Source organism: Anthonomus grandis, chromosome 7 (genome assembly GCF_022605725.1).
Source record: "Anthonomus grandis grandis chromosome 7, icAntGran1.3, whole genome shotgun sequence".
NCBI lineage: Eukaryota > Metazoa > Arthropoda > Insecta > Coleoptera > Curculionidae > Anthonomus > Anthonomus grandis.
Window position 1 is genome coordinate 26,445,946 of NC_065552.1, and position 137,760 is coordinate 26,583,705.

A 137,760-nucleotide genomic window follows, 5' to 3' on the forward strand; every position below is an offset into this window, starting at 1 on the left:
CAGAAGGTTATGAAGGCGTGTTTCAAAGTATTTGGTTTGGTTGGTTACTCATTCTTATATTTGCTTGTGTTCTATTTTATGGGTCTGTAAGAAGTATTTGTATGGTTTATTAATCATGGCATCAATTGACTTTTCCTAGCTCCAGTTCGATGGGTGTTCCTTCTTTTAGTTTTCCTGTTTCAACTGTTTCAGTTTGACATTTCTTCAGTCCAAATCACATAGCTATGACTATGCTCCACTGGTAAACGAGTCTTAGGTTTGACTTAAGATGTTTTTTTATTTGCAGCGTACAGTTTGAGTTCATCCATCAAAAATAGATGCCTTATTGTTTTTGCAGTACCTCTTTTTAAAGTTGAGCCATATCCAGTGCGGTTTAGGCTTCATGAAACTGGGTTCTGAGGTAGACAGAACCATAGGGCTGACAGTGAATCTCCTTGGAATAATTCCCTTTCAAGGTTAATAGATTCAGTTTCAAGAGTTCCTTGTTTTAAGTTGATTCTTAGTTTCGTCTTCCATTTCTTCATGCTATATTTGAGAAACTCTACCATGACAGGATGTACTTTGTTGATCTCTAAAGTTTTTATTAGCCAGCTGTGAGGTACTGACTGGATCCTGTTTCTCTTTCATATTAGTTTCGTTAGAGGATAATATTATCGATAGTTATTTGTTCTTTGCAGCCCATATTCTCTTAATTTATTATTATCATTATTAATTGGTTATAAAGGGTATTCCAATAAGAACGCAAGATTTGAATTGCGCGTCATGTTTGACAGTCATAACGTCACATGATAATGACGTGGCAGATCGAAAGTTGACAGATGGGAGTAAGTAAACATCAGGGCCTTGAAAGCTTGGGCGATTGGAAGAATACTGAAAAAGCTTCTACTCCTAGACACTACACGAACTGTCAAGCATCTGATATATGTGATATAAAATGCGGCCGTTTTTTACAGTTCTTTAGTTTGCAAACGCTTTTTTTTACTTCTAACTTCTATTAATCAAATTTTGTTAAAAAAATCTTAACAGGATGCCATACCTTCGGTTAATCTCCCAGGCTTAATACAAGGTTAGTTAGAATGATCTTCGTAACAAGTGGCCCCATCAGAGGTCCGTACGCTAAAGCTTAATTAATAATGATAAACTTACTTTAAAATTAATAAGGTACCCTTATCATAATAAAAAAATATTACGACTAACTTAGTAACGTGTCTCTTAGAGTGACCACTGTTGTGTGGCCAAATGACTTTTTGTATGATATATTAGAAATCAATAAAACATAATAATATATTTTTGTTTGAGTCCAAGATGTATAGTACATTCCATTTAAAAATGTCTGAGGAACTCACTTTTGATCATATAGAGCAGCAGCTGACAACAGAATATGCTGGCGGATTTAAAGTTAAAAACTGCACCAATGTCTTTAGTAATACCATAAACATAATTGACATTGACGTAATTTATTTGTAATTTATTTAGAGACCCAAATAAAATTACCCAGTGAATTTCTGTATAGACTTTTTGACAGCCTTAATGTCAAAACTTACTCTAACGTCGCCGTCCAACTTGATAGAAGAGCAATTTCACCAGTTTCAATGCATATGGAATTTTGGATTCTATTTAAATTTTGAAGTGTATGAAATTTTCAAAGGCGAATGGAAAATGGTAATTCCTGTAAATTTTACTTTGAACATATTTACTTATTGTCTCTTTTATTGATAATTTGTTGATAGTTATTTAATTTATAATATTTACTAAGGAAGCAATGTTCCTTCCAAGTGAATGGATTAGGGAGTAATTCCTTGGTAATTTTATTAAATTTTTATTGTTTTTATACATTTACTATAACCTTTTGCAGCAGCCTGTATACATTCTACTTTGAAAACTTTGCTCTTTATACAGCAAAGTTTCTAATTAAATTAACTTGTTAGTTAATAAATTGTGGAATTTGGGCGAATTTTAATTTCGGTTTCAGAACTGTGTATAACTTTGAATTTTCATTGTATTTAATTTTTTGCTATAATCTCTTTTTACAATATAGTAATCCATTTTGTCAATATTTTTTGTGTAATTTCTGAAACCCAGATGTATGTATCTAGTAGGAAATGTATGAGTCGTTCAGAAAGTATAGTAGGCAAATAGAAAAAGTGATATATGGAGAGTTTTGTTTAATATGGAGACAAAAAAGTCCTAATTTAAATTTTTTCTATTTGCGTACTGTAGTTTCCGAAAGAATCAGTGTTGCATTACACAGTAGAATAACGCATCCTTATTGTCAAAAATCATCAAAATGGTAAAAATTTAATGGCAACTATTCGTAAAGTGCGTCCAATGTTCGTTGGAAATAATGTTCCTAATTCATCTAATGTGAAAAGAATAATCAAAAATTCGAAAATACTCATTCGGTTAGTGAAACGCACTTTACGAGCTCGTATGGGTGGTTCAGAATAAAACATCACGGCTGTTCGCGAGAGTGTGACAGAAAAGCCAGAACGTCAATTCGTCATCAGACACAAAAATTAGACATTTCAACTGTTCAGTGAATTCTAACTAAAGATTTGCAGCTGCATGCCTACAAAATCCAACTGTCTCTACAAATTCTGCCAGCAGACCATGAACAGACCAGACGATTCACCGATTGATGCATCCTTGCGCAACTTGCTAAATTTATCAAACAACTCATTTACAGTGATGAGCTTCATTTTCACCTCGATGGCTTCGTTAATAGTTAAAACTGTCGCATCTGAGGCTTGGAAAATCCACGAATGAGTCGTCAGAAAGCTATACATCCACAACGTTGATCATTGTATAGTGTGCAATATGGCCTAGAGGAATAATTGGACCGTTACAGACGAAGAAGGTAATGCAGTAACGGTAAATGGCAAAAGTTATCGTACTATAACACAGTTTCTTGTGTCTTATTTAGAAGTCATTGATCTTGACGACATGTGATTACAGCAGGAAGGTGTCACATGTCATACCGCCTGTGAAACATTGAGTTTGCTCCTGGTTTTGTCATTTCCCGATTTGGTGACCAGAACTGGCCTCCACGCTCTTGAGATCTAATAGTTAATTATATGTGTAATTTATTTATAACATTTATAACGTTTTCAGTGTTTTGACAGTTTCTGGCAAAAATTGGTATTTTGGACTCCAGTGCAAATTTAGATGTTTTACAAAAATTAGATGAATTCCTATATACTTTTGTCCAAATAAGCGACCTATCCGTCCCACCTTGCCGGTTTCTTTATCTCTTATTTTCAAACCTCCCAAGGAGCGGAGAGTCGGGGCTTGTAAAAATCACCGATGATGCGCCACCCGCCAAGTTTGGCTATTTTTCTGCCGAATTTTTGCGCCATCGGCCTTCTTTGTTTTGCGTTTGTCCGTCGGCTTTTGTTCTTATAGATAGAAGACGGACAAGGTCGCCTATTAAATGCCTAAAAACGGGCCGTATATCACCGCGGTAATTAATCGGGAGGGAATGGGGGTCCAGATCCGGTGGGTGGGACGGACATACTCATTCCGACTACTTTTTAGTCGTTGATGACTGAACAAATCTTTATTTAATTTGAGGTTTTTATTATGGACCTTAGGACGGTGTGTTTTTTTAAACACGATTAAGAAATCTTTCGTTCGGGCAATTAAAATTATGTTGTTTTATTTATTAAGTTGTTTAACGACCCTTGCATATTTTAATAAAAATCACCCACAAACTTCTGTAAATAAAACTTTTTTTTAGGTTTTGATTTTCAAAGTGAAGTACCTTCGTTTTTCTTCTATATAATAATAATAATAATAATAATAATAATAATAATAATAATAATAATAATAATAATAATAATAATAATAATAATAATAATAATAATCTCCTTTTCCAGGGAGATTCTTGCGTTAACTGTAAGCAAGAGTTAAGAGTTAACTTGCCGTAGCGAAAGTTTTATTGGACTCTGCTTTATGACTGTATCGTCATTGTACCTAGATATATGTGTGTTTGTGTTTTGACAAGGGAGAATCTGAACCAATACCGCACTCACCGCGACATGCACAATTATCCATCTAGACAAACGGATAACATTGTTCGGAGTTTCCACAGGCTATATATATGATATGGCAATATCTAGATATGGCACTGGTTACCTGGGCTTGATATTCTTTTATACTCTTCTACCCACTATTCGCTCTCTGGCAGCAGACGTTTGTAGACCCGCCTAAAAACATTTTTCCTTGCTCAGGCTATTTATTCATTTAAGGAGTACTTCTCTTTATAGAGTGTAGTGTAGACTAATATGTTAATATGCTTATATTTTACTGAGAATTTTTACATTGACTGGTATTATACTATTATTAGTAATTTTCAATAATACATTGGATTGATTTGATTAGTGCACCACTGAATTCATAATCAATCTATTTGCTAATTAGACACCTCTCTGTACTGGAAATTCTTAACAGTAACAATATGTGAACTGAACCAATTATAACTAATTAGCAATAATTAACCCCTAAAGAATTACCTTGGTGATCATGCACGCATGTTTTTTTCTTTTAATTTTATTTATACACATAATTAAAGCGACGGGTCCCGCTAAGTCTTCCGTCCGCCATTGTGTTCGGTCTTCTGGTTCTTCGCTTCGGTTTATTGACTTTTAAAAGGCAGATAAGCTGCGCGCTTTCCTTAACAAACCACTTATTATTAATTTTTATCTTACTTAGATTGGTGGTAAAAAGACCACCATTGTTGTCCCGGCTTGCGATTATATTGTAATTAATCATTTTTTAGGGAGTATTGCTTTTTTTAATTATTTATCGTACGTAAGTTTATAGCAATGAACAGAGTAATCTAATCATTGCTAATATAAAATATTTAATTTAACTTTTTTATGAAATATTTGTAATAATAATAATAATTTGCAGAAGAGCTTTAGACAAAGTCCCGCACACCTCGATTCTTGAAGTTCTAAACATCTACAGAATACCCATGATCCTCATAACCTCCATCAACAAAACCATAAGTAAATGGATCAATGACTTTTATCTGATCTTAACAGCAACACCAAGTTCGGCAACATTATCATCGGAAACATCCAGATAAAAAGTGGTATTTCACAGGGAGACTCATTGTTTCCACTGTTGTTTTGTAAAGCACGATCCCCCTCAGCCTGAACTGAATAAATACATGATACCAATGCACACAAGAAAAAGACTAAATAATCACATCAGCGTGGAATTTGGAATTGACAATGGCACAAAGGCTTCATTTATAAAACGAAAAGTACAAGCCCAGACGGATATTGTGATCGACAATACAACAAAGAATGAATTCTTAGATCAAACAGACCTTAATAAGTACCTTGGGAATTTATGAACAGCAAAAACAAAATAGATGCATCATTATAGCAGTTCCATTAATCTAGTATAGCATAGACATCATCAGATGAACCGAAGAAGTAGTAAGAAAAATAGACACGCATAAAAATAAATTACTCATAATGATTGGCGCACATCGACCGAATATATATCCTCAGAAAAGAAGGTAGAGGATTGATCAGTATAAAATCCACATACAAAATTGCAAAAAAAGACGTAATGCCGATAAACAATTAAAGGAAATACTGGGGGTATAGTGTACAAATATCTAAAAAACCACATCAACGATAATCTGGATCATAGCAGTGGAGATAAACAAACAGAACAACGTAATGCAAGCAATCTTAAAACATGACAAGTTAAGCAGATGCAACATTTAAAAAAGCAAATGAAAGATCTACTTGAAAAATGAAAGTCCTAACCTCTTTATGGGCAGCTTGTAAATGAGACCACAGTAATGGCAATAAATAGAATCAAGACGTGAGCTTGGCTATCATCTGCAAATCTAAAGACAGAAACAAAAATGAAATGAAAACTAGCTGTTAACAAAATTGTAGACTCTGCCGTGCTTTCAGTGAAACCATCTATCACATCATTTCGGGCCGCCCCATCTTGGCCAAAAAATAATACCCGAACCGACAAACACAGTAGCAAAACACCTTCACTGGAACATCTGCAAACAATACAATATAGATATATGTGAACAATGACACCAGCACAACCCGATCCTGTAGTTGACACTGCCGAAGTTGCCATTAAGTGGGATACAGACAGGGACGGAACAATTATAGCAGACAAACCAAAGCTAGTGACTAAACACAATAAAAAAAATGTCTGATCAATGTAGCAGTTCGATCCGACTAAAACATACCGTAGAAACAGGCAGCAAAACAATGTAAGTATAAGGAATAGAAATACAAAAAATGTGGAAAATGCGTACCAAAGTTATTAAGAAACACAACCTTCTAAAAATACAACGAACAGTGGTGTTAGAAACAGCTCATATAGTGCGAAAAGTGTTATAACATTATAGCCACCGACGGCGGGTGAAGGGGCGGAAGAAAAAGATATGAAGGGGTTTAGGAAAGGGATCAGAGCAGAGATCAGAAGAGAGCGAAATTACCTCCTCGAGACTACACGGACTCTCAAGCATCTGATATGTCATATAAAATGCGACTATTTTTCATAGTTTTTTAACTTGCCAAAAAACCAACTTTTATTAGTCGAATTTTGCGAAAAATTTTAGCTAAATTGATCTGTTCTTATATTTCGCAGACAATTTTTCCAGGTGTTTAGTTCAGGGTGTTGTGTGTCAGCTGTGATTAGTTTTCATTTAGGTGTGCTGACACGTGGGATAAAAAAAAATTCTAAAAAAGAAGTGAATTTTGTGGTAAAAGAACTGAGAAATAAACAGTAAAAACTTTGAATCGAATATAGATATTGGTGACATTACATAAGTAGTTGCAATAAACTTTTTTTGTGAAAATGGCAAGTGCAAATGTAAACAATAAAAGTGAGAAATGGATTATGAGAAGAAGAAGATATTGTATTAATGGTACCTTCGGCTTCACAGGCTTAATACAAGGTAAGTTAAAAATTATTAGGAAATAAGCTTTTTAATTAATAATTAAGCTTTCATAGTAAATTTATCATAGTAAAAAATATTATTCTTAACTTAGTAATGTGTCTCTTAGACTTACACCATTGTTGTGTGGCCAAATGATATTATTTATGGTATATTTAAAATCAATAAAATAATATCTTTTTTTATATATTCAACCGAAAACAGGATATGCTGGTGGATTGAAAGTTAAAAACTGTACCCAGATCTTTAGTAATGCCATATGCCTAGATGGACGATATGGCAAAAGGCGTAAGATTTTATTTTTTTTCGAATGATTTTAAAAATAATTACTCCATAATAAATTATATAATAGTAGTATAAATCCAAAATAAATTATTCAGTGAAGCTCAATACGCCGCAGAATTTATTTTATTTCTGTATATACTTTTTGACAGCCTCAATATCAAAACATACTCTAAGTCCGACGGTAAACCTGAGAGAAGAACAATTTGAGTAGGTTCAATGCATGAGCAATTTTGGATTCTCTAAAAATCTTAAAGTCTGAAATTTTCAAAGGCAAATAGAAAAATGGTAAATTTTCCTGTCCTGTGGTCCTGTAAATTTTACTTTTAACATACATATCTACTTTTGCCTATTTCATTACGAATTTATTGATAGTTATTTAATTTATAATTTTTACTAAGGAACATTACTGGTGAATTGCGTATGCGGTAATTTCTTGGTGATTTTATAAAATTTTTATTGAGCTTTTTATATTTACTAAAACCTTTTGTAATACCCTAAATAAATTCTACTTTACAAAGTTTATTCTTCATATAACAAAGTTCCTAATTAAGTTGTAGGTTTATACATTATGGAATTTGAAAGCATTTTTATATTTTATTTAATGTTTTAACAAGCGTGTACAACTATTAATTGTTATTGTATAACTTATGAATTTTTTGCTATAATCTCTTCTTATAATATAGTAATACATTTTGTGAAAATTTCTTGTATAATTTCTGAAACCCAGACCTATGTATTTAATAGAAAATGTATATAGTTCTTTCAGAAATTACAGTACGCAAATAGAAAAAGTGACAAATTGCGAACTTATTATGTGGACAAAAAAAGTCCCAATTTAATACTTTTTCAATCTGCCTACTATAGTTACCGAAAGAACCACACATTTCCCACTAATTTAAGCGTATGGTATAGTAAAGCCAAATTGAAATTCAAATTTCGCGTCATAATCAAATTTTAAATTATCCACTATTATTAATCTTAGAGTTAATCTTAAATTAGTATTAATCTATGGACTGTGCGAAGGATTGAGCGGAAGTCCTCATTCATATGTAGCTTGTCCCAGCATTAGTCTGGTAAGAACCAACGGTTACTGTCAAAAATCTCAAATCTTGTCACGGTTGAGGCAATGGTTATTTTATTTGTTTACATGTTTATTCTGTGGTGCTGTTTTGTGTACACGAACGTTGTTTTTAAAACTTCATTATTTTTTTGGATGAAATTTGAACAAAATCCACTTGTGGCCTTACAATTCTTAAAAAATATTGAGCATAATACATTTTTGTATATTTTGACATCCAGTTTAAACGTCATTAATTTTAATACGTGATAGAGAATTTAAAAAGAAATAGACTTTCATTATAAAATTTTTCTCAGAAATGTTTAATAACAAAGATACAGAGTGTTAATGTTAAAAATAATTATTTGTTTATTTATCATAACTTTTAAACGACCAGCTCAATTTTAATTCAATTTTACATGCAGGTTATTGTAGTGGATAGTCAATTACTGATGAAGCCAATTTTTAAAAAAATTGCTAGTGGTGTAGCATACGGAGGGACTTGGTCCTTTTTTGCCTCAAATCTGCCAGGTGATCAAATATTTTTTTATAAAAAGGCAACTGTTAGATTCTCCATTTAATTTGGAACAAATAGTTACTCTTGCAAAATTATGATCTAAGGCACTGTTTTTGAAATATCTTAATTTAATTGTAGAGAAACGCCAGTAAACTATTTTTTCCAAATTAAATGGAGAATCTAACAGTTGACTTCTTATAATAAAATATTTTATCACCTCGCAGATTTGAGGCAAAAAAAGCCAAGTCCCTCCGTATGATACGCCACTGGCATTTTTTTTAATCATCAGTACTTGACAATTCATTACAGCAACCTGCATGCGAAATTTAATTAAAATTCAGCTGGGAGTTTAAAAATTATGATAAATAAACAAATAATTATTCTTAACTTTAACACCCTGTATCTTTGTCATTAAACATTTCTGAGAAAAAAATTATAACGAATGTCTATTTCTTTTTAAATTCTCTATCACGTATTAAAATTAATGACGTTTAAAGTGGACCACCCGTATATATATTATTATAAATATATATATGTAGATATTTTGACGGTCGGTCCGTTCTATTATGTCAGTGTGTATATTGTAGTTTTTGTTTATTTATACAATCCTCTTTTGAATTTTTTTATTTGTCATCTGTCAACCACTATAACTTTCCTCCTAAGCAAGGTTACTGGCGGTTAAACCAATGACTTTTAATTCCATGTGTCTGGAATATATTGTTTGGTACGAAGGCACTCTGCTTGAGGCATTTCATAAAAAAAATCCTGCATTTGATTTCTTCTGCATAAAAAAATACGTTTACAAGCATAAGCTATCATAAACCACAGAATTTCGCAAGTAACCAAAAAAAACAAAAAGCCGATCCATATCGGCCTCTTACGATAATGACGGGGCTCCATAGCCCCTTCATTAGTAAGTTGAGGCTCCGCCCTCAAACATTTTTTGGGGCTGCCCGCCACCCAGGTGTTCCGTGAGTTCGCCCGTTTGTTTTCCCCTCCGTGTTTGTTAATGACCCGACGATCTTTGCCTTTGTTCTTCAAGATGATGGGCCGCGAATTAAGACTCCCAAAACTGAAACATATACAAAAGGTTTTTTTGATTTTGTGCAATAATTGGATCATAGTACTTGAATTTTATATTGCAAGACAATTCAATATTAGTACGAACACGAGTCCTGTCAGATACCGTCATACAACTACTTCTTCACAAACGCTTCTTAAAACTGCACTATTAATCCTGTAATACTCGTACTATAGTACATTTATGTTCTTCAGATATCAGAGCAAATATATAACTTTTAAAAGTTAACAGAGTATAGGAAAATTGACTTAAATAAGCTACAGAATACACCTTAGAGAGACGCCAGATAATCAGCCCCAAGGAGTAAAAAACTGGGAAATGAATGTTTCGGTAGGAAAGAGTAAAGATAACTAATTATCCTAGTAAAAAAACTATGACAGCACAGAGTGAAAACCAATCACACAAATTATCATTTGTGTAAATAAGTTGTTTAATCATTATTTTAGTGTTTTCAATTTTATTCTTAATTATGCTCAGTTGCATTATTGCAATAGGAAGGATATTATAGAACTTACTTGCAAAAAAATATATATTTCTTTGAAGATGTCTTTGAAGAATTTATCTTGTTTTGCGATAGTTAATGCTATCGTTAAGCGGTGTTTGTTTAATATTTGGAAAAAAAATCAAGGAGCTTTAAATATACAGGCTTAGAATGTTCCGAGTTTTTGTCTCTTTATAACGTAAATTATCAGGGTATCTAGAGTCTTTTTTATACATAATCCTAATATCTTATTTTGACATATTTTAAGGATCGAAAGGGCACTATTGCAAGAGTGTCCCCCTATTATAATGCAATATCGTAACACGGGTTCAATTAAGCATTAGTCGTCTGTTAATAATAATTTTTTGTCTAAAACATTTCTCAGCTGATAAAACTGATGATAAATTTTCTTTTTAGCAGTTTCTGTATTGTGTTTTGTCCATCTTAAAAAATTCATCCAATAATAAACCTAAACATTTTAATGAACTGACCTTGAATATGTATGTGAGGAATACAGGTAATTTGGGCGTACGTCTTCACACTTTATATTATAGGTCTTCTGATGGTTGATCAGGAGAAGTTAATGAGAAGGTCATAAATTTTGTTTTATCAATATTAAGGCTTAATAAATTTTTGTTCAGCCATTTTTGAATAATGCGAAGACCGGTTTCTGCCTTATTATGAAAATATAAATACGTTAATTATTCTCCTAGTTTTTGTACTATTTTTATTAGTATTCTGTTGTTAAAAGTGATTCGTAGGGTTTCTTTAGGGTTTTACTTACGTTTGGTTTATTATTTTTATCTATAGTGTTTAATTTTTAACTAGTTCATCTTGTTCGAGAGCCTCATTTTGGCCCCAAATTAGGTTATATTATTGTAAATCCCTGTAGTTCTAATTTTCTAGAATTTGTATACTTGCTTGCTTTGACTGTCAGTATTCTCCTAAAATTATTGGTCTCTTTCGGCAAAAACAATAAAGATAATTCTAAATATTTCGAAACACATCCATCGGTTTTTAAAAAGGACGCGCTTCGTAACAATTCATTTAGTTTTAATTGTTTAGTCAGCTTTTACCTTGGAAACAATTAAACGACAGTCAAGGCGAGTTAGGTTAGTGTTTTTGACGTTGACAATAAAAGTGTGTTCCTGAATTTCGTTACACTATATACATTTACCCAATTGCCAAGTCTGCCAAAAATATGATTGTTTGAAAGGTCGTCGATATCGTGAATGTAAATCAAGAAAGGGAGTGGGCCTAATAGGGTTCCCTGAAGGATACCTGTCTCTACAATTTAACTGAAATTAATTATATTGATTAAAACCACTTTCTGAGTTCTTATTTAGGTATGATTTAAATAGTTTAGTAATTAAAAACCGTCCCAAACGCTTTAGCTAAATCCATAAATATACAAATACTTTTCTTGTTTTGGTTCAATGAATTTAAAATTGTACTGATTATAAACAAACGTAGCATCCTCTGTATTTTTATGTTATCGAAAGCCAAACTGATACTTTTAAAGAATATTGGTAAAGACTCGAGAAAAGACATTTATATTTTAGACACTTCTCCCATATTTTTTGCGATATTGCTAATCAGCGATATATGTCGACAGTTATTAACGTCTGTTCGATCCCCTTTTTTTGAACACAGGTGCAACATGAGAGGATTTCCATGCGTTTGCAATTTTTCCTGAGGAAAAAGTGGGGTTAAAAATATGTTTCATCGGTTTTAAATACTGATGAGAATTTTCTAATATATTTGTAGTATTGCAGTCTTTTCCAGGAGATGAGCCGTTTTTTAAAAGGTTAATTGATTTTATAATTTCCTGGTTATTGACTAGTTTTTGTTAACATTTTTTTTTTCCTGCATGAGCAGATGAGGAGCTCTGTTGAATTTGGTAGATTTTTTGTTAGATAAAAAAAAATCATTAAATATTTTAGCCATTACTTTATTTTCTTGAGTTGTTGTCCTATTTTTTATTTGTTTAATATCTTGTTTTATTTTATTGTTTTGGTTTATGGTTCAATAATATTTCATGTGGCTTGTTAATATTTCGCCATATTTGCTTACTATATCAATCAATTTATAATAATCATGTTTTGAGCCCATCGCGATATCGCGCCATTATTAAGCCAGGTGTGATATATAGTTTAATATTTTTTATACCTACTTTAAATGTTTGTAATCTTAGTACCTCTCTTTATAAAAGAGATAAAGGTATTATATAACTTTAAATATGTTTTTTTTTAAATTTCATTTGACGTAATACACAATTGTTCCATGTTTCCCCATTTTAAAAGATTATTGAGTTGCAGTTGCGAGTAGTTAACTTTTTGTACAGTTGTTAAATTATTTGAATTGTATTTTTACGTTTAATGTCTATTTAAGTCTTTTAAATATTTTTGTCTATTGAAAATAATGATGTATCTGTAGATGGTGGCCTGTAGCATGAAGTCATTAGAACGTTAACATTATTTTTCAGATATTTGTCGCCTTTTCCACTATTTTCTTTTCCATGGATGGTAGGTCTGCCTTAGATCAAGTAATTGATTTGGATGCATTTGGTTTGTTTTTTTTTTGTACCTTTATCTCATCCTAGAATATTAGATTTATGATCAGGTCTTTGGAGACTAATATCAATTAGACATTTAGGTGGCTCAAGGTTCATTTGCCTTAATCTAATCTTTCCTGTGTTCATCAATACCTGAGGCTGATCTTTTTGTTTTTTTTTGTAAACAGAATACTCCTCAAATAAATGTGCGCTTAAATCTCGCTTTAAACGTTTTTACGCACTTATGTGTAATAGTAATAGCTATGGAGTTTGACGAAACATGCATCCCATGTTATCATCATGTTTTCATGAATTCGATCTCCATACGAAATGATTTGTCAAAGAACAAATACTCTACCCAACTGTGAAAATTTCAACCCGATATTTATTTCGATTTTCCGTCGCACCCACATTATTACTAGAACTAGGTACCAGAGTATCCCATATTTTAGCACGCGGTTTTATGTTAATTACGAAAAATATTATTATTCCGCGTATGTTTGCAAAGAACAAGTTCTTAAGTATATATATCTTACACGACTTATATTAATATAGGTTTGTTTATTCAGTACAACTACTGCGACAATACAATACAACATCCATGCGATTTGTTGGCTGCCGCTTTTCTCATGTCAGTAGTAAATGTTATCCATGCGGTTTCTCTCGAGGAAAAGATATGCTAGATTTTGTTGTGGTAGAAGGGTTTATTCTCGGAAATGGGTATTGCTAAGAAGGTTTAACAGGGTCTAATTTAAGGTGAAAGCCGTATGGTACCAAGCAGGTCGGTTTAGTCTTACTGTAGTATGTAGAGCTCCTCCACAGTGGACCGATTATTTTCCTAGCTTTTTGTAGGGCGGTAGTGTAAAGACGGTAATAGTGCTGAGTCCTCTTTTAGAGGAATTAACGTGGACGACGAGTGAATTACAAGTTATATCACATCTATCAAGTACATCGGGCAGAGAGATGCGCAGACGAGGAAACCGCTTCTAATCAGGCCGTCGAAACTCTGGATGGTGCGCAGAATGTGGGGTAGATGGTGCTTAGGTTGCGCGAATGTCAGCTCTGGTGGCGAATATAACGAATCCAAAAGTGAAAGAAAGATTTTGTCACCTAAAAACACTCACGGGTGTATATCTTGGTCGTTCTAAACTAATATATCAAATGCATAAAATTGGCCCTGGCAGACAAGGGTCATATAAATAATTACACTTATTCTTTGTGACTGTTCAACACTGGACGGGTCATCCTTGGGACTGCCTCATCATAAGTGGAAGATATTCAGTACGTTTCCTTTAATCAACTGATGGAAGTGAAGGACTATCAATCGACGACTCAAATCAAACCTAACTTAAAGTAATTTGTGGCTTTGTGAACTACGCATTTGGGATTACTTTAAAAAAATTGTGGAGCTCTTAAAACTTAGCATTCTTCCCAGACCTTCTTCAGGGTGGCCCTGTAACGGCGGGGAGCGGACGGGGGGCCTAATGGGTTCCCTACAAATCAATCAGGCAAGCGCGGGGATATTTAAAATATTTTATGAAGCTGAAACAGCGTTTTTTATTGACTCGGAAAGTTTGAATCACTTTTTATGATAATAATAATGAGTTAGAGATATATAGAGTCATTTTGATAGATATCTGGAGGTTAGATTAAAGGCTTAATTTTATTAAAATGACTCATTCTTAATAACCAAAAAGGTACACTTATTATCTTAAAAATAATATGGGTGTAATTTATTTCTCCGTCCATGTCCACCTCTTAGCGATCATCTCATCGACTCACCGAAGAAGAAAAAAAAAACAAAAATTATCCAAAAAGAAAATAAGCGATGATCGGTCTCCCTACAATTTTCGGAATGCGGCGACCGTATATTTTCCTCCGTCAACGACAGACCCGGTGTCTATAGATTTATATTTAGACGGTCAGACCACACGACGCTCTCCGCATGCCTTTTTGTAGACTCTCGGGCGATTTAGATTGACCATTTTTTTAAGGTCGGTATTTAAGGTAGTTTTTTAGGTTTTTTTCGACATAAATGAAACAATGGAGTTGAACCTAAAACAGTGCAATCTAGACACTAAAAGTTTTATCCAAATGGAATCTGAAATTCTAGAATTTAAAGCTATTTATAAAAGATGAGTAACTGTGGAAACGGAGTAGCACAACGTTATCATTAGGAATTTAAGGTTTATATATACTCTCTTTTCTATACTGAACCGTGGGAAACAATCAAGGAATTTTTACTTTAGCCGAGTTTTTACTCTTAAAATTGTTTTAGGACGAACATATCTGCAAATCCCGCCGCTCCCCATCACAATTATACTTAAATAGCTTCTTAAAATGTTATGGCGTATGACTTAATCTGTTTACTTAATAGAAGTCTTTTGATAAGTTTCTAAAATACTGCTGCCACTAGCAATGATCAATGGTTATCTCCGGTTTCCATTCTCCATCTCTCTCGATCATTCCAATCTCCAGCATTAAGAAGCTGTTCAGACCTTGCTCCATCCAAGAACATTTAAAATGTCCTCGTTTATGTGTTAGAGAGTTCATTTCGTAGCTAATTAGCAATTCTTTCCGATGCCATGTTACATGGCGATTTTCAATGTTCTGAACTACGCGGTTTAAGAAGTGGATGATCAAGGTGACAAATAACATTCCTGTTGTAGGTCCTTAGTCACATTGAATGATTCCGATCAAGATTCTTCAGTTTTTATACGTATGCACGCTCTGAGTAAAGTTGCTTAATAGCTTCGATAGTAATTATATTTATGGACGTTTTTGATAAATTATATAATCTGTATTCTACTTTATACTTAGTTTCTTTATTGGTACCGTATGTATGCTTCAGTCATGTCGACTAAAAAAAGAGAATGTATTTTGTCATATTTTCTTGCTAACTTTTTCTCGATTTGGTAATTGGAAAAATATTGTCGATGTATGGAGGACGTGCTATAATAAATCCTCCTTGTTTGTCTATTTCGAGCGTACCATATTTTTCTATCACAATTTGTTTGAGCACTTTTTTATATAATCTATTAAAACCCCAGTTACCATTCATATCTTTTTGTTAAGAGGTGTAATCCATCCAATTTTCTAAGATCAGGTATAGCTTTTCCATAAATATATAGACTGATAATTATTGTTCTCTAGCTCGCTTGCCCGCCCGCCCAGGATCAACATCAACGGAAGATTGGCAGATTTCTGGAAAAAAATACAAAGCAACAAATGTTGTTCCTATCAATTTAACAAAATATAGAGAACATTCTCTAAAAAGAGCTAAACGAAGAAAGTCCTAAATATACAACTCAGTTTCCAAGTCTATCTTAAACCCAATGATATTACCAAAACAATGTTGGACATTCACTTAAAAACTTCTGAACTACATAACTGCATATTTGAAAAATTCAGGACCATCGCTAGCTGTGGCCAAAGAAATATCAAGAAATCAATGAAATATCAGCTTAAGCCACCGGTCTGTTTTTGCTAGAGATTAAATGACAGTAAAGATAAAAACAATTTCTGTAGGCATAGTCGTCTTGCATCAGTGCCTAGAAATCTCTGAGTAACTATAAATATCTGAAATTGTCATTTAGCTTAGCGGTTATTAGAAAATTTTCAAATAAACTTTTAATACTGGATCTTCCAGGCACTAAACCATAATAATCCTTTCTCAATCTTTGTAAAAGTTTAGTTCCACCATAAGTCTTCTGTTTAAACTACGGTGTGCTCAAAATTCGTAATTTAGTTAAAAAGCACATCGTGGTAATCTACCACTATTCTCAACACTAACCAGATATTTAACTGAATATGAGATTATGCCACTTTGCTAAAGTTGGAATTATTTCTCCAGTGAAATCGCTGAGATGGAGCTCTTCCTTGAGCTAAGCAATTTGCTGTAATTATGATCAAGCCAAGAGTTTTTTTAGCAAGCCAATCATGCCGCTCAAGAGTACTTAAGCCCTATTTCGCAGTTTATCCACAATTTATTGGACAGGAAAAGCTCTCTTTTAGTCAGTCCAATGAGCCGATTTTTGACTACCTCGGCTTTTGCCGCATCAAATGCCTTCTCGACATCAAATAATTTGCTTTTATGGTCACATGGGTTAAAGGTTTTTGCCGTCTAGCTGATATAACATTGCTATTAGGATAAATGATCCTATTTTTAGAATCTAGCATAGTGGCACAAGCTTGTTGGATATGTAGGAAGAGCTTTACCATACGGAATCTGAAGGAGTAAACTACATAGCTCATACTGATACATTATTTTTGGCTTTTTTGTACTTACTGACCCAGCTCAAAACAAGATGTAGGATGACGGAGAGGAAGAATATATTCCTTTACTTTAAATCTTCTTGTCTATATAATTTACTTCATTGTTATGCTAACAAACTATTGTGTGAGATACTTTAGGACAGGTAGGAATGGGTAAAGACGGTAGTGATACAAATTGCTCCAATGACATCCTCTCCGTGACTTATCTAACTTGTACAGAAAGTTTCTTTCAGACATACACTCTTATTAAGCAAGACAGCTAGGCAGACTTTGTTTTAAGAGCCAAGACTGAAGCTTAATTAGTTCAAATCTATGTTGACTAGTGAGTTTTATGGCATCTGAAGTATAGGTGGAATATCTGACATACTACGATCATTCCTGGAGTTTTGTTTATAAACGCTGCTCTAGCTCAAAGCAACATTGGTGAATGGAAGAAAGGGTATATGAGTTGAAGGTCTTCCTCTACTTTGGTTGTAATGATAAAGTGATCTGAATTTGGAGAATTTGTCTTTGGGAAATTCCTGGTTGAAAGTTGAGGTCTGGAATACGGAAGTCCGTTTTTCTTACTCTTTCGATTGCTTAGACTGCTGTATTGTTTTCTGTATATCTTTTGTCATTGAAATCAGTTTAGGGTAGGAAAGGAGAGACTTAAATGGCAGGGGTAGTGCAGTCTAAAGCTCTCTAAAAATTAAGTGGATTAATTTAAATTAAAAAAAAAAACATTTGAATATGAATAAAATATTTTAATATTATATACATTTTGTACAGCTTACACATTTTACAAAAAAGCTAAAAATCATATAATTTACATTTAAAATCATTATATATTATGTACAATATGCACAATCTCGTTTTTGTTTTATAAAATATCTATATATGTATATAGTCACTATTTTAAAATAAATACTTCCAATATATCCTTGCAGGTACTTTATACATTACATGTCTCTATTAATATAAGAGGGGGGGAGGAAAGGGGAGAGTTTTCGCGCTTTTTTAACAATAGTTTTTGCATCTGGGGTGTAGGGGTAACTCTAGTTACTATAAAACCTGCCACAAGGTGAATATGTTAAAACTTATGTAAGTCTAACATACAAACATACAACAAAAATAATATATAATAATAATTACATTAAAAATATTAATAATAATAATAATCACAGACAAGAAAAATATAAACGTAAGTCTAAACTCGGCCCAAGTCTAACAATTAGACTTTGGTTATATTTATATTTTTTTTCTAATATAAATTAAAACAACGTGTACGCGAATCACTGGGAGTTAAAGGGCGAGTCTTGCAATTATAATCGAGTTCATATAATTACACAAACAAAAAAAATTTGATCACAGACGCTTATTTTATGTTTACGAGGTGGAGTTTTTACCGCGGGAGCCATTTTAAGTTAATTTTAACGTTGGCATAGCCTGCCTATTTAATAGACAGCTTACGCAACATTTTTGTTCATTTTACATGAAGAAAAACGACTTTTTTGGGATCTACAAAGGCTGATTATGAGAATTTAGTTTATCGAATTTTCCAACGTTACGTTCATAAGTTAGGTTTAAATTGAGCTCTAATCCTTACTAATCGACTACAAATGTTTTTTGAATGAGTCTAAGTGAGTGAGTCTGAGAAACAACCAAGAAGGTTTTTAGAATATTTGAGAAACTATCCTGTGCGTAAGTACCTCAATGTAAGTAACTGGTATCTTTCTAGGTAGATCCTCATAATCACCATTGAAATCCCTAACCGAGGCAACCCCTCCGACCTCAACCAAACTACCGACAGCCGCACCCAATCACCACCATTTCCTTATAGTTCTTCAAAACCACCTTATTATCCACGTCCAAATACAACATGGATATCGCATTCAATTCCGTAGGGACGCAACACGCTTTTGGCACCGTGATCGGTGACATCGAGTTCATTAATGTTTGCACTATTGCGTGATTGGTCGTATTTAAATGGTCGGCCAACGGAAATCGACACTCGCCGTGACAGTAAAACGCCTCGTAACCAGGTGGCGCCACTATCCAATCGCTCCAGCCTACGTCGCGGAAATCGACGTACATCTTATGGCGCATACAGTCGGTATGTTCGTCTTTGCGCCGATTTGTGCGTCGCGCATTTCTGTTACTTCGTCTGATTCGTTTTGCTACCTAGAAATAAATTTAAAAATATTATGATGGAATAAAAAATTATAGCTAGTAGTAAATTTTTATTTGGAACAGTTCTTATATTCTCTTTTCCAGTTAAAATAACATGACGTTCGATGCTCTCGAAGGGGAGTTATTGGAAATAACATATTTGATAGCTAACTTGAAAAATTGCCCAGGATACAAGATACGAAAGAACTCATTGGGGAGATTAAGAAAAATATAAGTTCCCTAATACGACCGATGATAAATCGTGGTGCTTTAAATATGATCCAGAACCATGTGCTAGACTACCAAGTGTATAAAAGCCATGTTTGGAGAAGTGATTTGCTGTTGCGATTCTAAGGGCATGGTTCATAAAGAATTCATCTTGGAAGATTTAGTTCATTATATTCGTCTCGAATATTACAAAGAATTTCTGATTTGGCACCGTGTCACTTTCACCTTTTTGGAAAATTAAAATTTTAAATACAGGGTAAAGAAAAAGTCTTGAAGACGTAAGCGCCACTTTAAAAGGCTTGCACCATCATCCTGAAGGGCATCTCGGTGTACTACACCATTGATTCGACATACTTTTAGACTATTGTCTTGAGTGCCACGAACACTATTTTAATTTAATTATTTAATTTTATATTTTAGGTAAATTGATTGTACACTACATTACCCTACTCTCAAAGGTATGGAGTGCATAATGTTTCATTAATAAGCATATATTTGAAGCACATGCAGTGCTAAATAAAGACATAATCAAACTAACCTCTTTAATATCACTTTCAGTGTTCTTCTTATCATCGGTATAAGTAAACAGAACCGGCTGCATATTTTTCCACGCATACTCGTCATGGTTTAGGTCCCTCTTTAACCTCACGTGGTTCCTCTTGTGTTTATCTAAAACGGTGACGAGGACGCCGTGGTTCCTTTTCGGTTCCTGTAACCATCGTTGAACCGCTTCTGTCAGATCCATTTTGATGGTGAAATTCTTGCCAACGTTAATCTGTTTGCTGTCGATGATGCGTTTTAAGGCACCGTGCGATCCCTTGCGGCCCGGCTTAATAATGTCTTCCACGATTATTCTTACGTATGGTGCTTGATTGGGATCCTCTGTAATAGAGTTGCGACTCAATGAGAGTTCTGCGTGATGAAGAGTTTCTTCTTGAGGGATGTCGGGTTTGAATTTAAGGCGGAACTTTTGGTGTGTGGGAAATCTGTGGTCCACTGGACTATCTGGAAAAAAAAATAGAGGTTGAATAACGTCGTTTTTGGAATGTTGTTTGAGATAATTGGATTAAATATAATTCAGTTGACTTTTTCGAAAAATTAAAATATTCTTCAATCAAAGAATGAACAATACATATTAAAATAATCTTTTAAATAGGTGGCAAGAAAAGGCGCATCAACATTGACATTTAACCGAAGAAAAAAAAACCAATCAAAACTTATCAGATAATATCGTCCGCGGTACGCCCCTGATATCAGGTGTTTACAATCAGCAGGTCAAGCCTTCGAAAGCCACACCCGATTATTTGTAATATCTTTGTTGATCTCGCTACCAGCTGACTCGAAGAATTTTTTTCGCTCCTCGCTCGCTCGTATTATTATTTTATTATTTCGCTTTGTTCCATTTGACTATGATGAGGTTATTGAAGGCTATTCCTTGTTTATTTTTATCGTCTTGGTACTGACTTTTCTTTAAGGTTTCTATGAATAAGGTTTGATTTTAGTTTGTTTAAAAAAAGATCATTTTGACAAACAAATCTCCACTAATAAACACCCTTTAAAGAGTCAATAACAGAAAAATATGCAGACTTAGTGAAAGACTTGCTCAGTCCCACACAGTTTACACAGTACACACAGTTTTGAGGCATAACCTTGTTATTAAAGTACAGGCGAAGGCATTTATTGGTATAATTCAATCTAATAAAATAAATATCGATTGACATGACATCCAGCTCTGCTTTAAAGTTTACTTTACTGATCTTGTTGAATAAAGCTTAATCTGTTGTCATTGTACCATTTCATCAAAGCAATTAGGTCCATCCTTACAACATTCTTCAAGAGAGTCAGGTTTCGCTATTATCTCCCTATCTTATTTAACAGAATCCTTTCAATCAACATCCCTTACCAATCTTAAAATTTTAGAAAAATCATGGATCTTTTAGTCTTCTTCGGAATACCAGACAACAATCAAAGCTACGTTAGGGCTAAATAATTGAATATTTTAAGAGATGGAAATGGTAAAGGGGTAAAGTGAGACCCGATATTAATAACTTGGTGTAAATGGGCTGGTTTGAAGATGTTGTAATTTATTTAAATATTAAGCACACCAACTCTAGCACAAAAATGTATGCCAGGGTATGATTTTAGAGCTAAATCTTTTCTAGAAAATCTTCTCCTATCTAAACTACACATTACTAGCGACATCTCAGATCTCTCTTCTCAATAATGAAAAATAATGACAACACACTGATAAAGACCGTTGTTACAATAGCCTTAAAAGACTGAATAATCCATCCAGCTTTCTTTCAAAGTATATTTAACTGATTTTGCTAAATGACGCTTAATCTCTTTTTATTTTACAAGAATCAACAAAGTTTTTCAAAAGAGGAACAGCAGCTCAATAGACAAAAATTTGCAGTTGAAGAAACTCGCTGTTACTCATAGTTCTAAAAGGACAATCAAAGAAGAGTATTACGTATAGTAGTAGAGATCCCAGAGCTGACTTATGTCGGGTTTCTTAACACTAGGTCTACTTTTCCTAATAAATTTGTTTGGCTCTCTTCTTAATGTGGTTTAATACAACAGAGGCTCTAAGACCAACCACTTTATTAACCACTGAACAGATGTGATAAAGGAATAAAATGAGACAATCTGCTATTAGCAACTTAATATATACGAGAGTCTATTAATATGTTATCATTGCAACAGTGCTTTATTCCAACTAGGTCTAATTATTTATAAAATCGTTCAAAAAGCCAGTTCTTTGGATCATCATAGGCAAAGACGACCAAAAACTTGACCAACAAAAGACTTGAGGGAGCCCCAGCGTGAGATTCTTCATTGTTGATTTTCTACTATATCTCAAATTACTGTGAAATCCTTATAAAATCGCAACTTTTTTAAATCATCATAATGGTGATGAAAGATTATGTTTAAAATTTAAAGATTATGTTTAAAATTTGAAGAAGAATCTTTGAGCTTAACCATTCTAATCTTTGATACTTTGTATATTTTTGGTCTCCTTTAAGCACCCTTATCAAGTAATCTTAAGCATAAGAAGAGCTTTTAAAATCCAGGTAGCCCTTAAACACTAATTAGGGTACTTATGAAGAATTACGACCTTTTCAAATACCTTTTACGCGTAATTTTTGGTATTCATATTATATTTTTGACTTTAGGTTCGATTTTGTTTGGGATTTATTTCATAGTCCATTATTCCGAGTCCAAATGAATTTAAATGAAAAAAAAAAGTGTAAAACGCCACTGATGCACACACAAAACCACGAGAAGCGAAAGTAGGACGTTCGTTTATTTATTTAAACGCATTATACAACCGTGGAATTAATTATTTAATAAACACACTCGAGAGTATTTTCCTTTTGCGAACATTGTACACTTGGAAGGAACGAAAAATTAATTAATTACTTTTCTTGTGAGTATTGTATGCCAGATCCAAATCTGAAATGCCAACATCCAAATTTGAAACTCTATGATAAGAATGGCAGTGGTAAAATTAAAAAAGTGACAGTACCTACCGACATGCACAAAAGTCCTCACGGTGTTCGCACTTGTCAAAAACGCCCCTCGTTTCGGTATGCTCGATGTAGCGAATTTCATGCCACTCTGCCTCTCGTACAGTCTTATCATCTCTTCTGGAATTACTATCTTACTTCTATCAATCTGCAATTAAAAAAATCGTGTAAAATATGGAATCCTCAGCTTAGTCAGTTATGCCCACTAATAGTAATATTAATTTAGTATTTTAATAATAATAATTTTGCCTACTTTTTGATTCAAAATTATTAATTTTTACAATTTAAGTGGAATGTAAGAAGTTGTATTTTTATATTTTGAAGATCCTATGAAATTTTTGAAACATCATATTCATGCCCTTGATCCAGTTTTTTTCAGATGGAACAAGGATGGTTAATAACTCAATTAAGATTCCATAAGAAGTATCTTCATATAACTTAATATATGTTTAGTTCATGAAGTTTTTTCTAGGATTTAAAAAAATCCATTCATATATGCATGCATAACGTGATATTACTGCTATGAAAAATGAAGAACTTTATGAGATTTCATTGCATTTTTCATAAAATTCCAATAATTTATATGCTTTATTAGTTCTTGATGAAATTTTGTATTTGTATTACTCATGTGCTACCTTTTTTTTAATTGAGAAGAATCGTTAAATTTGTCTGATGGAGTTTGTCGTAGCCATGTAATTTTCAAGAAAATACCACACAATTTTACTTACTATACGCTTTTAGGTTACCAGTTGACATAGTAAGGGTGGCACCTCTAGATCTAAATTATTATCTCTTTTTATGTAAGAAAGTTATTAGCGGTAATTTGATTTTTTTCAAATGCAAAATATGGTATACCCATGCATTTTTTGATTTGTTCATAATATTTTCTTATCTATTTCTTAAATGCACTTTTCTAATATTTCACAGCAGCAACTTGCTAGGAAGTCTGTATTTCCATTGTCTATTACACCAGTGTGCCCTGGCCAATATTTCGATATTTTCTAGATTTGCCAGTGCTTTTATGAAGTGTGAACTATTTCTAAAGATCGTTACATCTATATTGATACCTTCTCTTATATAATTTCTATTGTATGTCTTTTGGCTTGGAATACTGTCAAATTTAGAACCTAAGATAGCTAGTGCATATCAAGTGTTATGGCTATTAATCTGGTACTAAGGTATACAAGATTTTACATAGACTTTCTAAGAATGAGTTAGGATAAAAAAATGAGAATTATTAGATATCAATTGTAGTTCACAGTCTATCCTATATTATAATCCTATTAATATTCGGATAGCATTTGTTTCTATATGAGAGAAGGATTTAGTGATTAAAAGATTGAAATATATATCTGTTTAATTACGTGATGCGATATACATGAAATAGGCTCTGCAATAGAAAAATATTTGCAATCGCATTAGTATGGATGATCCAATGCAGTTCTTGATTTAAATGGTCCCAAGAATATTACTGTCGAATGATCAATGCGATATGGAATCTCTGGGTAAAAAACACTATACTTTTTACTCTAGTATGAAAAAGAGGAAGTGCGAGAAGAAATTTGGGATTAACAGAGTGAAATACATACGCCTTTATTTTTCAGTAACGTATGTTAATACGTCAGCTAGATCATTCAACAGAAATATATTTAAGGCCAATTTATTAGTACGGATAATTACTCCTTCATATAAATACATTTCAAGAATTTAACTGTCGAGGGATCAGTGCCATCTGAAATCTTTAGACAGACTGAAGTATAAGGGATAAAGAGAGAAAGAGAGAGAAAGACAGAAAAAGAAAAATTTTTGAAATGGTTGATTTAATACACTTTTCGATCGAAATGAATCTCAAGAATTTCACTGTCAAATGATCAATGCCATCAGGAATCTTCCGAGTCGGGAACACCACAGACTGTGGTATGAGAGAGAGAGAGAAAAGAAAACACCTTAGACTACGCCTTTACACTTTTTTGCTGTTGCTTATTATGGTGTCATCAACCAAAAGTGGAGTATAATGAGCCTGAGTATTAAACATGCAAATCATTTAAAGGTCTTTCAAAACTGACCCTTGACTTTCATTTGCTGACCTCTTTTACTCTTACTGATTGGGACCGATTAAAGCAAAACATGTTAATAAAAGCTATGCAATTTTTAACAAACTGATACTACATTCTATTTAAGGAGAAAGTCATCGGATACACAGTCAAAGGCCTTACTTAGCTCACAGAATGTGCTGCCAGAATAATATTTCCGATAACTACTCGCTTAGCCGCCTAGACCATAGATCAATGCAAGTGTGCAATGCATAGGGAGGCTTAGAAGAAACATATCATCAAAATAGATTAATACAGGGCGTCCATTTTGTCGGTTAAATTGGGAAAAAATTGCCCGTTTCATTGTTTAATAAAAATCCCTATACAGTTCTTTCATTTCAAAACGAACCACCCTTAATAACTTCTTAAAAAAACACGTCAATTTAGATATACAGGGGGGCGTTTAATTTTATATTTGACAAAGTTCTGTCAATTACCTCGTCACCTTCAGCCAACCTCACTTTGATATGTCGGATGGAGATCCCCATCGTGTAAGCATATATTTTTTATATTTCAAATGGCTACCCTAAGTGTGATACATTTTAAAGGGCATACAATTTCCTATCTAACCAAACCGAAAAAAAAACACAATCGGTTGACGTATAAGCGAACAGTAAGCAAAAATGTGTGGTAATAAAAGACATTTTACCAACTGAAACTTTGGTAGATCAAATGGTTGTCTCATAGTGCCACACATTATTTTAAATAGCAAACAATTTTCCATCTTACTTCGACAAAAAAATTGATGCAAGTTGAAGCGATTTACGAATAAAAATGTACGGCAATGTATTTTCGGGTAAATGAAATTGGTGTTGGGATACTAAACGAAAATAATTTGTATTTCCAACAAGATGGAGCTTCCACGCACTACGCATGACAGTTCGAGGGTGGCTTAATGAACAGTTTTCAGGGATGTGGATTGGCAGGCATGGTGCAATTGAATGGCCCGCACGGTCGCCAGACTTAACACCACTAGATTTTTTCTTTTTGAGCCTATTTAAAAAGCAAAGTCTATAAAACCCCACCTGAAAATATTAATGATTTAAAGCATCGAACTACTCACGAATGCAGATTATTATGCAGAATATTAGCGGGCAACAAAACAGACTTTATTATTGTCTCCCGAATAAGGGAGCATATTTTAAGCACTTAATAAAATAAATTCTGTGAAGTGATTAAATTGTTTATTTTTTAAACACCTTTTTACACCCTTACTGTTTATAAGTCTATAAACTTACAGTTTTTGATACACCGGTCGGTGGCAGATTGTATGCCTTTAAAATGATGTATTACACTGAAGGATAGAGGCCATTTGACATACTAAAGTATGACGTCGATAAAATATTTATTGTTACTAGACATTTTAAGTCATATTATATTCGCTGTTACGTCAAAACGGTCGTTCAAACGTTTCAAATATAATATTAAACGTCCCCCTGTACGAGTATATCTAAATTATTTGAAGATTTTTTTAAAGAATTTGTTGAGGGTGTTTTGTTTTGAAATAAAAACACTGTATAGAATTACCAAATTTTTATTTCCTTCCGACAAATGTAAAAAAAAAAAATTATTTTTTCAGATATCGATCTGTTTTTATTTTTTTCATATTTGAATAGAAATCCATCGAAATAACTTAAATAATTTTTTTTCTAACGTGATATACAAATCGAGAATTTTCAGCAACGTTTCGAACAAAAAAAGCCATCAATTTATATATATTATTATAATTATTCATATACTAACCTTTTCTGGTCGTCCCTTAAATCCAAACAAAGACAACAAATTCGTTTCGATTTCTTTAATGTGCTCCTTGGGATAAGTGTCAGCACCGGACGCTATACAGCAACACTCTAGGATGGCCAGAAACACTGGCCAACAGCTATTGCTCAGATTCATTATAGGACAATCTGGAAAAAAAAAAGCATAATTAGATTATAAAATAATCGGAGGCACGTGTTAATTAAGAAATAAACAATTAGAAAATTCGATACGAGTCATAAAAAAATTGCGACGGGGGACACCTAATTATCTCCGAGGCAATAAATTTTATGTGTATGCATCGAGGTATTTTTATTATTATTGTTTCTTATTAGGTGTAAAGTTCAAGGCGATTTGTTTATTGTATATTGTTATTATTTATGGGCGGTTTTTGCCATCGCAGCTTGAAAATATTCTATCAACATAAACATAGTAAATAAATCATTGCTAACCTAAAAAAATAACAATAAAACCAAGCTGATTACCTGACACCTTCAAACACACAGGATTAACGCTACAGATATATTTTTATTTATAGATCTGAATACTAATGGCAATTAAAAAAGGTGTTTATTAACATATACGACACGTAATAAATTCAGCACGTAATTTTAATATTTTATCCTTCGAATTATTGTTCTCGTTCGCGCGCATAGATATTGCCCTATTAGCAAGGATAATTTTTTTTTTAATGATCCTAACATTTGTTAATTGGTTTAATTGGTCAAAATACTCATGTGCTAAAATTAGAATAAAGGAAATTAATTTTTTTATTCAAGCGTGCTTTAATTCTTTTTTTTTATCACTTGTAGCATCACAAGAAACTTCTCTTTTCATGGTTTTTCCGATTAAAAACATGATGCCTGGGTTCAACTTTTCCGGATAAACCTTTCGTACATTCATACTGATGATTCACAGAAACCTGCTAGTAAGAAATAAACAGGAAATAATAGCTGATTATAATGATTTTTCAAATAAATAAATTATCACTTAATATATTCCATCGAGAAAATAAAGGAAAATACTAAATATAACAATAGCAGAAACTATGAAGTTCTTTTAATTCATTTATTAATTTACGGTCAAGGTCCTATCCCTATATCTAGTTTGCACGCTAATACCCTTCGCCATTTCCAGTAACAATACTTAGAATAAAGCAAGCTTGATCTTAATTTCCTTTTCATATTCATAATCTCTTTGGCTCAATTTTTAATGTACTTCACTACTCAGTCCAAAGTCTCCTACTCGATCCTGAGTCCTTGGATCTGAATGCGACCAGGTTGTCTATTGCCTTCTATCTCTGATTCTGTTCCTCACTAAGCTCGCTCAGTTAGACCTGGTATCAAGGTAATGATGATCTTTTTATTTAGCAGTAGTTTATTCGGATCATGTTTAGCCTCCTTGACTAGGTCTAATATGGTAAAAGAGGTTTTCCAAACATAAGGAATCTCACATTCACCATATTTGTTTCAAATATTTCAGTGGCAGTCATTCTGTCTAAAACACTGTGTTATATTTCTTTAGGCGAAGAATCAGTCACTTTGTTTAGGTCAATACATTTTTAATTCAGAGGTGAGTAGCAACACTCTTAAAAGTAGATCTTGGATGATTATATATTCAATCCCATTTTGCATCACACCCTTATTACAGTAAAGCGGCAAATCATATCAAGATTAATCTCTCAATGTTCAGCATCATCCTGATTGCAGCTATGAGTGTACTTCGTCAAATTAAAAGATTTCCATCAAAGTAATTGCCTGTATATGATCCAGGAGCTTTACTTACATGAAAATTCGAGTTGTACTAATCATGCCATTTAACTGGCTAAAAAAGTTTTCTATCTGTAAAAATTGCAATGGAATACAAATTTTATATGGGCATATGGGTAGATGGATATAGGTAAAAAACTAAAAGCGTTTTAAAAACCAAGTTAAAAAGATAACTTTTTTAGAAAACATTGATCATATCCTTAATTGGTTTATACAAAATATATAATAAAAAGCTAGTTCCAATACAAAATGCTCCTCAGGTAGGAAAATACGAAATTTAAAAAAGAACTTAATAAACGAGTCGTAATAAATATACACTTCGGACAAACTCAGGCTTTGGGCATACAAGAGTAACTATTGATTCTATCTACTCAAAAAAAAGACAAAGTAAAGAAATATATAGAAATAGAAATAAGTATTTTATTTAGCACCCAATTTTAATATAGCAGGATTAGAAAAGTATTCCAAATTATTCTGTTTTTGAACGTACGTATTTTTCCAAATACCCGAGCAAATACCATTATAAAACTACGTCTAACTGAAAAACTAGTTACAATACACGCAAAAAATCATTCGAAAATCATGAAATGCAAATGCACGACGGGCTCAGAGCAACAACAAGCAACGCAAGATAGCGTGCTCGGTTCATTAAAAATGAAAAAAAAGGATCGGCTAGCTGAAATGGACACCGAACGAACCGGTCTCGCTTCGTTTAGCTGTATATTTCAATTTCAACATTATTATGTTGCTACTACGTCACCTGATTTATACACTTTATTTTAAACCGGTCACCGATACCAGAAGAGATCGAAAATTAAAAAGGAATATATGAAATATATAGGAATATGTGATTACATTTTCTGTATTTTGGTGGTAAATAAATTTTCTCAAAAGTAGCTTTCAATAGATTAGAAGCCTCTAATTTACAAAGAAACGAGGATTTATATAGAATAGAAGGCAATTAAAGAGAGAAACCTCATATGGCAATACCAAGTAACCATCTATTCGGTTGTTTTGTAATTGGTGATATCCTATGTAAGCAATACTTTTTAGACCATGGCTCTGATATATAATTCTGCTTAGAGCATGATGTGTATTTTTGAATCTTTGCTAAAGTTTAGACTAGCAATAAATTCGTCCGCATACTATTTAACTAGATCTCAAAAAGATCATGTTGAAAAATTCTATGTCAATTATATGCTAAGATGGTCCTGTTCACTTGATACACATTGATAAAGACTTTCACTATAAAGACTTTAAGAAGCCTACTAATCAGATTTTATTGAAAAAAATCAAAAAATTAAACTTTCGTTAAGAAAGAATTATCAACACCTCTGTACACTTTTAACACTTTCCAAGAAATATGATCCTTACCAATTTCTCCAATTGTATCCCATGATTGACATAATCAAAAACTTTTGCAAAGTCAAAGAACACCGCTCCAGATATTTTACCCAGACGTAACCTTACATAAATAAAATGATTTAAAATGATAAAATAAATTACAATTTTTTTAGGGATGATCAAGACCCTGAGTTTTTAACTTCTTCTGTTAAAGCGAACATATGTAGTTTCAGTTACACCTAAGTATTTGAATGTCTCTTTTACTTCAAATGGCTATTTATATGTCATTGTCAACCCACTCTTCAATTGATTCAAGACTAAAATATTCGTTCCTCCAGCAGTAGTATTTCATGATTGACACAATCAAGAGCTTTTGTCAAGTCAAAAAGACCACTCGAGATAGCTCACCCTGACATAAACATAAAATAAATTACAATTTTTTTTAGGGCTAATCAAGAATTTCAGTTTTTAACTTGTTTTATTACAGCCTACATAGTTTGAGGTACATTTAGGTATCCGAATGTCTCTTTTACTTTAAATGGTTTTTTAATTATCTTCAAGCTCTAAATACACTATGTCACTGTCGAGCCACACTCAAAAAGAAACCTCCGTTGAGAAAGAATTATCATCACCTCCCAACACTTTGAACCCTTTCCAACAAATATGACCTAAACCAATTCCCGAAGCTGTATACCGTCACTGACATAATCAAATATGCGAACTGTAATATGTCGAAATAAATATACACCTCAGGAAAACTCGGGGCTTGGGTGCAAAAATCGATGAGTATTAACTTACAATAACAAATTTAATCCAGTAACATGTTGAAAAGAGAACTATAACGTTTTTCTTATTCGCCCCTTCCTACTTACTTACTAGATCCTTTAAATTAAACGTAGAGAATACCTAGACGTGTGGTGTTTGCATCTGCCCTCTCAGAGGCAAGCGCAAGTGAGAAAAGTGACTTAAGTTATTATGCACTTTTTGAAAAAAAAGGACTTAAATCTGAGTCTGTCTCTAATACTGAATATATGTTACATACATAAGTATTGGTCCAAGTTATTACGTCACAAATTACAATAGACAAAAAATCTTGTCCCAAATAATTCAAATTTCAAGGCAGTCGGTTAATTATCAACTAAAACTATTTGAGAGGCATTGAAAGAGACCAGAAGAGAGAAGAAAAAAAAACAGGTTGATGACACTGATTCGTAATTCCAGACAAGGACGTCCGCTCGATTTTTATATAAGTAATAAAAGATTTAATGGCGTTTTCGCACCTTCGATTTTTTTTTTCGCTGAGATATTTTGGTCAGTCCGTTTGGTAATACCGTTAAAGATTGTGAAAGTTTCGATGAACGAGCAGTGTAACTCAACACCGACTCCGGAACCATAATAACAATTCATAGTAAAACTAAACTGCCTCGAGACCCGTTGTGTGCGATTCCAATAAAAATTTACGAGTTTTCACATTAAATTTTCAATCATTGCAAAGTTCACAAGGCCGGATGCTTAAACTGTTTCCAGACTGGCTTAAATTTTGTTTGTTTGGAAACCACCGAATTAATTGTTTAAACGTTCACGTTTCAAGCCATTTCTGGTTAATTTAATTTAATTTATAAAATGTTGGACATAAAGCATATGGTTTAGTAATTAACTTAATTAAATGATGAATTATTTTCATAAATAATATGCCCAAATTAGCACCACGCACCTTAATTATTTCTCTTAAATTTAAGGGTTTATAAAGAGGCATAATAATAATGGATACAATTGACATTTGTGGAATTTCAAACTTAAGTGTTTTTTTTAAATTCATATTTAAGATAGTTCAAATTACCTCCAATAGGTTGTTCATATATTAAATAAACAGTTTTAAAAGTGACACGTGTGCCAAAAATTTATTTATTCTGGTTTACAAGATGTTCTAAGCTAAGAAACAGTTTTTTTAATGTGAGTATGAAAGGATTTAATAGGTGCTTAGTTTAGTAATCCTCAGGTTTAACTCTTTTTAAGAATTTAAGTATTAAAATACCAATTATTATCAGTAAAGTAATTTTTACCTGAGTCAGGCATTTCTTGCATAATTTGGCAGCAACGCTAATAAAATGCAAAGATTAACGAGTCTGTAAATGTCTTAATACAACTATGGCAAATCTCAAATCTCGCCAAAAAACAAAACGTCAAAAAAAGTACCAACAAGTTAAAACCAAACAACAACTTTTTAAACTTCACAGCTTGTTTACAACAATTAATCTTCATAAATTACTATGAACTTAATAATATTAATAAACTATACACGGCTGGCCAATTTCATTCTTGAGTGCCCTAATAAAAATAATTTTTTTTTGTATCTTGCTTAGTTTTTGAAAAAAAAATTTAATCCACTTAATTTCACATCTCTAGACCCCACAAAAACATGACATAGTTTTTTTAAATAATTTTTTTATTAACAAATATGACAACAACAATAAATGAGCACTAAAGTGAAACATGTCAACTAATACAACTTAATTTAGTGTTTACTGAAATTCATTGTTGCTGTTGAAGTCTACATGATTTTTGATAAAAGAATTATAGAAGATAATAATTTTAAATGAAACTTTTTCCCATGTTTCTGGTCTAGTCTAGAGATATGCAATTAAATGCATTTAATTTTTTTTTTTTCAAAGCTAAGCAAGAATCGAAAAAAGACAAAAAAGCTGTATTTTTAATTGATTTATTTAAAAAGAATTTCAATAAATCCATTAAAGTCAGTGAAGTGACTAGCATACATTACACCTCAAAATTACAACAAAATTGGATATTTTAGATATTCAAGACACACGTTTTTTTTGCATTTATCGCCTGTCAAATTTATTGTACATACTTTCCATACATGGATTAATATCCTGCATAATAGAAAATCATAGGGCCTAAGTCAAAGAGAGCAGGACACTGCTTCACAATATTCGAGCAGAATTAATACGAGGGCGGATCAATAAGTCCGTGACTTTTTGGATAAAAGACAGGTTTTTATATAAAAAGTTATTTTATTTTTCAACATAGTCTCCTTTGAGTTCTATACACTTAGTCCGTTTCTCCAATTTTTTTTGTCCCTTCGGAAAAATATGATGTGTCGAGGTCATCAAAATAGGCATTTGTATGAGAGATGATTTCATCGTTGGAGTCAAAGCTCTTTCCGCCGAGCCATTTCTTTAAGTTTGGGAATAGGAAATAGTCACTGGGGGCTAAATCTGGAGAATGGGGCGGATGAGGAAGTAATTCGTAACCTAATTCATGGATTTTTGCCATGGAAACTGCACATGTGTGGACCCTTGCATTGTCCTGGTGGAAAAGAACTTTTTTTTTGGACAAATGTGGTCTTTTTTTTAGTTCCTCATTGAATCTATCCAATAAGTTGGTATAATATTCTCCATTGATTGTTTTCCCCTTTTGAAGATAGTCAATGTGGATTATACCGCGTGCATCCCAAAAAACGGTCGCCATGACTTTATTGGCTGACAAACCTATTTTTGCCTTCTTGGGCGCCGATTCACCCCGAGAAATCCACTGTTTTGACTGCTGTTTGGTCTCTGGCGTGTTGTGGTGGATCCACGTTTCGTCCACGGTGACGAAACGACGCAAAAATTCGTCCATATTGCGGTTGAATAACGCCAAACACTCCTGGGAAATTGTCACACGGTTGCGTTTGTGGTCGATTGTGAGCAAACGCCGCACCCATCTTGCGGAAAGCTTTCTCATACCCAAATGATCATTCAAAATTGAAACTACTGAACCATGTGAGATGCCTATGGGTTCCACAATCTCTCTCACTTTCAATCTCCGATCGGCTAAAACCATATCGTGAATTTTTTCGATTGTTTTGGATGTAGAGACCTCGACTGGGCTTCCGTGCTTGTACGGCCACATCGAAATTCAGTAAACCACTTCTTTACCATGGAAATGGATGGTGCAGAGTCCCCATAATATTTATCAAGCTTAGCCTTGGTTTGAGTAATGGTTTTTTTCCGTAAAAAATAATGCTTAATGAGCACACGAAATTCACTTTTTTCCATTTTCTTCTCAAAACGAGTCGTAGTCTGCTATGAACAGCTGTCAAACACAAACTAAATGACGCAGCTTGTTCAAATTTTGACAGGCGTCAACTGACAGTTCTCTGTTGACAGGAGCAGAGTTGCCATTTCCATTAAAGGGCGGGAAATTCAAAAAGTCACGGACTTATTGACCCGCCCTCGTATACTGCCTTCTCAAATTAGATAGTGCCCCTTTTTTATGGAGTTACTTACTGAATCTCGGTGGCGTTTTTAGATCGTTCCGTTAATTGCTGTTGTATTTTAAAATACAATTGTTTTAAACTTCTTTCTTAAATCGAATAGTGCCTCTGGTCTTATGGAGTTACAAAAATTGAATATTTTTACCCTTAAATCCTCTTTCCCGCGTGAGAAACGTTTAAAATCGTTTTATCGAACGGTAAGGTTTGACCCGGGTTCTCATTAAAAATAAATTGCCCGATCACTTCGTTGATTAATTATTAAATTTTATTTATCACATAAATATATTTTGGACATTCGTTTGGTATGAATTCTATTAACGGCAAAAGGCTAATATCTATGGCTTAAAATAAGTTTCAAGTCCATTTCCTTCATATTCTCAGCTTAATAATTTTTTTTTTCATAAAAAAACATTTTAAGTATTCCTTTAATATTTCTCCTATTATCGGCAAAAAGCTGAATTTGAGATCTGTCGGACATTTCCTCAGTACATTGATATTCAGGTGTAAGATCTGAGTTTGCCAGACCTGTATATGTCATACAATAACTTATTCTAAGCTACTAGTAATTAGAATGATTGTACCTAAATTCACATGACTATAAGTTATTATATTGACAATAGTGTATGTCTATTTAAAGAAAATTAAAACATTTGGTCGAACAGATTAATGTTGCAATATCAAACTTATTGAATTTCTTCATAAAACCGTTAAAATGGCCAGTATCGGCCTACAAACTTGAACTACCTCAACCGACATAAATTTGGGAAAACCACACGTTTCGCAAATCAATTAAACTCCGATATAAACATGCATAAAATCCACAAAACCCAAGGAGATAAAAGCAATTCGTTGGGGCAATTTACGAATGTTACATGAGGACCGCCAGAAAAAATAAACATTGTGTGAGGCCAAATGTTTGAAATTATGGTGATACTTAACGTATTAATAGTGAAAAACTATTTCTGGTGATTTTCCCTTGGCTATTTAAAAGCTTATATTGTTTTACGAACTAATTATCGCCCCACGTTCGTTATGCAATTATTTGCTCTCTATTCGGGTCCCCTTAATTGCCAAACCAGTAAAAATTCTTTTACAAATTAGTACCTCGTAATTTCGCATTGATTTCACGTCCGTATTATTGACCAGATCTGCCACCGTTCGACTCGGTGCATGCATATTAACAATGCGTCAAGAAATTCCATATAACGCCAACGTAAAAAACTATAATATATTATTTTCATTTTGTCTAATTAAGTCGGGACAAGTGTAATTCTTTGAATTGAATTATTTGTGTAAATAGGTACGACTTGTTTGTCATCTCGTTCGTTTGTTTTTTAATTAATTTTAATTGGACGTGAGTAGTTGTACCGAGAATTTTTTAATTTTATTTTCATGTGTGAAATAATATGTAAAAGAGTTTTTAAAATACTTTTTATTAATTGAATGGAATATTAAATCTGGGAATTTTTAATCCTCTCACTAAAAACTACCGTTTAAATTTTATCATATACCGTAAAAGCAACAAACCCTGAATAGATGCAGAGTTTGTACATTTTAGTGACCAATATAAAACTGCTGAAATATTATACAGTGTGGTGACTTTAACTGGAATAAATTCAGTTAAATCTAATCAAATTTTATCTCGAAATATTTTGTGTTGGTAAATTTTTGGCGTGTTTGTTTATTTTATTGGTATCGAGACATTTCCTGACATTGTTATAGTGTCACTGGTAAAGTGAATTTTAACCAGTTGTTAAATAAGTTAACTTATATCGAAAAAATGCCTTATTTATCCGAATCCCACAAGATTGAAATCTTAATGATGATTGGTTATGGGGACAGAAGTCGTACTCAGCTAGAGGTTGTCCACTTATTCAGGCAGAAATATCCAGATTTGTCACCTATTAATCAAGGTACGGTTAGTAAAATCGAAAGCAGATTTCGAGAAGTTGGGCACGTGAGGGATGTTTAAAGACAAAGGTCTTCTAAAATCGATGAAAACACCCAATTAAATGTATTGTTAGCGATGGAAGAAAATCCGGTAACTGCAGCCAGAAGAGTAGCTCGCGAAAACTCATTCATCATAAATCTGTGCTAAAAATTTTAAAAAGTGTAAACAAACGACCTTATGAAATGCAACCCGTTCAAGAGTTTTTGGAAGACGATCCAGATCGCAGAGTTCAGTTCTGTGAATTAATGATGAACGCCATTGACGAAAATCGCATATCTTCGAAGTGGATCCTTTTTTCTGATGAGGCTACATTCACCCTAAATGGCCATGTTAATAAGCAGAACTGTCGCTACTGGTCTGACGAGAACCCACACTGGGTAAGGGAAACTAATACACAATATCCCCAGAAAACTAATGTTTGGGCTGGCATAATTGGCAAGCAAGTTATAGGGCCCATATTCTTCAATGATACTTTAACTGGGAAAAGATATCTAGAATTTCATGAACATGAGCTAGTTCCAGTCTTACGTGCCTTATATCCGAGTCAGTTCGATCCAGATTTGTATGATGAAAGAATCTGGATGCAACAAGATGGTGCTCCCCCACATTATGCCCGTAATGTACGCCAGTATTTAGATGACAATTTTCCAAACAGATGGATTGGTAGAAGGGGTGCAATCGAGTGATCGGTTCTCCCGATCTCACCCCACTTGATTTTTTTCTGTGGGGACATTTGAAAAGTCAAATTTATATGAGCAAACCAGGAAACCTAGACGAACTCAAAGAACGTATTAGGCAAGAAATGCGACAAATATCTCCAGAAGTGTTAGAAAATGCCAGAAACGAATTTTATTATCGTCTTGGGCTTTGCCAACAAGTAAATGGTGCTCATTTTGAGCATCTTATACATTAAACGCAACTTTTAATAATTTAATGTTTTTTTTTCGTATTTCTCCTTTAGATAATCACAAAAGTAAATAGGGCAATTTAAAAAGAAAAAGGGCTCTTCAATGAGAGTTTAAAAAAAGTGGCTTTCCATTTAAAAAAAAAAGTTGGGGCTAATTTGGACCCCCCCTGTAGGTGAAAAAATACAAAAACTATCTTGAAATGTGAAAAAAAAAAAACAAAAATCGACGGGTCTCAGGAATTTTGCGAGATAAATTTTGATTAGTTTTAACTGAATTTATTCCAGTTAAAGTCACCACACTGTATACGGCAAAAAAAATATATATTTTTTTTTAACCTTTCCAAAAACGTAAACTTTATGGAACTAAACGGAAACTTAATGGGAGCATCTGATTTAATTTTTTAATTACTACTTTGAAAAGTTAAAGTCAAGGATAGAATTATCGCCATAACATAATTGTTGTTGAGAAAATCATTAGGTAATAGCTAAAATAAATAGTATCAAAATTGAAATATAAAAATATATATAGCAATACTAGTAATAGTGGAAACAAAGGAATTAAAAAAATAAGAAAATAAACACTAAAAACCACATTAAAAACAGTTATGAATGAATTAGATGCCGAATTATGAATAGAAGAAATGTATGCTATGTATAAAAAAAAATAACCATTTTAGGTTTTTTATCAATTTTATAACTTTTGAGCAGCCCTTTAAAGTTAAGCACCAAAAAGAAAGAGAATGTCAAAGAAATTGCTTTTTGTAATAAAAATGCAAAAATTATAGTTTTTTTTAAAAAGTATGATACGTAATTCAGAAATATGGAGCATGATTTTAAAATAAAGACGAGACAAGCTATCATTAGCCTTGGCGATCTTTGAATATGTGAGAAGACTAAAAAGCTAATATTTACTTTAGTTTTAATTTAAGGAATAACTTTAATCTTGGTAACTATCTTGGGTTCAATCTCAGCACATAATCGTTCAAGGGATGAATGGGTAAAAGTTATCAAATTTATTATTAACTCTTCTTCGTATATATTTTTCCATAATTTAAAAATTCTTAAAAACACACCAAACAGACAAATCGGAGTGTCCTGATACAGTTATAGCCAACTTACACTTTTAGTTTATTTTTTATTTATGTTTTTATTGAATGTAGCTTCTTGCTAAATAAAGATATTATTTATTTATTTATTTATTTATTTATTTATTTAAGATTCAAAATCATTTTCGACACACTGTATACTGAAATTTATTGCAAAAAAATAATGAGGATAATGACGTTCAAGATAATAAGCATTGAGTACGTCATCAACATAAGTAAAATGGTGTTAATGGCACCAAAAAAGCAGCAGGGAGATATGAGAAATACTCTTACCCATCTAATTTATGAAATCAAAAATTAGTCTTCGCAATTGCGATAATTCAGATCACGTTTCCGTTCAGCAATCCACCAAATCCAGCTGGAGAATTATCATTGTATTTTCAATAATTAGAATGAGAGCCTACTGGCACTTGGAAGGCACCATAACCACACCAGAATAATAAACTTAAATTATGAAAGAACCTCTATGACGGATTAAAAAACAATGATTATATCCTAAACCTGTGTAGAGACACTTATTTTATACTAGAACTTGACACAAGAAAAATATTTTTAAGATAATGGGCGTTGAGTTCGTCATCAACTTAAGTAACATGGTGCTAATGCTACCAAAAGAAACTTTCGCAATTTCATTACTTCGGATCACGTTTCCAATTAGCAATACACCAAATCTAGTTAAAAGTCAAATAAATAATCTAGATCAAAACATTAGGTCTTATTAGGTAATAAACTAACTTCTGCAATAATATACTCAATTGCTATCATTGTATCACCAAACTATTAACGCTAGAATGAGAATCTACTGTCACTTGATATTCCAAAATCTACTAAATACTAAGCAGAAATCATTATAGTAGCTGTTGCTAGAACAAATTAGTTAAGTATAAGTAACTACTTTTCTAATTAAGAACTTACCTGTTAATATATAAGTTTATTATTTCCCCTGCAATTATTCTTTGTAGGTTAATGTCTGTTAATACGTAACAAACAAAACACAAGACTTAAATCGATTTTAAGATTTAAAACATATTATAAACTAGTAGCCCACCTAACATATTTGACATTGTTGTAGTAAACAAGCAATCGCGTCATTAATTTGTATTTGAAAAATTGGGATAAAATGGCATTTTAATTGGAATTTTCGGTTGTTTATCTGAGGATCCCATCGGGACAAGTGTATATTTCCGTAATATAGTATAAAGCCCAAACGATTTTTAATGACGCAATTTAGATTTGTATCTTTTCGACTGATTAGTTTTACCAGATCAACACCATTCTTTAGAATGTATTCTCTGATTCACACACATAAACTTTTTTTAAATACCGGAATATTCCATTTAGACTGAGCAAAGTCACTTATTCTTGTGTCTCTATATAACCTAAAAATAACAAAATTATAGTGATATTAATAAATTTATCAAACTTAAAAATTGGCTTTGAAATATAAAAATAAGATCAAGTAAACCTACTAAATTTACAATAAATAAGCAAAAACATTGCCATATTTTTCAGTGCATTTCTGAGCACACTTAAACATGCTTCTTGTAGCTTTTAAGAATGATCTTTCATCTACTGATCCAATTATTTGCCTAATATGTTTTTGATGTTCATCAACAGTTATAATTGATTATGAATACCTTATTCAATATCACGAATGTTACTTAAAAATTTGAAAAATTTGAAAGATTCTAAAAATTCTTGAGATGAAAAAGTGAAAAGTTTTGAATACTACGAAAAGATGTAAACTAGGTAATAAGGGAACTTACTCATACTTAATTTTATTTCCGATTACTTTATATAAAGCTGCTTTTAAAATAGTAAAATGATGTGATGGTTTGGCAAGTAATTTTTGGAAACATAAGATAGAAGGAGAAAAGCCAAACGTTAAAAAGATTAAATTAATGAAATTTAATTAATTAATTAATTTATATTTAGACCAAAAGAGATTAGGCTATATTGTGTCTCATTGCACCATTTTGTTGTTACACAGTTTCAAATGCAATTTAAATATTTAATTTAAAAATAATAGATATACATAAGTTAAAAATCAAGCTCGTTGCACACTTAGCATCAAGTTCTCCAACGATATTCCTAACAGTACAGTAAAAGCTTTGGAATATGATGGTGATCTTGTCTCAGGTGTCTCCATACGTGTACTTTTCCAGAATCTGGATACAAGGAACTCTCAAATTATAGATCTTATATCCATTAGGTCCATGCTGCGTTCCACTATATCTCCAAAACCTTCACTAAACGTGTGTAATCAAGATAAAACTCACATAGATGATTATTTAATTCGGAAGCAGTTATAGTACCATAGTATTGAGAGATTCTCAGTGAACATATGGTGTATGGAAGGAATTTTATTCCTTGAGCAACCTAATTGCCGTTCTCGTGTGTTTTGGAACGATTCTAGTCTTCTAAGATACAACCTTCTAAGTAGTTCCCATAGCATTCAATTGAAAGGTTCCCACAGTTCTGCATTACAAGTATCATCTGAGTAACTTAAAAGGAAAAGTATAAGTAAGAAATTGCTTAAAAATATAATACGTCAGTCTGTTTTTTTTTGATCCGGCATCTGCGACGCAAAAATCCCCTTTCTGGATAAATTGAAATTTCCCGAAAGCACTAACACGTAGGTCGCAAAAAAAAGTGCAATTTCTGGTCCGATTGTATATTTGCTAATCGAAATTGGTCGGATCGATCGGGCAAACATCACGTACGCCGCATATTTTTAGAAAATTCGAGGAAAATTAGTTGGAAAAGCGAGGCGCGCCTGTTATGTCTGCAGGTTTATTATTTTATAACGAGCAATTAAATTTGGCGGGCCTTAAATTGATTTAACCCACTAAAATTTTTTAACTGAAAAAAATCGACATATGATCGATCAAGCCGATTCAAATATATCAACGTTGAAATATTAAAACCAGCTCGATAATGGTTGGAACTGTCATGTGTAAACGTACCATTTTGTGGTAATTGGTATTTGTTGTTTAGATTTAACGTGACATAAAAACAATGAAAATTGCTTAAATAAGTCGTAACATGTAAGACTACTAATACATTTATACGAAGTATAACGTTCTCAAGGATGAAAAATTTAATAGCTGTATCCTTCCTTCTCACGATCCTAGTACCATATAGGAAAATACAATTTGACTATATATATTAAAAAAGAAAAATCTTTCGCAAACTCCAAAGAACCAGATAGGAGGATAGAACATTATATGGAGAAATGAGCTCATAATTACAAAGATTAAAGTCAGATTATACAAATAATCATATCTTAATATCTCTAAGTTTATATGTTTTTAAAAAACAAAAAACTAACATGGTGACATGAACTAAATATTGTCTTGCAGAATCTAATTCTATTATGGTCTACCTTCTTGATTAAAAGTATAAAGGAATGCAATTTTCCTGTAATTTCAGACAATATTCTAAAATTAAGGAAACAAAAGACCTCTATCAGCATAAAAAACCTCTCTTATTCATTCCTTCACCAAGATTCCATATATGTAGTTACGACATCCGTTACATAGCCGAGACACCTGTCGATTCCAATTTTCCAATTAAAAAAAAAGGCAAAAACCAAAAAAAGTGCCAACAACCTGCCCGATCTGACTCCTATTGACTATTTTCATTACGCCGTCTCCTTTTGTGTCCGCACGACAATTAGCCGAGATGGAAAACAATTGAACGTCGTGTTTATTATATATATGGCAACTTGATCTTGCCGATTACAGAGATCTCTAGACGGTGGTGCCCAGCAGTCTGCCAGACTTGGTACCTGTTGATTTTTTTTCTTTATATGGCACCTTTTATGTATGTATGGAAACACTCGGGTTTTTCTGTTCATGGTGGCTTGTAAAGGGTCAGGTTCACGTTCAGTGACGGTATTTCGAATAATAGATACTCAGTTCTAGTAGAGGGATTTTTGGATGAAGATTGCTTTATTTATTTTTTTCACTGTCAAACCTTTGTTCTTCTTTTTACAGTATCTGCAACTACTAGTGACTATAAAGTTTGTCGAATGAAGTTAATTAAGAACTATTAGTTTTCTTGTAAAAAATAGCTTAAACGAACAGACGAAACATTAAAAATAATTTTAAACTAATTAATAAAAACAATCGTCATAACATATTAGTTAAATGAATTAATAATGCGCTCTCAAATGGTATTTTTTAGTAGAATTGTAATTAGTTAAAGTATCTTCAATTTACAAGTCAAGTGAGTCAGGTCATTAGAATAATTACAGTCATATAAGAAATAATTTCTTTGTAAAACGTTAGGTTTCGTAGGAACTTAGGAGTAGGAATAAAGCACTATTAATTCGACGTTTTGCCGGTTTAATTTCGCCATCTAGCAGTTCCTACTACTTTTTATAAAGAAATTAACTTAAAGAGATAAAACTGTGGAAAATTCTCTATTATAGCCGAAGCTAAGAAAAGGATAACCCCAGAATTGAAAAAATAACTTTCAATAATATAACAGAAGGCACACATAGCTACGGTTTCATCAGACTCCTTCAACTCTTTCAACAATTTGTGTTTTTAACATTTTGTTGCTCTAACTTATTGCCAGGCTAGAGAAACAAATTGTTGGACTAAATAAACGCTTTAAAAGTCTATTAGGTAGCATTTGCTATAGTTGAACCCTCATTGAGGTTATTTATGGTAACCGTCCTAAACCGTTAATCAAGCGTATACATTACATTTCAATAATTCTTTAAATTATTTTTCTTTGTACAATTCGAATTTCATTCGTTCTTTTATTGCTAACCTTATGACGCAACTATAGAGACCCAAAATTGAATAGCCTCATTCTTCACTCTCACAACTAAAGACGTCGTTATAGAAAAAAATCACTTGGTCATATATATCATATCGAAAAGATACAATCACTTGCTATATCCAAAGAACCTAAGGGATGTATACTAGCGGCAATCAACCAAACAATCTAGGAGTGAAGATCTTTATCCTTCAGGATCTTGGGATACTTGTGCGACATTATATGGACAAATAAGCTTCCGAGTACAAGAAGTAAAGTGAGATTTTTATAAACCCTGCGTACGACCAATAATGATGGATGCGATTGAGAGAACAATGAATATCAGACCTCTAAGATTGTATGCTTTGCGACCAAGAAATAAATGATCATATAAGAGCATATTATACGAGGTTTCAGATATCGTAAGATAGGCCAGACAGAGATGCGGAGAACAGAGAGAAGACATTGATAGAATAAATGATGAATTGCCTGCAAATATTGTAAGGACCGATATATTATTCAATAGATTCTGTTGATAATTAGGATTTTATCTTAAATTAACAAGAAGAAGAATAAGTACAAGAAGAGAAAAAAGAAATTGAAGAAGAAGATAAAGTAGAAAGCCTCGGAAATAATTAAGCATGTCGTTCGTTCTTATAACAACAGTAAAAAAAAAGGTAAAAAGAAATGCAGCTAATAAAAAAGCATAAAATAGCTAGGGATAGGGCGTAATAAGTTTTTTTATTGAACGCAGATCAATTAACTATTTGGAATATTCTACAAATTCTTCCAGGCAGTTAATAGTTCTGAGTATTAGTAGGTATTTATAATATAGTTTCTGTTATGATAATAGATAAATCATCTGCATATAAAAATAATGTTGCAGTACAAACTAATGTACAGTTACTTGGAAGATTCTAATAATTCTTCCAGGCAGTTGAATTATGTTTATGCAGCAGCCCTTTTTGAGCTAATTAAAAGCACTGCAATACAACTGCCTGCTAAAAACTTATTTTTTCTAAGCAACTGAAGGTTTTGCTTTTCGGTTGCTTTAAAGCTTGGTACTTTTGATAAGATGTACTGCCTAGAATAAAAAAAATCTTCCTGGAAGTTGAACTGGTAAAAAACACTCAATTGCCTTATAGAATGAAACATATAAATAATGCCAACCAGATTAATAAAAGAGGACACCATTCTAAAGGCACGTGAAAATCCCTTCTACTTCTAGTTTCTTTGCTCTCAACATTAGATGTTAAAGAATTTCTTTCTACAGAACAAATATTGCTCTTGGCTGGTATGGCTTTCAATCAATTGTATCCTTCATATTCTCAATTATAAAACTTTAATATAACAGAATATGTGTTTTTAGGTAAAGTGAATTTAGATGATTTATTTTTATACTGCAATTTCAAATCTTGATAGAAAAATACGTATGTTAATTCAAATAATATGTACCTAGACTTGCAGGTAGTAGTCGTAGTCAGTTAAAATAATTTAATGTTTAAAGTGTTAGATTATATTAGAGGGAAAATAAAGATATTTTTATAATATAAAAGTATTTTCATTTATCGCAATAAGTGTCAGTTGACTATTTTGGCGCCCAACAGTGTCAAAGTGAAATATTACTTTAATGCGTTAATGCATGTCAATCAACAATTAAACAGGAATAATCTCTTAAGATTTTCAAAAGAAAAACTTTTTAATGAAAAAGTACCATATACAGTAGGTGAATACCTGACTTTGCCTCTTTAGATTGTCTGATGGTCTAGCCTTCATTTTATTTTATTTCATAAAGTTTTAGATTTGTTTCATTTATACTTTTTTCATTTTATTTAACTAACTTTTATCGCGGTTTTTCTCTTTGCTTTTTCTAAGGTATAATTTGAAGCATGTATCTGGAATCGTAAAATAATTGTAATCAAAATGTAAATAATAAGTTAATCAATTAATTAGTATAGACAGTTAAGGCGTAGTTTTAATTAGAGTGCCTGGAATTTTAAGAATCTATAGATGGAATTGTAAAATAACTCAAATGAATAAATTAGTTTATAGGGGAAGGGTTTAACTTTTGTAGCAAATTTTGAGAAAGCGTCGTATTATTTCGAGTAAATACACACATCGAAATTAAAAAGTTATTGAACATTACCATACTTGGAAAAAAAAAGATGACTTAAATGTTATGACTTAAATGTTGGAAAAGCGAGGCGCGCCTGTTATGTCTGCAGGTTTATTATTTTATAACGAGCAATTAAATTTGGCGGGCCTTAAATTGATTTAACCCACTAAGATTTTTTAACTCAAAAAAATCGACATATGATCGATCAAGCCAATTAAAATATATCAACGTTGAAACGTTAAAACCGACTCGATAATGGTTGAAACTGTCATGTGTAAAGGTACCATTTTGTGGTAATTGGTATTTGTTGTTTAGATTTAACGTTTACGAGCTACTTAAAAACAATGAAAATTGTCGTAGCACGTAAGACTACTAATACATTTATACGAAGTATAACGTTCTCAAGGATAAAAAATGTAATAGCTTTAATAGCTATTTAATAGCTTCCTTCGTTCTCACCATCCTAGTATCATATAGAAAAGTATAATTTGACTATATATATTAAAAAAGAAAAATCTTTCGCAATCTCCAAAGAACCTAACAGATCAGAGGATAGGACATTATATGGAGAAATGAGCTCATAATTACAAAGAATAAAGTGAGATTATACAAATAATCATATCTTAATATAATCTCTAAGATGATATGTTTTTACAAAACAAGAAACTGACATGGTGACGGTTTACTCGTACAGAGATTATTGCAATGGCATGCGAATGGAAATTATTTTAAAGGCAATGTAATAGACCTAAGATAGGACTTAATAAGTTTTTTTATTGAACGCAGATTAATTAACTATTTGGAAGATTCTAAAAATTATTCCAGGCAGTTGAATTATGTTTATGCCGCAGCCCTTTTTGAGCTAATTAAAAGCACTGCAATACAACTGCCTGCTAGAAACTTATTTTATTAAGCAACTGAAGGTTTTGCTTTAAAGCTTGGTACTTTTGGTAAGATGTACTACCTAGAATAAAAAAAATCTTCCTGGAAGTTGAACTGGTGAAAAACACTCAATTGCCTCATAGAATGAAATCTATAAATAATGATAGCTAAAAGCAGATAAAAGCATACCATTCTAAAGGTACGCGAAAATGCCTTCTTCTTCTAGTATCTTTCTCTTTAGATGTTAAAGAATTTCTTTCTACAGAACAAATATTGCTCTTGGCTGGTGTGGCTAGCAATCAATTGTATCCTTCATAATCTTATTTATTAAACTTAAATTTAACAGAATATGTGTTTTTAAGTAAAGTGAATTTAGATGATTTATTTTTATACTGCAATTTCAAATCTTGATATAAAAATACGTATGTTAATTCTATTAATAGGTATGTACCTAGTCTTGCAGGTAGTAGTCGTAGTCAGTTAAAATAATTTGATCTTTAAAGTGTTAGATTATATTAGAGGGAAAATAAAGATATTTTTATAATATAAAAGTATTTTCATTTATTGCAATAAGTGTTAGTTGACTATTTTGGCGCCCAACAGTGTCAAAGTGAAATATTACTTTAATGCGTTAATGCATGTCTGTTGTAAGTTTTCTGAGGATCCATATTGATCACAGTTTAAGTCGGGAAACACAGATAGAAGCCTGCAAAAAAACTGAATTCTATTTACGTTAATCTGCAGAAAAAACTACCTATTATGGTAATGTATGGTGGAGCGGTGGGATGATCCCAGAGCAGTGCTCGTTCTATATGGTATTCCATTATGAAACTTTTATAGAGGAAAATTTAGATCTCTAAACATTTTAACAGTTTCAGGCATATATATTTTTGAATACATTATGTTCCCTTCACATTATGTTCCGTTCACTGTTTTTCACACCTTTTACCGCTTCATGGACATAATGCACGAACTGCGAGTCCAAACGTTTTAGTGCATAGGCTTACGCTGACAGATTCTTTTATAATAAATTACCATCAACAATTAAACAGGAATAATCTCTTAAGATTTTCAAAAGAAAAACTTTTTAATGAAAAAGTACCATATACAGTAGGTGAATACCTGACTTCGCCTCTTTAGATTGTCTGATGGTCTAGCCTTCATTTTATTTTATTTCATAAAGTTTTAGATTTGTTTCATTTATACTTTTTTCATTTTATTTAACTAACTTTTATCGCGGTTTTTCTCTTTGCTTTTGCTAAGGTATAATTTGAAGCATGTATCTGGAATCGTAAAATAATTGTAATCAAAATGTAAATAATAAATTAATCAATTAATTAGTATAGACAGTTAAGGCGTAGTTTTAATTAGAGTGCCTGGAATTTTAAGAATCTATAGATAGAATTGTAGAATAACTCAAATGAATAAATTAGTTTATAGGGGAAGGGTTTAACTTTTGTAGCAAATTTTGAGAAAGCGTCGTATTATTTCGAGTAAATACACACATCGAAATTAAAAAGTTATTGAACATTACCATACTAGGAAAAAAAAAGATGACTTAAATGTTATGATATCAAATTTTCTTAGCTAGTAAGGGCTCATCACATTGACGTCATTAAATGGTGATAACCCGTGTGCACTTGTCAGTGGTCCAAAAGTAACCAAAAACTTCTGTTACCTTATTGTGACGATATTTTTTCTCATTTGTATCTATTGTCATACTTTAATGTAATTAATAACCTCAAAGTATAAACACACTATTATGCATATAATGTCACATATAAACATTAATAATAAAATGTGATGGCGGAAAATCCAAAGAAGCTGTGACTTTAGTACAGGCATCCATGCGTGCGGCTCGGGATTGTTTTTATAATTAATTAAAATTTATTTAATTAATTTAAACATGGTGACAGGAACTATAATTATTTTAAAACTTAATTTAAGTACTTAGTTTACAAGTAACTTGTAATACAATTAGTGCAATATCCTGACCGTTTTCTTTTGTTTTTTAAGGTTTTAATTCCAGTAATAAGCTTTTATATTTTCTGATTTTGCCTTAACCCCTAGGTAAGCAGTTAATTGTTACTAGACATGCTTCTTCAGACAACATAATCCAAACTTTAAAAAAAATGTATGGATACCAGAAGGCGAAAGACCTTAAAATTTAATGACACACTATCTCCAACCTTTCGTTAATAAACAAAACCACATCTGAAAAGCAAAAAGTGGTTCAGTTTAAATATTATATTTCACAGTTAACATTTTTAGAAAATAGTGGAATAACCCTTGTCTACTGAAAATGGCCCACCCTTTCACCGCGCCTTATAAAACTTCAGGCGTTTTTAATAAATCCCACTCTAGTGGCGAAAACCTGGTTGGATCCTATGAAAAAATTACTTTTTTACTAGGGTGTGTACCAGCTCTTCCTATAGAACTAAATTATTGTATTTTTGAGATGTACAACCTTAAGAATATAAATAATTTTCCAGCTCTTTACACTGAAATCCTAAAAATAAACGAGTACCCTCTGTCAAATTAATTTTATATTAATGTTGCCTATGAAATATTCTACTTTAAGTTATACGAGCTATTTGATAGATTAAAGCCTACACCATCAAAAAAATATCCACCCTGGTTCATGACCTCTATTACTTAAGATCCAAAACAGTCCAATTTGTAAGTCCAGCTTCCAGCTAAATCTTAGGTTTATGGAAAATTTTAGGTGTTTACGTAGTCAATGAAAAATAGATGTAGAAAAATCTTATAAATAATATATTTCTCCTCAAAGGATTTTAGTCTTACTTAAGAAGTAAAAAAGAAACGCCTGGAATACCCAATTTAATGTCAAGAAAAATAATCAACATACAGTGAAATTATATTTCTTTACATGTACGATTTAAGAGATAAAAAATGTACCTCATTACTATTACTGCAATTTTATTAAATTAGATTTTAGTTTTAAATAAGTGTAGTTATAATTAAGACATTCTAAATGTGTTTTTTGCATAAAAGCCTTATAGATCTGTAATTGGGCGTAATGCTGTAGAGCATTTGATGTCTTAAATAAATAAATAACATCTATTTAAAAATAGTTTTGAGAGTAGTTTTCTGCTAGCTGGTATATATTGTGCTTCCATTTTTTAAGTCCTAATAACTTATTTTAATGTTCTAACATCTAAGGTTTGTATAAATATACTTGCTTAATATTCCTAAACATACGTTTGGTTATATCTGTGTATTTTTAATTATTGCTCGCAAAATTACCTACAAATGCCGCAATTTTCACTTGTATAAAAACACGTTAAAGAAAATTAGAGTAATCAATATATGACGTTTTTTGTTTGAGGCATTAGGTATTAGATCATTTTCACGTCATATTCTCGTCATGTTACTCAATTGTAACGACCTTTTCACGTATCATTGCTAGCTGGGTCATGACAATGTTTTGTATACTTTAGAAAAAATATGTCTTAAAGTGAGATCTGCTTCTATATTTGATATACACTATCCGAAAAAAGTAAAGCAACTCTTATGAAAATATCAAGTATTTATTTATTGAAAAAAAAATTGACATTAGCGAAATTAAACACTGGGTAGTTTAAAAAGTCATAGTATGCTGCAACAATGACAGGCTAAATATAATTGTTGTCAAATATTAAAGAACTTTCGGTTTAATAAAAGTGAGAGAAAAGTAAAGCAATTTTTATGAAATTAAAATTTTACTTCATTTAACAAAAAAAACAAATAATAAACGATTTTAATTTATCAGCTAAATAGTTAATTTGCATATGATTTATTTTATCAATGCAAGACTGCTTGTACTAATATTAGTCTAAAAACGTGGTACATATTTAAAGCGCAACCTCTTCCTACAGATTGTCAATAGGGTTTAAATCCGGTGATTGTGCCGGCCATTAGACGATTTGGATATTGTTCTCCTGAAACCACTCCGAAACAAGACGAGATGTATGCTTCGAGTCGTTGTAAAAGACGAATTGCAAAAGTATCTTCCACTCAGCATAAGACCACATAATATTTTAAAGTATATCAATCAATCCATAGTGCCGCCTATGGACAATATGCAATGCACCGCTATACATAACTGGAGCGGAGAAGTATATCCTGTTTACATGTTTTATTGTTGGTATTGTTTACTTTGGTTGGAAGCTCATATTACCTGGATGCCTAACAGACTTTATTTCATGGGAAATCATAATTTTATAACGTAAGTTTCGTCACTGAATAATATTTTGTTCCAATCTTGCACTGCCTAATTTCAGTGACGTTGTGCAACCTCAAGCCTGGCATGGTAATTTCTTTCGCGGTTTCTTAGCTGGATGTCTGCTTTACGTAATCTTCGTTGTACAGTTCTCATACTATCAGTTTAGAAATGTTAGCAATGAAGTTCTTTTATGCCTTCATGATTTTCGGCATTCTAGATGATTTCGGTACCTCCTGGAAATATCAACCAAACGTTTTCCTACCGAAAATACGTTCATTACCATTTGCTTTAAATCCAGCCAAATTGTTTTTCGCTTTAGCATACTTGCTAAACTTAAAACTAAATAAAGTTATATTTGCTGATACTAAGTTAATTTTTAATAATTAAATAGTTTATAAATAGCGTAAGAGTTGCGTTATTTTTATCCGATAGGGTATATAGATATTTTATTCGCAAGACAATTGAGATTAATCAGAGTTGATAATTTCTTCCTTTTTGTTCAATAAATAACACAAGATTTGTATAAAGCAAGTTGCATTTAAAACATTTATTTAAAAATACGAAACTTAAGATAGACATTTCTATCAAGAGATTTAAAAAGCTTCTTCCTTGATGCTTTTCTTTTCATATAAATTCACAAAAAATGTCGTTATAATACCCCGTTTGGAAGGGGCCTGGGGAAACAATCATCGTGTCCAGATACCTAAACATCTGAAATCGCGCTAATTAATTTATTATTTGTAAGAGAAATAATAATCTTCAAAGAGTACCAAATCAAGTAAATAATTTAAGTATTTTATTAAAGTCTTATCAAAGGTTTTATATGATCGAGCGAACGATAGTTCTTGGAAAAATTAAATTAATGCATAAAAAAGCTACTATTTACGCAACGAGTTTGAACACCACAATTTAAGATACTTGGCATTCATTCTAGCACTATTATTGTTGCTTTTGTAAACAATTTACAAGAAGATGAATCTCATGAAGATACTTGACAACTATCAAAGCTTATTGAGAATTTATCACATTTTCAAAATTGCTGAAACATTTTTAAAAACAAAAAAGCATCGCAAAGATTTTATAAAGATTTACCTCCAAAAGTCCACAAAACTCATAGAAGTCACCACCTAATCCAACACAAAGGGCAGCTATAGAACCACACCACTGTCATATCCGAACACAATCGCTTTTAATGAACTTCGTCACAAAAATTAAAAAAAAATGTATATATTATATATCAGAAAAATCGTTCTCTTCTCTCGTCGTGCGATTAATTCACCACTCGCGACTGACTGAAGCAACTAAAGCACCACGAAACATTTGAAGAACGGTAGACTCGCTGACTGACCACCCTCTCTCTTTCTACCTGCTTCAGGTGTTTTGTGGGGACTATACGTCGACCAATCACGGTCTCGTATTGTGAGTTTGACACGTGCGGATAGTGGTGATTTTTTTTGTTGCTTTTTTTCATTTTTCAATGTATTTGTTGGGAGGTTTATCGTTCGGACGATCTGGTGTTCGAAGGGTGGTAAGATTCTTTTGTGGCAAAATATATTGCTGCTGGTACAAATAGTGTTTTATAGCTAGAGGTAATTCTATTTTAATGGATTATAATAGAGTATTGGATCTGAATTAATTTCACCTTTCTTACTTGAATGGGCGGTACTCTTAGTACTTAAGGTTTAGTATTTATTACCTGTCGGGCCACTTTGTAATACAAATTTATATTACCTACATTCTAATTTTTGACCTCTTCAGTTTAAGAACTTCCATTAACTTTAGGTTGGGTTTAGTTATGATGGTGTTTTAAGAATTCTAGGGTTCCTGAGAGATTTTAATTAGGGTACAACGTAAGTTTGTGAATTTATTAATTTGGGTGGGTCGAGGTACTTCAATTTAACAACTCATCCGCCACTCCCATTTTTTTTATAGAAGGAGTACGGTGATGTCCAGATTATTTGACTAAATTTTGTCAAACAAGGATATCACAAATGTAAAAAATATAATCTTTTAAATATTGTATGCATGTTTTATGGGAAGCAACCACTTCAATTTACCACGTGGTATAGACTCCAAAATGTACAAGATATAAAGAACACTGTTGTTACATTTGTTATCTGTTTTGTCAACATGTTAAAACTTTTTAATTTTATATATTGAATAGATAAGGAGCATTTTATTGCTAGAATTGTAATAGAATTTAGTCCACTTTTCCTTACTTATAGGATATCATGGTGTAATATTTAGTTTGGTATATGTATGTATATGTATGTGTATGTACTTTGTTCAATGCACACGATGGATATGGGGCAAAATCATAAAAATTTAACCATTTACTAATACCCAAATAAAAATAAGGTATAAAAAAAACTTCCTGCATAACCAGAAGTGATATCTTAGAGATATTTTAGCAGAGTTATTCTTTCGATATTAATTAGAACCCTGTCAAATTTTCAAAATTTTCCTATAAGTGGTTCTTTATACAAATGGTGTATATAATATATATAATATATATATTTTTTATACAATTCTTTATACAGGGTGTTTCCTAATGTGTGTACGAAACTATATAGGGTGAATCGTTAGGTCGTTTTATGAAAAAAAGTTCCTATGAACGTATGTCGGGAGTTGCTTTATTTCTGAGATACAGGGCGATGAAGGTTCAAAAAAATAACGGTATTTTAAAAATACTATAACTATCCTTAAACGGATTTGGTTGAAATTTGGTGCAGTTATTTGAAGTTATAAGACGCTTATTTAGCTGTAACTAGATTGAAATTATTAGGTCCAGTGGCGTGTCAGTGGGCACCACATGCTTATTGTTGAGAAAAAAAACAAGGCCAATAATTAATTATTTTGCAGCTTTTTATTTATTTTTATATTTAAGCAACTAAAAATACAACTTTTTCGTATCTTGTCTTATTATCTTTGTACGGTTGTTGTTATATTACGGCAATTGAGTGGACTGTATTATTTATATAGGCAAGGGTTCATTCTCGTAAATTTAACATTAATTTCCAAAATAAAATTTTCAACCGAACCATACAGCACCAAGATTAAAAATGGCACCTACCTTGATCTCTTGGAGCACTTGGATGGAATAAATGAGTTTCTTCTGGCGGGCCCGCACTTATATTCGGCACAAACACATTAGACTTGGTATTAATGGTGTGTAATGAAAATTAGATTATATTGTAGAAACTTTTCCCATATTTTTGGGGAAATTATAGAAGCACTTTTTAGACGAAGTCTGGAGCCTCGATCATGGCAACGGCAAAAGCTGAAGTTGCCGGTCTGCTTCTTTGTACGCAAACTCTTGATAGACCATTCGACGTCGGCGCCAAGCTTGACTTTGTATGGTTAATGTAAATTTGAAATTACGTAGTTAAAAGACGAAAAATAATTTAATATGTTCAAAAGTTGCGTATACAATCTTCATATCTGGCTTTGTTTTCGAAAAAAAAATTTAAAGCATGGACGACAACATGAAATAAAAACCAATTAATTCGATAAACAATTTCGACCTTAAAGTACATGAGCAAAATGTCCACCCTCCAATGCACGACTTCTTGATCTCTTGTGTCTTGTTTACTATGATAATAAACATTCAACTTTTTATTACAACTACGATTTTTGTTATCAGATTTTTGAAATACAACAAAATAACAAATACATTGCTTCTTATGACAAATAATTGGCAAGTCCATTCAAGTACCTCCTTTGTACCTACCTGCTTTGGAGACCAGCTGACAGTGATAGAATTGCTATAAGTAAAATTCAGCTGTGAATTAGCAGTGATTCATTACTCCATCATGAATAATTTTACTAACCATGAAATGACCGACATGCACTTTATTTATGGATTAGCAAATGGAAATGCGGAAGAAGCACGAAGAATTTACGAGGACAGATATCCTAACAGAGTAATTCCATGTGCAAAAACATTTAGAAAACTACATGCAAGATTATGTGAAACTGGGAGTTTTAATAAAAATATGGGTGGTGGAAGACCAGAAACTATAACAATGCCTGAACTGGAAGAAGCTATACTTGATGCGATAGAAGAAGATCCTTCCAATAGTATCAGGAAGATTGCACTGCAGCTTGAAGTCAGTTTAAAAACCGTTTGGAAAGTTCTAAAAAGAAACCTCCTGCATCCATATCATATACAGCGTGTACAAACTCTACTGCCTCGGGATTTTCATCCAAGATTAATGTTTTGCAGGTGGTTGATTCATACGATGGCACACAATAATAATTTCCTACCAAATATTTTATTTACGGACGAGGCAAATTTTTCAAGAGATGCTATTATGAACTTCCACAATGATCATTTTTTGGGCCGACGAAAATCCCCACCTTATTAGAGAAACTCATTTTCAGCAACAATTTTCGCTGATCGTTTGGATAGGAATTGTTGGTGACTACTTAATTGGCCCATTTTTTTTACCGGCAAGATTAACAGGTGAATCCTACACGGATTTTTTGCAACACCATTTACCCACTTTATTAGAAGAAGTACCCCTACAAGTAAAAGTCAACATGTGGTTTATGCACGACGGGGCTCCAGCTCATTTCAGTGTTCTTGCTCATCAGCATCTCGACGTCATCTACCCTAATTGCTGGATTGGACGTGCAGGACCTCAAAATTGGCCAACTCGCAGTCCTGATATGAATCCCCTGGATTACTATTTATGGGGCCATCTGAAGGCTCTTGTTTATAAAACTCCTGTTCTAGATGTGAATGACTCGAGGAATCGGATAATTGTCAATTGCAATATCATAAGGGATACTCCAGGTATTTTTGAGCGTGTCAGACATTCAATGACAAATCGTTTGCAGTCGTATATTTTATCAGAAGGTAGGCATTTTGCTCATTTACTTTAAGGTCGAAATTGTTTATCGAATTAATTGGTTTTTATTTTATGTTGTCGTCCATGGATAATTTTTAGAATGAGTTAAAGATACTTTAAATTTTTTTTTCTCGAAAACAAAGCCAGATATGAAGATAACAAGATAAGATACGAAAAAGTTGTATTTTTAGTTGCTTAAATACAAAAATAAATAAAAAGCTGCAAAACAATTATTGGCCTTGTTTTTTTCTCAACAATAAGCATGTGGTGCCCACTGACACGCCACTGGACCTAATAATTTCAATCTAGTTACAGCTAAATAACCGTCTTATAACTTCAAATAACTGCACCAAATTTCAACCAAATCGGTTTAAGGATAGTTATAGTATTTTTAAAATACCGTTATTTTTTTGAACCTTCATCGCCCTGTATCTCAGAAACAAAGCAACTCCCGACATACGTTCATAGGAACTTTTTTTCATAAAACGACCTAACGATTCACGCTGTATAGTTTCGTACCGTACTTAGGAAAGACCCTGTATATTATAAGCATTATTATTTAATTCTTAATAAACTGGGTATACAAAATTGAGATAAAATTAAAAAAAATTAACAACTTTCAACAGAGAACAAAAAAAAAATATTAAAAAATTAATATACCTATATGTCATATTTTCTTTTAAAGCCCCGGTCCTATATACAAAGTGTTTCATAATTAGTGGAACAAACTTAAAGGGGTTGTAGAGGGCCTCAAAATAAGCAAGTTAATCCCTATTTGAAAATCGCAATAAATCCCTATTTGAAAATCATTAGATTTTGAGATACAGGGTTATAAAATTTTAAGAAAAAATCTTATTTTTCACGATAAATTTGACATTTCTGTAGATATTTTTCTAAGAATTAGTAGGTAGTTTCTATGCATCTAGTACTATTTTTTAAGACATAATTTAATTTTTTATTTTACCAGTGGCTAGAACCGAGTACTCTTTAAAAAAAAATTGTACGCCACTGTTTTTATCTTAAAATAAAAAATATTTTTCAAATTTGATTTAGAGTAAATTTCGTCTCCTGGCTTTGTTTTCTCCAACGTACCGTTTTCACATAAAAAAATGAAGTTCGAAATTTATTCCGCTAAAATTAAAATTTTTACTTTAATCCATTTATTAATATTTACGGTATTTATTATAAAGAAAAATTTATTTGCTTTTAATGACAAATTCGGAACCAGAAAGTGAACTTTTGCCATTCTTAATGTTGAAAATAAGATTTTTTCTTTTGAATTTTATCACTTTGTATCTCATTTTCGCTTAGGGGTTTATGTACGCAAACTTGCTTATTTTAAGGTCCTCTACAACCCCTCCAAGTTTGTCCCATTAATTATAAAACACCCTGTATGAAAGCAACGTTCTAAAATCGTTCCTTTCCACCTATCTACCTCAGCTAAACTCCTAGGTTTTTTCTTAAAGTCCTTTGGAACTAAAGGAGCTAGTAACGTTAAATATTTGGAAATTGTTCTTTTTATTTCAGATTTGTTTAACCCTATATTCTTAAGCTCTTTTATCCATAGCTGTAATAATTTTTTACATAATCCAAGACAAATCAAGTGGAGATAGTCTAGTGCCTAGATAGCCTTGTATATAAAAGGTGTCTACTATAAAAACCGCTAAACTTTAAGAGGTGATTAAACAAGTTATTTGCAAAAAAGTCGTTTTTCGAACGTTTTTTCGAAAAGTTGTTAGTTCTTCTGGTATTTAACATTTTTTGATTTTATCAAATTTATTAATATATCCGTTAGTCTTACCACCACATAAAATGTAGATACACCATCTGAAAGAGAATTAAATTTGCTAGATCAGAAGTTAAGTGTAACATTTGGAAAATGTGCAAAATGAGTGGTATCTTCTTCGTTGTCGTTTTTCTAAAATTTGGTAAATAGGGACATGTTTTTATAAGCAAAAGCTACTGCATTTAATATGCTTTCCAATGATGATGCTTACTTTTGTGATAGCTATTTGTTTTCACAGCAATATCATGGGCAAAAGAAAGAAAACCACAAAAATTGAAAATTTTCAAATTTTATATTTCTTGATTGAGCAAAATTAGAAAATCAAAATTTCATTAAACAAACCTAAAATTATAACAATTGTTCAAAATGTCTTCCCTCTTGTTCAACACATACTAATTCGATTAATTAGTTAGTCTCGAGTATTAATGATGATACTATAAACATGCCCCAGACATAGAAGTCAAGGGACATAAGGTCAGGGCTTCTGGGCGGCCATCTTACCGGACCGTATCTTCCGATCCCACAAGTATTACAGGCCCGAAAAGGCGACCTCTCATTAATCCTATCCATACGTTGACTCTTATTTTATGCTGAAAATGTGAAACAACAGTCGCATGAGGGTTTTCTGTATGCCATATATGATTATTTTTTAAATTCATTATTCCGGCTCTTGTAAATGTTGCTTCATCTGTCCAAAATATTTGATCTGTTCCCCACTCTTGCAACTTATTCAAGTACCACCTAGAGAATTGAAGCCTCACCGCACCATCCACTGGCAATATACCATGGACTTTTTTCAAATGAAACGGATGCAATTTTTTTTAAGAACTCTATGTACAGTGGAATGGTGAATCCTTAATGCAGTACTAATGCGGCGAGTACTCTAGATCTATCTTCTGTAACAGCTCTCATATTCGCAGGTTCTTGTCTCCAGCGTTGGCCATTTTGACCACCTTCTCTAATCCGCAAACCTCGAAAGGAATCAGTTTCCCCACAGCGTGGAACACTTCTGCAAATGTACTTCTATGGGGTTGCCGTCTATTAGGAAAACAAAGCGCATACTCCCTTGCTGCCTCCCGCGAATTTCTAACTTTAACGGAATGTCGCCTATTACGATATAAATAAACCGTTTCTTAAAATAAAGGTTCAATCGTCAACTAGGGAACGTTAATAACAATTATGATCATTAGGCTTCTTGCTACAATCATACAAATGGGTCTATCAATTTACCACTGTCTTTTTGGCTATAAATTTGTCCGAGAAATGGCCAAAATGGCTTACCGAAACTTTTAGATATTGGTAAGCCGTAAACATTTATATTAATCTGTATTATATCAGGAGTTTCATATATGACTTTTTTAATGAAGATTCTAAACCAAAATGGTAATAAGTTCCTGGTTCCATATAAATCATGTTTTTCTCACGAGGGGTATAAAGATGAGTTCTTAATTTAGTTAACAAGTAAATATAACCATGATTCATTAGAATCCTCAAACGTGATTTAACATAAACTCAGCCTATATAGGAATTAATAACCCAAGAACATAAGTCATCATTTTTATTATAACCTGTTACAATTATTATTTTTTATTGTACCCAAAATGGATGTGATAATTAGACGGGTCGCGTATTTACCAACCCTAACCCGCTACGGTGCTAACCGATTCCGATTATGGTCGAACGAAAAATTTACAAACCATATCCCGACACAGTTCACTCGTACTGCAGGGAGTTAGGATCAGGAGATTAGTCAATTGCCTTGAATTTCCAATCTAATATTATAATGGCCGCTTTCGCAACACTAATTTAAGAACGTTTAGGAACTAAACAAATTAAAGGCAAAATCACATTGACTGCTGACTGAGAGACAATATAAAGGGTATTTTAAATTCTTCCCTCACTAATGGGTTCTCGGTAACCATAGAAGATACGAAGATGGTTAAATTTGGGCAAAGTTGCGCATTTCTGAGCTCAAAAATATGCCTTTGAAAAAATGAAAAACTCCCGATTGGTTCCTAAAATAATCGTGAAAAATCGAAATTTTAAAAATGTATTTTACTATTTTCTGAGCTTATTATCTATCGGATTTTAAAATAATTTACACTTTTACATTTTCACTTTTTCCTTGCTACATGGTGGCGGAATCTGTTTGAAGTATAGTAAAGTGTAAAAATGTTTGTAAGGCTAAAAAACTAGGTCGGTGGTCTACAAGCTCTATCTAGTAATAAAAATAAAAGTGAAACAAATTATTTTATATTTTAATTGTATTGTTACTTGTATTGTGCGTAAACTTTTAAACAGTCGAAATACAAAATACTTGGGTTTTTAACATAATCAACAAAATTACATGGAATGTACAGGGTGGCCCAAATTCGACCTTCATCATTGGGATCTCGGAAACGGTAAGAGATACAGGGTCGATTAAATTATGGCAAAGTTGCATAATTTGATGCTTATTAAAATTTCGTTTAAAAATTTACTAAATTTCTGATACAAATATCGATAAAAAAACGACTTTTTAAAAATTCGATTTAATTTTTTTTTAGGCTTATTTTTTATCTAATTTTAAAATAATTTGCACTTTTGCATTGCCCTTTTTCCGTGCTACATGGTGGTTTTCAATAAAACGTTTCGTCTTTTGCCGACCATCATTAACTTTGTTTTTTCTTATGGGCGCCATATTGGATTTTAACATTTTTAAAAGGTACTTTGAGAGTAAGAGTAGCTTTTTATTGATGTATTACACTTGCATTTCGGAAAAGCGGTTTGGGTACTTCCCATAAGAACCCCATAAGAGCGAGAGGAAAAAAACTACACATCTGATATGCACGTGCGATACATCGATGAAAAGGTATTAAAAAGGACTTTCTGAAAATGCAAGAATCTAATATGGTGTCCATAAGAAAAACCAAAAGTTGATGATGGACAGCAAAAGATGAAACATCTTTTTAAAAAACTAAAAACAACTCTATGTAGAATGGAAAAAGTAGCAATGCAAAAGTGCAAATTATTTTAAAATCAGATAAAAAATAAGCTTAGACAGATAAAAATTAAGTTTAAAAATGTTAGGTTAGGATGAAACTGAAAATTTAGGAATCCTAACTTTGTACAGGTACCAGAGAACTGCATCGGGATATGGTTTGTAAGTTTCGCTGTCGGCCATAGTCGGAATCGGTTAGCACGGGGTTAGGGTTGGTAAATACGCAGATGGGTCAACACACGCGTCTGGATTTGATGTACATACTTGAGAAAGGGGTCTTCGGAAAACTTCTAAATTATTAGACTGCTTTGGCTCGAGGATAACTTTTTTTATTGTATTTTTCATTGTAAAAAAATTTTATTGTATAAATAAGCATATTCGTAGAGTCATTAAACAATGTTTTTGAAATAGGATTATGATAAATACACTCCGGATCAAATAAACAAATAAAACATGATTTATGTATGTACATTATTTTTATTTACAAATAAAAATATTATTTATATGCTTTATATTTATACCTGATACGAACGTAATTCTCTTTGAACCCTAGGAACATATACATAAACCAAAGGACAAAAGAGGCAAGAAAACCGTTTTTAAGAACCACGAGGCTTAAAATGTCTCTTCAAACTCTTTATGCTACAGATAATAACCATTATGAGATAGTAACACATCAGATCTGTTGTCGTCTTATTTTTTTATATCAGAAAAACTAAACGTTAGCTATCTCTTTGTGATCAATCAAAACTATATAACTGGTATAAAGAATAAATTTAGATGTTTCCAAAATAATATATTGTACTCGTACGTATTAGCAATGTAATATAAACAAATAGTTGCAATGTAACAGTGTTCTTTGTCTCCCTGTATTATGTCACAATAAGATACCTGGGTTAAATTTAATTAATTAAAAAAAAAGACGTTCCTTATTTTATTAACGCTTATGCAGAAATATATACAGTTTTATTAATATTAATTTTCATCCATCAGCTTCCAATGTTGTGATAAAAATTTGACCTAAAGAAATAAGTTCTACCTTGATAATTACTCTTCATGTATTGAGACAAAAAATTAAAACACCATCATCAGTTTTTTTTCTTATAGGTGCCATCGTTAAATTTTTTAGTTTCCTGGAATCCCATTTTGTGGTACCAATAAACAGTGTGTTCTTTTAAAAAGGTGTCCTGTGTTTCTATATCCAGAACCATTTTCCAATACACACCATTTGGTGTTCGTTCAATATTTTTTAGAAAATGGTTTGCCACTGGATTTTCTTGTATTAAAACATATTTTTGAATTCTTTATTGCATATCTGGTCACTTAGTCTTTTTTCATTCGATAGGCAGTTTTTACATAAAAACTCAATTTTGTGGTAAGATTACCAATCAGGTACTATTTATATAAAAGCCCGCATGAACGCCAATAGCGTATTAACAAAATGAAACTGTATATCAAAAAATTAACCTATATAGGAATATCAAATTAATCGATTAAAAAAATATTTTTTTTATCCTGTAATTCAAAATCTAAGACATTTTTCTTCTTGATTTCATCCGAGGTACACGTCCTTGAATTTTGTTACAATATTGAAAGAAAGCACATTGAAGAAATAAATGGGCCAATAAAATTGAAGTGGCTGTACAGAACAAATTTTTAGGCAAATATGACAAATAAATGCTTTACTGTATTTTCTGATTCTCGTAGAACTAATATCTTCATTATCACCGGTTTTTCAAATTAGGATCTTCTTCTTTGGCAGTACGAAATAAGGTTTATGTGAAAAATTAACATAGAGGAGGCTCGGAAAGCCCTAGACACTCATGCACATTTAGCGCGGACTGAAACTTCTGTAAATGGATATTCGCTCATGGGGATCAGAAGAAGTTTTGTGGCAAAAAATTCCTTACATCTTATCTAAAGCTTATCGAACAAATAATTCCATTACTATAGTTTTTTCAATGTTTTAGGATCTTCTTTTATAGCAATAAAAGACGTTTCGGAAAGCGCTAAACTCCAGGATAATCACATTTAGTGGCGATAACAAGTGTTGAAATACTCCTAAATAGATTTCTAATGGGAAAAGTTATACCAGAGAGTTTACTAGATAATTGCCTAACGTGCTCACCACAGGGCCAAGTACACACTTAAGCATCTCTGACTGAACTTTTGTGTTGTTGAGGTAAAGCCTATTTGCCAAAAACCAGAATCGTATTTTCTTTTGTTTATCTAGAATTATGTGCTTAATAGAATTGGAGGATTAGATAGTGTAAGTAGTGTCACCGGAAAACAGTACAAGATTTGAAATCTGTGAAAAATTTGGCAAAAATCTGACATAAATTAAAAATAAGAAAGAGTCTAAAATAAAACTCTAGGTACACCATTATCATACTATAAGTTGCTTCTTTGACAAGTAAATCTATAATATAATATATTAATGGCGATCATTCAAGTAGAATTTAATGAGGTCAGTGCTTTTGGAATGCAAAATTATAATAAAATAGCTTGTTTGACAATATTTCAAAAAGAAACACAATAAAAAGCCTTTTTTAGATCTAAGTGCATAGAAGCTTTAGTTAATAGGATCTTGAGTCATGTATTACTACTGTATTTTCTGACAGGTTTTTACAAAAGCTTCAGAAAATAGGTTTTTCTTTTGAGGAAGAAGAAAAATTATATTTTGCAGATATTTTCTACAACATATTTGCAAAAGATTAGCCAAAGCATTAAAAAGAAAAATCTGACGAGAAAGACGGAGTATGGACTTACAGAACAACAATACAACATTTTTTAAAAATGATTCATACATATTCACAGAGAGAATAAGATCGCGTTTATGTTTATTAATGTTATCAGTTATAATATAGAACTTTCCAGTTTTTGTAATTTCATATACATTGGGTTCTAAATCCCAAAAGATCAATGCATCCATTGTCGGTAACAGGGCGTCGACATTTCCGACAAGCAAGGAAAAAAAGTATATCTAAACAAACCAGATACTTGATATACCTAAATATCGGAAAGAATAGAGATAAAGCTCGTTGAAGTACGATCCTATTGCATAGACCCATAACTAAACCAGAGTGCTTTAAATCATTTTGGCGAAATGGATTAATAGAGCCGTAGTGGGATTTTTATTAGCGTCAATTAAAAATATTTATTTTTTATTAATTTACATTTTCTAATTTATACTCGTATTTTTATTGATATATGCATTAAAAAATAAGACAGTGTAAGCAATTCCTTATTCAGATATGAATTGCCTGACAAACTCATTTGAAATACGTGTCTATAAGAAAATGTTAAAGTGAGACATATTTGATTAATGTCCTATAAAATATCATATTTTTCCAAATATCTCAAAATTTAAGTCATAAAAATTTAGAGTGAAGTCTTTTGCCATTACGTAAAAAAATCCCCAAAAAAATGTTTGCAATGTTAAGAGGATTCTAAAATGGAATCTTAAAATTTTTATAAAAATTTAGGAGAAATGCATCAGAGTATTGTACATGTGAAAATAACTGAAAAATATTTAATTTAAAAAAAACCCATATGTTCTTATGCGATCCTCATTTGTTTTCATAATATAGCGTAATTATAATCGGACAAAATTTCCTACATTAATATGGTTTTAATTATGCCCTGTTATAACAAATCTTCAAAAATACCGCCATTAACCTCCAAACATATTCTACTTTGTCTGCAATGGGCCCTGGCTGCTTCTCTGTGTGATTCATTTCTTTCTTGGACAAATACTGCCACATTTCCAATACGTCAACTTAGGGCCTCCTGAGTGTCGACTTTCTATTTTCTACATCTTATTTTTAAACCATCCTCACAAACAATATTCCAGGGGTGTACGGTCTGAAGATCTTGGAGGCCAACGAATAGGACCACTGTGACCATTCCATAGTCCTGGAAAGTCTTTGTTTAAATATTGCTCGAAAATAAACGCGTCAAACTCACTGACACTTCACATGTCAGAATAACAAAACGGACCAAATAATCGTTTCCAGCAGCATTTGTGATAAGAAGTGGTGAATTATTTTAAACATTTTGATATATGAGGTTTTTAAATGATTTTCACGTGTACAATACTTATCGGGAGTTTAGTGTATTCCTCCCGACTCATCCTGTATATCATTGATCCAACCCGAATACTCAAGTTCTTGAAAGTATCCAGAAAAAGCGCTGGGTTAACAGTAAGGATATTCAGATAAATAAACTTGTATTTAGACTGAAATTAAGCTGAAAACAAAAATACAAAACGATGTAATAAATTCAAGTCAATAAGGAAAACCTAACATTGGATGCTTGGGTTCAGAACAACTACTTTTGGTAAAGCCTTCGTTAAATCGTAGAGATAAGGTGACCCTCTATTCTTTTACAATTGACTTTACTGTTAATGTGACTTTCATCAATCTCTCTCTCTTAGAACATTACAACATGATCAACGCCTTTTCGATGATATATTCTCTTGCTTCACGACCAAAAAGATTTTTCATAAAAATAATACTAGTTAAGTAAATATTTATTTTATATACTCTATTTAAAATACTTGTACTGTCCTTTATAAAAGTTTATCAATCGTACTTCTCAAGACATAAAATATTAACATTAGCATAAGACCTCTTTAATGAAGGTTTTTACCAGGTGATCTAGCAAACCGTTTAACTGAACAGTAAAATTCGATTTCTATTCCAGAAACTTTTTCAATCGAAAACTTATTAACGAGATCTTAATTTCTCTATAAAGATTTACGATTTCTTTGAAAAAAAATGTTGCATAGTTTTTATTTAAATTATCTAATGCCATTCTTATTAACTGAGTCCTAAATTTGCCATCGTCAGAGACCTCTTTTTTTCATTGCTCAATAATAGAAGCTTTAAATTTCTGGTGCTCTTGCTAATCTTGGCAAATGCGTTGTAAAAGATATAGCTTTAAAATATAATTATTTTTTTCTTCAAAAGAATTAACCTAATTTCTGAAGCTTTTGCTATAGTTCTGTCAGAAGATATGGCTGTAAATAATATTAATATGATATAATGACTGATTAACTAAAATTTTTAAGCATAAGTACTAAAGATAAAATGTGGATTTCTTTGGTTTACTGGGCACGTGTAAACTCGATACCTATATGCCTCCTTCTTAGATCTAACAAGAACTGTTGATTGTGTTTCCTTAAAATATCGTCAAACAAGCTATCATACTATAATTGTCATCCCAAAAGCACTGACCTTATTTAATCCGACTTGAATGATCGCGATCAATATGTTAAATTTTAAAATATATTATCAGATAAGCAACTTATCCGGCATTGCACACTCCCAGGGTTCCCTTCTAGATCAACAACTCAAATCTTATACTGTTTGCTGGACACTACTTACCTGAAACAATATTACCCTTCAAATTCTATTCAGCATGTAATTCAAGACAAACAAGAGAAAACACTAAAACTCAGTTAGTTAAATTTCTCACTCTATCTGCTGTTTCATCCCTCCAATTGTAGAGAGAGTAAAATTATTGGGTATGTACTTGGAACCTGGGATGATGTGGCATGAGCATTTTAGCGTAGTAAAATCTAGTAAACTGTGGTATAATGTTCTCAAGACACACGCTATTCTGGCTCTAACATGTCTTCTGCTATTTTGAATTGGGACATCTGAGATATTTAATCTTCAGCGTAGGTGTGTAAGGCTGATGGCTGAAATACATTTTCGAGACTGTTTCGGTAAACTCAAGATACTGACTTTTACCCGTCGGTAGATCCATGCCTGGCTAACCTATGCCAAGATGATCTCCTTTTTTTAATATATGTTGAAAGAACTAGCATCAACTAGTGGACACCAACAATTTGATACCAACTTTTCATATTTAAGAGGGGCTGTGACTATTAAGGGTTTAATCATTTTAATACATTACCAGAGCCCATTCGTAACTTTTTACTCAACAGCAAGAAGGAAAGTGAAACTTTCCTCACAAACAAATTCCGATGCTCTGATGTCTGTTTCAAGTGACTGATAAAGAACACCAATTTAAATTATTACAATTCAATAACATTACCGATAAATCCAAGAAGTTAATTTTTAAACCCTCATAAATTCTAATTTGCTTGCCATTTTAAAACTGACCATTGTGCCACATTTCTTTCAAAACACTTCACTTTGAGGCACCTGTATGAAACCCAACAATTATTATTATTCTTCTCTATTCAGCAATTATAAGGGGGCACTTGAAAGAGTAAATACGTTTCTCGGAACCCTATAGAGATCACCGAGACTACCTAGACAGGCTGGCACCCACTTTCAGAAATTTAAATCACATCAGATGCTCTATAAGGTGGAATAAAAGCCTTTATTGAAAAGTGGTATTATAGCTTTACTATAAGGCAGGTGACAAGGATTAACAGGTTGATGAAAGTTATTTAGTTTCGGTTGGTAGAAGGACGATTAGGCATGAATTGCAGTCATGTAATAAATTTTATGATAAATACAATAGTTTTTTCATAATAAAAAAAACACTATTTAAAAAAGATAAACTAAACTAGAATCCATAGTTCATTTGGCAACTGGTTTAATTGATGGAATATGTTGACTTAGAAGAGGAAATAATTTGTTTGTTGACTGGTAATTTGATCACCTTAAATATATTGCAAATAGTGTTCTTAAAGTGTATAACTTTTATTTTTTTGACCTCTTGGTATCAATAAGAGCCTCGGTCACTTTCAAAGAGAAATTTTGAATGATTATGTTTAAACATTGCCAAGTATATCATCCTACCTGAATGTTTTGGTGAAGAAACTGTAACTTAAGTAATAAATTAAAATAATATACAAACTAGAAAAAATATATGAACTTAGAGTAAACAAGCTTCCAAAAGGTAATTCGACTGATCATAAACCCAGTAATCACTTTGGTAAAGGTCTCTTTATTGCAATAATCTTTGGGTTTCTATGTTGATTCAAGAGTTGAAGAAGTCAGAAGCAATCAGAAGCAAGGGACCAATATCAAATCTGTGGTCTATCAGACGATAATAGTTGTATGCTGGATGTTATCCTGAAAAGCAACTCTCGTCCTTCCTATTCGAAGTAGATAATATTGACACCACTGCAATTAATTATGTATTAAGTTATACTCCTATGCATGCAATTAATAATCTTATGCATCAGGATTTGACTACAGGCTTAATCAAAAATAGCCACAGATACAGCTCCTCTGGAATAATTTTTAATCAAATGGAATAAATTACCCAAGATCTACAATCTACAATAATACCACTCTGCTAAACGCTATTCAGGAATACTACATAGTTGAACTAATCGAGTGTTTTGAGCGCAAATTGAGCCTAAGAATTATATATTAGATATTATTAAAAAATAATTTAAAATCTCAAGCAAGGTTTCAAAAAAAATCTGATAAAATGAATTAAAATAAACCGATAGGCCAGGTGCGCCCCAAGCCACGTGTGGCCCCATCAAGTTTGGATCAGTGAGTGTGTGTGTGAATCGGACGCCCCCCGATGGGTGGGCCCCACAAAAATGTTACTTTATACACACTGAGATACGTGCCCCATTGTTTTCTTCTTTCCATCTCGGACAGATGCATCAAGTTGAGAAAAGGGTCTGAAGAAGCGCCGCTTATAGTCCGAGAGATTCGATATGGAACGATGATAGGTCAGAAGAATATCAATCTATTAAAAATACTTCTATTAAAAAGAATCTTAGTGTTAAGAAAGACAATTAGTCAAGAATCATTGAAACAGGTTATTCTCCGAGGTCCGCAGCTCCTTGATTTTTGAAGGGTGAAGAGCTATCGATCAATAATGTGCATTAAAACGATTTTCCATGATCCATAGCAGAGCCGCAATTTAAATGGAAAAGATCAAGTCTCAATATTGGGATTGGCCAAACAGATTTTCGCATCTAGATAAGAAAGAGTAGTAATAGAGTTGCATTACAGGCTCCTGTCACCCTCCATACTTCAGAGTTTGAACATTAGATACATTTTGGACGAAGGATACTGAATTCTATTCAAAAGTAACACGTAGGTTTGTAGTTTTTTTGCACATAACCAACATCACATAACCAAAGACCTTCGAGGAATCAAGTCAAGGTATTACGAAACTTTTGAAATCCTTTCAAGATATTTCTTGTAAATAAAGTTACTTAACGTAAAAGTTATGTTCTTTAGAAAACCATTGAGTTGTTAGTGCAAAGAGCTGATTTGACTCAAAATAGTCACTAATTTAGTTTTTTAGATGACTTTTTTAAATTGGACGGTACTTATTAAGGTCTTCAGCAAAACCTTTATCTTAAAAAAGAGGTATAACTTTTGTCGTTCTAAATGCTGCAGCAAAAATTCAGAGGGTATTCAGTGGTTATTTAATTTAGTTAGAGGAAAGATAATGTCGTTTTTATATACATTCTATTATTTTTGTGTTCATTCTGTCAGAGTCGTTACTGTTTCAACACCACAATAGCCGTCACGACTTCCTTAAAACTTCTTCTGTCTTGTTCTATATTTGAAGGGGCTTACAAGAATACAAAGGGCATATTATTTTTTGTACATATTTGTTAAGCGTTAAACTTAACGGCACTAAATAAATTAAATGTTATTTTTATGTGATCTAAGAAACCTCGAAAAATCTAAAAACCAACTTCAGTCATCTCTTACATTAACTACAAGTTGAAGGCTGTGAGGGCCGAGAGTTCTTCAATCGGGACCAGGAATTGACGAGGAGTTGGCACAGGAGTACCTGGAAGCATTTTATCACACTTCTAATATAGAAGCAAATATCCTCTAATGCATAGGCTGGTAATCCTTACACGTGATATGAATATCTGGAAATATAAATTTCTTTCCCATTCTGTGACGACGATTCTGTTACCCCTCTAATGCCAAAGCATTATTGTATAATTCACCAAATCCTAATTCAATACTAGAGTTGCACAGAAAGCTTCATCAAGGCTCTTAAGCAAAAATTATCCAAATTAAGATGACTTGCAATTTTTTTCCTCTGGAGACTCAAGTAACTGGGGATTTTATGAAGTACAAAACAATGTTTTTAAACTAGCAAATATCAGTCGAGATAAGTTTTATCTTCAGAGAAATAATTTATGTAGAAAGTAAGTCTTTGCCGATAGATCTTTATACTTCATCTTAACTTACACTTCGTCTTCTGGCATTCAAATGGCAAGACCTTTATTTGCCATTGAACGTATGTCCCTGTTAGTGTTCTGGATAGTTTTGGCTACAGAGAGGATGTTAACTAAATTATTAATTAAACAAAACTTTTTTTAAAACGGTCTATTCTAGACGTATCACCTACATGTGACTATGGCGTTTTTTGTCTATACAGTCCATTCACGATGAAAGGAACAAACTAATTTAAAATTCAGGTGTTTTTTTTTCTTTTATTTTTTGGACACCTCGACTAGCATTGTCACGTTTTTTGCTATAAGAATTTGTTATACAGGGTACCTCATGTAGAAATTATGGCGTCAATATTAATTTTCTTAAATGGAACACCCTGTATATCATGACATTTTACAATTCTACGATATATTCTAAGTACTTTTTATATAGCATACCATATGCCTTAAATCAGCGGTTTGTCAAATTTGACAAAAATAAAAAAGTATTAAAAAAATAAAAATTTATACAATTTTTGTTGCAACTGATGTTCAATTTGCATTTTTGAAGTCATCGATTATAGTCTTATCGATAGATCGATTAGTCTAATTTCCTATCGAATTCTTTGCTTTAACTCATTAACCTTATTTGGTCTATTCACATAAACTTTGGACTTCAAATAGCCCCATAAGAAAAAATCTAATGGGGTTACATCCGAGGAAGCAGGGATAAGTTCACACTGTAGAAAGTCCAAGTAGTGCTCTTGTTGTGTGCGCACCCAGTTTCCAAATCTTTTAATTCTTTCTTTCTCAGAAAAATGCATTTTATTACAAAAATGGAGCATGAAATGACAACTGATATGACAATTATACTTACAAATGCATGACAAACCGTTATCAAGTAGGTTCTAAAATTGGAAACTGTTCAAAAATAATAAGGTCTACTTACTTTCTAAGAAATCACATAAAAAATTAATGTTGACGTCATAGTTTCTACTTGAAATACCCTGTAATTAAAATTTGTATTGCAAAGGATGCATTGAATCAAATGGACAACAAATTAAACATTAGTTGCAATAAATCTAGAATACATTTTTATATTTTAATTTCTTATGTTTCGTTTGTCTGTTAGATTTGTGTATTTATATTGGTATTATATTTATTTATATTTGACAAACCATTGACTTTAGGCATATGGTTTGCTATACAAAAAGTACTGAGAATTCATAGAATTGTAAAACGTTATAAAATACAGGGGGTTTTATTTAAAAAAATTAATGTTAACGCCATAGTTTATACTTGGGCCTCTCTGTATAAAAAAAATTGTTTTAAAAAACTCGCAAGTGACAATACTAATCAATGTGTCCAAAACATAAAATAAGAAAAAAATTAATTTTAAATGAATTTGCTCCTTTCATCGTGAATGCACTGTATATTATATGCTTTGTACTCCCAGTCAAAATAATGATATTTATTGCCCTGAAATTACTCTTATTATATTTTAAGTGACAGTAAACTTATGACGTAGCATATCATTGGGGCTCAAAAGTAAACTGCCGACCAAAAATTGTTCAGAATTAAACATTTAATAAAAAAAGACAAATACGTGGTGATCCAGAAACCAAAGCGTCAGCGTCAGTAGTAAGCATAAGACGAAGACAAACTCAAAAATTCATGTTAGTGACATTAAAAGTGAAGACAATGTTGCTTTGCTTAATAATCTCTTATTCTATAAAGAATTCGTTTCACCAGACCGATCCCTTACTGCTGTGTTCCATTTTAACGTTTGGTTTACTGTATTCGTCCAGAATATTGAGATGGAGAAAGCTTGTGTTATTGGTTCATTTTTCGAGTAAAAATTATTGGGTGACATTTTAGGGAAAACTGCATTCTTCAATAAAAGAAAAGTGTCAAGAGAAACGCTATTCACTACTTGCAACACTATCCTGATGATCTGAAACTCCGGTAATCCCCGGCGTCACTGCTGACCGTCCCTAACATAACTAATGAATAAAAGCAGGGCATTCCAGTTCAGGTTCTTAATTTTCTTCCATGGCAGGTATAAAGATCCTATAGTCTCACTCAGCAGTCTAGCCCACCTACCCTACCGCATTTCTCTATGAAATGATAACCGATTTCCTCGGCCATCATTCGGAAAATTCGAGGAGAGGCCAGTTTTCGGTTGGGAACTGTCTTCGAAAGTTAAACCCACCTTAGTTAGTAATACCTCGCTCTATAATGATTTTAAGCAATATGTTTTAAATTTTATGTTGCCTTATGTAGATCCTGGTGAATGTCTTTATCTTAATTTCTTTGAATATTTGATCTCTCGACGAATAGAATTTTTATTATGTCAATTGATTAGGAAAAGGTGAAACGCTTAGGTTTGATTTGGATAGAAATAGAAATACAACTATAGATTCAAATGAGGCCTGTGACTGCATTGGTATAATACCAGCAACTTTTAAGATCAGAAATGTTGTCCAAAGTACTTCGAGTTAACTTTTGGAAGATATGGGTATTGTTCCGAACATGCGCCGTGAAGAGTGGTTCTTCTTCTTTGACATTCATTGTATTTCACATATTAATCACATCTCTGGTGAAGAAGATTTGTCTCACTGATGGATGTTATAGTTTTTGGTTATACTAATAAAATTGGAGACAAATTTGGCTGTAGTTCAATATAAAATCAGTAAAATAAAAAAAGCATCGAGACAGCGATCTTGTACCTTTTAAAGTTTCCGAGATCATCTTCGAATTTGGAACGAAGGTAACTTTTGGTAACGTACATCGCTACCAAAAGTTTTATGTCAATATACATTTAAGTTTCATTCTAATAAAGTATAGTTATCATATAAGGAAATCGTAGCTCCTTGACTATAAAACCCCATCTCCTCAGGGGCCGATTATAGCCTAATAAATAATGAAATTCTCTGTTTTTTCTTCTCGTATCTGGTTACGGGTATTGTTTAAGTGCTGGACATTAATAATGGTTTCTCAGTCCGAGAGAAGCGATTATGGGAAAGTCAAATAAAGATGACCAGACATATTTTATATGTGTTTAATTTCACAAATTTCGTAAAGGTCGTCGGGTGCAATCAGGAAGCGATATTTTCAGAATCAACTGGTTTTGTTTATTAGACGTGTGTGGGTAGCGGCTGCGAATTGAATCCGTAAACACCAACAACAGAAATTACGTTAAATTTAGAATTGCCGACTGCGTCTTTAGAAAGGCGTTCCTGTTTTTCATTACATTTTGCATTAAGCAAATAAAGAAATCATCTTCGGTTAATCACTAAACAAACCACAAACAAGAATAAGAAGAGGCTGCCGTAGCAGCAGCGAAATAAAAAGAAAAGAAGAAAAGCAGGCATGACTAAATGCCCCAGGGGCCGAGTTCACGTTGTGTGTGTGTGAAAAGCTGTGGAATTTTGATTTCAATATAAACGGTGCCTTCGCGTCTCTTGCGCTCGTCGCATTAATGCAACAGGTGCAACGTTTCGAGACAACCTCTCCTCGAGATCTCTAGAGATGGGGACATGAAAATATCGATAATACTTATGATCTTAATTTTAATATTTTTAGTAAGTAATTTCCTGTTTTTTTTGTTTGTACAGAGTGATGTGATTAGCAATGAATAATGAGGAAGCTTTGGGGAAAAAATAGATGTTTTAAATTGTTCAAACACTTCAATGACACTAAATCTGAAAAAATTAAAAGCATGTCACAGACATGTTTAATGGGAGACTCTATTACTAAGATAAAGAATGCCAAATTTGAGGCCATAGTTGGGCCTTATGGACTTGGAGTCAAAAATTAAAGGGGTGAATCCCTAGCGGACGGACCGCACAACATCACCAAAAATCAAACAGACTTCATGCTTATTAACCAAATATTTAGCTCGACCGTCAAACGAGCCAGCAAATATCCTAGAGTAGATGCATCTTCCGATCACGTATCATTGATAGTTGGAATAAGAATACACTGGTAAGCGATAAAAAACCCACCACACAACAGATATCGTTAGATAAAATAAAGAATCCAATAATAGAAGCCGAAATGATTAGAAGATAAACAGATAAATTGAAACTATGTTCTCAAACAGTAAAGAAGATTTAATTCGATTATTGGCAAAGGTAACGGATGTTGTGATAGTTAAAATACATAACAGACTAGCATATAAAATAATAAGCAAAAAGTAAAAATGGATGACGGATGAGATCTAGCTGTTGATAGATACATTGGATCCATCGATCGCTAAGAATGAGATAGAAAAAGCGATACGTAACGCAAAGAACAATAAAGTGGGGCACCCAGATGCAATACCTTCAGAAATGCTCAGAAACTTCTGGGCAAAAGAGGCATCACAACACTACATTACATTAACATTAAAGTACATAAAGTTTGACATTGTATATGATACTGGCCACTTTCTCGAACAATGGTTATGCTCTAAAGCATTCGATCGCATGCAAATTATTGCAGCTCCTTAAAAAGCTTAATATAGTTTCGAAAGACATCTGATGTATTGAAAAAATATATTGGAACCAAAATAAACAATGACACGTCTAACATTATACAAAGTAAGAGTGGAGTTCGGCAGGGATATGTGCTCTTTCCACTCCTATTTAACTTATATTCAGAATAAATTTTTCAAGAAGCTTTAGAATACGTGGAGGTATATAGGGTAATGGAGTGTGGATTAACAATACCCGTTATGCTATTGTCGCGGTCTTGATTGCCGACAATATACATGACCTACAACAACTGGTCAATGTTGTAGGAAAAAGGAGTAAATTATTGACTCTAAATATCAACACCAAAAACACAAAATTCGTGATTATCTCCAGGAATCTGAAAGCATTTGAAAACTTTAGCATAATTTTTAACGCAATGCCCATTCGAAGGCTCTGGAGCTCAGATAATGAAGTAAACTATTGCATCCAACAAGTGAAGGTACTTGCCTGCTGCGAATTTAACCTTGACTTGCGGTTAAGATTCATAAAGCGTTATGCTTGGGTGGTGCTTCTTTCTGTATGGTATTGAAGGTTGAACATTGAAGCTGAAACTGGAAAGCCTTTGAGATGTGGGAGTACTGCAAAATCCTTCAGATACCCGGCACGGCCAAACTGACAAAAACTCTGTGGCATATCAAGTGGAATGAAAGATAACGATTCTTGCAGTTGATGATCGAGGGCAAGATGGAGAAAAAAAATTGAAAGAAAATATTATGGCTGCATAACTTAAGACGGTGAACAGGAATGAATTATGTGCAGTCACTGATACATACCTAAGGAACTGAGAAGCAATGGAAAATATTATTACACATCTGTTAGTAAATATGCATTGGAAGAAAAAGATATGTTTGTACCTGTTAATAGGTACAGGGTATGCTCTTTTTCTAAGTGGTTTAGTAGTGAAAAAGGCACTACATGCAGAAAGAATACCGTAGAACTGGCGATCTAAATACAGATTTATAATAGAGATCATTACTTTATAGTTGTGAGGAATCAGTGTAAAGCCTTACACTCAATGCCATCAAAACACTATCAATAAAATTGAAAGTGATCATAGAAGTAAAGGACTAGACTAAAGGATCACAGTATTTCCAAGCATGTCAGCTATAATAGTATGGCAAGTGAGAGCGGTACTAAGATGGTTGATCTATTTGCTTCTTTTTTTCACACAGTCTGTTCTCAAAATGATATCAATGACATTTCTTATGCTGATCTTGGAAAAAGGAATGATAGTACCAATTACAGTTTACCCTATCTAAGTCGTCTTTCTTCTAGCCGTGATGTAATATCCCTGCCTACAATAGTTTTTCCTTAGAAAATCTCGTAATTGCCATTCCACTTTATTTATTGTTTAATAAGTCAGTGAATTTAAATGTTTTCTAAAACCAAATTTCAAATCGGTTGAACGATATGACAAATTATATAGCTGTATGCACACAGTTAGAAATTGCAAAAATGTAGAATTAGGAGCAAGAGATAACCTGGATATTTTGAATAAAAATAAACACTGAAAGATCAACTTAAACAAAGGTATTCTATACGATAGACATATTTGTGACAGCATGACAATAGGGTCAGTCACGCTTCACTATACAATAAATTTAAAGACTGGGTGTTAGAGATCCTGTTTTGCGTTAGAAGACTAAGTGTGTTATAGACTTTGTCCCCTACCAATATAAATTGCAGATTACTGATATGTGCAGATGACATACAAATTTTCTGATCCATTACTTTCGTTAATGGTGCGAAAAGTCTCTAGGAAGAACTAGATAGAATTTCCATTTGTTCAATGTATACAGAATGGGGCTTAATACAAAAATTTCTTAAAAATATTATTGACTAGATCTATGGCCCTGCCACTATGAACTGAATTTAGACACCTTAGAGTGATATTTGACATTAAGTTAATTTTAAACATTCATATTGAATACATACAGGAGATGAAAGTTTTTATTTGAGCAGTTATTTAAGTCAAATTTGAGTAAAAAGAGAATTATCTAATTTTATTGAATAGTGAACCAATGATTATAATTTAGTTATAAAATGGCTTATGTAAATAATAAATGCAAATATTTAATTAAAAGCAACACAAAGTATTGAACGAGGACACACGCTTCGCGTCACAAGGCGGCATCTAGGAGACTGGAGCCATAAAGGATAATTATTTTTCCAGCCCTAAGTGTTACACATTTTTACAAATCGATAAAAAATATTAAAAAATCGATCATATTACTCCAACATATTTAACCAAAACCATCCAAAATACAAATAGTTTTGCTTTGTTGGTGAATCGTATTGCAATGTATAACTATCCTACAAATCTATAATACAGTAGGTTATTTCAAGAGGTACGCTGTATAATGTTAATCTTAGAAAGACAATATTTCACCACCAAGGTGTCCTTCCACCTTGTTAGCTATAAACTTTCCTTGGGGATTCTATAGCAAATGCTGCTTTTGATGTGTTTATTGCTTAAATTTTAACAATTTCTCTAAATTCTTACTATAATTCGAAGAATAAGTAATAAATATTATGCGCTCTTTTACTATAAGCTTGCTTAATATTTTAATTTATTCAATCCTAATCCCTTTTAGGGAGGTGCTAACACCATCAAATTTTTATAATTCCCTTCCATCCTTCGCTGTTCTGGGCTAGTTGTTCGGTTTCGTGTAACCCTCGATTAATAAGTATTTTTGTTTATCAGTCTTAATGTTTTGTGTTAAAATTCCATTCTAGCTGTTTTTGCAATTTCTTCTTGATCTGAAGCGATGATCAAGGTACCATCTATCGGTCTAGTACCTTTTGCATAGTGTAGATATTCACTGTAGATATTAAAGTTAATAACACAGTTGGAGAGATTGTGCAGCCCTGCATATTGGCACGTGTATTGTTTATGTTTACTGTTCACTTAATATTTCTGCATAGACGTCTTGCCACCTGAATTAAGGAAGTATGTATACTGTATTACAAGATGTATATCCTTACTTGCGTGTAATATTAATGCTATAATTCAATAGTTGTTAAACCACTAGCTTTCGTTTTAGCGGAATTCGTTTTTTTTAATATAGTAAAATGATATGAAAGCGGACGTGTTGTCCAGTCGTCGAGCCACTCTCCAGTTTCCCAAAGGTTCTCTGCAGATCAGGTGTATAATATTTACTTCATGCTGTTCTGTCTCTTTTAAAACCTCTGCTGTGATCTGGTCTGCGGTAGGAGACTTTTTAACTCGACTATTTAACTTTCTAATTACTTTTTATATCTCTGACTTTAGAATGTTAGCTTCTCTCTCTGCAGTGATCTCTTTGGCAGTACTTTCTGTCTCTTTAATTCTGCAATCTTAATGACGATTCTATGGCATTTCTGATTTGCTCCACAGTTTGTATAGAGTGTCTTGTCTCTCTAAAGTGCTAGTATCTTTAATACGGCTCTAAACTATCTCTGGATTTGAAATCAGCTTATTATTATCCGGTATAAAAAGAGCTTTCTATTACTTTAGATTTTCATTTTTACTAGTAATATATCGACCTAAATAATCCATTCCTATACATTCAATTCAACTATAACAAGGCAAGGCAACGGTTCATAAAATAAAGTGTACCCCCTCCTGGACATGCATTGTTTAATATTAATATGGCATGCTGCAAGACCTGAGAGAAACAGAATTAAAAGAAAAAAATCAGGAAAAAATGCTAGACAGTGGGAAAATGAGATTTTTTATATGCGTTCTGTGATAAGTTTATTTGCTTGGTAGTTGGCTATAGTAAGGCACCAAACGTAATAACAATGGCGGAGTCGAGTTTTAAAGTTTAGATTGGATTATTAGTGACTGTGAGAATGGAAATGATCAATGTCAATAAGTGAAGAAATGTGTTTCTTTAAAGTATCAATAGGCATCGATATAATTAAAGAAACAAACAGACCATATACATGTATGTTTTCAGATTCTAGAGCAGGAGTTAGTTGACTAAGGGGGTTTCTCGGCTGCTCATATTTTCTTAACACACAATAAAAGAGGTAAAGTTCAGAAACGATACTTTAACCTCCATTATTTGACCTCATATAAGTGACAAACATGTTTTTGCAAATATTTTTTTTTTAAATGAATCAATTTACCCAAAGTAGATCGTTCCTTTGAAAATACTAGTGAAATTCCTTTTTACAAGTTATCTGACAAAGATGGTGTCTTAGAATCTCATGCTTCTAACTAATATCATGGAATATCTGTATATATAGTAATAGTGAGCAACATTTATTAGCAAAAAGTTGGGAGTCAAAAAATTTGAATTTTGTACTCAGGTTTGACGAAACTATAGATTCTGGTCATATAGAACAATTTAGTATTTGCTTGCGTATTTGCATGATTTTTTTTTATGCATATGAATCTATTCGAAAAAATAACGTTGATATCAAAGAAAAAAGATTAACTAGCAATAGTTCATATGACAGATATTCTTGAGATATTTTGTTTCAAAGATGTTTTGCTTTCATATTGGAACAGATAAATGTATTGTTATTTTGTCGTATTGGATATTACTTAAAAGCTACTTCCTGCCAGTTTATGTTTAAAGGAACTTAGGAACTTTAAGCAAGAAAGCATTTTAAGAATCTGTACTAAATGTATTCTTATTTAAAGGGCCTGGTAAAAGCTTATTTATGCGGTTCTCTTAAATCCACAATACTGGCATAATGGCATTTACCAACAGACGGAAATTAGAGACGTAAAGACCTCTAATAGTGTCAGGTAGAAATATTACTTTACTGAAACAGATCAAATATTTGACAATAACTCTGAACTTTGAGTTAAGCTGGGACCAACATTTGGATAAAACAATCAAGCGCATGGAAACCATCCTCATGATGAATGCATGGATAGATATGGTGCTTCCACACCAGGGTATATCAACTATTGCGCTATCAACCATTACGTATGCATAGTGGTCGAAGACACTGCGTATGAAAGCAAAGCAGAAGTAGCAAGACAAAAATGCAATCTTGTCTAGATATAACAAGATCCATGAAAACTACTACGACAGTATCCATGGAGGTTTCGACTTTGCTTTATTTGATGGTTCAAGGAGAAGCTCATTCAATAGCAATTACCTTGATTTTATATGATATCAAATAATCCGAACAATCCGTAAGGATAAAACATTAAAAATGATGTTAAATCACATGAATTCTAGATTTAGGTTTGATTTACCCTTCAACATTTCTTATCCAAACAGAGAATAGTGGAACGATAGAGTACCTACTAATTAACCCTATAAGAATCTAAATAATAAGCAGATTCTAATAAAATTGACAACTTAAAAAATGACAGTCAGGCAGCTCTGAAAACACTTACAACCTTAGGGCTACATCGAAGCTGGTATGAAACTGCCAACAGGAACTGAAGCTGGAAATCGTTACATACTAAAACTTATGTACCGGTATACAGACTTAAAAACTTGAACTAAGATTGTACTGTTAAAGGCACTTAAGATCTGCCTGAAAGTACCTATGAGATGCTACCAAGAGCCTAGACTAAACAATGTTTATTTCGTTTTAAAGTCTTCAAGTCTAGACTAAGTTTCTGTGATAAGTGTCTCATTATATTAAGTCATTTTTTTTCAGAAAAGGGTCTGTATAGGAACTTCAAGCCTTTGTTCATGCCTTAGCCACGTTCTGAATCATTCACTCAAGAAAATCGAAAGTTTCACAAACGAAAGATTGTATTGCTTCTATAAAAACAATTATAGATCCTGCAAATTCGTCTTCTAAGAGATTTAAAGTTTTCAAAAAAACATAATCAACACTGGATTCTACGAAATACGCTGGTGTGAAAAACATGACGACGTGATACTCGTAAAGCAAATGACGCTTCATCTGATGCAGAGGAATCGGAAAATGATTTTTATCCTTTTTCTTGGTTATCGTTTTATGTCTCGATTTTGAAGACCACCTGTCACGATACATTGGACGTTTTCAATCTTAATTTATAACTTCGTCGCATATCATGAAAAACTCCAGAGAAAAGAAAAAGCGCCCAAAGAACCAGTAAAAACTTTTGGAGAGCTGTACAAATTATTATTTATAAGAGGAAGTGCCGTCAATTTGGAAAGAGAAAAGAAGAACGAGATGTGATTAGAATCCTAGTCTAATCAGCATATTAAAAAGTCAATTCCTCAATCTGTAGCGAAAGTTTTAGAGGATAACCAATATACTTATTCAGGGATGAATGCGCTGGTCAGCCTCGCCACGTAAAAGTTGTTTGAACACTTGTTTGGTTAGCATATTTGAGAAGCACTCACTGGTCTGAACTTTTTCTTATTCGGCTTATACTAGAATTTCAATGATTTATGTATGTTCGTATGTATTAGTCGTCTCTTTTCACGAATTCCGCCCCTGATCTGGAAGTGCAATCCAAAACATCATCAAAAGAGGAATTTTAGGTAGAAAGCTGAGAGAGCCAGAAGCAAACTAAGAAAGCTTAAAATTACATTAATAAAGAATTGGGAGTCATTGATATACCGGATAAAACAATCACTTGGAGGAGGAAGTTAACATTGGCAAAAATTAACAATGAAATTGTTAGAGAATAGAGGAGTTGATAAGCTTTGAGGCTGGCTCGGATACCTTTGCATCAAGAATCTCACTAAGGCCTTCAACTGTGTGTCGCCTGACATTCTCTGCACCAAGTCGGCTTTTTATGGTTTGATGCTCGACCGTTAAAGTGTGAGCCTTACAAAGTCCAAGCTGACTGAGAGGATTTAATTTGTATTTTGGGATGACAATTCCTCGGAGATGCTGCATGATGTATGGAGTTGCAGCATTGGGACCAAATTAGTTTCTTATATACATAAATTATCTTAAAAGTCCTATAGTTGGAACCTTCGGTGTGACACTCAAATCACAAAACAGTTTTACCACCAACCAAAACTCTTTATTTTATTCTCGACACGTGTTTCGCTAACGATGCTTGCATCTTTTGAAGAAGATTAAAACTTTAATTAGCCAGTTTTGTGATATAATTTATCTTGTGAAATAAGAAATGCATTTTCAAATTTATTTTTGATCAAATAAATTATCTAGTTCTTGTTGCAGATGACAGTAACTATTACAAGCTTATTATCCGTTCAAGATTGTAGAGAGTAGCATTCAGTCAGCTTTTGACAGTATAACAGTTTGGTTTTTGTCAGAAATCAGGCAGATTACAATTTCCTGGAAGCTAGCATTGATGAAACTATATTTTTAGGAGTCTACCTGGACTTAGGACTTACCTGAGAGGCAAACATTTAAAATTTAAATTAAAAACTCCATACGTGTGACTACATAAAATTAAAAATCAAAGAAGAAAATTAAAGTTTATCAAGAAATGTAAGCATTTAAACATTTAAACCAGTATTCATTATATAGAAAAAAACCCTTCAGATGTGACAAACAAAAAACCAAAATTCCCGTCCATTAAGCGGTAATTAATAGACTTAACAATAATTATATTAATAAATATTTATATTTGATTTATACTATGAAATCAACCGTTTATAGCACATAGTGGGATATCCCAGGAGTGTCTATTAATCATGAGGTTATCCCAGATAGACTCCATCTGGAATACCCAAAATACTGAAATCAGTAGAAAAGAAAGAGATAATCAATTTAAGATCACATCCATATTTTGTGACCAACATCACCAACATTTCACTAAAAATAGAAAATTTCAGGAAAAAATAGAAAATATTTTCAAAAGTTATTCTAGGCAACTATAAAAGCAAATCAGGACTAAGGAAGTAAAATATTCCCAAAGTTTTCAGAAACCTGTGGGAAGAATGTCTGGTTTATGTATGCCTGAGCTAATAAAGAGGATATCGCAACAAATCAGGTCCAGACACTGCTTCTTCTTCACACCTACCCAGAGTCAAAAGAAAACAAGACTACTTATGCACCCATGGAGAAGTCAGAACTCTGGAACCTAATTTTCTTACTTGCAAGAAAGAAAACTTCTAAAGAATTAGTAGTTAGTGCATATGGAGATAGTTCTTTGGGAAAATTTGTATAAATAGATTTATACTAACTAAATTATTTTACTAAATTTCCTGATAAAGTGGTTCAGTTGGTATCGGAGTCCATTGGGCAAAAAAAGGATTCAAAAGAATAAAAATTATTCAAGAAAGAATCCTGATAGAATATTTTATATGCTTTGCTGAGTAATGAGCCATTAAACGTGACATATATGTGTTCAATGCTTAAATAAAGCATTATTATCCTAAAATTAAAAAACTCACAAAGCTGAAAATGAAAATACTACCCTGATTAAAAGACTAAAAATTAATTTATGTAGTAAAACATTAAGTAAAATACTGCATCGAAAAAAACTATAATGCAGTACCATGTTAATATAAATACATATGGGGTAGAAATTAGAATGTGTGTTCCTAGTATTAACAGTTTGTGTTTCTTGTGGTGAATCCGAGCCTGTACTTCTGTAAATATGCATGTAAGCGTCAGTACACCCTCTGCAACTGCAAGTGCTGGCTACCTGACTCACTTCGAGACAAACCAGAAGGACATCTTAAGCCTCTTTTCTAAAGGATGATACCTCTTAATCTCATATCTCAAATGATATAACTGATTACTTCGTATGAACCTAAGGATAATCTTTGCCAGAGAGTTGAGGTGTGGTAAAATCTTACTGAACTTACTTACTGTCCATATACTACACTAACTGTAGTAACTAATGCCAACTGTTATTTTAACGAGGTCTTCCCTAATCAATTACGCTGGTCAAGGCTCTGGTAAAAGCTTAATGTTTTGGCATTGGACCAGTTCTTGATAGAATTGAAATCTATCTGCACAAGCTCCTTTATGCGTGAACCCTCGTGATGAAAGAACAACAAGAATATCATTTGCATATTTAAGGAACAGCAGGGGACCCAGAACAGAACCATGAGGAACAGCAGCAGACAAACAACATTCTATCGAGCTGCTCACCTCGAAGGAAAGGTATTGCTCCCTTACATACCTATAAAGCTTACCCAGCAAAGTATTATCGTTAACACAATCAAACACCTTTCTCATATCATAAAAATCTGCAGAAGCCTTTGTGTGATTGAAGAAAGGCACAATAAATCTGCATTAACATTTTTTAGATTTTAAAGGTACTTCAAAAGATCACCAAAGAAAAAGAGGAACCATAGGAAAGCTAAGACTCTTCTACGGCAAACGTCAGATTAATCCAACTTATCACATAAATTTCTAGATTGGAATAATAATTGCATAAATAAATCTTAGAACTGATCCTACAAAGGATTCTTAAGCCCTACATGATGAACTCAACTCTTTTATTTCTTAAAAAAGATTTTCTAACCTTTTTTACATACGCTTTTAGACCTTTTAGAGCTTATTTAATTTTTCCCATCACATTTCATACATTTAAAGATGCAAACATTTTTTTGACGTCTGAACCCTGAAGCAATATTTGTATGCATACTTTTTAAATGACAGCAATAAAGCGAAAACCACGTACGTATGAAAAAGGCGCTGATAATAAAAAATAAGTTTTTTTATCTGCGTAGGTACCTTAACGATAATACTGTGTGAAGGATTCATATTATGTAAGTTCTTGGAAAAGGTTAGTGTGTAATACTCGAAGGCCCAAGGAAACATGGGACAGAGTATTTTTTTTATTCGTTTTTAATTTAAGAATTATTGTCCGCAAAGGAATTATTTTTATCCTTTGTCGCTGCTGACATAAAATAAACCCAATTTACTTCAAATATTTTAGTGATCTATTTTGCAGGAATAAATCAACATTTAATAACCTTTACATATGTATATGTTTTTTTTCTATCGGAATCCTTAAAGAGTATGTCACACGGAGTAGATGTCACACAATCTATATCAATTTCTCTAAGGCCTTCGATCAACTTAATAATACCACATTAATTACTAAAATACTCCCTTTAACATGTGCCTTTCCTGAATTGGCTTACCAGCATTTTAGAAAAGTAATAGTAAATTGTACTCTCTCTAATATAATCCTAGTAGGTATCTTAATGGAAACAGTGAAACTGGTATATCAGTCAATTCAGGTCTTGGATGCGGAAATCAATGCATAGCCATTAAAATCTATTCACAAATTAAAAAGAGAAAGATAGCGTTTCTCCTACCCCCTTATACCAACAAAAGTTCGACTGAAATTAAACTTTTAAACTTAAGAAGTCGATAAAGGAAAGTAGAGATTTTTTTCTATGCTTTTTTGTTGCATGTGAAAGTATATCATGTGGTACTTTTTGATTCGAAGTTTTTAGAATGCTGTAGTTTAATAAGGGTTTAACTAATACACTGGCAAATTGCTTGGAGTCCAAGCTAAATAAAGCTAAAAGAAAAAGATGGGTTAGGTTTGGATGTACCATACAAGCACCTCTTTGGGAGGAACTGTTTATGCAGCTTTAAAATAACTCCTTCGGTTTCATAATCTGGAAGGTCAAGTGGCAAGATGAATAGAGAGGCTACAGAAGTTTGACTTTAACACCGAACATGGAAAATTAATGGAAATGCAGATGCCTTATCAAGAAGACCCTGTCCAGTAGACTATGAACATTCTCAATGTCAAGTTCTATTGGGCATAATGGGACTAAAGGAAGAGAAAGTATACTCAAAGTCAAAGTCTCACAAAAAAATAATGGGACTGCCTAATTTTGGAAGATGGACTGTTGCAACGGAAAAATAGTTCACTGCGACTGTAAAAAAGAAAAAAACTGCTTTAATGTTAAATTTCGAACTTGCTAAAGGAAATCCATGCGGGTGTGTCAGGAGGACTTCTTGGAGTAACAACGACCTTGGGAAAAGTAAGGGAAAGATTTTACTAGTGGTGTCAATAGCGAGGCAGACGTAAGGGACTTATGCAGGAAATGCATTGTATTTGCGGCAAGTAACGAGTTGCAGAAACAACAGACTTTTTTTTTTCAAACTGACTTTTATAGGACGCTTCTCTAGATAAGAGAGCTGATACTTGAGCATTTTTAGATTATTAGTTCCTTATTATAGGATGATTAATATGGTTATTTAGTCAAGATTAAAAATTATTTCGAACAAAAATTTTAATTTCATTCCGCCATTTAGGTTTTAGGAAAGACAAATCTTGTACAGTCACTAGTCACTAATAAATGAAACAAGACACTGCTTCTATTCGCAAGGTTTGAAACTCTGACAACATCAGACTGACTTTTTATTTGACTAATAGAGAAAATGCTGTAAGTGTGGGTGGAGTTTATCTCTCCTCGGCACCCCGATATATCTACTGGAAACCTAAGCAGCTGTATATATTCTGTCAATGCCTTTCTCATTATTCCTTTGACAGAGCTTTAAAAATATTTTATTTTATATCCTATTATATGCCCCACACACAAAAATTATTTTCACTGGACAAAAATGAAAAATAAGATTTTGTAAGGGTGCGTGTACTCCAATTGCTATCAGTATGTACTCTGAAGAATCTCTTCTCGGTGCAAAGGAATAAGGTGTCTGAGAATCATACGATGCCAGATGCAGGGAAATCAAGCCAAGTTGCATCTCTATAATTACTGGCATATAAGTAGAAAGCCACAGTAGATATTTTTTTGCTCCGTTGACGGTTTTCTTAATTGTGAGTTTTCTCTTTTAAACCCATACTTTTGAAAACGTAATCAGGTTTTCACTTTTAAAGTAAGATTGCTACATCATCAGCAGCTTGAGCTTACATAGTTCAGTGACAACTACGTCATCGATCAGAAGAAGCCCTTCTTTTGGAGAATTCCTTGCAGGTCTAAATTCTTCCATCTTCTCTTGCAAGGAGGTCTCATAGGATTATTTCGGTTGAGTCAAGAATAACTTCCCTAACTCGCTTGCTAATCAATTATATCAACATGTATTTTCTTAAATACTAAAAACTTCTCAAAACTGACAAATATTATATATTACAATATTCAGGAAAATGCAATAAAGAAGATGAGATAATCGGATATATCTCTGTGTTTCACCTGTCCTTTCTTCAAGAAGAAGATCCATATTAGGAGAATCCTGTCCATCCATTGAAAAGATCAGAGGTACTCCACTCAGGTAGTTACTAGTATGGGTAATCTTGTGAAGATACACAATGTGCCTAACTATCTCTTCTACGAAACAGTTAGTAGTAAAGTTGGCGAAAAAATAGCCAAACACGTAACGATTTCTATATACAATAATATCGTAACATCATAATATCATTATAGTGTCATAGCTGAAGATAGAAAAGATCTCGAGGCGCGACTACGTTATCACGATCTCGTCAAACCAGAATTATTCGAAAATTCTAATTAACCTGATTCGTTATTTTTGATTAAATTTTTAATGCGACGATGGTTCAATCTTTTTCCTTGTTCGTCGAAAGGTTACTGAATAAATTCAGATAATAATATAGATAATAGAAGAGCTGGTCCGAGGCAGTGGCGAGAAGTAAAACAGACCCGGAGTAGAAAGTGCACAAGACCAACGCACGCACACACACATGTCGATTAAGTAATATTCGCTTTTTTCACCATCATTTTAATGAAAAATATTTCGCTGCTTGGCACCTTCGAATGCTGAGCAGGACTTGAAAATATTCAGGTGACCGGGCAGTGGCGCACACATTTTTGTACCTTTAAAAAATATTTGGCAAAAGCCCCAATTACACTGCAGATGGTCCGACCAATGACGAAATAAATTTAGTAAGGTATTTATAAGTTTAAAAGAGCTGAACAAGTTGGGCATATAGCGATAATTCGAAACCTAATTAATTATTATGGATCTAGTTCGGAATATGAATATCATTTTCGTCTTGTAGAGTAAAACTAACGTTATGACCGTCAAATATTGGATCATATCAATCCTGGTGGACAGAGGTTCATTTTTAAATACTAATCTCAGATGTATCCTACAAATATTTAGTATTCTAGAGTAACCAACAGTACATTCATCTTCTTGTTGCTGAACAACTCAGATACTCGAAAACTGCATAATGCAAATAATCCTACCCACTGCGCCACTTTTGAAAAAAACCATCTAAAATTAAACGTTCGTATTAGTTATAAGCAGGAGTAAGATATAAAATATACAGTGCTTTCATTTCAAAACAAACCACCCTTAATAGCTTCTTAAAAAAAACACGTAAATTTAGATATTGCAGGGATAACCAACCCACTTCGCCAATTATAAGGTTAATGTGAAGAATTTTCCTTCTTAAAATAAATTTCATTTTCATTAAAAAATAATTATTTTATATATTATATTATATTATATTATATTGCAGGAATAGCCTACCCACTGCGCCAATTATGAGCTTAATGTGAGGAATTTTCCTTCTTAAAATAAAATTCATTTTCATTAAAAAATAATTATTTTTTTTTAATGAAACGTCGGCATTACCGTTATAATCAGGAATAATATAAGAGCGTTTGTTTACACATGCAAAAAAGCGAGAATATATAAATTGTTGCTGTTATGAATAGGCACTGCAGGTAACTATCTTTCTAAGAGGCAAACGTAAGGGAGCGACTATTTTGATTTAATTCTTAAAGCTTATCTCTAGATCGAGTGGCTGCTTCTTCTTCTTCTTATAGATTCGGGATCTAAGTCTAGGTGTTATAATTACCTTGTGGAGCGAAACTAGCGTTATAACAGTAAAGCATGACGATTACCATACATGACGGATACCAGAATACTACACAAGGCAAATAATGTCACCCAATAAACCAAATTAATTAGTGAGAAGATTGGTGGAGATTTTTGAACGCATGAATAGCTTTTTAAGTTTCAAATACGATAGTAAGGCATTTTGTTCTTAATAGGTAGGAATAAAAAGAAGTCATTAAATTAAGGTTATAAATTTGATAATGACCAATCAAATCAACGTCAGTTAGTTGTTATTTCAGCGGATGTATGATCATCATGAAGAATTATGATCTTGCCTTTTTTCCGTATTTCATCAAATGCTTTTGTACTTTTGAGCTTTGTTTTGCTTTGTTCTAAAGTATTGGTTACTGATGTTCAGATATTCAGACTAATGACTTGTTGGATTTGGTTGTTTTGGAATATCTTTACAATCGATTGCTGTTATTAAATTATGCAGGATCTAAAGCATACCATTTATTTTCATAGCTAAATGTTTATGTAATATCTTATTGACCATCTTGCACTGCATCAATGTTTTCTGGAACAACCACTGATTTGGGATGATCTTCTTGTCTTTTGTCACTGAATAAACGGCGAGCCCAATGGAACTTCTTATACCACGTTTCATAGTGGCCTAGGATCGCGCTTCATTAACAAAAGTGGAAGTAAATTGATTGATGCATGCAAAATTTTAAATGGCACCTAAAGCCTAGTATGGTGTTTAGGAAATTGACCTTGTTTGTTGATCAAAGATCAGCAAATCTAAAACATTTTGGAAAAGCTAAAAGATAAAAAGTAAGAAATTTTTTAGATGAATTGTAATGATTAATATTAAAAGATCTAGGAATACCAGCAATAGATAAAAAAGAAAAAATAGGGATTACTTAGGGTAACTATTTCAAACGCATTTATACCTTAGGGACAAACGCTTTGATAAAAATGTCATGAATGACTTTTTTCTATCGTAATTGCTCCTTAGGGATAAATGCTTTGATAAAAATGTCATTAATGGCTTTTTTCTATCTTAATCGGTTCATAGTTACCTATCCAGAGTTTTTGGGTCCATATGACTCATTTTTTACTTATTTCTTTTTCTTCTGAGACCACCAAAGTAAACGAGAAAAAAACACCTTTAAAGCTTTAGTTGGTAAGTTTCCGCCATATATCATTATTAACACAATCAAAACTTTTGATAGATGCCAAAAAACAATTTTGCCGAAATTCTTCTACTGTGGATATTAAAGAGTAGAACTCCTAAAGAAGATGGCATTTTGTTTCATATGTACTAGTTTTCTCATGTAATGATTACATAACTGCTTTTATCAGTTTCTTTATGTCCTTGGATAAAGTTGATAAAAGTTATATGCGTCGAAATTTAGATAAATCATCTAGGCTCTCCTTCTTATGGATTGAAATTATTTTGGCATCTTCTAGGTATGATGGAAATATTCCAGTTTTCCAAGATTTATTTTCTACCAGAGAATCAGCCATCAACCCTAAATTGTTTTTTTATTTTTTATTGATATTCATAATATAAATGTAATTGTAAAGTGGACATCCAAGGGGCTGTTATGCACATAAGTCTCCTAATAGACCCGACATGCTGCACCGAGGATAACCGAATTTTACGCCTTTTTAAGCGTAGTAGTTGTCCGGTGAGATAGGCAGAAAGCCCATATATGTGTCTTTAAGGTTTAGGCCATTTTGCAGCTCCTAGTCTAGCAAGCAAGTCGGCTTCCTCGAGGCCCCATAGCAGAAGCCTATACCAGCTTTATCGATTATATTAATTCTTCAATTTTATTCTATTATTCATTCTGAAGCCATCTGTATATCAGGTCCTTATGGTCCCTCCTGTTTAGCACTTCTCTCTGCCTGCGATATGAGTCACAAAACCTTTACAATCAGGTGCCATATAGTCACGGCTCATCAGAAGGAAAGGATATTTTTGACGATTTTGACCTGTGACCAGGATTTCGCATAACCGATCTGTCCAGCCCATAGTTCACTAAGGATAATATACTCATTGCTTCAAATTGCCCCACAAGGTCCAGGGGCGATATTAAAGTGCGTTTTATTTCTGAGCGAGATAATACCTGTTTTTTTGGAGTGTGCCATTGATCATATTCCAATATTCTTTTTGTGAATTTTGACCATTACCTAGCCTTTGAGAATAATAACGTTCTTTAGTCAGTATTAAACTCACATTTACGAAACCACGAAATATTTAACGATTCTTATTAAAATATTGATCTAAATATGGAGATGATGCAATTGTTGGAGCCTTGTGAAGAAAGCGGAGATTCCTTGAAATAGAATCTTAAAATTAATATGCAAGTATCACAAATGTTAAAATATTAAAAAATAGACACAGGCAGGAAGGCAGTAATTTCTTATCTAAGAGTAGGTTAGTAATCTACAATAATATACATATGTAGTGATTTCCTATGAGCCTATACCACTAATTATTTTTAAGTATATTGGGTAATACAAGAAAATGTTTTCATTCAGACATTCCAATCGAATTCGTTATTTTCAATTTACGAAGAAAATTACTCGAAACGAGGAAAATTTCTATAATCGACTCACCACTGGACAAACCTGATTAATTTTCTTTAAAAAAGAAACCGTTTATTATTCCAACAAAGTATAATTTAGTCGGTTCTAGAAAACATGTGTTTTCCCTTCGGCTCTATATTAGTGTATACACTTTGCACTTTGTTTTTCATGTAGGAAAATATACAATGGTCGATTGGTTTATACGAAATTGTGTATGTTGTAGTGGGTTAAGTTTGTGTAATATCATCATAAGAGACGAAAATATCAGTTTGTAGGTTTTAGTTAAAAATATCCATTTATTTAAGATTTATGCAGGTTATGTAAGTCGAAGGAATTGGTAAGAAGGTTATTTTTGTATGCAGTGTATTACGAGAAAAATACATTTCATCTTATTGTAGATATAGACGTATATAGAGGACAGATGAGCGACCAAACTGGTTGAATTCCTATGGCGACGCTTGCTACTGCGGAGATGAAGAATTGAGAATCGCGACACAGAGGCGTGCTTCTTTTCTTTATTAAAAATATTTTTAATCTGACATATTCGTTTCCCAAATAACCTAAATGCTAAATAATCATGCAAATATTTTTTTTATTATAACTTACCTTGTCAAGGTATTTATTACTATGATCAATGTCTAAAAAATCATTAATTTAAAGGCATTAAATTAAATTATTATTATTAATTGCTTATTTTCCTTATATGTGAAAAATCCCATAAGAGGAGTGGATTTATCGAAAAATTATGGCGGTAATTTTACTGCAGAATCCAGTTTATATTGAAGATGAAACGTCAAAGGGGGTTCTTGCTGTAACCAAACGTTAAGCAATGTCATATTCTGACAATTAACATCATGTTATTGACTGAAAAAAAAATTTCAGGATACTGTTGCCTGTGCTACGAACAAAGATAGAGTAAGTAAAATTTTAAAAGCAGTCGCAAGAGTTTTACACGCTTCTAATCCAAAAGACAAAACGAACAGTTATATGCCTTTTTAGCACTGCAATCTAATTTCTCTCCATTTCTTTTCGCTATATTTAACAGAACAATGACATCAATTTTACTAAACAATTCCTTTTCGTTTAAATAATTTGAGTATACTTGAACCAGAAAATTGCTTTTTTTAAAATTAATAACAGGTTCTGACTGTAAACTCCTTTATTAACGACTAGATAAGCCTCGAATATGTAAAGGAAACCGAAACCCTTTTTGATTTCTCTCATACTTAAAATACTATTTAAAACCTCAACAGTAAGCTTATCTAGAAATTCAATTAAAAAACCTTTTATTGCTTAATACGTATCCAAAGCTGCATTATCTGCGACTTTCCCTGACGTCTTACGTTTTCTTCTCAAAGTTGCTTAACGTTAAAAATAACAGAATCACTAAGGCTTGATCTCCATTTTAGTAGATGGTCCTTCAACGTTTCCAGTATGTGTCAGTGTTTTTTGCAAAGACGACTTTAACAGTTTAAAACATTTTTTGCATTTTATAAATTGAAGTATTTCTGTCCAGAAGAGTCAAAGAACAATGCCATCGGATATTTCAATAGATCCAACACTTCTTATTTCGTATCAGTTATCTCAATTTGTATATCTAGTAACTTCTCAAAGGCCTTTCGTACTTGATCAAGTTGAGTTAATAAACTTTTCACTGCTGCTGCATTGCCATTACATCTAGAGGGTGCCATCAGAATGGCACTATAATTTCTATGATTTTTTTGAGAACACCCTCTCGATTAGTAGATCTCGGAATAAAAAAGTATATTGTGGCAAAAAAGAGAATTGCTTGCAAATTGATATGAGCCGCATAGACGCCCGCTAAATTAAGGGAATTATTAGCACGTGGAATAAAATTGGCTAGTTCATTTTCGCTTTTCTAGGATATCTCTACAATGAATGATTCCTTGAGGCTTTGCTTAGCAGAAAAGGTATGGTATCTACAAAAAAATCTTTGGGTGAATCATATTTTGTACTAAGAAATCAGTTTTTTTTTTAAATAAAATACCTCACTTTTAAAAAATTCGAAACCAATGTGAAAACTCTTTACTATATTAATATTTTTCGGAGAACATTTGGCAGTGTTGTCGCCCTTGACAAAATTCCATAAGGTTTAAACTCGGCAGTTATTACCAAAGTCCATGATAAATTCTGGTTTTTATTTTTCCTGTTATAATTTTAATTACGATTCCGATTTCTATTCCAAATTCCAATTGGAATTCCAATTCCAATAGCAATCCAACCAAATCTCTTTTGTCGTTATTATTACAAAAAGCGTGATTATTAATAAATGCGCGATGAGGATGGCTATTCATCACTTGTGTATCAAAGTTAATAATTTGATCACAGTATAACCGGAAAGAATCAATTTCAATTATTGCGAAATACCACTAAAAGTATAATTTTTCAATAATTATTGTTTGTGTTTTAGCAATTAAGTTTTTTTTCAGGTCTGATAATTTTAAAATGCATCGCATCTCTATGAAATGATCAAAGCGACGTGGAAAGCGTTGTAGCTAGTATGTAGCTTAACTTACAAATTAAATTACAAAACAGTTTTAGCACTAACCAAAAATCTCTATTTTAGTCTCGACACATAAGTTTTAATCTTCTCCCGAAGATGCTAACATCGTTAGCGAAATACGTGTCAAGAGAAAAATAGAGTTTTGGTTAGTGGTAAAACTGTATCGTAATTTGAGTGTCACATTAAAAGTTCCACCTATAGGACACATATAGGATATATTTTAGAAATAAACAACCTATATACGGAGACCGTAATAAACCAATTTCAAAAATACTCATTGGTTTTCGATGACTTAAAGTATACTTCAATTTATTTAATTTTGGTTTGATTTTCTTGTTAAATTTACTTATTTGTTCCACTTTTTTTGTAGATGTACGATTTACAGAAAAAATACTTAGGAAAATTATTTTTTTGAAAGAAAAATTAAGTACATTCCTAAAGAAAAATATATTGAAAAAACGTTTTCAGTCAATTTTCACGCAGGTTTACTTTTGTGAGAAATTTGTTAAAAATAAATAATAAAATTATTTCTCTATTAGAGTTTTTCCAAGAGCATTAACATTTTTGGAAAAAACAGAGGTTTCCCTGGATATGGCTCCTGATATTTTCGTAATTAAATAACTTAATTGTCAACAAAGACCATTAAATGTAGTGGATGTTCACAGAGAAGCAGCCACTAAAAGCTTGTTATTAGAGATAGAAATAACTTATTTGAATAGGGAACCTAAATTAATTATCGGCATATTAACCGACTCATACTCCTTAGATACGAAATGTCCATCAATCATTTACTATCTTACAAAACTTAAATCGAGAAAAAATTACGAATTATAATTTTTTATAACTTTTGTTATTATTATGATATTTTTTATGTACCTTAAAAGTTATTACCTAAAATATTCTTTAAAGGTCACAAACAACAATTTTAATTCATATTTAAGTATTGCTAATTTAAATATTCCATATGCTTATTAGATTTGTTTTTGGGAAGTTTTGTAGATTTGTAGATTGTACAGTTTTGTGGCAATAAATATGATATTGTCGGCGTTTGTGAAGCGTGTCTAAATGAAAATATATCTAGGCATTAGGTTACTATACCAGGCTATAAGTTTTTTATAAAAGCTAGAACAGGTAGAGTTGGGGGTGGTATTTACACACGGGTCGGTATAAGTTAGGCAACCAATTTGCATTAACACGCAACCTCCAAATATATTTATTAAAAGAAATTACAAAAGGGAATCACATTGATTGTTCAAATTTATCACCAATTTTCCACAGCGTTACCAGACTTTTGGGCGTTGCCGGACTTATGCTGATTTTTCGAGAGCGTTGCCTGACTTATGCCGGCCCCTTTATTCGGTCAATCCAGGTATATCAATCCATAAGTATTGATATCGAAAATGTAAGAAATGTTGAAACCCAATTTATTATTTACATTGTGAGGTTCTTTTGGATATGTGCAATTAATTAATGAGCCAACCCGATTACAAATGCTACAGCTACATGTTTCGATCCCGTTTTTATGAACTGTAAGAGCATTTGTCATAAAATAGGAACTATTATTTATCATTTAAGTGATCACGACAAAATGAAAGTTCAATGTGCCATGGAATAATATTTTTTATTTTAATGAAATAAATGAAAAAGTTCTGTTACTAAAAAGTAGTATAACTTTGCTGTTTGAATTTTATGCACCGTACATGAGAATTAATAAAAATGCTGCCCCCTGGTTAACTGAAACCCCTGAGGGTTGAGTCTAAACTCATTCTAGAGGAACTTATAAAAATAATAAATGTCCTGAAAATCTGGCTTCTATAAGACTAGAAAAAGCTACATATTTTCAAGGTTTACAGTATCATAAATCCATTAAAATGCTTTAAAGACGTTTAAACCTCAAAATTAAGCCAGAGGATGGCGTCCTTTGTGTAAAAATTTATTTTATAAGAGCACTGATCGGATTCATGAAAGACGCTTATAAAAAAGTTATTTATTTAATTTGGATCACATATTATGTTGAGAGGAAAACATTGAGCATCTGATAAAAAAACTTTCATGTTATGTCAGTTATCATAATATCTTTGGATTATTCAAAAGCATTTGATGTTATATTGATTATGGATTGGTAATTGCAAGATTGCTATGTTGGTAGTAGTTTGAAAAATATCAGTGTATTAGAAGTTTGAAGACGCCACATTGTTTAGTATTTGTTTGGCAGCCATCAATAATGAACGTTTTCAGTGAATTTGTAAAAATGGAGAAAATTGGTCATGGTTATGTGATACAATACTTTTATTTGAAAGGCCTCAGCCCAACCAATATAAAAGCTGAACTGGATTCTACTCTGTGTGAGTCTGCTCCTTCGTTAACAACAGTAAAATATTGGGTAGCAGAGTTTAAACGAGGCCGTACGAGCTGCCAAGACGAGCATCGCAGTGGTCGACCAAATGAACTGACGACTCCAGAAATTTTAAAGAAAATTCACAAAGTAGTACTGGATGATCGTCGACTGAAAGTGCGCGAGCTAGCGGACATAGTAGGCATTTCAAAAAGTGCGGTACATCGCATATTAACTGAAAATTTTGACATGAGAAAGCTATGTGCAAGATGGGTGCCGCTTTTGCTCACATTCAAGCAAAAACAATGTCGTGAAGATGTTTCAATTGAGTGTTTAGCGAAATTTAATAGCAACAAAGCAGAATTTTCGCGTCGTTTCATAACCATGGATAAAAGATGGGTCCATCACTTCACACCTGAGACAAAAGAACAATCAAAACAATGGACTCAAAAGGGAGAACTGGCTCCAAAGAAGGCGAAAACCGTTTCACCTGCAGGCAAGGTCATGGCGTCGGTTTTTTGGGATGCGCGAGGGATAATTTTCATTGACTATCTTGAAAAAGGTAAAACTATCAACGGCGAGTATTATGCGAACTTATTGCAACGTTTGAGCGAAGGAATTAAGCAAAAACGGCCGCATTTGGTTAAGAAGAAAGTGTTGTTTCATCAAGACAATGCACCAGCTCACAAATCCTTTATTGCAATGGCCAAAATTAACGAATTACAATTGCTATTTCATGCACCCCATTCGCCAGATTTAGCCCCCTCAGATTATTTTCTGTTTCCAAACTTAAAAAACTGGCTCAGTGGTCAAAGATTTTCCAACGATGAAGAAGTGATCTCTGCAGTCAATGGCTATTTCGAGGCGCAAGACAGTTCTTATTATAAAAAGGCTAATAAAACATCGTTGGGAAAAGTGAATAGAGCTGAAAGGAGATTATGTTCAAAAATAAATACATTTTTTTCCAAAATTTTCGTGTTTTCTTTCTTGGGTCGGGTACTTCTAGGACCACCCTCGTATTGTTATTTTTTTAAGAGCTATATATGAGGTCGAACTTAACACGTGCGCACGCAATAATGTTTTCTTTGATGCTTAGTGTATTGATTTGGACTATGCTCATATCATCCAAGCTATACATTATTTTGATGCCATGGATTGTAATGTTATATCAAACACTGTAAACAGGGAACTACAGTTGATAAGTCAGTATTCAAAAGAACATAACTTACTTATCCAAAATGGCATTATTTTCTAGGGAATAAAAAAAATTACTGAGAACGGTCAGACAATACCATTTTCTAACAACATGAAGGTCTTGGGTTGACAGCTCTCTAAGATATACTGTTGTAGAGGCGTGACTTCCGAATTCGTATGCTATAAACAAATAAACATATTTTAAATTTTAAGATAGAAAATATCTTTTAATTTTAATTTATATTTTATATTATCAATCTGATTCTGATAAGTCGTACTTAGAATGCTCGTGTAACTCTTTGAATAAAGGCATGTTTATTTATTTATTTTTACGTGTCATTGCTAGCTGGAAAATTAAGCCTTGTCTTCTTCTAATAAGCTTTAAGAATTTTCTTTTTCTATTTATTCGTTTTTTTTAAATTCTCACTTCTACGTTACTCCTATATATTATATTGGACTATGTTTCTAAAGCTAATTTGTAGAAGCTGTGATTGTAATCTATTTATTAATATATTTAGATATTAATCTATTTAAAGTTCGTTCATAATGTAAAAACTTATAGACCCATAGTGTTTTTAATTCATGGTCTTAAAGCTTCGAAATCTTGCTTTGTAGGAAAATAAAAACCTATATTACACCAATGTTATGTAAGGAGTAACATGGTTTTGTTAGTATTAACAGTTGTCAATATATATGTCTTTACAGATTAAATTTCACAACCAATGACAGCAAATAACAGTTTGACATAATTTTCACAGATTGTGTTAAAGCTTTCGATTCGAAGCTGGATTATGAGTTATTGTTGCAAAAATGAAACTTCTTTAGATTCTCTAACCGTGCAAAATTATTAGTCCAGTCTGATCTATCGGAAAAATGCAAGTAGCAAAAATTGTAGGCGGCTGTTCAAAAGAATTTGTAGCAATGTTGGGTGTTCCGAAGGAAAGTAATTTGGGCCTTGTATTGTTTACCCTTTTTATTAACGATTTTCCTAATGTTAACGTTCATCATTAAAAAAGCGTTCTTGTTTCAGATGATTTCAAGATTTTAAGGCAGTAACTGAAAAAGATGATTTTATAAAATTGCAGCAGGACCTGCAGAGTTTCTTAATAATTTTCTTTAAACAAAACGTCACTAAATATTGGCAAATGCTCTGTTATGGCCCTCACACATAAAGTACAACCTGTTTGTTATGATTTTACCTTGAATATTCTTAATCGTAGTGACAGTGGTGAGGATCTTTTAAATACATTTGCAATCTAATTTCAAGTTTAACTTACACTTTAGCCATATTGTTATCAAGGCATATAACAAATTTGGATTTATTATGAGTAACTCAATTTTTTTTATAAAATCTGATACAATTAAAACTCTGAATAAGACCACATTACCATATCGATCATATTGAGAAGGTGCATATAAAGTTTTTGCGGTATTTATATTTAAGAGAAAATAAAAGTCTATCGCTACTTAATATCTTATAATTCAATATTAATTAGTTTCAAACACTTGTTCAAAGAAGATTAAGTCGCTCTGTATTAATTGACGTATTTTCTGATTAATCGTTCTTTTTTTTTTTGTTATTTATTAACTACATCATTAATAATATTAGATATAAAGACTGTTATTTGATAGAATTGATAAATATAAGAGTCCTTAATATCAACCTTAGGTTAAGAATGCAGGGAGATTTTTTTGTTAACTTGTGCAGTCGTTTTCCCTTTACTTTAATGTTGAAAACATGTAATACATTGTATGGACATTTTGACTTTAAACCGTCGTTTGGTAAAGAACAATAACCTAACATTGGTTATGGCCTGTATAATTTATAGGTGTTATGTTACTTTTTAGATTTTAGTAAGTCGTGCACACAAACTGGCAAATCAATTGTGTTTCCAATTACATTTTTAGCTGCTTTATATTTTGAAATAAACAGTATTTTTATTATTATTATTATGTAAATCTTTTTTAATTGTTGTTATATGCTATTTTGAAATAAGTGACAAAAATTACTTATATATATGGACATCTTATAATATAGACATTATAAATTATTTATTTTTGCGATTTTTTTGTTGGGCAATTTATTAGTTATTTTATAAGTAACAGTAAGACCAATAATAATATCAATTTTTTTGCCTTGACCTAAACTCTTTTAGGTACGAATATTTTTTTAAAGTAAAATTTAATAAATAAACCTTACCAGTATGTAAATCCTTGTTTAATAAAAATGAAGCCAGCAACTAGCCAGAAAACTTGAAAGCCACCACACGCTTGTGTAAGAAGTGGTGACCGCGTTCTCGAACTTCTACTCTCAAAAAATTCACCGTAGACTACATGTCTACAACAAGAGAACCTTGATTCACGAGCAGCAATAACGTTATTATTAATAACGACATTCGCGAACCGTTCCTGTATCTCTGATCTTTTAATATTTTAATTTCAAAACCACTGTATTACTACCGTTTTTCACACTCACTTCAAGAACACACTAGTTAGGCCAGTTTAGACACTGTGGAATTCTCGTTAAATTAGGAAATTGACGCCCACGGGGGCCCGCTTTTTATTATTATTATACTTATTATCGTCCTTAGTCACTCAGATTTTTCAGTTTTTTTTTCTCTTTTTAATTCGCACCAGACGTCGCGGCCACCTTTTGATAATTAGATAAATATGATTTTTTTAAATTAAAATTGTGTGTATACATGTATGTGTGTGTGCATGGTGAGCGCACTGCAAAGCGACTGATGTCCGATTCGGTCTGAAGGTAAAATTTAACTAATGGCAAACAACAACAGGTGAGCCCGATGGTGTGCCGCGGAATACCAGTTTTTCGCCTTGCTACTTTTTCATTAAATCGGATTATCATTTACATATTTGTGTCTCTTTTTCGTGACATTTTACTTGGAAACGTTTTCAATGCACCTCGTAACGCCTCCCAGTCATAAACACGTATCTTTCGATAAATCCTTTTTTAATTGAAATGAACTGGTAAAATGCAACCAAGTTTTCCACTGGAACCGTCACCTTTCATGCAGTCAACACGTGGGTGTTCTTTGTCCTTTCCTTATTTTTCCTAAACCTCCTTTCCGTCCCTAGTTGGTATTTTGCGGATACTATTCAGGCTAGTATCCAGGATTCGAGAAAGAAGCAGACTACGCTCTGATACTGAGAACCTAATCAGAAATCCTACAAATAGATGACGTCGATACTAAACATAAAGTTGAAATTCTTGAGAATAAGGTTTCTGCCAGGCCACTAACTGACCAGAGATGCAAGTTAATTGATGATTTTAGGTTCTACTTAGGAATTGAAGAACTCGCCGTTTACACCCTCAACTGTGCAAAAGTGAGATTGCAATTAATACATGAAGAGAAATTTATAGTAGAAATTGTATAAAGCAAATAAACTGTAGCGATTTTACTGGTGTGAACTAAAAAACTGGATGCATATCATCTAACTTATTTACACACTTACACTACTAAATACAACCATTTACGACTACTAGAAATGTTTATTTGCACCGTATTTATTTACTACTATTTATGTTCGATTTAAATCTCGCGCCAGTATTTCGAACAGAACTCCACTGAACTGTCAACTTCCTCTCAGCGGCGTCACGGCTCCTAGATACTGGGGCTGAACATGATTCCGGAAGATTCGCCGATTTTCCACACGATTCCAGAGATTTCGTGCGATGTGCCCAATTGTATCATTCCTAATTGATGGAGAATGGAGATCGACTTGTATGGCTGTTCGGTGTGCCCACATAGATTAATACTACTTAGATAGGAAACTCCCGTAAGAGCCAATAGAACACTGAAAGTCGATTGACTGTTGCGCCCTCTAAATTTCGAGGAGTAACCTGAAATGAAAATGAGTTTGTGACGTCATAATAGCTGGTAATTTAAAATTTGATTATGGTGTCAAATTTAAATTTTGCTCTACTATACCATGCGCTTAAAATTAGTGGGAAATGCGAGGTTCTTTAAGAAGTTATAGTACGAAAAGAGAAAAAATTACAAATCGAGGACTTTATTTAATATAGGGACAAAAAAGTTCCAATTTAATACTTTTTCAGGCAGATTGAAAAAATTTTAATTTGGGACTTTTTTTGTCCCCATATTAAATAAATCTGCCTAAGAGTCTAAACCCAAATAATAAGCAAATTGGGCCTGTTAAAAAACCAAGCAATGTGTCCTTTGCTGTCCACAGATTTAACATAATCACTTCTTCTTCAGAATCCATTTTGGGCTTTGGTTCTTTACGTTTGCACTTGTCATTTTCTACTACTATTTATGCAAATGCAATGTCGCCAATGTCTATATTCGATTCAAAGTTTTTACCGTTTTTATCTCATTTTACTTTGTAATGTAATTACATTTACAATGTAATTCACTACTTTTTTAGAAATTTTTTGTCTCCCTGGTATCAACACATTTAAATGAAAATTAATTACAGCTGAAACACAACACACTGAACTAAACAACTGATGGAAAAATTTTGTGCGAAATATGAGAATAGATCAATTTTTCGCAAAATTTGAGTAATGAAAGTTAGTTTTCTGGCAGAAGTAAAAAGAAAGCCTGTGAAAGCTAAAAAACGATGAAAAATGGCCTCATTTTATATGATATAATTTGATCTTTGACAGTCCGTGCAGCATCGGTAAAAGCAGTAGTTTAACTAGTTTTGCATTCTTAGCGCCATTTAAATTTCGAGGTGTAGAAGCTTTTTAGTGTTCCTTAAATCGCCCAAGCTTTCAAGGCCCTGGTGTGCCCATTTGTGTCATTTCTAAATGACGGTAACAGCTGATATGCCGTTGCTAATATCTTTACACTGGCCTCTCCTTAAGCTCATTTGTTCCCGAAATGATTCCAAAGATGGAACTTTGTATGACCCATGACAGGAGGTGGAAAGTTTCGGAAATGGACTAGTCCTTCCCGGTAACATCGGTTCCTGGTGGGCGCTCAAACTCCAGATTTGATAAGAGTTCTCTTCCCATTACTATTTAAGCTGGAGAGTCTCCTGTGCTTTCACCGACAAACCAGCAGGAACAAATGAAAAACCCTATGCCAGTCTCTTTGTTGGCAAGAGATTATTTTGGTCAAAAACCGATTAATGGTTCTATTCATTCATTCTATCAGGCCATGCGACTACGGTATAATACAGTAATCCTCGTTTTCTTGATTCCAAGCGTCTTACAGATGTTCTGGAACAAGCTAAACTCCAAGTTTTGACCTTGACCTGAATGTAGCTTCAAAGTTACACCAAATCGGCAGATCCATTCTTTTATTAATGCGTCACGATAGTAAAGGCTTCCTGGTTTGGTAGAGAGTACGCCTCCGTCCATTTGATGAAGCAGTTCATCATGACCGCGATGTACTTATTACGTACGCGGTTACTCTTTTGGTTGACAAGTTTGGTAGGGAACTGTGACGTATTATTCCCGAATCACTTAAAAATTATGATCTAAACATACAGTCGCTAAAATAAAAAGATTATTAGGAATTAAAGTGATGCTGTTTTTATTTTTTCTGTTAGACAAAAAAAAGGCGAAATCTTTGATCCTCCAAAGCTTAGCCTTTCTTTCCTCCCGAATAAATAATAAATAATGCTTTGGAAATTTACATGGATGAAGCCATAAACTAGCACTAAGGTGCCGGAATTAGCTTTAAATTTTCCTAAATTTAAATTTTATTTAGTATGTAACGTACTTTTATTAATACTTGCCTGTGCAATGACTGAAAAGAATATAATATAATATATGTATGTGCAACAAATATAACATAATGTAATATGCAAAAAGTACATGGTTTAAGCGCGAATAATTACCCCCAAAGGTAAAATTTTGTACATGGCTCTTAAGGAAGTTTAACGATGACAGTGGATTTACTTCATTAATATTATTTTTGGACGAAGCAGAATTTCGAAGGGATGGACTCACCACAAAGTACAATTTCAAATTAATTTATGGGCAGGAATAATTGGACAATAATAAATAGGACCTGTTGACTTACCACCTAGACTAAATGGCCAAAGGTATTTACAATTTCTTAAACAACAATTGCTCATTCTGCTAGAAGGTCTTCCATTACAAACACGCATAAATATGTGGTTTATGCATGACGGCGATCCACCTCATTTTAGTTAGTTATTAGTTGGAGAGAAAAATAGAAAATAAAATTGACACTCGCAGTATCTCGCAATCAACTTGGACTAAGGTATGTTTAGGTCACTTCCCATATTTTGGTCTATAGTATCTCCAGATTCAAAATTTCTTAATGTTTCGCAGACATCCTGTATAGATAACTGTTTCACTTGTATCGAAAAAGTATATTCAACAGCCCAGATAAAATAAATTTTTAAATTAATTTAAATATGCCTCTATGAAAAATTATTTACTTAGCCACATCTTAATCACACTGCATGAATCAACACAAAGTAATTAAAGTATATAGAAATACCTGTTGTAGTCTGTTCACACAGGCAAACTCTTGTTAGGAAAAAAAAAACTGAAAAGAGAGGAAGAAGAAAATAAATGTTGTACCCGAAATTGTGTGTGTGTGTGTCAAAAGAGATGACGAGGGATCGGAGGAGGCGGCTGCTTTTGTTTCGAACCGCCCCCCGGGGGGCTTCCCGTGACATTCCTTTAATGCCTTTTTCTCAGGGCCCCCCCTCTCACAGCATGATTCATTTGTTTTATCTCGACGCCGCATCTTTATGGTTTAATTTAATTTTATGGAAATGTTTTTCTCTTCTTCTTTAAGTAAACACGTCTTTACGGGGGGCGTGTATTTATTGATATTTATTGTTTATAAGAAAAATGACTTGGGTTTTAATAAATCCGGCCCGAAGTGGCAACAGAGCGCGGCAATTAACATTCCTGAAGAGCTACCATCATCAGGAGCAGCGTAGAACAAAGATACCCGTGAATACTCTTCTCTTCTGTTTTTCCCCGGTGGTGCTCGTTTGTTCCCACCGATTCAATATATATATGCTCTTTGATTCTGCTTCTTCTTTCTTTTCGTTTTATTCATGTGCGGACCTGTTTACGTCATTAGGTACGTTTGTTTCAGCAACACTTTTTTTCTCAACTTATGATTCATGCTCGAGTACAAATAACACTTGACAGTCCTGACTTTGTAAGTTATGGTAGGTAATACGATTTGTGATGTTTTTGTTGTTTCTGTTGTGATGACAAAAACAAGAACGAGATTATTATATTTACGAGGTAAATTATATTTTTTTTCTTACTATACTTTTTTTCCCTCCATTAATATAAAGTTGAGTCAACCATTTTCCACAAAGGTCTTCTGGAAATGTTTTAATTAAAAATTCCTAAGATATATGAATAAAAAATTATTACATATTGGAATAATTAATATTCATTGATTGTAGTAATAACGAATGCAAAATGTGCTGGATATCCCCGCCCCACGGGTAATATCGGCCGCCTAATTTTCCCAGCCTTACTAAATATTTTAAAATCCCTAGCACGCATAAAACACTATATTACATATATCCTACAAATATAGTATATTTCTTACAAAATAGAGTATATTTTGTAAACTTTGCTAAAAGTTTGTTTAGACACTGCTTGATCAAGGTGTAAAATTTTTATAGTGAAAAAGCACCCCAAACAGCATCATACGTCCTAGGTACGTCACTTTTATGTCATATTTATGTCCCTAAAAAGAAAGGAAGAAATAAAATGTGCTATATTACGTAAGAATAATCTTGTGTACAAGTTGCCTACAAACTAAAAAACAAAACAAAAATACAATTTCAAAAATGAACAAAACAATGAACAAAATTAAACAATAGAAGACAAAACTTTTTGAACATACTTGAATTAAAGATAACTAAATAAAACAATCAATAAATCAAAAACTGAATAAAAGTAAACTTGTTGACAAAACTAGAGAAGAAAAAGGAAAAAAAAACTTTCCAACATGTCCATTAAACATCATTAAAAAAGTCATCCAAGTACAATATCAGGAAAATTACATGTGTCCAGCAAAAGATGAAGCTCATCCATCTTGTTTCTTAGGGATTGTATATTAAGAATAAAGATACTTAAGCTTTTCGAAGAGCTAATTTCAATTTTACTAGTAGAATATGAACATGAATGAGATTCAACCTTCGTGGACATGTCTATAAAAAAGAAGAATTCAATTCACGATCAGTAATCAGTTCAGACTCATTAACTTGGTTACCTACGTTCATTATTATAAAAATAACGTATTTAGTACATACTTTTGGATACGTAGTTTGTACGTATGTACATTAATTACATACAAAATATGTACAGACATGTACATACATATAAATACTTAGAAAATGTTTTAGCTCTTATGCAAGAATAAAAAAAAACATATGTTTTTTTGTTAATACACAAAACTATATGCCAGGAAAGAACTTTTGTTCAAATATTGATATTTTTAAATACTTCTAAGTTTTATTTTCAATATTTCTAAATTCAGTAGGGTAAATAGAAAAAAAACTATTTGCGTGCTTCTTTGCTTTGATATAAAAAGTCAACGAATTCAGTATAAATAAATAAGACAACAACTGTCAAATTGAGATTCCCTTTATCCAAAAGACTAACATACTCTATAAATTTAGTTAGTTTACATGTTGATCTGATCGAAAAGTATTTACGTACAGGATTTTCAAAACATCTGAAAACTATAGATAATGGAGGTATTTTGTCATAATAATATATAAAAATTATCAAGATCGGTCACAAAAGCAACCCAGTGTTTTTGACTGTCAAATAAGTAATTGGCAACATGAGGGAATTAACACTGTTGACAGTGGTTAAGACAAGAGACAGATGAGAGAACGAACGCCCTTCAGTCGGCTTAACAGTATTGGCGTCATGGCGTACTTTACACCTGTGAATTTAGGCTTTATCAAAATTCGAATTATAATAACATTTTCCTATTACATTTGAATTTAGTTTTACTATTCACTCAGTAATAGAAAGGATCTACTACGATCTACCCTAATTTATGGTAAGAGCATAGTTATTTATTATAGTACTAATTTATTATTTAATTTATAACTTGCTTATTTTAAAATATAATTTTAAGGTGCAGCACTACAAGCAGAAATTAGAAGCACAAAGAAAATTGAGGATTGTATTTCACAATAGTTGCAAAGAACAAATGATGTTTTTTTTTTTGTATTTTCTTAAACGTTTATTTTTTGTTTGGTTTTTTAGACATATACATTGTCTGTTTTGTATTTTTATATATTTTTTTTATAATTAATATATATTCAGTTTTTATAAATGAGTTATTTTTTTCCAAATACATTTAACCACACAAAAAAAGGATTCTTGTAAACATCCTAGATACGTCATATTATGTATGTCCAATACATGACGTAAAATGTCCTAAAAGTACGTACATATGATGTAAAATCCTGCGGAAAGTAGACGTCCTATATACGTCCATAGTAAGTAAAACCTTCTTTTGGGGTACTTACTGTGTACGTACTTTATGTCGTACAAAACACGTCTTTAGTACGCATCTGTGCTGTTTGGGACATGGTACTATATAAAAAGTTTTTGTTTAAGTCCAGATATTTCAGTAACGGAGTTGAAAAAATCACTTTTTTGTTTGCAAATGAATTAATTTTAATTGTGTTAGCTATAGTTTACTTAAAACTGTGAATTGAAAATGAATAAACTACTGTAAATTTATTCACTTTTACCTAGTGCGTTCTTTTATCGGCAATTACTTTTGGGGTAGTTCCGGCTGTCCTTGTGCTAATACTATTTATTTTAAACATTTTATTATTTTTAGATGCCACGGACCTATATAAGAAAAACCACCAGAGCTTCTTGGACTTCCGAAATGCTCCAGGCAGCTCTTGTAGACATAGAAAATGGCCGCGCAGTACGAGAGGTTTCAAGAAGCTTTGGCAGTCCTAGAGCGACTCTTCAAGATCGACAGGGATGGCTGAGTAACAATACCATACCATCATTGGGACGCTGTCCAGTATTTACTCAAGAACAAGACGTCTATTAGCATAGCAAATAATGAATCTTGCAAAGCTCTTTTTTGATATTACGCCAGTGCAAGTTCAGCAACAACAAGGGTCAACATTTTTGCAAAATCCAATAATTTGGAAACTTGACTTAAGATGATTTTTACGACGTAATCGAGAAATTAGAATAAGAAAACCGGAATCAACAAGAGTAAATCGATTGACGGCTTTCAACAAAGATGAAATTGGTATATTTTTTGCAAACCTGAATGCTTTAATGGACAAATATAGTTATTATATAAAGTATAAGTATAAGTTTTCTCCAGCAAGAATATTTAACGCTGATAACACAGGAATTACGACCAACAAAATCTATGCCAAAAAAGTTTAAAAAAGAGTTGGTTCTCTAACTACCTGGGAGAAGAAATAAACCAAAATTGTTATGTGTGAATTTAGCGCCTCTGGAAAATACGTTTCGCCAATGTTCAATTACGCCAGAAAAAAAATGGCAGATCGTTTGAAGTTTAATGGACCTTCAGGGGCTATATATCAATGCTCAGATAATGGCTGGATAACCGAAGAATTATTGATTATGTGGCTAAAGCATTTTGAAAACTATGTTAAATGTTCAAAAGAAGGCCCAGTTTTGTTATTAGTTGATAATCATTCCAGTCATTGCACCTTGAATGTGTACAAGCTAGAATTATTTTTCTGATGATTCCTCCACAGTTATCGCACGCAGAGTTCACCCTCTAGACATCACTTTTTATAGTCCTCTAAAAGTAGCGTATAATTTGAAGTTTGAAGTATGAATTTATAAGGAGTCACCCAGGAGACCAAAAATTCCATTCAATATTGCTGTTGAACAGAGCTTTCGGAAGAGTTGAAACCATAGAAAAAACTGCTAAAGGTTTTGAGGTGGCAGGAATATTTCCTGTAAATCCGAACGTTTTTGGCGCAGAAGATTTTGCTCTCGCTGTAAATTTGCAACCCACAAACTTAAAGGGGCCAATTCATACAAACACCTAAATTCAAGATAGGAAGGATAAAATGGTTGACAATATAACATACGAAAGAATAAGAGCATCAAACCAAGATGAAATAAGACAGAACTTATCATTTGAAGAAATATTACCAGTTCCTGGATATTTTGGAGTAGCTAAATAAAAAAGCAGCAAAGGCAGAAAAAGGCAACACTGCCCAATATTTTAAGGATTTTAAGGACATTTTAGAAGAAAAAGAACATTTAAAACAGCAAAGGCTACAGAAATAGATCAGAAAAAAGTAAAAAGTGTAAAAAAACAAGTTCTTGCGAGCTTTTACTACTTCACCAACTTAATCTTAGGCAGAACACACCATATTATTATTAGATTATAATTTGTGATAAAGAAGAAGAAAATTGAGACGACGAAGTTAACGAAGGCATTTGTATTATATTGGAATTTGGGAACTATGGCTAAGATGTGTAGGTAGTTCTGGATGGGCTCATAGTAAGTGCACAAATGGAGAAAAAAAGAAACTTTAGGAACTCGAGGAGGCCGAGGCACGGATACCCTTTTTTTGTTCAAAATGCCTCTCATGGTACAACATCTAAAAGCTCTGCAGTTTATTCATTTATTCAGAACTTAGAATACAAAGAAAACAAACTCCAAAAATAGTATCTATAATTCCAAAACTAATATTCCAAATAACATCTAACTTGGGACTTAGTACCTTAAACCTAATTCACAGCACTAGGCTACATCGCATCACCACGGAATATCAAGATTGATGTCAATAAATAATGATTTGCAATTGAAAAATGGGTTTCTAGTATAGACATTTTTAGAATTCTGAAAATCAGAACAGCGCCTTTTAACGAAATCTAAAATTCTATTACAATTCTTGACTAATTGATCAAGGGGCAGATAGAATAAAAAGCAGCATAGCAAAGAATCGGAAAGTTTTTAAAGTTAATATTTTATATTATTAAAATAAATGAGGAACAAAGGTGGGTCAAGATAAGAATATGAAATCTTTGAAAATGGTCAAAATCTCTAAGAACAGAATCACCAGAAATGTTCTTCTCTGCTTCCCTCTGAATCATAATGATACGACAGATCTTATCAAATGCCTTACTGGTATGCGTTGCATCCACCATACAAAATAAGCCAAAATACGCATATGGCTATTAAGAATAAAATCAAGGGTAGCTAAACTGGTATTACAGTAAACTCAATTTGATAGACATTAAAGATTCGGACAATCTAGTCCGACAAAGTATAAGATATAGTCGGATCACATGATTTCTAATATTGTTGATCCATCCTTCGAAGTTGCGTATCTAAGTAGATAATAGTGGACCGACAGCAACTGTCGGATCTGTAAACAAGACCGACGAAGGAGTAAAAAGGCAGAGTTTTTGGAGATAAACCAAGACAAAAGACATTTCATCAAACTGAAATTCTGCATAATTCAAAAAATCGCTAGAATAGTTCTAACATTGAAAAGGGACAAAGTGAGAAATAGGATAATGAAAACAATTATAGGGCTTTGACTGGGACATAACCTCTTCTTGTAAAGGACTGTGTCGTAGAAAACAACAAATATTTGGAAACCACACCTAGACCCAGAAGAACTAAATGCCATAGCAGCAAAGGACCCGCTAGTGTTGCACATCGAAGTGTTAGGCGGTGTAAAATAGATAGACATTTAAGTCTATTACTGGCTGACGTGCACTCGAGGTTGATGAGCTCCAGAAAGAGAGTAATAATGGATAAGTTAATATTGGAAAAGCTTGGAAAAAATGCCTAATTTGCTGATTGCCATGTAATTCTTGACATAATTCTTCATAATCATCATCTTCTAAAAAACTCTACACAATAAAGATTGAGTGTCTTGTCAAATAAGGCTCTAACGTATGTCTGCTTTTTTTTTTTTAATCTCAGTTTTAGTCAAATTGATTCAACAAACGTTTAAGACTAATTCAACAAGATTTATTCTGATATAGACAATAATTCTCAATATTTGCTTTAACAGTTCATTTTATACCACATATGTGCTCTGAAAAAAGTCTGGGAACAACTCAAATAGATAGATTTGTATTTATTTTTAATTCCAAATTCTCTCGGCAATTTTTTATTAATGATTTTACGTTTTGACTTAAATATGCTCTTAATCGAAAAAATAACTATGAAAGCTAATTAAACGCAGTAAAACAGCTTTTAGAAACACTCCTTAAAGATACACATACTTGTATGCCATCATATGCCACCTTATTTACATACAACAAATTGGAAAAGCATTTAATTAAATATTCAATAAAAATATGAATACGAAAAACACCTGTGTGCCAAAGACCACAAATATTTGCAGAATTAAATATACATACAATACGCAGACAGCATGGCTTCGCCGTAATTATTATAATACGTTTTTACGTCGTCGTATATTTAGAGTCTGAAAATTATTTATTTGATCGTTTTGCGCATTTTAAAATTTATTTTGTACAGGTGTGGAGATGATCATCATCACGGAATTGTTGTTAATCGTTTTATATACCCATTGTTGCCCCGAAGTGTAAACACTTCGTCCACAGTGGCAGGTTAAAACGAATAAAAAGACTCCATGAATCTCAATAAATATTTTCAAGTCGTAAAGTTAAGTGGTGTCAAACAAACCGGGTGAATGTGTACTTAGGAGCACAAAAGGGCGCACCATAAAAAAGAAAAAGTCACTATTTTAGGTCTACAGGAAATTCTTAATTAAGATAGTAGTACTTAGGCCGGATGTCAAGAGGTTTACCTGAATAGGATGTGAAAAAAATGTGGCAATAAATAATTGACAAGTTCTTGCGGATGTTTGATTGATAGAGGGTTTTGTAAGGGTTTTTCTTAAAATTGTTTTTTTTTGTGCTTTCGAAAAACCTTGCAACACCGGGTATGGAGAGCCAATAGTTTATTTTAAAATTTCATTTATATGCAGGGTGTCTTAAATAGCGTATGCTAATACAGTCTATAGTGGCATACACTAGACAGGAGTCTCAGGATCTCGAGCCTGAGTACAATACTAACTCCTTCAGCATGGCAGCTCTTGAGGATGAAACAATTAATACTTTGAACACTGAGCAACTATCAATGTGTCTGTGATATGTTGATTTTACGAAGGACCTGTCCACTCCGGTATTAAGAGAGGATTTTATTGACTTTGTCCTCATCACGATGTAAGGGGCTCAAACTAGATAAGCATAAGTGTATCGGACAAGGAAAGAGTGTTCCTAAGCTGAGAAGGGGACAAAAAATGGCGACGGCCAATGGTGCGAAGAAAATGTTTAGGCGGTTTCTAGGCGATGAAAGCTCGTGAAGCCTTTTGACAGATGTGGGTAGCTAGAAATAATATTACCTACAACTCAACCATATTCAAGTGGCCGATGAAATTTGGATGCGCAGTAAGAAAACCCTCTGACGAAGACCGTAGCTCACACATGTCTCACACATGTATGAAGCTTGTATGGTGAAAATTGGAATCGTATGTCGGCCATCTTGCTTGGCAAAATTGACAGGGAGCTGACAGACAGTTGCTGACATTGACTGATAGAACATCATTTGGCATTGTCATAGCATTTGAGTTTGTTTTTCATTTCAATGAATGCAAGCTTGGGTTGAGGTTATTTTAAATTCATGACTTTTTTTCTAAAAAGTTCTCTTTCAATATTGGAAGTAATGTTTTAATTAATTTGCAGCAAGCAATTCCAGGTTTCTAGTAAGAATTATTTATTACTATTATGTTTTTGTATTGTCAATCTTTAGACTTTAATAAAATCAAATTCAGTTGATTTCAATGAAGAAGTTTCAGTTTTAAGTATTTAATTTTTAACTTGAATATTATAAATTCATAATACAAAATGTCTGGCCTCTCATTTTCTATTCAACAATGAAGAATTGAGTTAAAATTTTCCTGACAATTTCCTTGTTGTAAGAGTATGTATATTTTAAATGGTTCTAAGAAACATAGTAATAAAAGAATTAATTTCCTTCAGTTCCCATTACAAGAAAAACATGGAGAGTGATATGCAATGTAAATTTTATTAAGACTTTGAGCTATAGAATTTCTTCTGATCAGTTCTCTCCATAAATTTTAATAATGCTGATACTGCTGGCCCTACACTACAAAACATATTCATTTAAACATTCATTTTGTCTTTATTTCACATGAATCATTTAGTAAATTGATTTATAAGGTTCGCTCTACCTATTTTTTTATTATATTTCAGGCTTGTATCATACCACTTTCTGTGATCACTGAGACGAGACATAGGTATAGAGACTAAGAGACCTGAGCACCCGGAATAGATCAGAATTAATGTTTTTCTTACAACTTGTGTTTTTTTAAGAGTTTCTTTTTATTTTGTGTAAACATCTGTCCTTGAATTAAGTTTTTATTAATATTATAGATCCCAGATAATATGTTGTTAGTATTATAAGAGACCAACAAATATATCGCATGTAAGTGACACGCCTTTCTACCATTTTAATTGATCTAAAATGTTCTAGAAAGCTTGTATACAATGATCTTAAGGCATATGAATCTTGACAGAGCACACAAAATAAGACGACAATAGCTCCTAGAGAGAGAAAAGCTTCCCAACATTTTGATAAACTCATAGTAAGAATGTCTGTCAAGCTAATCCTGTTTTTAACGCATCTCAAATAAGAAGGGAAATCTTGGATCTTTATGACATGCAACTGTCAGTGAGAACTGTAAGGCGAAGATTAAATGAGGCCAATGTATTGCTAAGAGGTAACCATGGTGTCAAAAAGAAATATTCGGAAAAGGTTTAAATTTTAAAACATTCATCCAGGATGGTAAAAATCTGGCTTAAACATAATGTGGTAGAGGTTTTAAAGTGGCCACCTCAAAGTCCCGACCTGAATCCTATCGAGAACCTCTGACAAAGTAAAATAATAAAAATGTCCTATTTATATGACTATTTTTTCTTTATAATAAAGCTTCACAAACCAAAGTACAAACGTTATGATATAGATGAACCCTTTAATGCAAAAGGTCATGACGTGGTATAATTACCGCCATATTATCCAGATCTAAATCCAATTGAATTAGTTTGGGCTGACTTAAAGGGATATGTGGAAAACAAAAGTGTTTTGTTTTTGTAAGAAATTCACTATTTTGCTTAAAATCTCTATTACTTCAAAAAGTGATATAGATTTTGAACACAATAGTGACTGCAATAAAGGAATTACATGAGAAGGATTATGGACCACAAAACTTAACCTCAAAAAAACTTAATCTCAAAGAAGACAAATCCTATCTTAATTTGTAAATTTGACTTTAAAATATATATGATATTCGTAAATAATATTTTCTTGCCTTTTATTAGCCATTATTTGCCTCTAAAATAATATAGATATTTGTAAATATTATTTTATCTTTTATTTATTAGATAAATATAATACATTTGAATTTAACATTAATAAAAGTTTAGTACAAACAGGGCAAGACATTTTTACCTGGGAAAATAATTGGTACGTTATAGAATAAACTGCAAAAATAGAACGAAAATATTTTTTCCTACTACCGTGCGTAAAATGCTCACTTTACGCACAATTTACAAATTACTTTTTACGCACTAGTGCGTAATTTGACATTTAATTTATAGTTTGTCAACAAATGTTTTGACGTTTTTTTACCGTAAAGTCGTTCAAATGCGTAAAGTAATTTAATATTTTTTTGATGTTTTCTACTCCAAAGGTTTACCATAAAAGATATTTAGCTCTTGGCTGCTATTCAAATTTAGCTTCAATTTTTAATGTTTTCCAAGCATTTGAAGAAATTGTTTATGTCTTTTTAGCATTCAACATCAATTAATTTTATTCATTTAACGTCTTAATGTTTTTTAGGAATTCAACGTAAATTTTCATGTCTCTTTAAAATGTTAAAGTAATTTTTCATTTTATTTAGGTATTTCACTATATTCTTCAGTGTTTCTTATGTATTTGGATTAGATGGATATATCTTAAGTCAGATTTTTTTTATAACTTTTCAGTAACCTTATGTGCTGGACGTAATTGGTTTAATAAGAATTTCCCTTTATATAAAATAAAAAGCCTTATAGACTGTACGTCTGAAAATATTTTCTGTTGATTTAAGATATTTACAAATAATCAACAATTTCATGGATACTTTAACACTTAAAAAAGGGTATTCAGACAAACTATAAGAAGTTCTAAGCCAATCTTATTTATCTATAATGAAAACTGGTTTCGTAATAAATTTAAAAAAAACTGGAGTATTATTACTCAACTTTCTATTATTACTGAGCGTTTTTCCAAAAGCAATCGATAATTTTTAAACTTGTGACTTAGATTCCATGTTACAATTTAATACATTTGCACATACATGAGTACTGTAGCCAAGATCTGAGTTAGCCAGGCGTATATAGATATATTCGAGAAAAAGTAGTAATTCGTTCGTAGTAAATTCCCTAGAAACTATAGTGAAAGCAACAGTTGAAAATTGAATTAAAAAACATTCATACAGTTGGTCCCTGCATATGCAAAGAAAGTGACAGGCTAAAAGACTTATAAATACTTTCAAGCTAAAATATACTGCTGGGGGTAAGAGTAAGTTTCAAGCTGAGTTATATTCACCTATATTGAACATTAAAGATTATAAATACTTTATGCATATTATGCTTTTTACAAGCTCCAAGAGGAAAAAGAACCGGAAACGAGGAAGAAAAAGGAAAAGAATAAGAAAAAAAAAAGAAATACAATAAACTAAAACATTAAGTGTAAAAAAACTGAAGAAGATATAAATTAAATGCAGCCAATCAAGGTTTATCACTTTAGGACCTTGAATCTGATAATAACTAGGACTTCTCTCAATGATTGTAATACCACCCACAAACTTTTAGTACGTCATAAAAATTTCAGAGTAAATGGCCAAAAATGCACTCTTATCAGCCGTCAACAGAAAAAAGTGCCAATCCATTTCTCAACCCGTATTGAAGGAATGTTAATAACCCGTGAAATTCCGTAAATACCATATCGCATTGTCTCGCTCATTCATGTAGAACAAAAAGGGCGCAAATAGAAGAAAATATTTTCACAGAACGGGGGCCCTTTATTTTATTCAACACCGGAAGACGGTTAATTGTTACTCAAAGAGCGAGCATGATTTTGCACTTAAGTTTTATGGTTATACCTTTTTACTATGATGATGGATGTTTACCTGTGTATGTGCCAGTTAGCAATTTACAGAGTCGGATTTCGGATTTTTTTTGCAATAACAAATTCCGTAACACGTGCTTTCTTCACCAGAATACATCGGCCTGTACCAAAGTAAGTATTCGGAGTGTCACATTAGACAAATCATTGGATAAGAAAATATAATACCCAAGGCATTTGATACCATACCACACACCTTGTGTTACTGGAACATTGAGAAGGTAGGGACAGAGAAACTACAAACGCATCTGATTAATAGTTGCAATATCAACAAATATTATAATATTCACGAAAGCTATACTGGTTAATTTCTTTGAAGATATTGGATGTTTGACAGGAAATCATTTCGAATTACCTTTGAGAATATAAAATCTGGATACATAATTTCTTGTTAAAATTCATGACTCACTTGCACATTTTCCGTAAAACGCTGATCTTTTCTGCATGATCAGAGCATTTGACTATGTATCTTATAATTTCTTGCTAAGTAAATTAACAAATTATATTTTAGAATCAACAGTATTAAACTTAATAAATACTATCTGAGAGATAGATCCTAGGTTGCCAGAGTAAGTGGCGAGTATTTTGCGGTAATTGGTGTGCCCTGGAGGTCTATCTATTTTTGGGCCAGTATTATTTCTCATTTAATAATCGTAGTGTAAACGAAGTGAAGGTGTATGTTTAATGATTGGCTTCTTGAGGTCTATAGTCAAAGTCAAAATATGCTTTATTATCTGAAGAATACAAAATTCTTATAGATAAAGCATTTTCATATTAAATTATAATATATTACTACATAAAATAAAACTTATAAATTTAAGAGACAGAATAAAATTACAATACAGCTAAATATTCTCTAATAAATAATCATCTACACTATAATAGGCTCCTCTGAGTAATATTTTCCTAACTTTCCTTTCGAATTTAATATAATTTGAAATCCTTCTAATGGAAATAGGAAGATGGTTAAACAGCTCTTTTAGTTAGATAGTTTCTTACTAAAGTAAATAATAGAATGCTAGCTCATGGAGGATCTAGGTATAAGAAGGTTTATTTTAAATGTAGAGCGAGTAACAATAGTAATTGCTGTCTAATATTTTTTATGCATTAAACAAACAGATTTGAGTATAAATATTAATAGTAAGGTTAACATTTTTTCAGAAATAAAATATGCTTAACAAGATTCTCTATATCCAATATTTCAGAGGTATCTTAGGGCGCGCTTTTGCAAAATAAAGATAGATCGAAACAAGTAACCTGAGCAACATCCCCAAAAGCAGATACCATACCTCAAGTGGGAATCAATTAAGGCAAAATCAACACTTTTTGATATTTGTTTATTAAGTTGACTGGCAATGGTTCTAATTGCAAAGCAAGCAGAAGCCAGTATAATTGCTTTATATGTCTATCAAACTTTAATTTGTCATCTATTATCAGACCCAGAAACTTATTATTATTTGTGTTTAAAATACGCTCCATGTTCAAAAGCACATTCTCTAGTCTACACTTAAAATTTAAAACATTTGTTGGTTACATTAAAGGATAAATAATTATAGTTACACCAAATCTTGATTCTGCATAAATCCTCATTCATTTTCTTAAGTAGAAATTGTGCATCTGTATCATGCTTTAGTAATGTGGTATTATCAGCAAAAAAGGTAAGTCATTAACGTAAAGGCGAAAAAGAAGTGGATCCAAAACATATTTTTGTGGAACCCCTGCTGAAATTGTCAACTGATCAGATATGGAACCCTTAAAGATAACTGACTGGTTTCTTTCCGACAGATGTGACCGAAACCATTGTAGCATACTCCCTTTAAACCCATATACTTCAAGCTTCCGTAACAACAACTCATGAGATACACCGTCAAAGTCCTTAGAGCTATCACAAAAAACGACTGCCGCTGCTTCTCCATCATTACGTCCCAAATAGAGTATTTGCAACAAGTGAAATACTGCATCACTGGTATTTTTTGAAGTTTGAAAGCCAAACTGAAAAGTATTAAGAACTTTACTAGCGTCCAAAAATTCTACCATCCATTTCTTCATAAGTTTCTCCACAATTTTAGTTAGAGTAGGCAGCAAGGAGATAGGTATATAGTTTGATGGAGTGTTTTCACCTTGCTTATGTATGGGAATCACAATGGCTCTCTTTAGAAGACTAGGAAAGTTACTGCTCAAGAAAGAATCATTAATACAATTGGCCAGTGATGTTCCCAGTGTTTATATTGATCTCACTCTTATGAGTGTGGCTATACATAGATACATGAGCATAGATACATGAGCTCTACACAGCTCATATGAGCATCATGGCTACTTGGTCCTGGATCCTCCAACCGGTTAAACCTACACCAGCATAAAGTTTCGCAGTAGGGTCATACTAGCTTAGCTTATTAGTTTTTCTAAAACTTCGCCTACAACATCACAAAGTAGCCCTGCTTCTCTTGCTAACACATCCAGTCGATTTATCTGGCGTGGTATCCAACGTACAGTTTTTGTGAGAACAAACGGCTTTTACGGTGAGTTGATTATGTAATTTTTTTTAATTTTTGGTATTTCTTTTTTAAATATACAGACGCCTGGCCAACTCAGGTCTTGCGAAAATAATAAAAGAAGTAAATCTAAGTCATAATTTAAAAATTGGGGCTTTTCTACTTCCACTCTACTAACTACAGTTTGAACCAAATTGAACTTGGCTTGGCTATTTTGTCCTGTCAGTAGCAAGTACAAGTGGGGAATCAATAAAACATAATTGTTCTTTTTTTTTCACGTAAGGCTTTAAATATGGATTTTTGAAGCATGTTAGTGACCAATCATATATAGCAGGTCCATATAGGGTTGCATGCTCGGGACTTCTTCCGGAAATACTGTGACTAGCTTATGCTTAAGTGCAATATAGTTTTATATCTTGACTTTGCTTAAAGCGTGTCTTCTTTTATTGTAGTTACGTAGTAGTGTTTTAAACCATTGTTGTCCTTATATTTTATTTGATTTTATTGATGTTACCTGTTATCTGATTTTTATGCTAGATATTTAATGATGGTATTAATACTTTAAGGGCTTTATTGCGACATAAAATCTTATTTTATTGAATATTTTTTATACTTATATTTATTTTGTAAATTGGTTAATTACCGTAATATATTGAATTGAATTGAAAGTTTTATGGAAAGCATCACTTTCCTATCCACGATTGTTACGAGAAGTATCATCGATTGGCTTAACCTTTCAATACTTTATGTTATAGGGCCTAGCAATTTTTTTGGAGTTTTTTTAGTGTCTAATAGATAGTCTTCTGCTTCTACGCAGGACAGTGCTTCGTTGTTATATGGTCTGCATGTAATTTTTTGGTGAAATAAGATATGTGACTCCAAGGATTATTTGTGGAAAGGTATTTGCTTCAGCTTTCGACGACAATAGTTTTTTTTTCTAGCACTATGTTCAGGGCATCTGATATTCTGTCTGAAATCTGATTGAAGCGTAGGTGACTGATTACTATTATTAAGTGGTCTGCATACCCAAACCAGTAAATTCTTTTATTTTTCATCGTTATTAGAAGATCAATTCTAGGATTGCCCAGTATCATGACGATAAAATGCGTTCCTGGAAGCAGGCTCGCATTACTTTTCCTTCTATTGTTGTTACCCACACTTGATTTATCTAGACTAGCCTCAATTGCAAAAAAAAGACTGAAATTCTTCATCGTTTAAGTGCGTTGATAAGTACATACTGTTATTGGGATGTTAATGAATGCTCCATGCCTGTAAATATTGTCAGGGCTATTTCTCTTGTTAAGCAAGTTTGATAAGAGTCTTTTTAAATTGTCTTGGGCCTTTTCTGCAGGCTTTTCTACCTAAATTGATTGGCGAGTGAAATGTCAACCACAACTTTTTCTAGAGTTTTCACTAAAAATGATGCAAAAAATAGCGTCCCCTGAACATTTTACTTATGGCAATAGAGTTACCTGATCCTTTTGGAGGAGCATTAAATAAACTTTATTAGACCTATTGATTTGTAAGGTTTGGATTTCATTTAATGTTCATTAAAAAGTAGGTAAGCCTCTATTTTTTTTTGTTCCTCAAGTCAGTCCTGACTTATGCTATTCTGGTTTCGAGTTACTCTCCTCTTGGAGCGAGAACATTTAGACTAGAGAGAAGAGCAATTTGAATTACGGCTATTATTGGACTTCAGATTCAGAAGGCGGCCTCACATTAAGGCAGTAAGATAAGCAGTTATTATTAAAAAAGTATGACTTTTATGTCAGCAACGGCCCGAAGTAAATTTTTTTTCGTTACGTTATCCAATTGAATGACTCAAGATATTTAGCAATAAATCGCCAGCCTATTAAAAAAACACCTGGCTAAGAAAACCATCAAAAATTAAATAAATCTTAATATTATCCATAAACTCATAACTATTCATAATTTAATGTAAAATACCAAGCCGGTAAAACGATAATAATTTAAGCTTATTTATCGTCGGCACACACCTGGCGAACGAGCATTTAAACGAAAAGAAAAATTACTAATTTTTTTAAATTCTCCGATTTGTATGCGTTCATAAATCGCTTCTGCAAAATGTTTATTCTATTAAATTGACATTTTTATTTATTCATATAGTTGTGCGTCATGCGCTACCATCGCTATTTATAGGATATCACTTACACTCTTTCACTGTTACATTAAATTATTCTGCCTACGTCCCTGTCTATTTTAAAAACTGTCATACCCGAAATTCAATAGCTGAGATTTTTTAAAGAATTTTGGCGATGAACGCTGGAAAAATTGAGTTAAATACGCTGTTGCTCCAATTGAGAGTTAGTGAATGTTTTCAAAAATCAGATATTCACATGCTAAACTAACAATGTTCCAAGTCAACAAAGCTGTTAAAGTCTGGAAGAAAACTGACATATAGTATACTGGATTGTTGACTGCCATGGAACTATTAGAAAGTCCACCTAGGGCCCTTATCAGGAGCTAGGGTCAAACTAACCTTATTCTTCGAAAAAGTAGGGTCTAGTATTACAGAATGCATCAACTGTTACTAAGAAAATCTACTTTTTCGAGAAAACCGATTAACTTTTTTACCGTCAATAAAAAGTCATTTGGCAATTATAGGCTGAGAGCGTTGCCGAGATTCAGAAAATCGAAGAAATGAAAATTACGCGTTGACAGGTCAGAAGTTTTGCCAACAAGGAGGCAATAGGCATTGGCGTAATCCTCGCCTAATAATAGAAAAGTTTCTTCTCAACTTTATGATAGATAAACAAATCACTTTAACGAACATTTCTGGTCATCCTTCATATAAAAGCACCTAAGAAGAGAAATTAACAATTTTGTTATCGTTCTTGATCAGACACTAATTTGGAACTGGAACTCACGTTCACTTCAAGTTCCTCAAGTTCTGTTGAAGTTTCTTTGATAAAACGTAATATTTGTCAACTTTTCATCATTTGATGCTCCCACCAAAGTGTTGAATCCCTATCATCTCGCAAAAAAAACAAAAAAATAACAGCATAGCGAACGTTAAAACGATTAGAAAGACTTGCTTCTCTGGGAATAACGGGAGTCGTGAAAACTTGCGCCTTCGCAGCTCATAAATCTTGGATTGGAACGTCACCTCAGGATTCTGAAAAATATTCAAATAGAGACCATGATAAAACCAACAAATAAAATGGAAGAAGAGTTTCATTTTTATTGTTCCTTGAGAGTTTTAAAGCTAAAAACAAAGATTTTTTTTATTGCATGCGTAAACCCAATGGCCAACAATGCAGATTCTATCAAAATAAAGTAGAAACATCAGAGCATCTAATTACTCTGCGAGTGTCAATCACTGCCTGAAAAATAATCGTATTTGTTATGAGCTTAATATCTAAATTTGATGATACCATAACTGGGAGAGAAACTCCAGTCAGCAATATGCTAGAGTAATGCATGTTTAAGTAAATACACCTATAGACCTATATAGACAACTTAAAAATTTTACACCTGGAATTTCGAGAAGGTAATGGAGTAATGGAATAACTGCAACTGATTTCATGATTCAGTAATGCCATAGTTTTAAATATAAACCTCATTGATCACCGGCCATTTAGCCTCTACCCGTTAATAAAAAATAATTTTTAGGGTTGAGTCAAGGAAATAATATCGAATATGCATTGCTTCAGTTGATCTTAGAATATGACGTATATTATGATTCACAGTTTTGGTAAGTGAGGTTTAACAGATCCAGACAATCTCAATTGATTATCTCGCACTTAAGTATCGAAAAAATATTACATTTGTGAAATGATTATATATACCAAGAAAAAAAGAGGATAGGCATACTAAAAAAAATAAACATAATAAGGAATAAGAAAAACTGCTTATTTGAGTAACCTAAACTTCTCGACATTGCAGCTGTGTAGTTCTCTGTGAAGAAAAGACAATTTTTCTTTTCTTCAAAGAGAAGGATTTTTTTCTTTATAAGAAATGAACGCAATGAGCAGCATTTGCAAACCGCCGAATATAGGCAATATTCTTAGTGATCAAGATCAATAGAAACTATCGATGATATATTTTACATTAAGAAATACGAACAGATTGATGCAGACTATGCCATGAAAAAAAAACGGAAGTCATACAACTACCCTACAAAGAGATATGATAATATCGAAAACGTATTTCATTAACCTACATCTAAGCAGTTAGATCTGTGCCCACCTGGTCTAAAGGACAATTGGAACCATTTGGAAACCAATAACACCAAGGTACATTATTACTAGGACAAAGCCATTATTATTATTACTGGTAGATAAGTCACACGTCAAAGACCATTCATGACCCATTCTTCGACAAAAGCCATAATAAGTTTTTGGAAAATGTTTCGGACATTATTTCAATTGCCAACGGTTCTGGCTCCATAATCCCATAAATGTTCTATAAAATTTATCTCGACATCGCGTGTCACTCTGATATGCTAATGTATTAGCTTTCACTTTTTAAACACTTCTCCTGCGATCTAGCCTGCGATTATCATCCGCAAAGGCAAACTAAGCTTCTAGTTTTTTCTAACTATGAGATTTATAATATTTGTTACTGTACCTGTCAACGTCCTGTGTATATGAATTATTGCAGTTTTTTTATCAAACATTATGCCTCCCCAAAATACCTTAGTCTCACTCTGGAAAAGAGCAACTTAGGTAGCTGTTTTAAATCTATTTAGACGTCTTGGTTCTCTAAGCGGTGATCTTGATATACTTGTAAAAACTATAATTGATCTGTAAACAGTTCATTTAACTAATCTGCTAGTTAGATGAGCGATTCGGGGAGTAGCGGTTGACAGAAAAACCTTTAAGGGTCTTTTGAGCTGCAATACTGAATCTAGAGATCTTCTACGAATTGTAGCACTTGAAATCGTACAATTCTAAGCTCCTGGAAATCTGAAATTTTTACGGGCTTATTGTATAATATACCTTCTCGAATCGTGAGACTTTGATCACAAAAGAGTTTTCCTACTAACCAAAACTCTTTATTTTATTCTCGACAAATGTTTCGCTAACGCTGTTAGCATCTTCGGAAGAACATTAAAACTTGTTGTTAAAATTGATTGTCACACCAAAGGTTCTATCTATAGGATCACTTTAAAGTGTATTTTGCACAACACTCAAATAATACTTAGTCTACTGGTGCAAACGTTTAAAAATGAGTTTTACATAAACTCATTAAAATTCAAAATATTTGAGGATTGAGTTCAAGTCAGCAAGAATCGATTCACTAAGTCTGAAGTTTTCTTTCAGATATGACTAAAAAAAATTAGCTGGCATCTGGAATCTAAGAAGAGATATCCTAAAAAGAAAAAGATATGAGAAGCGATGAAAAATCCATGTAGCTCTTTTTAACATCATAAAATAATCAAATTAATCTGGCTATAATTATGCAAATAGGCGGCGGAGGACACCATTTAAAAGGGTATAGAAGAGGAAGGGGGAAAAAGGGGCCTCTGTCTGATGCGACCAGGTGCGTCGCCCCGGGGCTCCGCATTCCGATTCGCGTTTGTTTTGTTGTTTGCTCATCGTCATCCTCCCGTGAGTTCGTGAAACAACGAAGACAACGGGGGCGCTCTCGATGATTCGACTTTTCGCATTTTTTTCGTGATTGACCTTTTGTTTCATTCCTGCAGCACTATTTAGAAGTTTTTTTTTCCGATGAGAGTCTTTAAGCCCATGTTGGATTTTTTACTATAGTAGATGGCTGACTGATGATGTCAAAAAAAAGAGCGCCATTATTAGAGAAACTTGATACTGTTGTTGAGTTGATACTTTATATTAGTTGATATTTTACGCACATAAGATGTGCGTTTTTTGAATCTTATCCATACAAGGCCTAATGGACTAATTAAAACCAGTAATAGTACAGTCGAGTCTAGGCGGTATCCTCACCTAATTAAATAATATATCTTAGGCCTGCGTGGCACTAGGATATGTTCCCGAACTAAAGGTCAGCAAATGTGGTCTTCATCTCCAAACCAGATAGGAAAGTTCTAATGAAAACGATAGAGAGGATATTAAGAGTTAATCCCTGCACGCATACTAAAGCGGAATTTGATGTGTGATCTGAGCAGATTTGCAGGCTACGAATAGGTCAGCTTCATTGCATAGTTATTGTGTCAGATCAGTGTTGCAAGGGATAATTGTCAGCTCGATTCTAGAAGGCTGTCGGACAAAAATCGAGGTGTCGAAGGTCGTCGAAAATTTGGTATCAGGCTATGGATGGTTTCTGACAGGCCTTGAGATGGAGGAAATTTGCTCGCAGATATACGCGGATGACGGTTTAATTATAGTTGTAGGTAGATTTACGTAAGTAATCTGTGATCGCATGCCAAGACAATTTGAAGATAGTGCGCGGAAACAGAATCCGGTCAGTCTTGACAAGATAGAGCTCATACTTTTCACAAACAAGAGGAAACTTAAGGAGGCCAGAAAGTATATACCAAAACCTTTGCAAATAAAGGAGATTTATCTAAACAGCAAACTGACCAGGCACAATGTAATAAAATACATCGGACAGCTTGTGAACAAAGGTATTGCTACTAAGTAGCAGTTACGAAGGATAGTTGGCAAGAAGTGGGATATTAAAATTCACATTCTGCAATAACTCTGCACTGTTGGTGCACAGCAGCAAAAAAGGTCACAAATGCTTAGTAATTGACTAGCCTATAAAGGCAGGCCTATCTTTTCATAGTAGGAGTAATTCGATGGCCTGCGATGCTTGGTACAGCCTTGTACGAGGCAGTAGTACCTTCGACTGTACCTTCAGGATATTTTCTGCTGGGCGAAGCTGTGGATTCAGAGGGCGGCTCTTCTACCCAGAGATTAAAAATACCTCTCTAATATCCAAACGGTGGCTGAATGGCCCGCACAGGACTAATAGAATCTAGCGTGTACAATACTGACATCGATGGGGAAGAGATTTCCTACTAAAAACGCATGCATCAGTCCACCAAGTGCAGGCATTTTCCGTTCTAGAAGTAGCAAAAAGGATGAAGTAATGATGGGCCCTAAAAAGCAATGTGTACCTCAGGCGTATTGGTGTCACCATTGCCTATCTATTCCAATATTTCGCTGCCCTGCCTCTACAAGTCTTAAACTGCTGTGGTATATAGTTTTCTGGGTCTATTGTGTTTTTCTTAAATACTTACTTACCAGAGTTTTTTGTTTATGAAAAATTTTGTAAACATATTGATCCTATTCGCCTATCTCATTTCTGTTTAGTAAATTAAGTGTGGTCTCTAATCCTAGATTTGTATTTTTCCAAATGATGTCTTTGGCATCCTCAGTGTACACTATTGTCTAATAAAGGGACTAGCAGATTCTCTACTAGAAAGTTTAATTTAGATCCATTATCTTGGTTTTCTCCAAAAATTCTAGATTTGTATAACATACTGATTTAATTTGAAAATTTTATTTAATTCCTGGAAATTTATTACATGAAAAAATGAGAAGAAAATGTATCCTAGAAATATGCTTTTCACTTCGAAACGAATGGTGTGTATGTAACAGTTTCCAACTTGTAGGTTGTTAAGGTGCAATCGCCATCGTTTGTCACCTTATTAGAATGAAAAAAACCTTTTAAGGCCTTAAATAAGGTGCTAAAATAATAATATTTCCAATGATTAGGGCAAACACAAACACATTAGAGCAGCCGTACACGATAACGACCCAAACACCAAAGTGATAATCTGTGCGTGTAGTTTTTTTAGGTAAACACATTAGCTCAGCTAATAATTCTTCTTCTTCTGCTGCTTCTTTATTTTCTTTTTCTTCCTACCGACTTTTAGTGCTGATGCGGGTCTTAATTGGATTCGGAATGACTTGCGTGCGGTCCGGTACAAAAGACTGACTGACCCTCTTTACTTGTTTACTTAACAAAATCAAATAAACCAGTTGGATACACCATGATGTGTTTAAAAAAATTCAGTATTATATGGTATGTTTTGGTGTAAGATAAATCTTATGTAAATGAGGTATCACTTATTATTGATTAAATAAGAGATAAATAAATATTATTAATCGTTCCTACATATTTTGATGCTTGATTGGTAGACTTTTGCAAAACCTTTCGGAAGGGTCCAGTATTCCAAACTTGTGGACACACAAGTATAAACACTGGTAGTTATGATACCTGGATCTTAGTGATATCTGTATTGAAACTAGATAGAAATGATGATAGACATATCATGAAGGGCCAAAATATTTGCTACTACAAAACATAAAATAGAAGTGAAGGCAGAAATAATTAAGAAAGAAGAACTTCTTTGCTTAGAAATATACAAGATTGGTTTAATCAAATAGATTGTTCAGATCGAAATTGTTTTAATAATCTGTAATCTCCGACGAGCGGAGCTTCAAGAAGAACAAATTTTCATAAACATATTTATTTCTTAATAGGGGTGAGCAGTGAAACAATGTATCATTTATAATGAATCTGACGAGGATCAGGGATGTGCTTCTCTGTGAAGCAAACAGTAGCTTTATATGATGGGCATAGCCTATGCCAAATTGGCATATTTTGAGATTATACCAAAATAAGCTGTTCTTTAAGCCGTAGGTGTAGAGCAATCATCAAGGCAGCGAAAAGCATGGACACTAATTCTAGGTTTTTCTGCAGCATTGTCAATTATTCATGCCATTAAGGGAAAGGATCCAGATGGACTGAAAACTTAACTGTATTATCATTATAACCATTTCTGTAAATCACCCAGCATCGCATTTGTTCTCATCTTTGATGCTTGCACAAAGTCAGCCGCACATGCTACAGTTATGTCATCAGCGAAAATTATGAATTTACCAGTTTGCTCTACTTTCTGACGATAAATTATTTTATAATTAAAAAAATATCTGATTCAAAACTGAGCCATGGGAAATATCCATGGCAATATTACTTTGGGCTGAGGCAACAAAACCTTATGGAGCACACAACCAAATGTCTTGTAAGTATTAAAGCAACAAGGTTCAAGATTGTCATAACAGTATTTTTGTTTTTTCGGAAACAAAACTGACAGGATGTAAATGAGTCATTTTAATCAAAAAACTTAGATACTCATACTCAACCACAAAAAATCAGATTAGTAAATCAGAAGAATACGTAACTGGTGAAGGTGGGCTGGATGGTTTAGCTTGTTTGGGTATCTGAAACGAGGAAGCGTGCTCTCTCTCTAAACTGGGATCTGCAAAAACGGCCGGTAGACCCTGAACCACACAATTGGTATAACCAAATTTGTAGCTGTTGCATCAATGAAAAGTCTGTTAAACAAGTAAACGCATGCATGCATGAGACAGGCGAAGGCAGATATAGATGGGCTCTGCCTGTCTCACCATACAATTACTGTGCCTAAACAGACCCGAGTGCCGTATTGGTTTTTCCAAGGCTATTCGCTTCTGGCTACAAAACAGCCCCTTTGACTGCGTACTATCTTACAATTCACAATTTAGGAAAGGTCTGATTCTCTTTAAAAGACATAGGAGAAGAGAAGAATTAATTTACGGAAACATTTTTAATCGGTAGGACCTGAACTGGGTGAATAAGCGAACTACAAATGTTTTTGATTGGATTATTAGGAATATTTGAAGAAATGTTTATTAAGATCGCGCGCTGTTAATCCGTGTCTGTGTTATTGGTTACCAAAGTTTAGATGTATTTAGAGATAAAGTAATAAAGTGATCATTCGCCTTAATCTTTGATTACTCTATGGCTGATCTCTATATTATTTAAATGTTTTTACGTTTCTTTTAGCATCTGGTGTATTATATTGAAGAGAAATTTCACATTTAGATGTTCCTGCATGAAAACAGACATGGCTCTCCATATTAGTGGCCGATAGAATCTTTTACAGGCTCTCATCTTGTAAATTTTCTGATCAAGATTATCTGATATTGTCTGAAATTTTATATTGTCAAGACAAGCTGTGACAGATCTTATATTATTTGTAATTGTTTGCTTGAAACTATAACTTTTCAGGGTGTCACAGAAACCCAGAGCTTCTAGCTGATTTGTGTTACCATTGAAATCACTTACCAAAATAGTTTGTTTATTATTATCTATATAATATATCTTATTTAATACTTCCTAATGGTGACCTATATAAATCTAAAATATAGAAGTTAAAATCATTTAGATATATAGCAAAAGCTTCAAAACATTTTCCTTTAGAAAACATACAAGTTACTATTTAAGTAAATAGATGCCTGCCAAGAATGCTGTTGACTCTTCTGGAATAAGTCAATGCTTGTTTGATTCTTCCTTTTTCAAAAAAGTAATTCTATTTTTTTATTTCGTATTGAGAGGGTATTTCAACACTCATCAAGATCCACACTATGATCAAACGCAAATGTCCAGTCACACAAAGAAATATTTATTAATGAAAACAGACATACCTGTCCGTGTTAATGGCCACCAGACCCTGTTACAGACTCTCACCCCGTAGATACCAACATTAATGAACAATCGGATTTCCTAAGCAAGATGATCAACATCGATTCTTCTAGAGTCAGCCTTGTGGTCTTTGCCTTCTAAAATAGCCTCAAGTAATTCTATATGAATTCGCACTGAGCGGCCATTTATGTGCAACAGATGAATTTTACGTGATCTTAGTTTTTCTGCTGGTTTAATTGATTGCTAGCCAGAAATCGACATTGTAAGTATCGCAAATGTTCATAATTATGTTCATTGCTTTACCGTTTTCTATGCGATTTTAACATAGATTCCTCTCTATTATTGGAACTTTTTATTTTATGGTCAGTGTCATTTGTATTTTCAATATTAAAGAGAATGCTCCATTTGAAAGTGACGGCACGCTTTAAGTTAAGTAAGAAATAGAGCAAAATATTAATAGAAGCTTGCACAGATTAAAAACTTGTAGTTGGCCACCCTATATATTTTAAATAAAGGTATAGACTCCAGCAAGGTACAGGCAAAAATATCCCCATTATATCTGAAAAAAACAGAAAACAAATATTAACCTTTATTTTATTAATAGTTTCGCCATCTGGTGGAGGGTTGGGGAACTTAAATATTTACAGGGTGTTACTTACTATGGTATCTCATAATTTGAAGGAAGCAGATTGAGGAGATGCAACGTTTTATTTAATTGCTGTTGTTCTCTGCTATTCTAGGCTCCGCTGGACTATGCATGAGACCTGCGCGACGCAGTAAAGGAGGCAAAAATTGTATTTTTAACAATCCTTCCAATTCCCAGTTCCTGAAAGGACCCGTCATTTAAAAGGTGTTTTGGTGTGCTTCGAATTACTATGGTCCTGTACAAAAGTAAGCATATTCTTCTCATTTTACTAGATTACTCTACCGCTTTTGACCTTTTAAACCATGAAATATTTTATTGGCTTTTAATATTGTACCGATGTTTTTTTGGTAAGTCTACGGTTACTTAGAATCCTTTCTAAGGGAGTAGGTTGTTAAAAATAAATTATCAGACATCGAAAATGGTTTACAAGTATACCTCAAGAAAGCACGGTTGGACCTCCACTTCTAGTAATATCTCAATTTCATCAAAGTCCTAAAATTTTCCAATATCAGTTATATGCAGATCACAAAAATTTCTACTGCTCATTTCCATTAGAAGATCTAGCAAATGCAACTAACTTAATAAATTCCTATTTAACGAAACTAGTTAGTCCTCTAAAGACCGTAAATAAAAGATAAATGACAGCTAATCTTCAAACAAGCAACCCTTGTTTTTTTAAAAATATATGGCAACATAATAACTGAAAAAGCTAAATAACTATTACATTCCAAGAGATATGCTACATTCAATCGCAGAGATAGGTTTTCTGTGCTATGTCTTGGCTGTGCTGGATTGTGCTGTGCTATGTTGATTGGGCAATATTAATTATTTGAGTATCTTATCGAGATTGGCAGAAATCTAGCCAAAGAAGAGCGTCTTTGCACTTTCGACCGTCGGCAATACAAATGATCGTGAGGACTTTAGACTTTTGGACTCGTTGCCTAATTTCTCTTGTGTAATTTCTTCTCGCTCCATGTTCTCTAACGCAGAGATTAGAGTCGTAGCTACTCCTGATAACAGACTTGCCATTATGCTTTAAGGAGAGAAAATATCTTCCAAGAAGCTCTCAAAGGACAGCAAATACACATCAGAGTAAATGGCACATGAATCAACAATATGCCGTATGTCACAGTCCTACTAGCAGATAATATGAGTACCTCTAAAGGCTCCTGGACATAGTTGAAATGCACAACCGACTTATGGGAATTAACATAAAACGAGTCAGAAAGTATATCTATTTAAAGACTTGGTTATGTGAAGACTAGTCTTCAGACGTAGAAATCCAATGGTGCATAGAAAAAACGAGGAGCTCATTTATGTGATTTAAAAACGCTCTTATGAACTTTGACTTTTGAATTGCATTGGCTAGAAGCATTTAAAATGAGGATTTATAGAAGAATCTTGAAAGTCCTATCAAGAAACCTCCAACCAGAACCAACGAAGAAATGTTGAAGATGACAACGCGAATTGCTGGGTACGATAAAATGTGTGAAAACGGCGTATCTGGGACATGATTTACGCAACGAAAGGTGCCATTTACTCCTCAACTATTAATAAAGTCAAAAATAGAGGGAAGCAAGGGTTTAGACAGAAAGAGGATGACATGGCTTCGAAATATTAAACATTGGACAGCAATAGAAACCACAGGAGAATTAATTCAGACCACCAGAGGTAGAAAAAAATGATCAAAACATCCATTAATAAATGGCAATCGGGAAGGAAAAGGGAGGACAACTAGAAGATTATCGAGAGCTACGTCCAGTATATACTTCAGACAAAATTATTATTATTTTTATTGTTATTAAATATTTCTAAAATTACATTTATCTTATTCCACCCCTGTCTTAAAATAATGAGTCAACCGACCGACAAAAGAAAGAGAATAGGATATAATCAATAAAGGGACTAGAGAGGCAAAGAAAAGACAAAAGTGTGGGGTCTAATTCATTTTAGCGGTAGTTTCGATACCTTCAAACGAATACCTTTGACAAATTAACGAGTTGGAAATGAGGGTACTTGGAAATTAGTTTTTAGGAGTTTGTTTATCGCGCCACCCAGATTAGGGACCTATATTTAAGGAAATAAGGGATGATGGGTGGTATGAGAATGACTCAAAAAAACTTGGAATTTTAGATAAGATTTTTGGAAAACAGAGGGTTTTTTTTTTCTTGTAACTAATCAAAGTGACTGGAGGTTAAGGTTACACATGCTAAATTACATTATTAATCACCCCGACGAATCCATTTGTGTATATTATTCTTCTAACTATTGTCATTCCTTTTAGGCATAAGCCTAGACTTAAATACAGAGATATTTGTCTCATTAATTATGTTTAAAAGACCATGATTTGTCACACCCCAGTGTAATGTGAATATAATAGCGACAATTGGCTACTGCTAGTTAGTTGGTTACCTAATTGTTTCCTAACTATCTCTACAGAAAAACATCCTAATCGGAGCTTCTTACTCAGTGCTACGCTATGAGTAGCACTAAATAAGAAGCGTGCAATCAATCAAGACTCCCAGAAACCTAATTACAGGTAACTCTGTTAAAAGATTTCCATGAAAATGTATGCCTCTGTGGTGAAAGTTCTACGATGTGTATGTTGCTTATATGTAAAAGACAGTAACTTGGTCATGAATTATTGTTTGCTTCGGCTGCTTAACTTCTATGCCCTGCTATGATTTTGACTATCATCGGCAAATAGTTAAGTGAATTGAATCAGGTGAACCTGTAATGGGGACATTTTACCTAAGCCCATAACTGTTAATTATCTAGAATATTATTATTATACTTTTATCATCTCTGTAATTGATTATGTCATATTCATAATTATGTCAATATATTATGCTTTGAGCTACGCGAACGGATGGCGCTAATAGTATATTATAATTTAATATTCGGGACTGTAAGTTTTCACGTTTCTCGTTTCTGTACTTTAGTAGCTCCCTTTTTACTGATAATTAGGGTTCGAAGAATACTTTGGGACTTCCGCGTCATCCTTCATCTAGTCAACACGTAGTTGTTCTCGTCCTTTCCTATCCTACGGATTCCTTTCCTTGACCCCTTCCTACCCCTTGCCGTTAGTACAACGTGCATTTCAGAATTAAACTTTGTGAATGTTTCTATCCCACTTCCGCGTTATCCTTCATCCCATCAACACGTGGTTATTCGTCCTTCCTATCCTTTAAATCCCTTTCCCAGACCCTTCCCAACTTTTTGCCGGTGGTAGCCGATCCTTTCCACGCCGGTAACCAGGCCAGATGATGCCGGATGCATCGTCGGGGAGGCGACATCGTGCATTGAAAAGTTTCGATTGTGATTGATAATTTAATATAGTGAAAGAGTCGATTCGTGGAACAGGGTACATACCCGACGGTTTTCCCAAATCCTCAAATTGTGCTGGCAAATTGCCTCGTAGCAGAGCCATCAATTGAACAAAACAAGAATACTTTGTTATGTGATTAATGTGATCTTGTATTTATTCTGTAAATACCATCAAATATTACTAATATACTTTAGTTTAATTGATAACAAGGAGTTTTAATTAGTCTAATATTTAAAAATAACAAATTGATATCGGCATTCAAGATAGATTCTAAGCTAGAAACGAGCTATCCCTCGAAAGCCATATTGCTTAATCTTCAATATCAATACTCTCTGATAAATGTAATCGAAGGCCTTTGATAAATCGCAGACTACTACCGCCAATGAACTTCCCCAAATAAGAAACTCAAGAAAATTAAAGATGGAATCACAAGTATTTCTGGCTTCTTGAAAATCACCTCAAACTTGATGTCTTATTTGAATCACAGTCATATAGGAAGATTATCGCTGTAAATGAGAGACTGGTAATAAAGAAGTATGTAACTTCATAGATGTGAACATCTGCGAATACAATTACTTCTCAAAATATAATCTAAGGGTTGCTTATTCTAAGAATCTATCCTAGAGCTTTGAATTAACTATATCATCCATTACAGTGGACGATTACTAAATTTAATTGCTCCCTATAATTTATTTTCGTTGTTAAACTACTTTGTTCACTATTAGAAGACATATTAATTGCCTTAGTACCGCTAGCGTGTTAACGCTTGCACTCAGTCTTTATGCAACAGGTTATGTGTTTAATTTCGAGTAATAATTTAATGTGTTAAATTTACATGCAGGATAAACCATTTTATTACATGATATAAACCACTAGAATGATACAAAGTTAAAATTTTAAGTCCCTACAGACATTTCACTGTATTGTTCATTGCATCCTCATAGAATTCTGCAATGCTGTAATGATTGTTAATTGAAAATGATGGAAGTGGCTTGAAGAATGTTAAGGCCCGGAATGGTTAATATTTTCTTCTGAAGAAATAATGTGGTGTATGAACAGGATTTACTCCAAAATGCAATGCCATATCGAAGGCGAGATTCAATAAACCAATTTAACAATCCGTGGGCTCAATCACGCACCAACCCTAACCGTGAAACAGCTTACTAACAAGCTAATTAATATGTGTATAAAACTTAAGTTGTCCATCATCGTTGCCAGAATTACTTATTTTGCCTTGATAGGATTCAATGAATATGGGTCGCAACATGAATTTACCCTTTGGATCTCATATTATTTGATGCAGAGAAAACTTATAGTGGTATCATCAACAAAAACTGGTAATTAGAGGTGTTAGATCCGATACAAACACGCTGACGTTAATCAAGCAGGAATTAGGATCAAGCTTTTGCAGTAGAAATCTGTAATCAACACAATCACATGCCTTTGACAGATTAAAAAACTAATGCTCTCACGAAACTGGATCGCATTTGTTGAGGATATTATTTGATCGCTTTTTAATAAATTTTTTTATATTTAGGTAGAGTTAAGAAAAGTACAATTCGGCAAAAGGTTAGAAAGAATATCCAGAGTTCTCTATTAATGAATGGGAATAACCTAATTAACTTACCAAAAGTCGGACGCGACTCATATGCGAAACACAAATCGTTCAGACCAATCTGCCTTACATTATTTTAAAACAGAGGAAAAGCTTATAGAAAGGCATATCAGAGACAATGTATTACGGGGTAGCCCTCTATATCGACACCAATATGCCTATCAAACGGGTAAATCTTTCGAATCAGCGATTCACGAGTTAACCGAAGGTCGAGCATTTGACAACACGTCATATGACTCAATCAACTATGCCATAGCAGCACAACGTATACATCCTACGATAAACGGTTGGGTCAACCAAATGCTGAATCAAAGGAAGGTGACAGCGAGCCTCAACAGCACCATGGTAAAAGCCAAGGTGTGCAGGGAACAGCACAGGGGAGAGTACTCTTACCACTGCTATGGAACCTTGTATCGGATGAGCTGCTGAGACGACTGGATAGACATCATATTATTGCTGTGGGATACGAAGCAGACGATATCGTTTTCCTGGCACGGGTGAGCAACCAAGCTCATGTATTCGAAAAAACGCAAAGAGCTCTTAACGTTGTCGAGCACTGGAGCATAGAAGATTAACTACGTGTAAACCCCGCAAAAACTACCCCAGTTGCCTTCACAAAAAAGAACTCACTAGAAACCTATAGCTCTTTGGCGAATACCTGCGACTTGGAGATGTGGTGAAATATCTAGGGGTTACCCTGGATAAGAAACTCAGCTAAAAGAAGCATGTAGTAAACAACAAAAACAAGGCCACGAAAACTCTAATGTAGTGCAAGAGAATTTTCAGCAGATTATAGGGACTATCACCAAAAATGATAACCCAGTGTATACACAAAAATGGTGAGACCCATCATTACATATGCAGCACCAATATGGTAGTATGCGGCAGAAAGGAGGACTGTTCAGACACAAAGAATGGCGTGTCTAGGTATAGCAGGAACGATGTCAACGATACCGACTTCTGGCCTAGAAAACCTGATAGGGCTCAGCCCACTACATCTTGTAATACGGGTTGAAGCAATATCAGGGGCAAAATGGCGCAATGATCATAACGACAGTTGGACATAATGCGCTATTCGACAAGATACAGGACCTTGGGAGTATGGCATTAAGAACTCAAAAAAGACCTCCATTGCCAATGTAAGGGTTTTTTTCATGGTTGCGGTAATATACAAGCACGTTAGCTTTTGGACCCCAGGCGTCTAAACTTACTATCATTTTGTAAATACATAAGTTCATTTTTCTCTAAATCAAAAATTTGTTCTTTAGTCAAAAATGACTTTATATTAAACTTTTTTTAAAAACTGTATTTGTGTCTTGTTTAGTATTGGTTTTTTAGTCCTTTGAGAGCTCTTTACCTTACGAAAGCGATTAATTTGACTTTTATCGGGTTTACCGATAAGCCTTCATCCTTTCAGCACATCAATTAGTTCACTGCTGTATTAGTCTTCTCTCTGAAATGTAGTTTATGCATTTGCTTTTGATTACTATAGGACAAAGTCCTCCGCGAAGCTCAGGCATCAATTCATTTTTGCAAATTATAAATCTATTAATACTTGTTGATTTGGAGTTGTTTGAGCAAATAATATGCAGATTAGTCAGAAATCAACTCGACTTTATTAAATTATTAGCAAGATGATTTTCATCCTTATTACTCATGTGCAAAAACTATAACTCAAAATATTATTAAATCACTTGGGAGTAATTCATAATAATCTTTCGATTTTAAAAGGCATTTCATACAGTTGCCTATGATAAGTTGACGAATAAAAAAGTTATTTTGTATATTCAAAGCTCTTGGTTGGAGAGGAAAATGTTGGATGGGGAAATCAACTAAGAGGGAAGTATCATTGGTCTTTTGGCTTTTCTGATATATATGACTTTAAAACCTATAAACATTCACTCAGTAATACTCTTTGTTGATAATTGTTTGATTTATCGGGATTCAAAGATTACCAAGATATCCCCACACTCCAAGAAAATTTACTGCAAATTTAAATATTTAAATACTGCAAATTTAAGGTTCAGAGAGGGACTAATGAAAGAGAAAATAGATTCTGTTTACATCTCTCAGATAACTCAATATTGTTTAACTTGATCAAAAGTGCTTACATAGAGAACCCTATAAGCCGTCATCAAAAGAAGCTTTTTTAGACTGATCTGTAGCTCTTATTAGAATATGTCCATATGTTGCCTAAATAAGCCTTATGAATGAGTTGAGGAGGGTTCAGCGGAGACGCTATGTTGAGATTATTTGAACTTCTGGACAGATTTTCACCCATTCATGAAACTAGAGAACTTAAAATGAATTTCTCTGTGATCGAGAATATTTCCTTAGGGATATCATCTACAAAGTGTCTTGCAAATGCCCTGCATTATCGGACTAAATGGGTTTTCAAGATGGGTTTCCTAATCCTTACTCCCTTAAGCGATGTACGTACCTTTTTTTTGCTGTTGCATTAAAGACCCAAAATAATGAAACATTTTAAAAATTAGACTTTTATCTAACAATAAAAACACTTATTAACGCCTAAAGAACCCGACAAAATTCCGATTTGATTCACTCATCTAAATTATTTAAAAAGTGGTCGTTATCGCATATTATATCGAGCGGATGGAGTGGTCCCATATCATTAGCCCATGCAGGACCCTCTTAGTGACATTTAACGATGGCAAGAACCGTGTGAATTATTAGGAATCCATGTTGTCCTGGACTAATTTGACCCCCGGTCCGTCTTTTGTTTCTCGGCGCACCTCTTGATTGTTTTAGATGTGTTTATCAGTTGTGGTGCAGAGGGCCTTGGGACTGAAACTGATGGGTCCACAGATCGGACCGTCAGATAAACAATAAATGCCTTTTGATGGGTTTTCGTTTTTTTTTTGTTTTTAATTTATGGTCAGATAAGGAGGATATTTGTGTTTTTCTGGGTTTCGGATGTTATCTTTTTTACTACTGATGATGGTACAGGTTTCGGTGAGAAAAATGACTGGTTTGAAGTAATCTTTCAAGTAATTTAAATAAAATTGATGTCGACTAAGGTACTAAAACAAGGAGTTAAAGGAATGCCATTTTGGAACCATTTTTTGAATTACGGTAACCATTTTATATATCTTAATGGAAAGAGAGGCATTGTGGATACCTTATTTTAAAGGTCTTAATAATTGCTTTATATTCTAGAAACCATAATAAAGTACATACATATTGATTTTTTCAACAGAGGTAATGTTGTGACATCCTCTTGGCTGGTCATATAGCCATCCTCCATCATCTCAAAACAAGAATTATCAATCGTTCAAGCTTCGATAAATCAACGATAAGAACATTTAAAGCATGAGCAGCTCACTTAATTCCACTCTAAGCTAGATTTATGAGTAATTACATGGTACTCTAGTGTACCTATCTCTGTAGATTAAATGCACTTTTTTCGCAATGTTGCCAGTATTGGGTTTGTTCAGTATTTTCATTTGAAAACGAACCACCGTTATTACCTTTTTTACTATACTATTCGCTTTTTGCATACTGTGTCGCGATGAGGCTTTAATTGTTACATATCAAAGTGAAGCTAGCTGGAAGTGAGGAGGTGATTGACAGAACTTTATTAAAATCAAAATTTTAACTAAGTTTCGTACTAAGGGTGGTTCATTTTGAAATAGTTGATGTATATAAGTTTTTATATAATCAAGATAATATGCTGAGGGTGGATGTGAAAATGTAGGAGATTATTTTAGAATATTCCTGGCATGTGCAAATATTTTTAGAATTGGCTTTTGATGCAAAACGATTTTAAACTCAGAAGGATAATCAAATTTTCTTGAAGTTTGGTATATCCGGCGCCTTCACCATTTACTTACTAGGAAGTGTGGAGAATTATAAGACAGGTTTGTATAGTCCTATCTATAATAACATAATTGCTCCAAGGTATTTGACAAGGGTTAGATCAACGGTTAGGCACCAGATCGCAGTTCACTGAAGTTCCTGAAGTACTCCATGTTTCTCTATTAATATTCACTATTTTTAAAAATGATATTTGTGATAATGTTCAAAATTCTAAGATATTACTTTATGCAGATGATCATAAAATTTATTACAAAATTAGTTTTTAACGAAAAAAGACTTGAGGTAAAAAGATGCATTAAGAATGCTGGGATTTACAAAAACATACTTTTTTTTTAATTGCGGTTGAAGTCCATTCTGGAAGTGAAATGAATGATAAATAAGGAAGATGTTTACCTCAAGGAAGTCTTTTCTCCACAAAATAAATGCCAATCTTGTTTTTAAGAGCTATGCATTTCAAAGACACAACTCATTATCAATGGACTCTAAAATCTATTTATAATCAAACTGGCACACGATTTAAAATGTCTGACTTTATAAATTGTGATTAGACGTATGCCATGCTCTCTCCCTAAGCTCATTTCGTCTCGAAATGATTTTAAAGATGGTGAATGTTGATATCGCCAGAAAGGGCCCTTTTGCAACTAGATCTCTTGTAAAAATAAGAATAGGCTTTTCTCCCGAGAATAACGTTGGGGAGTATAACAACACACCAAAACTTGCACACCTATAGACCTCCAGTTCAGGTTGTAGAGTCCGCATACGGATTTAAAAATTCGTAGTTTAGGCCGCTCAGATCATCGGCAAGCAAATCCCCACTTAGAGCGTCCACACGAACACAAATCGTTTCACAAGTCCTTATATAGGCGCATCGCAAGCCTGATGTGACGCCTCTTCATCAGACATCTTAAGTGCATGCCTGACTCTGGAGATACATCGATGTAGCTTTTGAATTTTTCCAAACTTTTTACGAAAAACCTCAGCTATTCCTCAATTCTTAGCCACACATTGTGCCAGAGCATACTCAGCTGCAACAGTAAATAGGTCTTGCCGCAATTCACAGGTCACGATGTACCCGCTCTTTCGGCCATTAGAATGATGGACCATAAATTCATCGAATGTCAAATCCGACTCTGTTGGATTTGCCGCCGCTCAGCCTCTTCGTGGTGTCCATAATAAGGAGCCACTCTTGCAGATAGATAGACCAGCAGGAATAAATAAAGAAACCTATCTTTTTGGGGGCTACAGACTACTTTACTAAATACCGTTTAATCGTTCTATTGATTCGTTAAACCATGCCATCTCACTGCGGATGTAATGCAGTAGTTCTCGTTTTCTTGATTCTAAGGGTCTTACAGATGCATTTAAATAAGCTGGATTT

General features: G+C 33.0%; 1 protein-coding gene across 2 annotated transcripts; it reads right to left on the reverse strand.

Annotated features, from left to right (window-relative positions):
* Nucleotides 1-17,927: 17,927 nt before the first annotated feature.
* Nucleotides 17,928-98,622, reverse strand: LOC126738617 (protein decapentaplegic). Of its 2 annotated transcripts, none has more exons than XM_050444037.1 (5): nucleotides 98,028-98,622; nucleotides 26,942-27,105; nucleotides 23,109-23,253; nucleotides 20,114-20,580; nucleotides 17,928-19,359 (listed from the first exon to the last, which is right to left on the reverse strand). In XM_050444037.1, exons 2-5 carry the CDS (start codon nucleotides 27,092-27,094, stop codon nucleotides 18,979-18,981), a joined length of 1,146 nt encoding a protein of 381 aa, XP_050299994.1. In that variant the 5' UTR covers nucleotides 27,095-27,105; nucleotides 98,028-98,622; the 3' UTR covers nucleotides 17,928-18,978. The 2 variants fall into 2 exon arrangements, with proteins under 2 accessions (XP_050299994.1, XP_050299993.1); XM_050444036.1 differs by lacking the exon at nucleotides 98,028-98,622 and adding an exon at nucleotides 51,395-51,616.
* Nucleotides 98,623-137,760: the final 39,138 nt, after the last annotated feature.

Bases quoted from the DNA above. Each gene is read 5' to 3' on its own strand.
- LOC126738617 (XM_050444037.1), bottom strand. From the start codon at position 27,094: ATGAATCTGAGCAATAGCTGTTGGCCAGTGTTTCTGGCCATCCTAGAG. The intron at 20,581-23,108 runs GTAGGTACTGTC...TTTTTTTTCCAG, and splicing joins GAGGACTTTTGTGCATGTCG to ATAGTCCAGTGGACCACAGA. The intron at 19,360-20,113 runs GTTAGTTTGATT...ATTTATTTCTAG, and splicing joins CTGAAAGTGATATTAAAGAG to GTAGCAAAACGAATCAGACG.